The sequence below is a fragment of the Cyprinodon tularosa genome, unplaced genomic scaffold (assembly GCF_016077235.1).
Source record: "Cyprinodon tularosa strain WSP-4 unplaced genomic scaffold, ASM1607723v1 ctg512, whole genome shotgun sequence".
NCBI lineage: Eukaryota > Metazoa > Chordata > Actinopteri > Cyprinodontiformes > Cyprinodontidae > Cyprinodon > Cyprinodon tularosa.
Genome location: NW_024039244.1, coordinates 264,083 through 367,973, shown reverse-complemented (window position 1 = coordinate 367,973; position 103,891 = coordinate 264,083). Strand labels below are relative to the sequence as shown.

The 103,891-nt window shown below is 37.3% G+C and overlaps 6 protein-coding genes across 8 annotated transcripts; 2 read left to right on the top strand and 4 right to left on the bottom strand.

The window, feature by feature from the left end:
- Positions 1 to 7,215: 7,215 nt before the first annotated feature.
- mmp19 (matrix metallopeptidase 19) lies at positions 7,216 to 12,976 on the top strand. Its single transcript, XM_038303520.1, has 9 exons — positions 7,216 to 7,475; positions 7,577 to 7,662; positions 7,808 to 7,938; positions 9,610 to 9,822; positions 9,915 to 10,160; positions 10,778 to 10,903; positions 11,071 to 11,235; positions 11,339 to 11,466; positions 12,330 to 12,976. Exons 1-9 carry the CDS (start codon positions 7,383 to 7,385, stop codon positions 12,555 to 12,557), a joined length of 1,416 nt encoding a protein of 471 aa, XP_038159448.1. The 5' UTR covers positions 7,216 to 7,382; the 3' UTR covers positions 12,558 to 12,976.
- A 268-nt stretch (positions 12,977 to 13,244) lies between these two features.
- LOC119795490 (transmembrane protein 198-like) lies at positions 13,245 to 29,046 on the bottom strand. Of its 2 annotated transcripts, none has more exons than XM_038303521.1 (5): positions 28,635 to 29,046; positions 18,259 to 18,507; positions 17,580 to 18,155; positions 14,895 to 15,043; positions 13,245 to 14,724 (listed from the first exon to the last, which is right to left on the bottom strand). In XM_038303521.1, the coding sequence occupies exons 2-5, from the start codon at positions 18,410 to 18,412 to the stop codon at positions 14,575 to 14,577; spliced, it is 1,029 nt and encodes a 342-aa protein (XP_038159449.1). In that variant the 5' UTR covers positions 18,413 to 18,507; positions 28,635 to 29,046; the 3' UTR covers positions 13,245 to 14,574. The 2 variants fall into 2 exon arrangements, with proteins under 2 accessions (XP_038159449.1, XP_038159450.1); XM_038303522.1 differs by having other exon boundaries at positions 14,966 to 15,043; positions 28,635 to 29,045.
- An 11,156-nt stretch (positions 29,047 to 40,202) lies between these two features.
- On the bottom strand, positions 40,203 to 58,161 carry timeless (timeless circadian clock). Of its 2 annotated transcripts, XM_038303537.1 has the most exons (28): positions 58,011 to 58,161; positions 56,888 to 57,039; positions 56,610 to 56,763; positions 56,353 to 56,467; positions 56,171 to 56,233; positions 55,416 to 55,517; positions 55,175 to 55,330; positions 54,957 to 55,090; positions 52,884 to 52,971; positions 52,309 to 52,485; positions 50,513 to 50,730; positions 50,313 to 50,416; positions 49,468 to 49,637; positions 48,432 to 48,557; positions 47,586 to 47,737; positions 47,322 to 47,419; positions 47,115 to 47,235; positions 46,168 to 46,369; positions 45,529 to 45,668; positions 45,323 to 45,402; positions 45,115 to 45,238; positions 44,930 to 45,012; positions 44,656 to 44,813; positions 43,610 to 43,823; positions 43,415 to 43,483; positions 43,181 to 43,299; positions 41,411 to 41,657; positions 40,208 to 40,599 (listed from the first exon to the last, which is right to left on the bottom strand). In XM_038303537.1, exons 2-28 carry the CDS (start codon positions 56,967 to 56,969, stop codon positions 40,544 to 40,546), a joined length of 3,552 nt encoding a protein of 1,183 aa, XP_038159465.1. In that variant the 5' UTR covers positions 56,970 to 57,039; positions 58,011 to 58,161; the 3' UTR covers positions 40,208 to 40,543. The 2 variants fall into 2 exon arrangements, with proteins under 2 accessions (XP_038159466.1, XP_038159465.1); XM_038303538.1 differs by lacking the exon at positions 58,011 to 58,161 and having other exon boundaries at positions 40,203 to 40,599; positions 56,888 to 56,978.
- A 1,555-nt stretch (positions 58,162 to 59,716) lies between these two features.
- Positions 59,717 to 68,004, bottom strand: prph (peripherin). The gene is made up of 9 exons (XM_038303529.1): positions 67,364 to 68,004; positions 65,702 to 65,762; positions 63,960 to 64,055; positions 62,472 to 62,636; positions 62,268 to 62,393; positions 61,958 to 62,178; positions 61,808 to 61,860; positions 60,509 to 60,582; positions 59,717 to 60,432 (listed from the first exon to the last, which is right to left on the bottom strand). The coding sequence occupies exons 1-9, from the start codon at positions 67,987 to 67,989 to the stop codon at positions 60,370 to 60,372; spliced, it is 1,485 nt and encodes a 494-aa protein (XP_038159457.1). The 5' UTR covers positions 67,990 to 68,004; the 3' UTR covers positions 59,717 to 60,369.
- A 12,038-nt stretch (positions 68,005 to 80,042) lies between these two features.
- On the top strand, positions 80,043 to 81,174 carry LOC119795499 (lymphocyte antigen 6G-like). The gene is made up of 3 exons (XM_038303536.1): positions 80,043 to 80,191; positions 80,473 to 80,580; positions 80,728 to 81,174. Exons 1-3 carry the CDS (start codon positions 80,146 to 80,148, stop codon positions 80,880 to 80,882), a joined length of 309 nt encoding a protein of 102 aa, XP_038159464.1. The 5' UTR covers positions 80,043 to 80,145; the 3' UTR covers positions 80,883 to 81,174.
- Positions 81,175 to 84,921: 3,747 nt separating this feature from the next.
- On the bottom strand, positions 84,922 to 95,522 carry pmela (premelanosome protein a). Its single transcript, XM_038303530.1, has 12 exons — positions 95,364 to 95,522; positions 94,525 to 94,620; positions 94,281 to 94,427; positions 94,006 to 94,140; positions 91,461 to 91,622; positions 91,074 to 91,358; positions 90,317 to 90,985; positions 90,042 to 90,206; positions 89,832 to 89,934; positions 88,650 to 88,855; positions 88,477 to 88,567; positions 84,922 to 85,431 (listed from the first exon to the last, which is right to left on the bottom strand). The coding sequence occupies exons 1-12, from the start codon at positions 95,413 to 95,415 to the stop codon at positions 85,287 to 85,289; spliced, it is 2,256 nt and encodes a 751-aa protein (XP_038159458.1). The 5' UTR covers positions 95,416 to 95,522; the 3' UTR covers positions 84,922 to 85,286.
- Between the last annotated feature and the right edge of the window lie 8,369 nt (positions 95,523 to 103,891).

Genomic DNA, 103,891 nt, shown 5'->3' with positions numbered 1-103,891 from the left:
GACAACAAATGAAAATCTCAAATTCATCATATCAGAAAATTAGAATATTACTGAAGACCAATAAAAACAAAGGATTTATAGAAATGTTGGCCAACTGAAAAGTATGAACATGAAAAGTATGAGCATGTACAGCACTCAGTATTTAGTTGGGCCTCCTTTGGCCTGTATTACTGCAGCAATGCGGCGTGGCATGGAGTCGATCAGTCTGTGGCACTGCTCAGGTGTTATGATAGCCCAGGTTGCTCTAATAGTGGCTTTTAGCTCTTCTGAATTGTTGGGTCTGGTGTATTGCATCTTCTTCTTCACAATACCCCATAGATTTTCTATGGGGTTAAGGTCAGGAGAGTTTGCTGGCCAATTAAGAACAGGGATACCATGGTCCTTCAACCAGGTACTGGTAGCTTTGGCACTGTGTGCAGGTGCCAAGTCCTGTTGGAAAATGAAATCTGCATCTCCAAAAAGTTAGTCAGCTGCAGGAAGCATGAAGTGCTCTAAAACTTCCTGGTATGTGGCTGCGTTGACCCTGGACCTCAGAAAACACAATGGACCAACACCAGCAGATGACATGGCACCCCAAACCATCACTGACTGTGGAAACTTTACACTGGACTTCAAGCAACGTGGATGAAGTGCCTCTCTTCTTTTCCTCCAGACTCTGGGACCTTGATTTCCAAAGGAAATGCAAAATTTACTTTCATCAGAGAACATGACTTTGGACCACTCACCAGCAGTCCAGTCCTGTTTCTCTTTAGACGCTTCTGACGCTGTCTGTGGTTCAAGAGTGGCTTGACACAAGGAATGCGACAGCAGAAACCCATGTCTTTCATACGTCTGTGTGTGGTGGTTCTTGAAGCACTCACTCCAGCTGCAGTCCACTATTTGTGAATCTCCCCCACATTTTTGAAGGGGTTTTGTTTCACAATCCTCTCCAGGGTGTGGTTATCTCTCTTGCTTGTACACTTTTTTCGACCACATCTTTTCCTTCCCTTCGCCTCTATATTAATGTGCTTGGACACTGAGCTCTGTGAACAGCCAGCCTCTTTAGCGATGACCTTTTGTGTCTTGCCCTCCTTGTGCAAGGTGTCGATGGTCGTCTTTTGGACAACTGTCAAGTCAGCAGTCTTCCCCATGATTGTGTAGCCCCGCGGTTCTCAAAGTGTGTGGCGCGACCCACTGGTGGGGAATTGAGACGTGACAGGTGGGGCGCGCCAAGTTCCGGTGTGTGTGTGTGTGTGTGACTATAAATGTAGAACGTGTGAGAGCAAACTGTCCTTATAGCTGTATGTTGCCGCTTTTTAGACCAATCAAACCCACAAAGTAATCCTTACTAGCCTACATACAGTCTAATTAAAAGAACATTAGATATGAGAAAAATTTCACCTGGAACTGAAGTGCCAAAATAATGATTGACGTGACGTCGGCATATTATTTGTAACGGAATAACATTTCGCGCCCCAGTGTTGCCAACTTTGTCGCTATATTTCAGACCCCTCCAGCGACTCTTTTTCAAAAAAGCGACTAGCGACAAATCTAGCGACTTTTGGAGACTCTTACGTGAAAGCACGTATCGTTCCTTTTCTTGTCCTCCAGCGGCAGGTGCTGCCGTGGGGCGCCTTCTCCCTCCCAACCCCGTTCTCCCCCGCTATCGCAGGAGTCCCTCTCAGCGCTGCAGTCAGACACACCACAGCGTCCAGACTGCAAATAAAGCGCACATGCGCCGGGATTGACGGCGCAGGTTGATCATAATTAACTGAATTTGAAATATTTTATCTTAAATAAATAGGACCAGTTTATTGAAATGACGTCTGACTCCACCCTGAGGCTCAGGTTTAATGCTCAGACTCATAGTGAATTCTGGTTAGGAGTGGAGAGGGAGTATCCACTCATCGGGCAGAGAGCTGTGTGCATTCTTCTTCCCTTTGCCACATCATGTCTCTGTGAGATGGGCTTTTCAACTGTTGCTTCACTGAAAACAAAATACAGATCTCAGCTGAACATTGAGCATGACTTGAGAGTGGCAGTATCAAGCCTGCAACCCCGTTTTGAGAAACTGTGCAATGCAAAACAGGCTCATTGCAGCCACTAATGCAGGGATAAATAGACCTGTCTTGCCAGATGGATTTCACTTCTTTTCTTTTATTAACAGATTGCAGAGTGGAACTTTAATTTTTTCTATCTTTGAGCTTGATACAAATTTTGACACAGCTGCATTTTTATTTTCTTTATTTTTGAGCTTGCTGGCTTTTGATGTAGATAGTTTGTATTTAGATACTACTTGTTCAATAAAATTGGAACATTTTAAGATTGTTGCATATTTCATTACCATTGTGTTGGGGCGATGGGGACAGGTGGGGCTTGAAAATTCCCCCTTGTCCAAAGTGGGGAATGACAGAAAAAGTTTGAGAACCACTGGTGTAGCCTATAGAACTAGACTGAAAGACCATTTAAAGGCTTTTGCAGGTGGTTTGAGTTAATTAGCTGATTAGAGTGTGGTACCAGGGGCCATCAATTTTGAACCTTTTCACAATATTCTAATTTTCTGATATGGTGAATTTGAGATTTTCATTTGTTGTCATTTGTAATCATCAAAATTAAACAAAATAAACATCTGAAATATATGAGTTTGTATGTAATGTATGAATATAATATACAAGTTTCACTTTTTAAATGGAATTACTGAAATCAATCTACTTTTTCATGATATTCTAATTTTATGACCAGCACCTGTAGAAGGGATCTTATCCCTGTTCATTGTAGAAGTTTGAATAGTCTAAGTGCATTAAAACTCACTTCAATAGCCCCAAATGTCCACATGATTTTAATATATCTCTAGTTTAACAAAACCAAGGATTAAAATAGTCAAAAAAAGAATATTATACAGTAATTTTAATCAATAATAAAATTTGTATCAATAAACAAACTTACTGTTTAGACATAAAATACATAAGCTGGTTTGTGTTAGCAGTTAGGATGCTTGCTAATTTCTTTCTTTATCACAAATGAGGCTGTTGTTTTGGGTTTAGACTCTTATGTTTTTAAATGTAAACAAAACAAAAATTGCAATCTAAATAAGTCCCTTTTTCTTGAAATAAGTTCATTTTTGTCTTTAATTTAGCATGTGACACTGCCAATTGAACAGGACAATTTACACTTAATATAAGAAAAAACAATTGCATTATCTTTATGAAAGTGCAAATTATCTAATTATCTTATTTTAACAGAAAAAAAATACTCATTCCATAGACAAATTATCTTATTCAACTACTCAAATTAAGGGTACGTAATTTAAGACATTTTTACTTAATTCTAGGTCATTTATGCAGTGTACCTAATGGGCATTTGATCAAATGTAGCTACAACATTTTTCTGTGCATTATTTTACACTTTTTTTAAAGAACTTTTAATTCCAGTTAGTGAGATTATCTGATTTTCTGATGACTTCCTGTTATTTAGAAAAATAACCTGAAATTTGATACTTGCTGGTAAAGCAGATGAGTGCAAAAAAGATGAGCAGGAAGCTGGTGTCACAATGACAAACAGGAAACATACAGGTGCTGGTCATAAAATTAGAATATCATGAAAAAGTAGATTGATTTCAGTAATTCCATTTAAAAAGTGAAACTTGTATATTATATTCATACATTACATACAAACTCATATATTTCAGATGTTTATTTTGTTTAATTTTGATGATTACAAATGACAACAAATGAAAATCTCAAATTCATCATATCAGAAAATTAGAATATTGTGAAAAGGTTCAAAATTGATGGCCCCTGGTGCCACACTCTAATCAGCTAATTAACTCAAACCACCTGCAAAAGCCTTTAAATGGTCTTTCAGGATAGTTCTATAGGCTACACAATCATGGGGAAGACTGCTGACTTGACAGTTGTCCAAAAGACGACCATCGACACCTTGCACAAGGAGGGCAAGACACAAAAGGTCATCGCTAAAGAGGCTGGCTGTTCACAGAGCTCAGTGTCCAAGCACATTAATAGAGAGGCGAAGGGAAGCAAAAGATGTGGTCGAAAAAAGTGTACAAGCAAGAGAGATAACCGCACCCTGGAGAGGATTGTGAAACAAAACCCATTCAAAAATGTGGGGGAGATTCACAAAGAGTGGACTGCAGCTGGAGTGAGTGCTTCAAGAACCACCACACACAGACGTATGAAAGACATGGGTTTCTGCTGTCGCATTCCTTGTGTCAAGCCACTCTTGAACCACAGACAGCGTCAGAAGCGTCTTGCCTGGGCTAAAGAGAAACAGGACTGGACTGCTGGTGAGTGGTCCAAAGTCATGTTCTCTGATGAAAGTAAATTTTGCATTTCCTTTGGAAATCAAGGTCCCAGAGTCTGGAGGAAAAGAAGAGAGGCACTTCATCCACGTTGCTTGAAGTCCAGTGTAAAGTTTCCACAGTCAGTGATGGTTTGGGGTGCCATGTCATCTGCTGGTGTTGGTCCATTGTGTTTTCTGAGGTCCAGGGTCAACGCAGCCACATACCAGGAAGTTTTAGAGCACTTCATGCTTCCTGCAGCTGACCAACTTTTTGGAGATGCAGATTTCATTTTCCAACAGGACTTGGCACCTACACACAGTGCCAAAGCTACCAGTACCTGGTTGAAGGACCATGGTATCCCTGTTCTTAATTGGCCAGCAAACTCTCCTGACCTTAACCCCATAGAAAATCTATGGGGTATTGTGAAGAAGAAGATGCAATACACCAGACCCAACAATTCAGAAGAGCTAAAAGCCACTATTAGAGCAACCTGGGCTATCATAACACCTGAGCAGTGCCACAGACTGATCGACTCCATGCCACGCCGCATTGCTGCAGTAATACAGGCCAAAGGAGGCCCAACTAAATACTGAGTGCTGTACATGCTCATACTTTTCATGTTCATACTTTTCAGTTGGCCAACATTTCTATAAATCCTTTGTTTTTATTGGTCTTCAGTAATATTCTAATTTTCTGATATGATGAATTTGAGATTTTCATTTGTTGTCATTTGTAATCATCAAAATTAAACAAAATAAACATCTGAAATATATGAGTTTGTATGTAATGTATGAATATAATATACAAGTTTCACTTTTTAAATGGAATTACTGAAATCAATCTACTTTTTCATGATATTCTAATTTTATGACCAGCACCTGTAAAGCTGACTGTTCTCCAAGTCAGACAAATGGTTTATTACTGTGGTCAGGACAAAGCTGGAAATGGTTTTTCAGGGAGTTTCAATTTTATTCGCTAATTTAGAAGGATTGCAAAAGAGTTGAAGATTATATTCATCTTCATAACTTCAAACAATTCATTTGTATACATCTCTTTTTGATCTTGTCCCCATCTCATGGTTTTCTGCGTGTAGTTGCTATTCTTAAAATGACTAAATATTGTTTTCTGCTTTCTATTGCCTTAAAAAGGCCATGTTCTGTCTGCCTGGTGAATGTCTGTCTCTCCTGAAATGTTCTTTCCTTTTTTTTGTTTCCTGCAGCCATTGAAACAAATAGCTGAACTGTTGCCTTATGCCTTCCTTATTTGATGTCACTGGATACATGCGCATCAAGCCTTTTTTTGCAGGGAAGGTTTTTAAATTGATTAAATAGTAATTTAAACATAAATAGCCAAACAACCTTAAGGATCATAGCACGTTCTATCTAAAGTGAAATTAATTGATTTCACTTAAAAGCTATATATATAGGTAATTTCAAGAAGAGACGTCATGATCGTTAATTTACACAGATGCTCTGCATCCAATCTGTCTTAGCAAAACCCTGGAAAGCATGAAATAATTGTAAGAAAATGATTTTTTATAACTAGCATTCTCATTAAACATTTTCTCAAATAAAAAAAACAATACATTTTAAATAAGGAAAATTATATGTTATTTGTCTCATTTATTATACATAAGGCATTTCCATGCAGTTTTCTGTTCACTACTTGTCTGATTGTAAGGTAGGTATGAGGTCATTCTTCAACAAAAATATTACAATGATGATATGACAGGTCTCTGAAACTCATGTATCAAATATGATACACTGGATGTTAAAAGGTCGAGCTGTTTTGCAAGTGATGGACAAAAATGTCATCAGAAACATACCGAAAATATTGCTATGATTTAAACAAATGTTTGTTTTTATTAGTACAGAGGGAATTTCTAACAGATATTTTTTTTCATATGTTGACAAACATGATTTCAACTTTATAATAATGAGCTGTTTTGTGTTGGCCTATTTTTTTTAAATAAACATAATTTTGTGGTAATAACTGAGACTGTAAGTTTTTTCCCAAAATTCTGCTGTTTTAGGGTTTACCAAAAGTTTGAATTAGATTTTCCTCTGCACTAACTGCAGACATATATAATGTAAAGATTTTGTTGTTTTCATGACCTCGGATCCTCTTTTGTCCAGAATCCATTATTGCGAAACTTAACTATTACATGGGAAAAGTCTTTTCCATTCTGTGTGGTGGCAAATTCACGTTAAGTGCAGTATCTCCACCTTAAAGTGAGAAATTTTGGATCTTAAATGCAAGAAGTTTGCATTAAAGAAAATGTTAAACACTACTGTAATTATATTTCTAATGAAATGAATGTTCAAGCCCTTTTAGTAACATAAAAAATGCAATAAGGTATGAAGAGGGAGGAAATTTAATATAGTTCATGAAAAACATTTTTGGTAAAAAGCCAAGGAATCCTAGTACATCATGTAGCATTTACCAGCTGCACTGTAAAGTGTAGATTGAGACAACAATGCCAAATACTTTTATTTCAAAGTATGTCTTTGCACACTTTGCAATAAGTGCTTTAGAGTAGAAAGGCTTTATAAAAGAAGGAACTTTATTACTGCTTCCTTGTCAACAGGAGAAATAACAGCAACGTTTTGACCCTAAACATTTGTTGGAACAGGAATGTACAGATAGAAGGTTTTTCCTACCCTGTGATTTAGATCATTATCATCATTATCCAGAGATACACAGGCTGCCAGGACAACGGGAAATAAACAAAGTACCTGTGATCCTGATGATTACTTTCCTTTTATATTTACCTCATATTTCAGAAATAGCTTCTCTCACTTCTCCAAGGTTAAACTGGGCTTTACTAAAGCTGCTAACCTATGAGTGGACTCTAAACTTTTGGGTTAAAAGCTCCAGATCCTCCCCAAACAGCTGTACAGTTTCACTGCACATCTGGTGGCTGAGGTCAGCTGGCTGCTCGTTGTAATTCTCATTCTTCTGAGGTGGATCATCAGAGCCGCGGGGCTGACTCATGCCCGACTGAGTTAAAACTGCTGGAGCATCCAGGAACACAAAGAGTCTGCTGTTAGACTCTGAACACTTCGCACACTGTAAAATACCAGCTGTGGATGAAAAGTGGACAATGGGGCTCTCAGGGCTTCTGTTGCTGCTGGTGCTCAGCCTCAGAGCTGCAGTATGTGCCCCGGTGGAATGGACAGAGTTAAATGAAGCCAAGGTAGGATTTTTTTATTAGATCTTTTACCTTTAAAAAAAATTAAATTAAGAAATCACTGCAGGTATATCAATATATATTTTTACTTTTACATGCAAATACAGACGTATTTAAAGAAGTATGGCTATTTAAATGATCCAGCTGATCCACAGGACCTTTCCTACCTAGAGGAGGTCATTGAAGCACTGAGGTAACATTAATGTTGGATTTTCCTAAGAAAATTGGACAGATGTTTAACAGACAGTAGTTGTTATAATCAAACCATGCTCAAGGGAAAGAAGTTTTTTTTTTTTTTTATCAGTTTTCAGATGTATAATTATCTTAAATCTGGTCAGAGTCTTCCAGAGGGTGAATGATCTCCCTCCCACTGGAAAGTTAGATGAAGCCACCCTGGGTGTGATGAGACAGCCCCGCTGCGGCCTGGAGGATCCATTTAATAAGAAATTCTTCAAGTATAAAGTTATGGGTGAGTCAGAACATTTACAAAATATTGTTTTAGTTTAGTCTGAAAACTTCTGAATGTTTTTTTCTTAATTTCCATTCAACCAGCCATCTATGTGAGAGGTTGATGTTTAAGGACATCGTTAAGCTGTAAAAAGTGTTCAATCTTTTTCACATTTTGTCAAGTTTCAGCTTCAAGCTTTAGAGTATTTTACTAAGGTTTCATTTTTTTTATCTAACCTTTATTTAGACAGAAATATCCCATTGAGACTACTAATCTTAACAGCTCAGTACATTACAGACAATTGTACAACAATTTCAGTAAAAACATTTCATTTCCAAACCTTTGAGCAAAACTTTAAACTGGCCTATTGAAACCAGTTCCTTAAATTTCCAGTCTTTTTGTAAATCGTTCCATGTTGTTGAGGCAGAACACCAAAATGCCACCATACCAGCATTACAGCGGACGTTTGGTACAAACAGTAGCGGTGATTCTTGTAAAGAATATATCTTTCTGCCGCTTTTGGCTCAATATATTCCCACAGATATGAGGAGAATACTTGTATAAATGAACACATACCAATGAGAAAGTCAGTGCTGGCCAGTCCACATGTTTGTAAAGTGGTGTGTGCGAGGCTTACAGTTTGTGATAAACTTCAGTGTGGCATGATAAACAGAGTCCAGTAGTTTCATTTCTTGAGTCGGGGCATTCATATAAATGAGGTCACCATAATTCAGAATGTTGCAGCAACAAGATTCTCTTTTGCATTGATGGAAAAACAGCCCAATTTTGAAGTAAAAGCTTTTCAGTTTTTCCATCCTTTCTAAACAAACGTTCAATATGTCCTTTAAAAATATGATTGTCGTCAATTAAAATCCCTAGATGCTTAAAATATTGCATATTGCAATATTAAAAATTTTGACTTCTGCCCCTTGAAGTGATGATTGGTGGAATTATCTCTAGATTACTCTTTGTTTGTGAGAAGAAAGAGCAATCTGCATGATAAACGAAAGCAAAGTAATCCATAGCGGACACATGGTTATAGTGAAAGTGAAAAGTGTGCTTTTTATTTCGTCCTCTTTAATGAAGAGACTTATGGTAACTCTGGGGGAGCTGTAGAGATGCACAGTATACAAGCTGCAAACAAACAATTAGTTAAAGAGGTGTGCTGGTTGGATGAGACAAAGGTTGCACTTTTTAGGCTGAATCCACAATAAACGAATGGCAAGATCATGCTATGGAGATGCATTTCTTGAGCAGAGACAGTGAAGCAGAACTCTGGTGAAAACCTGTCAGTGGCATTTCCCTTGTGAACGGGCTATAGCTTCACAATCCAGCAGGGAATAAAGATAAACCTACAGTAAGAGCAACAGTAGAAAGGTTTTCAAAGCATATTAAACAGCATCTTGGTCCAGTCAACATCCAGATCATTCAGTCTGAGGTAAGACCTAAAAACAGATACTGTCCATCGACTCAGACTGAGCTGGAGCTATTTTAAAATGGAAACAAAATGTTTAGATGTGCAAAGCTGGTTTTAAAACACATATCTTATAGACAGGTAATAATACTTTTGAAAGCCCCTCTGGAAAGATTAGAAAGATTACTTCAAGTTTTGATGCCATCTCTTCATTGATGCTTTAAATAGATCTAGAATGGTGGCTTACAGTAAAAAGAAAAAACTTCTATTCATCTCAGGTCGCTGGAGGAAAAAGACTCTCACCTACCGGATCTACAATTACACACCTGACATGTTGAAGTCGGAGGTCAAAGCAGCGATCCGTTCTGCCTTTAAGTACTGGAGTGATGTGGCAGACCTGACATTCCGAGAGGTTGACTACAGCAGAGCCGACATAAGGATCTCGTTTCATAAGAAAGACAGCTTTTGCTCTGTCCCATTTGATGGCCGGGGTTTGTTCCCTTTCTAAATCCATTCAGTGTTTTCCATACAAATCACTAAACTAGATAGTGTAATCCATACTGCGTCTGTATACTCCCTGCAGGTCACGTACTTGCTCACGCAGAGTCACCAGAATCTGGTATTGTCCATTTCGACGAGGATGAATTCTGGACAGAGGGATCATATTATGGCACTAATCTGCGTATTGTAGCAGCCCATGAAATAGGACATGCTCTTGGTCTGGGTCATTCCCAGTTCAGGAGTGCCCTGATGGCACCAGTTTACACTGGTTACCGTGTCAACTTCAGGCTACATTCAGATGATGTCAAAGGCATTCAGGCACTATACGGTAAGTGTAGTGAGAAGGAAACAGGTTTGGTTCTTGATAATCGTTACAGTTTTGACAACTTATCTTAAACTTAATATTACAAAAGCTGTACCCTTTATATCATTTTCCAACAGAATAGTTCTAAACAAGTCAATAACATATTTACCAATTACAACTACAGAACTGATTTACAGTTCATTAAATTGTCAGAGTACAATTCTTGCTATATATTAGATACTTTGGATTTGTATCCCGGACTAGCCCCCAACTTCCCGACTTACCTAAGGTAGAGATGGTTCATAACAGAAACCGTTTCAAAGAACTCTTGTTACAAAGGGACCAATGTTTGCCTTGAATTCCATTGAACATATCATTTCAAATCTATATTTTGCTTTTTCTTAGTTCATCTTTTTTTTATTAAATTAATTTCATATATCAGCCACATATTAAAGTAAAAAATTAGGGAAAGTCACATTTTAGTACAGCCTTTTTTATTTGGACTAGAAAAGCAACATATATAGAGCATGCATCTGTCTATCTTAGTAACAAGCATGCATCTGTTTATTATGGGTGAGAGATATTAGAAAAGGAAAAATATTAATGATTCTTCTAACTTTAGATTTCAATTTTCTCTCCAGGCAAGCCTGTCAGCACCACAACAGCCATAACGTCCTCTCTGGACAGCTTGTTTCCCACTGAAAGCAGCTCTGGACCTGCAATAATTCCAGATCCTTGCACTGCGGACTTGGATGCCATCATGTTAGGTAATTCCACTTATTCATTGACATAAGATAAAAACACTAACATATATTTAATTCTGATAAAACATCTTGAAGTAAACACCATTATAACTAATCATGACAGAGCAAAGCTGACCATAAAATTTATTATCTACAAAAAACTTAAATGGCATCAAAATCTCTTTGTTTAGGTCCTTGGGACAAAACATTTGCCTTTAGTGGGGATTATGTGTGGACTATCTCTGATATGGGCCACAACACTCCGATAAAGATCAGCAGACTATGGAGGGAACTCCCTGGAAACTTGAACGCAGCTGTCCACTCGCAAAGAACAAACAAGACATACTTTTTTAAAGGTACAACCATTTTTGATATATAACACAGAGCTTCTGCAGGATTCCTTCTGCTCTACAGCTGCTGCTTCTAAACATTAAACGTCTGGAATCTTTCTGGTCACAGGTAGTAAAGTATGGAGGTACACAAGGTTCATGCTTGACTACGGCTACCCCAAACAGGTCACACGGATCCCTTCTAACATTGACGCAGCCTTATACCTCCAGATTAACAAGAAGCTCGTGTTCATAAAGGTAAAAAAAAGACACCAAGAAAACAAACGCATGTCAATAAAGCATTGTCATCAAACAAATTATTAAATGAAGCTGTTTGTATGAAAATCATATACCGGTAAGTCAGAGTTTGTTGGTAAGTGTTCTTTGATTTTTTTTTTTGGGGGGGGGGGGTAATTATTCCTCACAGTTATTTCAAATTCAAAATAATGTTTTTTTAATTGTACAAAATCAACTATTTATTTCTCAAAATACAGGCTGTCTGAGATACATGCCTATATATTAACAATATATGCACGCAAGGCTTAGTCAGCACTCCTTTAGGTGCCCCAAAGCTCACCTTACTCCAGGCCAAACACTGTATCTGGTTCAGCAGCAGCTTAACACCAGGAAGGGACAGTTTTAGCCTATATCCTGGCATATTCTGGATTTGACAGGATATAGGATCTTCAAGCATCTTGCTTTAACTCATTGTACTCTATATAAGCTACTGGAACCAGAACTTCCCTGAAGGAGTAATCCGAAGGGATAAACAAAGTTGAGTCTAAGTCAGTGCATGCTGGGTCTCAAAGCACTGACTCAAGTCAGAGGTCCACATCTTGTGAAACACCCACAAACTTTTGGATGGGCTTTGCATACTGTCCTAACAAGGCTAGAGATTCACGGATCCACATTTTCCACTTCTGATCTGATTCCAACACTCTAATCAATTCAAACCACTGAAGAAATGTTCTAATTTTAAGACAATCAAAATCTCATAATTTATTAGCTGTGAGCCATTATCATCAAACAATAAACTATTCCTATTCCTCAATGCATCTGCAATCAGCTTTCACAATCACATTTATTTTATGCCTTTAATCCTTCGCCTTTTTTCTATGCAGGGATCAGAGCACTGGCAGTTCGATGAGTTGAAATACAGTTCAACTTTCTACCCTAAACCCCTAAGCATGCTCATCAGCGGGGCGCCCTCCTCTCCTGATGCCGCCTTCACCTGGACCAACGGCAAGATCTTCTTCTTCAAGGGAGACGAGTACTGGAGAGTGAACAAGCTGCTGAAAGTAGACAGAGGATATCCGCTGAGCAAGAAGGAGAGATGGATGAGATGTTAGGGACTAACCACCAGGAGGCAGCAGGGGCCGAAGGAAGGGATTCTGGCTCCTATCAGAGGGCATTGAAATAAACCTCAGTATTAGAATTAAATTGTAAATTTGAGATAAAAAATGAACGAACTTGTTTAATTTCACTGGATTTTATTACCTTTCAGCTCCTTTAGGTTTCTCTTTGTAAAGCTGAGTCTCTGCTGGCCGATGAATTGTGTAAACTTCAGTATAATTTTGGAGAGAAATCAAGGCCATCTGTTTTTCTTTTCACATATGTGTTGAATTATATGTTGCAACACTTTAAGTAAGATGTAATGTACTAGCAGGAGTGTAAACTTTCTGTTTACTCTTTCTTGCATGTTGTAAATGTCCATAAATAGCAAAAATGTAAGATTTTGTAAAATAAAGACATTGTCTTGTGAACAATACAAACTGTTTTCGGTTCTGTCAGCAGAAGCTGCTTCATAGTAAAAAAAAAATCAAGACAACCAGTGATGAAAGAACGCTCTGTCCTGCATTGTGCTGGCTACAAAAAAACAGAAGAAAAAATTTGGAGGCACCATGGTAACTCCAACCAATAGCAGGGTAGGAAATCCTTCCCATGACCTCTTTATTGCTGATGAAAAACCCAGGACGTAATGCAGCTCGAGTTGCTAAGAGCCGGAGGAGACAAACAGAGCCGCATGTCTGAGACAATGAGGAGTAAAAACTGTTTTTATTAAAATCTGTGAAAACTCTATTAACAGGTATTTACACATTCTAGCAACAAGAGTGCCGTTTTTTTAAAACTGCATCAATAAATGAAAAATAAACAGACATGAAAAAAACTAAAAAACAAAATGACATGCTGGGCTTTGTCTTTTTTTTTAAAAACACTGATAGAAGGCCATCACATAAATTATGTTTAACAAAACATCAGGATAAGTTCTTCAGACCAGTTTTATGGTGTAAAAATCCAAATGTGCTGCAGCAGGTCTTTAAAGGTCCAACGAAAAACTGTCAAGAAAATCTTTCTGGTACTGCTCCACATTTTCAGTTGCCAAGAATTCACATCATATCTTGCTTTCATCCACGATCCGTATAAAAACAGATGAACCAATCCATTGACAAGAGATCAGAAATCAGCTTATTTTCCCTCTCTAATCTCCAATCAGCAGATTAAATTACAGACAAGATTTTTTTTCACTCAGATTTATCACATGCATTAAAACTAAGAACCCTGACCCTTTCCAGCTTCGTGGAAACAAGATGTTTATGCAGCGATTTAATGCAGATGATCACGCTAATACATTTTTAGCACTGAATTAGTGAAGCTCCAGTCAACTGCCTGTATTTCTATTATTTCCCTTAATCAGCTCTAATCTGTGATCCACAGGACGGATACTGTGCTGCAGAGGTGAGATGTAGAAATAAGGATATTCTGGTATCTTCTTCATTTTCCATTTAATTCAAAACTAGAACCCCTGTTAGGGAACCTGCAGCACAGTTTCATTTTCCTTTATAGATAAAACTCACCCCAATCGAACCTCAAAGTGATAATGACGGGAAAAAAGCCTGATTGCATTTCTACAAAATAAAAAGAAACACAAAATCCTACTTGTTTCTTCATCAACTAGAATGTAAGGCACGTAATACTAAGCTCTTCACGGTAATGACTAACTTCAGAAGAACAGGAACTAAATGCAGACACATTTGTTTCTGAGGCTTCCTGCTTTACATTAAATACACAAAAATAGAAATGAAAAACTTTTTTTCTGTTAGTGTCTGCTTTCTATTGCAGCTCTGACAAACACACAGTGGTGATAGTGGTTTTAAGAACATCAAATCAGAGTTTGATGCTTGTTCAAGCAATCAGTGGCATTTTCTTTTAAGACATACACACACACATACATCCTCACTACCGGATCTACTTCACAGCTATGAAACTCTAGGTTGACACGTTCTGCTCTACGTTAACCAAGGGAAACTTCCTGCTAATGATACCTTCCCTCGGGAAGCAGGAAGTCCTGCCTCGTCTCTGACTCGCTCAGACCCTGACGACCGGAGTTGTGGCTGTGAGGGGAACCATGGAGCCGGTCTCGCAGTCCATGTCGATCATGGTCTGGTTTGTGGTGCCAAGGCTGCTAAGGGAAGTACCTGTTCCCATCTGCCGGTCCCGCAGACTTTGTAGGTAGCTCTGAACAGAGAATAGACACAAAAATAGTTGAGTTATGTAAAAATAAGTGGTTACCAGGTAGAAAACATTTCCCTCGCATGAAGACTTCTTTTCAGAATCGCAAACTGAACCAATGAGGATTTTTTTTTTTTTAAGTCACTACAGCACACGCCTTGTTGGGAGACACTGACCGGTGCCAGTAGATCCCCAGCGTAACGTTTCACTGGGGTGGGTTTACGACGGTATGTGCCTTCCTGCCCACCTGCCTGCTGTCGCTTCTTGGCGTCCTTCTCTCGAATCCGCATCAGCTGCACCCGCTTCTGTCTCCGGCTGATGACAACTGCAAGAGCAATTTGAAACCAGCCTTTAGAAACCACTCATGTTTGCTAAACACCAACATGACAATTATACAGATACTTTCAGTTTGAGCTCAACAAAACACAAGTAAACTTTTGCTTTATAATTTCCTTGTTATTTTTGCTTTGGGGTGATTTATGTTAATTCCTTTGATCACTTGAGGGTTTCTTCATTTTGAACGGCTTTAAGTCATATGATCTTATCCTCCACACTAAAGATCATTTATCCTGTAATGGAAAAAAACAGTTTCACGTTCTTGGGTATTAAATGGGCTTTACCCTCAGGCTCTCTAGTACAAAGTTTCTCTTATTTCCACTGGAGCCCTTGTGAGCTTAGCCAAAAAGTATTCTGTCTCCATTAAGATATTTCCAATTAAGGTTAAGCTACAAGTTAATGGTTATTGATATAAATTCAATTCAAGCATAGCCACAGTCTGATTTACATTGCTTAACCCCAGAGGGCTTTAAGGACAATTTCTGCCTGAAATTACATATCTGATTAAATCAAATGTCCAAAGTTATATGGTGGAAATGTCAAACAATATATGTATTTCTATGATCCAAAGTCATAAATAAATAATATTTTTTTTAAATAGAACCACTATTTAAAGTGTCATGATTTCTGATTGATCAAAGCAGTATCAAAGCAATAAACTACAATTTTCAAATCTGACCTTTTTTTTTTTTTAAACAAACAGTAAAACACAATGAAACCCCATTTGAAACTCTGAAGGAAGCCCCAAAATGTATAGAACCACACCTTGACAATGACAGCAGCAAATCTGGAGTGGATCGGCTCAAGCATATTTGTTCACAGGGGTTTTAGTGGACAGTGAGTCAGGCAGACCTTTCATTTTGGCACAGATCTGCCAAAAGTGTCCAAAACGTTCTAAAAAGATTTTTTACTAAAAAAAAAAAAAGGAATCTGGTATAATAAAAGTGCTGATTTCCATTGTAGAGCTACATCTGCACATAAAAAAGTGTTTTTTCATAAGATTCCACTGTTTTAAAATTCACCTTTATAAACAGCATATCAATAAACTGAATAGAAAATTAGATGTATTCTATATTTTTTCAGATTACAAGATACTTAAGTCCAACTGTACAACAAAAATAGCCAGAAAAAAGTATATAATGTTCTGCTGTAACAGTAAAGTGTATAATGTGAAAGTTTTACAAAGTTGACTTAATGACAAAAGGACTAGAAATAAACTAATAAAGGTTTTTTAAGGCCATTGCCAATTATTTTGAAATCAGTCTAACCCATCCCCTATGTGTGCTAGGATGATTCTTGGTGCCAATGTTGCATTTTCTTGATAAAAATGACACCATTATAACAAATGTCACACAGGTCTGAATTTAAAATAAAAAAAAAATATTCACAAATCAAACAAAAAATGTTAAAAAGCAATACAGAGTTATCTAATGACAATGCAACATGTGGACCAAAACACAAAACTGCACTCCTCTACTCGTTATCGTATTTAAAAAATGTTCTTTTTTTACTTTTCTCATCTAAACCGGCGTTGGGCTGGATGTTGGTATCCACAACATTTATCTTGAATCTAACGCTTCAATTGTTTGCTAAGTCAGACCCATTTAACATGGTCGCGCCGGATGTCACGTCCCGAACAGCACGGGAACTTCTGACCCCAGGTAAATGAAGGAAAATAGGCTGCAGGCTTATTGAGCCATTGGTGCTGAACTCCTGAGGTGTAAGTCTGTTCATCAAATTATGTTTTAATCATTAAGGGTCAGATAAAAAGACATTAAAGATGTTTTCCAGTAAAAACTTACGTAATGTCTCTTTAACAATGGATAGTGAATGTATGAAACGGCAATGCTTTTTATGTGATCTTAAGGCTGCTAAATATATCTGTGAACAAATGCTGTTATTGGCCGATAACGGTACTAGAAAAAAAACACTAATAGCGGTCAAAAATATTGGTCGGCCGATGTATCAGTCTATCTCGCTGAAAGACCACGCAGGAAAAAGCCTGAATTTAAACTATAACTGTAACCCTATATTAACCTTTAGGTCAGCCGTAACAACACTCTTGCTTGGTTAGGACATGAAAGGCTACATCCTTTCCTTTGCCAATATCCCACAGAATACCATGTGGCTCTGGATCTGAGTTCAGTACGATTATCATTTCAAATGAAATATATTTTCTATCAATATTGATACGGTGTCTATTGTGATATATGTTGATATTGATTTATTTCTCTGCCCTAATTTGAGTCCAAATTCGACATAAACAGCTCCAGGTTGGTAATAAGTCAACCATGAGTAGCACCACACTGCATACAGGGGTATCACAACAAAACCCTGAGATGTGAGCACTTTACTAGTTGGCGATTACCTTATTTTCACTTAAATCAGTTATAAAGAAAAGCTTTGAGCGATCTATAAATTAATTACATTTTTTTTTTTGTTAATAGAAGTGGAACCTTTAGAAATAAAACTATGTGACAAGGATCCATGTGATGTTATATAAGATTACTGTGTTTTATCCTTACCCTCTGTGTGTGAAAAGCTGTCGTCTGTCAGTTTCCACTGGATCAGTACTCCTATGATGCTGAGAGCAGGCCAGATGCCCAGGATGACCCAGCTGTACCAGCAGAGGGCTGGCCCTGGTATGAGGCGTAAGCAGTCATAGACGTGATTAGCTAGAACCAGCATCTCCACAAAGTAATCAGCACACATGGTCATGATAGCAGCGCCAAACACAGCCGTGGACAGTATTGTGAAGATCTTCTGCCACTGCAGGGTCAGGACGGCAAACACCATGCCTGTCCCTAGGAGGGCGCCCAGAGGCACCCACACCGTGTTAAGAGTGTAGAACTGGTGAGCGACCAGCAGGCCAGCAAGAGCCAGCAGGAGTCCTAACAGCAGGCCCGTCATGAAGAGGCCGACGCTTCGCACCAGCATGGTGACCAGGCCGCACAGGAGGCCGATGCCCAGGCCGATGCCTGCGCTAGCCTCCACGCTCAGCTGGGTGTCCAGGATGTGCTCCTTGTGGCACAGCAGGAAGATGATAACCGAGCCAAACATGAGACCAGACAGGAACATGACAGCTTTGAAACAGCGGTAACCTGAAGAAGGACGCACACACAAAAAAGACAAGGAGGGAGCTTGAATGAGCAGAGCAGCTAAAGCTAATGCATAGATAGAACTACATAGAGTCTGACTTCTCACCAAAGAAACAGTAGATGATACCAAAAAGGCAGCACATCGAGCAGATGACTGTAGGGATTATATCATACTGTCTCTCGATTTCCAAACTACAGATGTCGACATTGGCTACGCCTGCCCCCCCGCCTCCAGGACTCATTGTGGTGGGATCACTCATTTCGGTTGAACGTTGGAGGCCTCGAGGCCAGCTGAAGTTCAAGAGGAGGCTAAAATTCAGCTGTTATCTCAAGTCCATCTGTGCTGGATCTGCAACTGTAAAAGAAGAGAAAGATGTCAGTGAAAAACCTAAAGCTAGGCTAATACTCGGGTTGCGCTGCTTTAAAGTCAACCTAAAGAATATTTCCAAGCAGTACATCTTCCAGAACACCCCCAATAGAAAAAACTAGTGTTGCACTGATACCAATATCAGTATCAGCCAGGGCCCCGATCCAGCACTAAAATGGTGGTATCGGTATCGGCAAGTTCTGACAAACAGGGAACCGATACCATTTTGGGAGCCAAAAGTGTATTCAACTATTGTCACCCATTTTAGCTAGGCAATAAAAAGTTCTACTGGATTCACTTTGTATTAGTCTTTTTCCTGCAACACAAAGGTAGGCAGCAGCTTGACAAAGCCATGATGGCAATTATTTTACATCCAAGTAGTATGCAGTTCTTCATATATACACACACACACACACACACACATCAACTTCAAACAGATGGTATCGGCCAATACTGCACAGCCAGGTATTGGGTATCGGGGCCAAAAAAATGGCACCAGCACAACACTACAAAAAAAACAAACAAAAAATACTGAGCATGATTCTGCCACTGCTGTGTTTCCCTTTTGAAATGGTGTGTCCAAGGTGAGGTACAGCACTTTGCTTATAATCCCGAAAGTGAAATTTGAGAGCGAAACCACATTGGAAGAAATGTTGGATGACTGTTTATTTAGAGCTTCCTGAAATGTTCATATTATTATTATTTTTTTTTTTACAACTCCTCCTTGCTTTAAACATCTGTAGACCATCTCCTCTCTCCAATCTACTGCTGCTCTGTCTATCAGAGCCGTCACAGATAAAGCAAAGGTGCTATTAACAATTATTTGAAAAACTCAGCGGATAAGCTAAGTCAGGTCTGTGATTGTTTTTTTGTTGTTAATGTTAATGACATACTACATTTTCAATCTTGAATTACAAAAACAACTCCTATTTTAAAAACAATTCATACTATTAACTTACTCTAACTGTTACATTTTCCCAAAACTTCGCCCTTTTTCGTTATGATTTCTGCTTCAGAGGCCATCCACCCTCTATTTGTCTTGGAAAATTATATGACATTTAAGCCGTCAGGCCTACAGGGATCCATGGCTGGAGGCATATGGGTGGACTGCTCCTCATCTCCGAGGCTGCTGGCAGGCTGGCTGTATGAGCTCACCGCAGCTGGGATCAGATTACAACTTATTCCCGTTGTCCGCCTCAGACAAACACTCAGGAACAGTCACTTTTGTCTTTTGGGCGTAATAACATCCAGCTTCAGTCGTATTTGTCCTTTATAACACTGGTTTATTCTTACTTCAAACCTTTTCCAACATAAACATGATTTTATTTTTTTTTGCAGAAAGAGGCCACAATTGCTTTTGACATGTTTAGAGACACCAGCCCATGTAATTTGCGTGTCCTGCCCAGGAATGACTTTACTAGGAAAAAATGAGAACAGTGGAAAGTTCTCTTCTCCTTCTCAGTCACACTCTACCTACTCTCTCCAGCCTTTATCTGTTATTGCAATTCAGCTTTGAAGGCAAAAAGGGAACTAATTACATGCATTTACAAAAAAAAACTGGAAGGAAACACTTATAGACGCATAATTAACCATTTAAAATGTATTGTGCAAGTGTCATAATAAACAAAATCATTTTACTATTGAGGAAATGCAAAGAGAAAAACAAAAAAACGGTTAGGACTTTTAAATCAAGATTAGAGGATTTGTGATGGTTGGAGTCGAACACATTTCAGGAAATTCAAAAGAAACTTTCAATTTCTAACAGATGTGATAAGTGACTGTTCATGTGGGAGCAAAGGGCTCTGCAACCCTGAATCTCTAGAGATAAAAAAATCTCTAGAGATAAGAAAAAGAAAGAAAAAAAGAAAAAAGAAAGCTGATATCAAACTTTTAATCTTCATGAAAAGAAACATGTTTTCTGAAAGTTCAAAATTAGAAATGAATTATGTAAAACCAAAATGTGACTGAAATGAATTGAGAAAAGATTGACTAAGGTAAAATAAATTCTATCCGTAACATAGTTTTTCTTTTCCTTTTTTTTTTTTTTTTTTACCTTTTCACCCAGCTGGATTTGATCCAGTCCTATATGACACCTGATATGAAAAACATGACTGATGGGGAAAAAAAAGAGCTAACCTTTCTGTTAAGGTGACTTTTCTCATCTCAGATTTGTTTATCAAGCACAACTAAAGTTACACAGCATACAAAATAATTACATCTTAGGAGTTAAGTGTCTTCCCAATGGAGGGGATTTTCTTGACATTTATTATTAAATAAATAACATTTATTTCACTCAATCTGTTTTATTCATTGAATCATATTATAAACTGTAATTATCAGTGGTATTTATAAACATTTCTATGTTAGCTAGAATGTACAATTTCAAAGGAACTTGATCTAGTTTCTATTAAAAGCATAGATCTGATCACTAGTTTATTTTCCATTTGCTGATAATCAGCAGCTTACTGAATCTGTATAGTAGGCATCTATATTGAAGCAATCAACGCGGGTCATAGCAGTTGTCCTTGCTGCTCCCAGGCATCTTTATGTGGTCTCCTTTTTTGTCTGCATAGTTTCCTCTGAGTGCCACTAGAGGTCACAGCATGGGCCTCAGAGTCTTTGTTTTCCTCCATAATGGCTCTATTCTCCTCCAGCAGCATTGACTTCCAAGCCCGCCTCGACATAAGACACCACTGTGATTAAGAGAGGTAACCTGAGACAGAGACATGGGAGAGTATAACTTCCCACAGCTAATGCTGACTAAAACACTACTTTTAATGTGAAGCCAACTGTCAAATGCGCTAATAGACATTTTAAAGCTTTAGTGTGGGGTAAAATTGAGGTTGGAGCTGCTCGGACACTTCCTGAGTCAGGATTCCAACTTTAGGCTTCCTGTGGGTCATATCTGACTTTAAAAGTGACCACTGAGTACAAAGATAAAGCTCGGCCCAGTCTCTATGCAGCCAGGAGGGTGGATAAGGCCTTACAGAGACAAAGGTCATGTAATCTTATGCTATTTAATGATTTGGGAAGCATAAAAACAAATTAAGCCCTACAGTTTATAGAGATGTAATCTATGGTAGACTCCAAGGTGCTTTACATTACCTTCACCCACATACTCACAAGCTGATGGTGGTGAGCTACTTTGAAGACACAGCTGACCTGGGGCTCACTGAAAGAAACAAGGAGCCACTGGGTCTTCTGACCACCATTAGTAGGAAATGCAGGTGAAGTGTCTTACCCGAGGATATGGTGGCTGGCACATAAGGAGCTTGGGTTCAAACGGGTTGCAAGATGAACTCCTACATCCATATATCACATATGCTGTTGCACGATTTTTAGTTTGAGTTTGATTTATGAGAATTTCCAGTGAAACAAACCGGTTCCACTTCTTTCCTCTGCTAGAGCACCAACCCGGTTATGTTTTAGTACCACTTAAGCTTCAAGCTTCAAACCTCTCTGCTAGCTGAGCTCAAAACATACAAATTAATCTTTAACATAATAACAATCACATTATCTTCCTCTCAAAGACAAAATAAAGTTTATGAACTAAATGTGTTTAAACAGTCTCCATGTACTGGAAAGAGCATGACTAAACGGGCTGGAAAAGAAGTTTTCAGCTTTGTCAATATGGTTAAATTTCAGAACAGGCTTCAGAATCGGCTCCAGGTTTTTTTCTCACCAGCAGGAAACTTAAAGTGACAGAAAGCTTCGGAGCATTTTGCCTCAGAAATAATTAGTACGTGGTAGAAATGTTTTAACGTGCAGTATAAGTTTAACTGCAATCAGAAATAAACAAGGGAAAGTCTTATCCTGCTGTTCTAGGTCTTTAAACAAAAATCTACCTCATGCATAAATAAAACACTGAATATCAGGTTCAGGTAACTGCACTTCATATCTTAAAATGGATCATAAACAATATAATCTTATAAGGAGAAATGAAAAGCAGAATGCTCATTCTCATGTTATTTGACTTGTTTGTGAACTCAGGTGTTGTAAGTAAGTACAAACTATTTATGAATAAATAACTGGAGCTGCTTAACATCATGGAGGTGCTGATCTGAGCAGGTTAGAGTCCTCAGCTGCTGGGGAGAGTGCAAAGCTGGTTTTAAGTTCCCCACATAGTTAGTTTGGGAGTATTTAATCAGGGGGTGGTCTCATGTGGTCACAGCCGGCGATTCTGCAAGTGATCCACTCACATGACAGCCAAGACCAGCTGAGGAGCCGGAGAACCTGCTGGGTTATGGCTTTGCTGTCTCACAAGCTTGCTTTAAAGATCCACCCAGGGGCTAACACATGCGGCTGTAAATCAGTCCACCTTAAAAGCAGAACAGCAACCAACCCATTAGGAGTGAATAACAGTAATGCATTAGGCATTAGCATCTTCATCACAGCCTATCATCACAATAGCGTCTGCAAAACCTCTAAACCATTTTGAGCGAGACATCAAATACAGAGTTTCCTGTCGCTCCATGGCAGGAAGCACAGGACCAAATGAGGAAGTGGAACATCATGCTTCAGCAGGAACACAGTCCTGTGTTTGTAACAAGGAGGGCAGAAAATCCATCAAAGAGTTTCACTACCAAAGCTGGGCAGTAAAATTCCCAAAGGAGACACATCAACAGGTGACTGAGAATTAAAACCATATCTGAACCTAGCTATTAAAATGAACTATTTGATCTGAGACCTAAGATCAACAGCATAGGGGAAAAAACAAGCAGCCCACCTATAAAAATAAGCCTTTAATCTGTTTTCCCAGCTGATCTGGAAAACTATTGTTTCCCAGCTTTCAAATGTTTATGGCTTCGACTGAAACTTTGCACACATCACTGACTGTAACTTTTGCCTGCATCAACAGACTGAAAAAAACGCCTTTAAAGTTTGTTTACACTGAAAACTCCAACCTAGAGGTGTGACTAATAATTACTGTCAAATAATTAACTTAAACCAATTAGGCCCTGCTTTCTAACCCCATTCTCAGGTCCATTTATCGGCTAACTCACATTTGCTTATCGTCTGTCACACTTCCTAGCTGCTGAAACCTAAACACACACCTAAAAATAAATAAGACACTGAGGGAATGCTTGCAAGATCCGAGCATGTGTTTACTTTTAAAGCTCTTGAATTAAATATACTAAAACTGCTACTAATAAGCCGATCCCTGGAAATGTTTACAAAACAAACCTGAAGCCCAAGAAAATGGTTCAGATCCGTTAAACTCCAGCTCTACGGACTATTTACTCTTCTCCGCTATAGCTAAAGATTTAAACAAGATCTGTGGTAAGCTTTAGATACTGTAGTTCCATTAGTTTATTTCAGATTGTTTTTTAGGAAATCCTTGGTGTTTTAAAAACACTGTGCCGTGGAGAAGAAAAAAATTATAATTTGAGTGTGTACAGCAAATTTGATCCATTTTTAACAACCAATCAAGATGGATTAGCATTTTTGACAACCTATGAAGCCTGAATATTAATTATTTATATTTTCCTTTTGTAGGAAATTTCTGATTATCTGGTCTATCTAGGAGTCTAACCAAGTAAGTCTTAATATGTGTGGTGCACAAGATGGAAATACTGAGATTAACAAAAAATAAAAAAAATGTCAACATCTTTTAGAATGGTAGGTAGGTTTTAAAATCAGATGGTAGGTAGAGGGTGTGTGCATAGCTACAATAGTCTGCTTTGGTTATGTGATTGCAAAAAAAACAAAAAAAAAACATAAGAAGGTGAAGAGAGGTTCTTGTTTGGTTTCATCATCCTTCATGTATTGTTGGCTGATGGAAAACGGTCATCAGAGCCATAATCAGTTAGCCTGATAAACCAGACTAAATGTGAGATTAAATGTGTAATTTAGTCTGGCCCCAATGAATGAGACATCGGAAGATTGTTGATGAGAACAACCTGTTGTCTCTCAAACCGCTGTCTGTGCCTATTGGCCAACGCTCTGACCAATGAGCGCAACTGACTTTGACGTAGTGAGCTCGACAGAAAGTTTGTGGAGGGAGTGTAAACATACAGCCCGGCGATGGCGAATACGTCCTTCTTAAAAATCAATTAGCGTAGAGCCTCTTGCTGCTCACGTTTCAACGAAAACCTCAAGTCTAATCCTTCCAAAACTGATTCCAAAGCTGAGCCAAAAATCGCCATCAGAGTCAGCGGTCCTTCACACACGACTATGCCAAGAGAGGGCCGCTGCAGATGGGCTGCGGATAGCCCTGGCTGCCGTTAGCCTTGGAGGTCGGCTGGTTGCCGCGGTCCTCTCAGCTTCGGAAATTGTTTTTTTAATCACGTATTAAATCGGTGAATGGACCATATAGTGACTTTTATTGAACAACAGCAACAGAAAAGAGAAGTTTTAACTTTCAATGGAGCACTCCATTGAAAGCTGCTGCTGCCGCAGTGCATGCTACTGTTTAATAGTTGTTGCCATCTTCCTTGTTGTGCTTTCTCCAGCGTCGCGCAGCTTTGTCGTCACGTCCTCAAAACCCTGCCCGCTTTGCATCTAGATATACAAAATACATCTCTGCATTGTGATTGGCCCGCCAGTTCTAGGGCCTGGGGCATTGATCATTGATTTGGCCGCTGGTGGGTGGGGCTAGTTTATTAAGCTAATAATCAGTAGTAGGAAAACCAAACTGCAGAATACATTCTGATTAACCTTTCCTTCTCCTCATTGTTAGGAAGCGTAACGGAATCACTGATAGTGAAACAAGAGTGGAAAAACTTGGGCTTCACAGGGCTTCTATTAGATCAGCAGGGGGGGGGGGTGAGCAGGTCCAGGATGACAGACTCTGCTGTTGCTTGATGCATGTTTATGTGCCATATACTGCACATGCTCATTAACACAATGATTTCCATCTCCAGACTGAGCTGCTTCGAGTCAGAGCTGTAATTCAAAAGCTATGGGTGGGGTGCACAGTGTGTGGGGTAAGGAGGGGCCGTCCCATAACGCTCTATTAAGGTCTGCGGTGAAGAGGAGGCTTCAGCAGGCCATGTCCATATGTTGCTGAGAGTCTGACAGCGGGGATCTGAATATGATTATAGGAGCTGTTGGAGGACAAACCTGAAATATAACCACTGATTATTCAGAAATGCCCCAGGGAGAAACACTAGAATATACATCATCCGCTGACGTAAGAGAGACTTTATTATGCAGTTACTTATAAAAACTTTGATTTAACTCATTATGCAATGCTTCAAACAAGCCACGGCTTGTGTTGTCTATTAAGTGGAAACTATAACGTTTTTTAATTTACTTCCTCTTATCTAACTTTATGGATCTTCTGGTATCAAGTTTAAAGTGGAAAACTATTAGTTCCCTTCATAACTTTCTTATGATTATAGATCATTTCAGTGAGACACAGCTGGCTGCAAGAGAGTGACTCCCCTTCAATCTCTGGGAAGAAAACAGTGGTGTGAACGCCACTTCTTTTAATAACACTCCAATAAAACTGCATTATCAAGCAACAGGCAGCATATATGTTAAGTAGGTGACTACAAGTCAGGGTGTGGCTTTCTGAAAGCTACAGGGGCCATAAGTTGATATTGTAAATGTTTCACAAAGGAGGTTAAAAAAAATCATGGTATGTATGTTATCAAGAATGTCTGTATGATATTCTCACAGGATTATAGTGATTAAAAAGATATAAGTTGAATTCTTGTGGAATTTCACAAACACAAGAATCCATCTTCAATCCAGCTAAAAACGTTCAACACTAATCCAAAACATGTCGGCCAATCACGTCGCTCCATATCATGGTTTAGGGTGGGACCAATAGATGTGATAAAAGCAAGAGCTGCCACAAGCCAAACTAAAATAACATGGCAGTGCAGGGAGGGTGCACACCTAGCTGCTGTTATCACATCTGGTTTTAAAGAATTCATGATTTCATTGTTGGAAAGCAGGAGAGTAAGAGCTTGAGTTGTTGTGGTTTTTCTCATGGAATCTGCTGCTATTTCATTTTTTAAGGTGATTGGTTAAAACCAAAACTTTGGTAGGTGGAAAGTAGGCATGCTTCGCCTAATCAGTTCTGCTTAACTTCCCTCCTTTTGTTGGACAGCTTCAATGGGATCAGTCCCAGATTATTAATCTGTAGAAATTAACCCCAATGCTGCACATTATCAATCGAGCTTGCCAGGTTATGTGCTGATTTTTGTTTTCCCAGTGGTGCGACGTCAGAGGAGAGTAATTCTGCCGTAACTTTCAACCTATTCAAAACAACCAGCAAATCCTACTTGTTTTTAACTCCTAAGTAGAACCAGCGCCACACGGGTGGTGTCATTTCTCTGAGCCAAGATCCAATTTATAGAAAAATTCAACACAGCATTGTAATGTATTAATTCGGCATAACAAACCAGGACTATATCCCATGTATTCCTGTGAAACCTAGATATGAATGCCTGGTTCAGTCCTTAACCATACAGCTTTACTCTAGTAGAGATGATGAGGATGCTCCTGTAGCTTCTAAGATAAATACTACATGTATATATTTTTATCACATATAGAAAGTGAATTCAGTGCAAGAAAATAAACGAGCCATCTTTTAGCCGGCAGTGTTTGCAGCATTAGGTCTAGATAGTTCCCTAATTAGTCATTTTGATTTTGAAACGGTTGACTCAGGCACGTTCTCTGGCATCTAGTTTAAAAGCTTCTAGTTGAAGCTTACTTTGCACACCCACAGAACTAAACATCAGAGGTCTCAAAAGTATCAATGTTTTTTAGTCAAGTAGAAATAGAAATTCTACCGTTTAAAAAAACTTTTCTAAATGTTAAGAGTATCAACGTCTACAAGAGATACTTAAGGAGGACAGATAAGGACAGATGCTTTAACCCCTCTGCACTATCAAAGGAACATTTTTCTACAATTCTGGATAATAACTTCTTTATACTTAAGTTTCTGAGTTTTATAACTAATTTCAACTGTCAAATTTAACTTTGCATCATTGAAAAACGATTGATTTTGGTATGTGGGGAACAACATGTTTGTGCAGTAGAGCCCAACCACAAAGAAATTCCTTGTTTGGATTAAACAAATTGATGGTTTTGATTTCTTTTTTATACCAAAAATGAGCTTAAATTAAAACTAACGAGTCTGTTTTCAAAATATAAGGGGTAGAAAGAAGAGATAATTGCAAAACAAAAATGTAAGGAGTAGAAGTAAAAAGCTGTCTAAAGAATAATTACTCCAGTAAATATAGATATGCCAAAATGTCTACTTAAGGTAACAAAGTGTTTGTACTTTGTAACTTGACACCTCTGCTAAACATGGAAAAGCAGCATTTTGTTCCTATGCTCCACTTATCTGGAACAAACTCCCAGAAGACTAAAAGTGCTGAAACCCTGAGTTCTTCTGAGTCAAAGTTAAAACGCTTTTTTTTTTCTTTTTAGAACTGTCTTTGGCTGTTGAAGTTAAACTGTTAAATTAGGTGTCATTAGTTGAAGCGTTTGATATTTTGCTTTACTATTTGCTTTTACAATGCTCTCATCTTTACTGGCTTTTATTCTGCTTCTATGTTCCTTCTATCTTATTCTTTAATTCATGTAAGGCATCCTTGTACTGAATTGTCCTAAATAAATAAACTTTTATATCACAGTAAGGTCTTAAAAAAACTTTTCTAAATTTAAGATTACTAAAAACACGCCTTTAAACATTTATAGAAAAACTATCACAATACTGCTCCAGCTTTGGGATAACCATCTGGTTCAGTACATGGCATTTTCAGCCAGCTTAGAAGCAGTGTGCAGCAACATGTTGGGGAGGGGACCATACTGAGGCTCAATTCAAAGAAACTTATAGTTATTTATGTCTTCTCCTCAGTTTGGATTCTCCCAAATAGAGCATTTCTAGCCAGAACTAATTAAGACGCATTTCTGTGGGACTGTGGAATGAACGCCTGCTTTAGCATGAATGCCGCCTTTATTGGTGTCTTTGTCCCTAAAAGAGAAGAAGTGGAATAACGCAGCAGAAAGACAAGCGGTCAGGCTGCTTGTTCTCAGCTGTAAAGTTTATTCACCGAGCAGCTAAAAAAACTCATCCATGTTGATCCAAAGCTGCTGTTCGAGGCGTGAAGTTATCCAAACACAATCTAAAGATTTAAAGAAGGGGAAATACTTACCGACTCTCCTGCTTATTCTCCTGCTGGAACTTCTTGACAGTCGAATCTGCGAGGCAGAAATAAACTGAAAAAAGCCCACCTTTTCAAACACACAAGGAGAACCGGTTTCCCCTCTTGTTCAAACTAACAGGCTTCCTCTAACGCTAGTGACATCGTGGTATTCCTCTCCCTGCTCTATGCAAATCTGCTTTTCCTCCTTTTTTTTCTTCCTTTCCTCTCTGCAGACGGCAGATGTGAGGAAGACCGGCGCTACTTTCAGCTCATAAATGGTCAACGATCCGCATGAGACCCCCACATACCCCCAAACCTGGCTCTCAAATAAAAAAAAAAACAAAATATATTCAACAAGCTTCGTTTCTCCTCCCTTTTTTCTGAAATAAACAGCACAACAAAAGAGAGTAAAGTTTCCCCCTCCTACTCAGGGTGACCCCTCCCCTTCCTATCGGGCCGTTGGACCGTCAGAGGCGGGGGGCTGCTGGGGGGCTGCTAATTACCCTCCAGGTGCTAGCAGCCCTAACAAGCTGTTAAACTGGGCTTTCACCTCTTGTTCTATGTGAAGAGAACAATAGTGAACCGACATGGTTATCAGATGCTAATTTGATTTAAACTGTTGATTTTTTTTATTCAATTGTCTCTGTAGATAACACCAAGCTAAGCTAACAAGGGACGCCTTCAGCACCAATTTGATTTATTACTATTCAACTCAGTTAATGTCTGCTTTATAACTTTATTTTCTTTACATTCCTGCATCTTACATCTAGTATTACACAGATAACAGGATATGAATATATAAAACCATAAAATATAACTCAATTATTGTACATTTCACACTGTTGTCAGGTACAGGTTCATTTGGGTAGGTTTGTTTTCAAACAGAATTATAGATTGGGAAAGTAGTTTATTTAAGTATACTAAAAGTGCACTAATTTCATACTTAAAATCAGGCAGTGCACTTAAGAGTTTACTTATTCTAAACTATATTTCATACACTTAACAATAGTATAGTCAAGTGTACTTGACTATACTATTGTTTACTTTATTGTTTACTAAAGTATACTTTAAGTGTACTTTAGTAAACTTAAAAATGTCCCAATTTAGTTCGAAGAAGTATTACTTTAGTAATACTTCAAGTACACTAAAGATACATTGTTCGGTATACTTTCTAAACTTATACTTAAGCATAAGTTATAAGTATTCTTAATAAAATTTACTTCAGCTTTTTGCTAAGGGAACAACTTAAATGTTTTTTTAACGGGTTGTTTTTTGGGGCAGTATTTTAAGAGGATCCTTCATAAGGGTTTTCTGCTGCTACTTTCGTTTAAATTTGTTTAAATGTGCCTCTTAACTACACAGTACACTTTTATTTACAAGGCCCTTTTTGGATTACTGATTTGTACCTAATTACACAGAAAAGCATGGCTTCTTCTGCCCTGAGATCCAACGATCAGCTGCTGCTCACTGTTCGTTTTGCCCGCACAGAACTAGGGAAGAAATCCTTTAGCTACGCAGCTCCTTGTGCATGGAATTTCTTTACAAAGAAACTGGAAGTTGACTGAGTTTTTATCTTTAAATGCTTTTAAGTTGAAAGTGAAAGAAGTTGAAGCAGCCTGAATGTTTTTTAGTTTTGTTTTTTGTTATGTACCTGTCAATTAATTTTATGTATCTCTGTTTTTCATGTAACTTTGCTGCCTCTTGGCCAGGACTCCCTTGAAAAAGAGGTTTTTAATCTCAATGTTGTTTTTCCCCCCCCTGGTTAAATAAAGGTTAAATAAAAAATAAAATACTATATATGAAACTCTTGACTCTTTTGTCTGTGTTCTCATTCTGTTTTTCTTCTTATTCTAAGCAAAATTTGCTTCTCCAATGTTACCTCATGGTTTAAGATGGGTTTACATTATTAGATGCTCCATAAGCCAAATTACGGCACTTTACAAATTACTCTAAAGGTTTGATGTGAAGCTTTTTAAAGTGACTCAGTTAATATCCGCTTTATAACATTCATTCTTTTTTACATTCCTGCATCTTACATCTAATATAACACAGGTAACAGGATATGAATATATAAAACCATGAAATATAACTCAATTATTGCACATTTCCCACTGTTGTCAGGTACAGGTTCATTTGGCTTGGGTCTTTTAACACAGAATTATAGACTGGAGAATAACAACTTAATGTTGTTTTAATGGGTTGTTGTTTGGGGCAGTATTATAAGAAAATCCATCACATGGAGTTTCTGCTGTTACTTTCAGTGTTTAAATATGCCTCTTAACTACTATGTATAAAACTCTTGACTGTTTTGTCTGTGTTCTCATTTTGTTTTTCTTCTTATTCTAATCAAAATTTGCTTTTCTAATGTTACCTCATGGTCCAAGATGGGTTCACATTATTATATGCTCCATAAACAAATTACAGCACTTCAAAAATTACTCTAAAGGTTTGATGTGAAGGTTTTTAAAGTGGCCGTGTTATGTACCATGTTTTATTCTTTTGCACCACGCTCTTTGTTTCTTTGCACCATGAAACCAAACCCAGGTTTCTGATGACTCTTTACCCATGCTATTGCATCAGAACCACAGATTTCACTGGATCTTATTTGAGTTTTGTGAGACAGAATAACAGAAAGTAATGCATGATTTTAATAGTGGAGGGAAAATGTTGGTAAACAAAAACCTGAATGTGTCTAGCATCAGCTATCTATCCTCTTCTGTTAATCTGGGATTGAGTTGCTGGGTTAACTGATCCTTGAAATCCCAGGTATCTCCCCCCAGCAGTCTGCTCATTCTTATTGTCTATGCAGGAATTTCTGGGGTTACTTTACAGTAGGACATTGTATAAAGGAAGCTTGCCTATCATTTAAAATCCCCCAACCCCAGTCAATCTCTTCTTGAGCTGCATTTAGCTGTAATTACAGCCACAAACCTCTGAGGCCGGTCTCCACCAGTTTCCATGAGAAATTCACATTTATGTCATTTTGGCCCCACATATACTGTAAGTCAAGGATCCTGATCATTTCAATGACAGTTATTCTCCAACTTTGGGAACCTGTGCCCTAGTTGGTTGATTATGAATCTTGCAATGGATTTCTTTTAAACTAAAACCATCTTTTTCATTTTTTTTATTTAAGGTGACATTTGTGGAATTAATCACTTGTAGCTTTTCTGTGACAGATTATCCCACCTGAGGTATGCATGTTTGCAACTCTACCAAAGGTACCATGGGCCTCTTGATTTCTCCTTAAATTGATGCTTTCTGCTCCTGTCCTGTCAGCATATGCTGACTGCCAAGTATTGGAAAATTTGCATCTGAGCCTTTATCTTTCCTTTTTTATTTGATGGAATGCAAGACATCCCAAGTTCCAAAAGCTAATTTCAGGGAGATGCTTATTATACCCCCCCAAAACACACACACACCCTGGGGAAAACAGACCCGCACGGTGCTCTATACATACACACTTAAAGCCAGCAACTTTTCCACAACTGTTTATTAACTAACAGTAATTCTATAAACACAAAACAGAACAGTATTGGTCTTTTATTTTTAATACTTTCAATCTTGTAGCCTTGAACATTGGTTGTGCTTTCTGTTTTTCATGGGACTTCCGCATACAGTGCACCTCGCCACGGTGTCATCATTCCTCACCATGGCCGGTTCTAGACAGTGGCCAGCGGGGGCCTGTGCCCCTTTAGATCATGTCCTGACCCCTGTTATGGCCCCTGTACTGAAGACATAATACTTAAAAGAAATTCTAATGATGATGTGCTGGAACAGGCATGGTTACTGATAGGTCATTTGGATCTATTTAATTCTTTTTCTTTACAAATTCTGTTTTACTAATTATTCAAAAACAATAAGGCGATAGCTTCAGTGGTGTTGAGGTGGGATTCCAGTTTTCATCTGCTAAATGTTTTTTTTTTCACAACAAATAGAAAAAAAATTCTCTAATTTTTACAGATTAATTTAACAGTTTTTCTTGAGTTCTAATCAAAATTTTATTGAAAATGGTAGTTTTAACTTAAATTAAGTCAAAAATATTTAAAATTCCTAAATTATAAATGTATATTGGCCTCATAAGAAATAGAATTTTTATAGAACCTAAATGAAAAGAAGTTTCACTTCATGCAGCTCTCTTAATATATTTGAATCTCTTGCCCTGTTTTTTTAATTTCATGCTCTTCTGTGCCCCCACGAAACCACGCTGGCCCCCTGCTGGCCCCCTCGTACATTTGGTCTAGATCCGCTACTGTTCCTCACCTTCACCAGATGTGGATATACTTTAGTATATTCTGAAGTAAAATTAGTGTGATATTTTCATTTTTTACTTGAGGATTCAACCTCTGCCGTTTCACAGGATGCATAGCTTTGAGTGGTAACTAGGTGAGAGTAACACGAATATGGCAAGTCGTATTTACATAAATTCAGTTTCGTTGTACCATCCATAATTACGTTCCAGATATCTTAAAATATATTTTGACTAGACAAAACCACATTTTGACTATCCGGAATGGTAATTTAAGATATCTGTATTTAAATTCTGATTAGCAAGAATAATAATTCGAGATATCTTAAATTACATTTAGACTAGTCAAATATCCTTTCAAGATATCTCAAATTACGACACCGGATTCGTCATTTAAAGCGTTACACATCGGTAATTTATATGTAGGGGCGTTGAAAATAACAGTAAAAAGAGCTGATTTAACTTTTCCTCCTGTGAATCAAACTGACAGTAAGGAATTTTTTTCAGCCATTAAAAAGATCATGACACATTTTGACTAGTCAGAATGTCAATTTAAGATATCTTTATTGTAAATGCTGAATAATTCAAGATATCTTTAATTAATTTAGAGATATCTTAAAAGGAATTTCATATAGTCGAAATTACAATTCAAGATATCTTTAAATTTGTTTTGCCTAGTCATTATTTGCTTTTAAGATATCTATAATTTAGTTTTCACTAGTCAAAACTGCATATATCCAATCCTAAAATACATTTAAGATATCATGAATTATGGTGGCATTTGCCCTGCACATGTTTCACAAGCAACCTGAATACATTTACATTACAGAAAAAAAAAAAAAACTCAGGTACATACCTTTGTTAATAACGACTAAACAAAAGTGGAAACCAATCAAACAGAATACTCCTTTTGTATGAGTGATGCTAATGTGTGACTGAAACATCTACAAACCTGATTTGTGTGATAAAGCCCCAGGCTGACTCTGACTATATGACTATTGATCATGCTGCTAAAAATACTTAAATATGTTTAGAGCTTCTCCATCTGGATTTATGAAATGGCATAATCTGAAAATGAAGACTAAAAAATGTTTTAAACACAATTAGGGTAATCAGGGAGTTATCTGTGTCCATGAAGCTAATGTGTTTATTTAATAAACTACCTATGCGATCCCCTGACTCAATTTGCATCTGAGCTAACATTAATTTAATCAGTTGGGTGGCAGAATGTTGAATTACACCAAAATAAGAGTTTACTACTTCAAAGGGAAAGTTCAAATATACAAAAACTCTTATTAGGATTTAAACACCCATAATTGGGTATGTGTCCAAATTTGCAGGAACTGTTTTATTCTTTATATTCTTTTTAATTTTTTTAAGTTAATTGAGATATGTTTACATATTCAACATAAATAAGCAAACCAGAATCAGAGAATTTTGGAGCACATCCATGTGTTGTTGTTTTTTTTCTTCTCCTTTTTCATAAAGGCCCCATTCATTTAAAGTATTTCAGTCAGTCCCACTAAGCTCTGTGTTAAGATAATAATCCTGGTTTTGGAATTTAGTTCAATGTTTTTTCTTTTTTTAATTAAAAAGTGGACTTCGAGTAGTAGTAGAGGACAAAAAAGCTGCATGGAGGACTCCACAGATTGTGCCAGTAGATTCAGGAATGAATTGCAGCTGTCAGGACCGGCTGCAGAAGCACTTTTCCTTAACAGTGTCTGCCACACTCACAGCATGTGGTTGGGTACACAAACAACCATATAAAAGTGCCCAATGAATAAAACATAACAGTAGCGCCTCTTAGTCAAGCATATGCACATTATTAAAATCTAACAATCTGATCCTTTAAATGTTAAATATGTGGAAAAAATAACATTATTACACAATGATTCCTGTGAAATAATGAAGGAAGGAAGATATAATTATGTCTTCCTTCTTTAATGCTGTTATAGTTGTGAACACCAAATGAATCGGTTAGAAGGGAGCTTTATAAGCTGTTCAGACTATAAAGAACAATTAGGATTTGAGGAGAATGTGTTTGTGTTTTAATAGTTTACAAAGCATATAAAGCTTAGTTAATCACTAGTCCATTGACTTGTGTTTTGTACCATGTTTTTTTCTTTGCACCATGAAACCAAACCCAGGTTTCCAATGATTCTTACCCCCCCCCCCCCCCCCCCCCCCATTCTTTTGCATCAAAACCACAGATTTTCTGGATCATATTTGAGTGTAGCGACACAGAATAACAGAAACTAATGCATGGTTTTAATAGAGGAGGGAAAATGTTGGGAAATAAAAAATCTGAATGTGTCTAGCATCAGCTATCCATCCTCTTCTGTTAATCTGGGATTGAGTTGCTGGGTTAACTGATCCACGAAATCCCAGGTATCTTTTTGCAGCAGTCATTTAGAGGGTACAGTGCAGATGCCTTGATACTCACTGGCTTTATTAGTTAAAAAAAAAGGACAGTTTTAAAACACTTTAATAATAATAATTGACCGTTATTGACCTCACATTGCAGAAATTCACTCTCTGCATTTAACCCGTCCCCTTGGGTAGCAGAGGGCTGCAATTGTGCTGCGGCCGGGGAGCAGAGTGGGGTTAAGGGTCTTGCTCTGGGACCGACTGTTGGGAATGAGCCAGGTACTCGCAACCTTCTCAGAGCACAAGCACACTGTTTTAACCACTAGGCCAACATTCCTCATTTAATTTTCTAAAAAAACTTAACTTTTCTAATCCCTCATATTAAATTATCTGTAATCATTAAAAGCCAAAGTATAATTCAGCATTAGAGTGCTCTAGCCTTTAGTAATCTGAGCGTTTTACAGCATGAGCATGAGCATTTTAGGTGTGTTGCAATGTGAAACACTCACCCAGTCCAAGAGCATAATGCTACATAGTCATTTCCTTATGAAGGAAACTGATTATTCAGAGATAATTTTCCACTTGTCACACTTCCCTGACATGCAACCCTTTGGCAGCCTTCTTCATTTAACCTCTGTTTGGGCTTGAAGAAACCTGAATGCTTCCAGGGAAATCTAAGCAACTTTTAGTGTGCCCAAATATGAAATTATAAACGAGTCAATGAGTCAGCGCAATTGAGTGGTTTTCCTTAGATAGAAAACTTTGAACCAATCTGACTGTATGATCTGGTTAAATTGTCTGTAAAGTACCTTGAGATGACGTGTGGTATGAATTGGCTCTACATAAATAAACTGACTTGAATTGAATTAAATTCAGGCCATTCATCATTTATAAAGCTGAATTTTCATTTTACATTTTATTATGTTTAAACAGTTGTTTTCTAAATAAGCATCTTACAAGTTTGGCATGAATGTTTTCCTCCAGTTTAACCCTTAAATACAGCACTACCGCTTAACTTTGGAACTCACCTAAGAAATAGAGGCCAACTGTGCAGAGATGGCAAAAGTACTCACTTTAGTACTTGAGTAAAAGTACAGATACTTGTGTTAAAAAATACTCTGGTAAAAGTGGAAGTACTGATTAAACTTCTTTACTCAAGTAAAAGTAACAAAGTACAGGCTTGTAAATTTACTTAAAGTATAAAAGTAAAAGTAGAAACCACTTTTTTCATGCCGTTGCCTACATTTTAAATGGATGTCTGCCAATAGGACTAGATCTCCATTGTGTTCATTTTCAATCATCTCGTCGTCCATACTACTATGCTAACGCCACCGGCACCAAGCTGCAATGATTTGCCGCGAATGAATACCGCCGAATCTGTCGATTCATCTTGTAGTGGTGCGTCAAATACAACGTAGATTCCCATCCAATTAGATTGAATTTGGTATTGATGACGTGAAAAATAATAACAGTAACTCCACTGAAATGATTCAAAACTAAAGTAACGAAACAATTTTTTAAAATGTAAGGAGTAGAAAGTACAGATATTTGTGTAAAAATGTAAGGAGTAGAAGTAAAAAGTCGCCATAAAAATAAGTAGTAAAGTAAAAATATCAGAAAAATCTACTTGAGTACAGTAACGAAGTATTTGTACTTCGTTACTTCCCATCTCTGCAACTGTGTATAATTACATCTCAGAATGAATCCCGATGTTCTTTAAATTAAAATATAAAGGAACAAACCAACAGAATCTTTTACAGTGAAGGGTCGACCCAGAAAACAGCTGCATGAAGATGCTTTGTTCAGACAAAAGCAACATTTTTCTGAGCATAACAAAAGCCATGTCTGATAGAGAAGCATCACCTGCTTTGTGAGATATGGCGGTGGCAGCATCATGTGTTTTCCTCTTGCAGTAAAAGGGTGGTTCTAGATAGGGGCCAACAGGGGCCAGAGCTCCTGTTATATTGGCCCCTGTTCTAAAACACACACTTTAAAAATTTAGATATGTCAAAGGTTTTTTTTTGCTTTTGTGAAATGGAATAAGATAATTTTAATTTAAAATGAAAAAACAACAGAATTAAGGTATTTCAAGTGCATAATATCCAATTAATATTTTAAAGGGAATTTAATTCCATTGGTAAATTGTCTTAACTGCTCAAACGAAGGGAAATACACCTATTTAAAAACATTTTAACATATTCTTAATTTTTTTAGTCCAATACTAAATCAATTTCTAATCAAACAATCAATCTTTATTGTCAACTACAATTTAGATTTCAATCGAGATTTCAGTTTCAGTTCAAACCGTTCATCACATACATTGGGGTGGGGGGGCAGAGAGGGGGAACGGATTTACTGAGCCATGCACTGCCTTTGGCGCGTTCTTATGGCTTCCCAGGTCCCAGGCGGTTACCTATAGTTCTGCCTTTTATCTCTGTGGAAAGATAGGAGCCACATTGGGGAAGAGGGTGGGGTGCACATTTTACACATTACCCTTCATTCAGTTTGAGATATCAAAAAATGGTGGGATGTGCTGACAGGATAGGCCATAACTGATTCCTTCCGTGGACCAATATATTAATAGTTTGACTTTTCAATTTACTATATTAATTATTTAGAAATGAGAGTCAGCTTTAAGCTTCAGCTGTACTAAGGGGATTACAGTTCTGTCAGATCAGAAGTCTGCAACCTTGGCTTGGTGGCTCACTAGAACAGACACTGGAAAGGGGGATGTGATCAGATTGAGATGATACATGGAAATAAAAAACCAAAAAAAAAAAAGATATGAGGCTACAAAACACTTGAACCTGGAATAGAGGTCCATCTTCTCGCAGGGCGACCCCATATATACAAAAAGAGCTACTATAGAATTGTTAAAATCAGAGTAGACCCAGTCAAAATCCAGACCTATATCCAAATGAAATTCTGTTCCAGGCTCTCCATCCAATCTTAGTGAGCTCAAGTTCATTTGCAAATAGAAAAACACCCCAAACCCATGACTGGGTATAAAAGAATAGACTCTAGGAAGTTAATCCCAAATGTAAACTGAGAATATCTTATTTTTCTATATCCTCAGATTCCAACAAAGTATACTAACAATTATAAGTTGCAACGTAACAAATTATTAAAAAATTCTGGAACATGTACTTCTGGCAATGGACCGTACAGAATAATCTCTCTCTCTTGAGAATGTTAGTAGGTATCTAAATTAAACAGTGATTTTAACTAAAATCTGTTAACTTAAACCAAAGATAAAAGTGCTGTTCCATGTTTTTGAGTCTATTCACCTAAAGCTTCACATGACTATTGCTAGTCCTCACATGTGGACAATTCAGTTTGCAGCCTTCTTATTCACAGAGAGCTATCGTGCTGCATATTCAGCTTATCGAATAGGCTTTTAGCATAAACTATGAACGCTTCAAAGGGAAAAAAAAAGCGATATACCATCGATTGAGTAGATTTATGATCTGGATCCATTAATTAGCTCTTTTAATGACAGCATTTGCCAGGCCTCCTTTGAATCTGAGTTGGAGGCAGAGCAGATGCTTTGACAGGAAGCTACTAATGCAGTCCAGATGTTAGGACAACACAACGCCTCCAACACATGAACACTATAAGCAGTGACTCCAGACATGTGATAAAAGCTGAAAAAACAAGACAATTAGTCAAGAGATTTTAAAAAAGTCACTCTAAAGTTAGTTTGCTCTTTTCCATAAACCAATCAAGAGAAGCTATCTTTTATTTTCATTCAGTATAGTGAGGGTATACTCAAATCTGCCCCCCAGTGTTGCAATTGTATACTGCACAATATCGGGCATTTTTATTTTTGATAAGTTGTTTTATTTAACAGTTCAAGTCTGATACATAAAAATATACATGAGAACAAACATTTCTACCTGTGAAAAAGCTTACAGAGAAGTATATTCTTTACAACCATGCAGAGAAAGCTTAACTCTACAAAATCACAAAACATGAAAATAGGAAACTAAAAAGCTAAACAGAGAAGATGGTCTAGTGATTTATATATATGTATTTTTACATTATAAACAAGTTGTTTGTTATTCGAATAATCTGGTATGCTTTCAGGACCTTCAGAGGACTGAATCCCCTTTTAAGTAACTCAAGGGACCCCCATGTTTGTAGTCCATTAAAGCTTTTTACTAATCTTCATCTTCATCATCAATTAGGACCATTTTCCTCCTCCGCTTCAGGGGAGCAGAGAAATCCTCCCCGTCGGAATCTGCATCCTTAATGGTGTCGACATCCATGGCAGTGCTTGAATCGTTCTCTGTTGAAATGAGGTCAAAGTTACTCAAATATGGTCGCTTTGACAAATCAAAACGATAATGAGGAATTTATTAATTGTTCTGACTGTGGGACTAAAAACAGCTTAGATAGCAGATTACACAAAACTTTCCAAATGCCTCGACAAACTTGAATTGATTCACAGAATATTTTCGATAATAACGCGTTTCTGTGGAATATAAGTCTACTTAAACTTCTGCAGCTCACATCAAATCACAGAACCACAGGTCTGATCAACACAGCTGATATTCCACTTCACTCTGAAATCTCTGAAATGATCCACGATCAGGTCTTTTTTCACACAGCATTTGTTAACATTCTTAACATGAGCATACCTTTCTCATCATCATCATCCTCATCATCCAACACCCTGGGTCTGCTTCTTTTAGTTGACATCTTCTCCTGGGACCTGTTGGATCAGAACAAATGTGTGAAAAATAAAGAACTTTTAATCACAGCTTTATTTCTACTTATTGAGGCCCCTGTCACACCTTGCCGATTTAGCCAGGGTATGCCACACATCACAGAATCTCCTAAAACGCTGGCATACATTGAACTTTCTATGTATTTTTTCAATTTTGGGAGTATATATAGAGTATTCATAACGGGTCAAGAACTTATGTCCAACGACAGCCTGATTTATGCATATCGCACGGCAGTTAATGCTCATGAAATGATGCACAAGCGTCATTTCTTGAGCATTACGAAGCATCAGTTCAATCTGCGAGGCGCCCAGAGGCACCCCGTCTGCACAAAAAGATGTCTTTGATTGCAGTATAAACCTAGCTGCTGTTAACGTGTGTCAACGATCAGATAACTTACCTGCAACTTATGCCCCACATATGACATACCGACATACTCGCCATATGTTGACGATTACCAGCGCTCTTCAGTGTGCTCATAAACCTACCCTTAACTTATCCAATGTATGCAAGCATTTTTGCCAAAATTTTTTTTGTATGTCAGGCTTGAAAAATACCCAACAGGGCATGGTAACCTACCTCTCCGTTAGACTGTTTGGGTCACCACCAGGAGTTACATCTAACAGTGGATCTAAAACACAAAACGAAGACAAATCAACATCATAAAAAAAAAAAAAATTCGATTCATCTACGATGTAAAAGGTTTAAATAAAAGCTTATTTTATTTTAACATTTTTTTAAGGCAAATGACAACACAATTATATTAACATCAGTCTAAAAAAAAAAAAAAAAAAAAACTGTGGCAACAAACCCACTATAAATGTATTACCGCCAGCTAAAGGGCGTCTTACTCTAGTTAATTGTAATGTGAAAAAATTATGTTTTATTAAAATGATTACATTTAAAATTCAATTAATTGCACGGCTCTAATAACAATCAGACAAAATTAGAGCAAAATTTGCACAAGTCTTAATTTAAACAATAGCCAAAGAAAAATGGAGGGAGGCAATAAGGCACTGATCTGACAGCATGGCTATGGAATGCACCAATTAATCATTGAACTGCATGTATCCATGGATACTGCTACAGAAGGAGAAAAAAATCATCCACACAGAATAATCCGGCCCATGTATTTATTGCTCTACCTTTAGTTGGTATATGAAACAAGGATAGGAAGGCCCTGCTTCTTCTGGTGATTAAAAAAATAAGAATTCGTCTTATTTCTATAATAAATAACTTCAAAGAGATGCTTTCACTTCAGAGACAATTAGGGGAGGCTGGGTATCAGCAGCTCTTTTGTAGATCTATTAAAGGTTATTAATTAGTGTCAGTGTTTCTAAGGATCTTATATTTACCATGGTTTAATCTCCAACCTCTCCAGGTTGCGTTATGATGTTTAACTTTTTGTTTTCAAAGTCATGAAGCTCTGTTTCCATCCCTACCTGTATCCACTGCAGTGTGGCTCTTCCTATTGCGTGCCAGCAGCAGAGCTCTCAGAGCCTGAGCTCTCTGTTCACTGGAGACCCCTTCGTCGTCCTCCTCTTCCTGCTCCTGGGGATCTCCTGCTGAATCTCTGGGCTCTTGTTGCTCCGTAGGGTTTTCAGGTTCATCATTTCCAGGAGTTAATGCTGCAGCTGCACCGTGAAGCTGAGCTGGACTCATGTTTTCTGGGATTCTCCAGAAAGTTTCCTGATTACAAGCAAATTTAAAATAAAGAAAAAAAACAAACAAACATGTATACAATTATTATTTTATCTAATAATTGAACACAATGTTTAAAAATATCTCTTTTTAATTGATGTGAATATTGAATAAAATTATGTTCATAAAATGAATACCTTATTTTACAATCACTTCAAAATATACACAATTTAACTATGTAATAGTATTTATCAGGGTATTTTAAACAAACAAAACATATAAAGACAGAATAAACTAATACAATTATTAAAATACTACATAGATAATTTATTTAGTGATTGCAATATAGAATTTATTCTCATTTATCAAAAAAAGTGAAATAAAGTAACTCTCCATCTTCTTGGATAAAAGGCGAATAAATCATTACAACTTTACTTTATGGCAGAGTAAATTTACTGCTTTAATATAAAGATCAATATAAATGGAATAATAACGTTTTTTTCAATCATTTTAGAAAAACAATCATCTCCTTTACTGGCAAAAGCAGCTACTTTCTAACTAGGGCTGGGCGATAATTCAATAACGATATATATCGATCGATAGACGTGTGGCGCAATAGAAAAAAAGAGTGTTGATAAAAGTTCGATAAAGAAACGCAGTTTTCCTTCCTTCTCATTGTAGCCTATCATGTAGGTTTATGCTAGTCACTACTTCTTCCTAACCAATCGCAATCGCGGACCCAGGCATGCCGTCACAAAGCGCCGCCCTCTCAAACCACAACACAGAGCACATGAAGATGTCGCAGCAAGGAGAGTCGGAGGAAATTGTTCCAAAGAAGGGTTTTTGTAGTTCGCCAGTTTGGCAGTATTTTGGTTATGGCCAGTCGGACCAAAAACAAACCACAGTCATCTGTAAAATGTGTAGGGAACCAGTGAAAACCAAGTCTGATAACACAACCAACTTTTTTTTTTTTTTTCATCATCTCAGCCGCTCACACCCGCAGGAGTACGAGCTGTGTAGGCTCCGGCGCGGCTCTCCTCCGAGGAATCTTCGGCAATTTCGGGAAAATATATATATATATATATATATATTTTCAGTTCTGGGCAGTTTCCCACGTAGTTCTAACAATTGAGAGAAAAATGCTGAGGGGCCAAAGTAATAACTCAGGTTAAAGCAGGAAACTAAGCTGAACCAGGTTCAGCTTAGAAGAATGGGGGCGGCGGGGGTCACTTTTCTGGTGACTTTAGTTTATTCTTTGTCAGTATTTAATAACATAACTCAGGTCTCTTAAGTAATTTTTCTTTAAAACAATTCTGTTATGGTTAAAAAAGTTGGTTAAATAAAGATTTAATTGGAAGTCTGTGTTTGTGTTCTTTATTAAAATTAAATCATTTAGCAATATTATAAAAAGTCCAGGCAGAGCTGCACATAAAATATGGTTTCAAATCTTTTCAATAATTATCGATATCGATCAATATGCATTTTTTTTTTAAATCGATAAGCTTTTTTTCTATATCGCCCAGCCCTATTTCTAACACAATATTATTGTTTATATAGAAACAGAGACATACTTGTTCATTTTCAGGTGGTCTGATTCCCAGTTTGCGCAGCAGCTTCTGGAAGTTCCTGTTCTCCATCGCGTCTTCATTCTCCTCAGAAAACGGGGCGAGTGGGACAGGCTGGGACACCTCTGGAAGGATGAGGAAAATACTCTCAGATGCGTTCATTGAATTACGTTTTTATTGGTTTTTAAATAATTCAATTATTATTGAGAACAATCCCCCAGAATAAGCAGTCAGACTTACTGTCTTCATCCCGGTCATTTGCTGTTTTGGTTAAAGAGTTCTGCAGCCACAACAACGGCCCAGACAAACCTAATATCAGAAAAAACAAACAATTAAAGTTAAACATGATAGGTAACAAACTTAAAAAGAAAATAACATTTCATTGATCTACTTTCTATCATTAACATATTGGTTTTCTCTGGGCTTTAACCTTACCTTCCTGTTGCAGAGCTCTGACCATGGTGCTGATGTCTGCTCTGAGCTCTGTGGTCAGGTTAAAGTTTTGAATTCTTTTCTTAACAGGTTTTGGCATTTCTCTCTCATTTACATCTTCCTCACTATCCTCAGACTCATCGTCCTCTTCATCATCTCGATCCAGAGGATCATCTGGAAAGTCTTGTGTTAGTTCAGCCAAGAACTCTTCCTCAGTCTGTTAGAAAAAACACACATTATCATACTTAGAGGTTACATAAATGGGAACGTCTTGCATTTTGTCATCATGTTTTTTTATTTCTTTTTTATCTCCAAAAGTAGGGAGCAGAGAATGTTATTCCACATACTACAGCAAATTTTGTTCCAAAAGGGCAAAAATCCCTGAATAAGACCTGTAAGGCAGAGAGGCTAGAAGGAGGTCATGACAGTTTACCTGGAGTTCACTGAATGGCACCTAAAGGACTCCTGAACAACCAGACTAAACCTATTTGGTCCAATACTGAACTATTTGGCATGGATGCAGAGCATCATGTTCAGTGGAAACCAGGTATCACTCACCATGACTAATACTATTAACACAATAAAGCATTTGTGCTATACACTTTTTTTAAGCAGCAGGAACCTTTAACAAAAAAAAACAAAAAAATCAGCAAATTCAATAATCAGGTAAACATAAACAGCAACATACAGAAAGACCCTGGATGAAAACCTGCTTCAGTTCTCAACTCAGGTTCATCCCTCAGCAGGACATCAACCCCCAGTGTGACATCTAAGATATTAAAGCCAGATCATCTCTGGACTGATCAGAAAACAGCTGTGGATTAGGGCTGAGTGATAAGGCCCAGGGTATTTTGTGGTACTATTGTGGTCATTAAAGAGTCTCTCAACACTAGCTGTGACTGCATGCCACAACAATCATTGCCCCACAATAATCACAAACACTGATCTTGAAAAAATTTAACAATTTATAAAAAGGTGAATTCTCAGGCTGTTAAAATGATATGCTTGTTTCTGGCCGGATAATTCTTCTGTTGCATAATGAAACTTACCATGACCTTTCCGGAGCTCTTTCGTTGGCCGCCGCCGCGGCTTCTTTTCTTGTACAGTTCGCGCCTCTCAGACACCAAGCCCATACTCAGCAGCTTGTCCACAACGCGTGCTCGGGACCGCTTCGCTGTGAGCTTCTTCATGATGTTACCCAGCACATCTGTGTCAATAAAAGCCTCTTTAAAAGCAGAATCTCTGACAGGAGCTGCTACTGAAAGCGAAGGAAGTGTTTGATCAAATTATTTAGGCGATGAGGAAGAAAAAGGTTCCAAATACCATCAGAATCTTTGTACTCCTCAAAGAGCATCTCCAGCTCTAGCTCCTGCTCCTGAGTCCATAAAACGATCTGAGTACCCTTCCTTAGAACCAAACAATGGAAAGAAGCCTTTAGAATTTTTTTTTTATATATATATTTACACGTTATGCTTGTAATTTTTGAAGACACCAAGCAAATAGCATACTTGGGTTTTTTCAGTTCTTTAGCGTTGTCCACGAGTCCCATATGCACCAGCTGAGTCACGACCTGCCGGCGGGTGCGGCTGCTGTTGCTTAGTGACTGAATGATGGTCTCCACTATGTCTGGTTCTACACACAGAAATACCACAGAGCGGTCAGAGTTCTGATTGGTCTAAATACTTGTAGGAAACGACAGACGTGTAGAAAGTAAACCTTCAGAGTCCATGTGCTTCATGTAGAGACTTCGCAGCTCCTCTTCCTCTTCTTCAGTCCATGATGGCTTCTTTCCCTCTCTGAATATATTTAATTACAGTCACATATGTCACTTTAGATTAGAGATCTATCTTTGCTGCTTTCCTTTGTTACCTGCATCAGTTATAGCAAAAAGGTGCAAAAGGCAAAATAATCACAGCACAAACCCATCTTTGGTGTAGCCTTCAGTCATCTCGCGAACAGCTCCCACGTTTTTCCAGAAGAGCAGTTCAACGTATGCTTTGTTGTTCTGAGCTGCCACTGCAAAGAAGCGGTACAGCACGTACTTGGCAAAGGTGACTAGTTCCTGAGAAGGGAAGGACAACAACACTGAGCAACTGCATGCGATCCAGTTGGATTCACATCCAGGAATTCTAGATACTGTTTCAAGACTGTTATGTCTAGAGTTCTCAGACCTTCATGGCAGTTTTATGGAGAAATAAAGAAGTTTTATTATATGGAACCTGGGTGGATGGATGGAAAAAAGAAACAAGGAGAGAAAGGAAAGGAGAAAATGAAAAGAAACAAAGGAGTGAAGACAGATAAGTAAAGGAAGGAAGAACACAAAAATGGAAGGAAGGGCAAAATAAAGGAAACATCCAGAGAACAGGAAGGAAGGAAGGAAGGAAGGAAGGAAGGAAGGAAGGAAGGAAGGAAGGAAGGAAGGAAGGAAGGAAGGAAGGAAGGAAGGAAGGAAGGAAGGAAGGAAGGAAGGAAGGAAGGAAGGAAGGAAGGAAGGAAGGAAGGAAGGAAGGAAGGAAGGAAGGGGACAGGAAATGGTCTTCCTGTTTTATCGCTGATCCCACCTTGTAAGCAGCTGCAGCGGGATCACTGAGGATTTTGTTGAAAAGGTGGAAGACTGACAGCTGGAAAAGCAGAGCATCCATCTTGAGGTCGACAGCCAGGCGGTGCAGCATCCGAGCTATGCAGTGGTTTGTGTGCGGCGTGTTTTTGGAGTATGTTTTCAAAAGGAGAAGATACGGACGCACAATGCTGGGGTTGGCAAACCTGTAACAGCCAACAGAAAAGGAAAGCCAGACATGATCACTGCAGCCAGAATACCTGCTGACTTTGATTCAAATTATAATGTTGGATCTTTTTGTACCAAAATCTATTAATCCTTTTTTTTCTCCTTCAAGCTTTATGAAAAAAAAATAACATGCATACATTTTAAAAACAAGCTTTTTCTTTAAATCAACACCTCAAGGAGCGAACTTTATTTTATGGCAACAAAATTCAGGCAGTAAAAAAAAAATCCTGTTTCAGAACAAATAATGAAAATGCATCAAACTAAATCCTTACATCTAGTGGCATCAAACAGGTTATTCTGTTTATAAAATACAAGAAGACAAATGAAAAAAAGGCCATAACATGAAGTCACAAGGAGTGGTGGAAAACCAAGGGGTGCATTGTTGGAAAAAAAAACAGATTTCCCTAAATTATTTTTTTTTGCCCCAGCTTTTATTGTCAGTCCATTGTCACAAGTACAAAGCAACGAAATTAACTCTGCATTTAACGCATTCCCTTGGGAATGCAGTGGGCAGCCATAGTGCAGCACCTGGGGAGCGGTGTAAGTTAAGTACACATTCTCTTTAAAGGGAGAAGAAACGGAGGACGAACACTTAGATTTAGTTTCTTTAGCTGTTGTCTAAAGGCACCATGGCAGTGTGGAAAAAGCATTATCAGGAGAAACGCACACAGTCCGCTCAAGAAGTCAGGGGGGCTTAAAAAGGAGAAAAGAACATTTTCTCACCTTTTAATAAAGTCTAGAAAGTTGAACTCTTTCTCAGAAAGCTGGACAGATTCAACCTCCTCCTCTTCTACCTCTGCTCCCTCATCATAATCATCCTCAGCCACAGTCTCAACAGATGGCCCTAATTTGAAACAAAAAAGAAGACAAATTGTGAAGTTAAAGTAAAGCTGTGAAATAAGGCGTTAAAAGATACTTTGAAAAGCTTACTCGGCAGGTTGGCGTGGAAGATCTGCTTGAGAAGCTCCAGCTCTTCTTCAGGTTCTACATCAGAGGAACCAAACACATCTCCATCGGGCCATACCTCCCTGAACGGGACAGAAAATACCTACAATTACATAACCGAATGTAATCCAAAACTTTAAATAATGTTTGACGTTATATCATTGAAAAATTAGAAAAAAAAGGAAGTTTCTACTTCAAGTAATAAACTGGATCAGTTTATTTCAACAAAGGAGACCATGTTGTCCTGACCTTGCAGCCCGCAGCAATGCCAGCGCTTCAGGTCCCAATCGAGCCAGCAGAGCGTCCTGCACTCGGATCATGGCCTCGGTTCGCTGTTCCTCCAGAGGCGTTTCTGATGCGGCGTCAAAGGGCACGATGCTTTCAGTCAATGATGCTGAAAGCTGCAAACAGGACATAGGATTAGAAGAAGAAGGCCTTGTCTATAGAAAGACTGAAACCCACTGTGGATCCAGACATTTGAATTGAGAAAGCTTCCTGGAGAGGCAGCAAAACGTCTTCAAATCTTGGAAACCAAGTCCAGTGGATTGTTTTTTAAACTTTTACGGAAATCCTATGTGTGTGCATGTGTAATATTCTTAATATCTGAATACAGTATTATTGCTCCATTAACACTAATTTTGTTGCAGTGGATTTGTATAATAAGTGGTATTACATGATTTATAGACTTCAAACTGACAATGCAACTTTATATGGTAAATGGCATTTACTTATATAGCGCCTTTTTTCAAGTCAGGAGACTTGACCAAAGCGCTTTACACTACATTCATTCACCCATTCACACAAACAATCACACACTGATGCCAATTTTTGACCATAAATCACGGTAATCTTAAGATGCTTTGAAACAGCAAGTGTGTGTCAAAGTGATAAATTTATCGTTATTTTAAAATATTTAAGTATTTATAATACTTAAAATCAGAACATCAAATTTGTTTGATGCTGTACTGTTTAATCAGTCGGTCTAACTAGGGAGTACCAATATGGGAGCTGGGACTTCACAGCACCCTGTACTACCAATGGCCCATAATCAATCCTGCCCAACTGTGCCCCCTGGAGGCCAGTTCTGACACCAACCTGAAACCCAGTTGCCCCGAGCTCTTCCTCAACAGTCTTCCAGGTTTCCTCCAGCACCTCTGGATTCGATTCTTGAATCGAGTTCTTCTTTTTACCTCTGGACTTCTTCCGCCTCACTCTTTTCTTCTGAAGACATAAATAGGAAAACATCAATACCTTAAAGATGCTCTACAGCAGGCATGCCCAAAGTGGGTCCTCGAGGGTCGCCGTCCTGCAGGTTTTAGAGGTTTCTCTGCTTTAGCACAGCTGATTCTGATGATTGCAGTTGAGCAAAAGCCTGTTAATCAGCTATCAATGTAAATCAGCTGTGCTGAAGCAGGGAAACCTCTAAAACCTGCAGGACAGCGGCCCCAGAGGACCGACTTTGGGCATGCCTGCTCTACAGGGTGAGGCCGAGGCTACTTTCCTAACCCCATTTACAGTACCCTTTTTAAACCTTGCCGAGATCGGCCTGAGCACAGTAACCGAGATAACTGTTGAGTGTAAATGACACGCAAAACTGAACCAGACCGTGCCAGACACAACTCAACCGCGCTAACATGGTACTAGTTTATCAGTAGGGCTCGGCGCGGTTCAGTTCAGGCTCGGTTCTCACATAATAAAGAGCCCATTAGCAGATCGCATAATCTCCTAATTACAGTCAGCTTCCAGCAGTTGGCCGTAATGTACATCAGTAAGCTGTCACAAAAGGGCCACAAAAAAGAGAAGAACTGTAAACAACATTCCACATCTTCTAAACACTACATTTTTAAAAATAGCTTCAAAAGAGCTTGGTGCGACCTGGAGTGACTCAGAGACTGAGGCTGTTATTGCAATTTGGGGAAAGGACGCTATGCAGGTGATGTTGGACAGAACAGTTTTCCTACTAGAGAGCAGTAGTACCATAGATCGTCACTAGGAGGCGAGGAACCATGCTAGCGTGATGTGTAAACTGTCGTAAGGTTAACTGATCGAACTCGGCATGGATCGGTTTTCAGAGGGTAGTGTAAACGGGGCTGTTAAAAACCCAGTGCGGATACCCACCAGTAAAACTCACCTGTACGATTAAGTTTTTCCGACCTTTGCAGAAGCGCTCTAGCATGCGTAAGAAGAGATGTGTCGACTCCACCAGGTCTTTCAGGTAGGACTGAGGCTGCTTGGTTTCGTCGTATTTTCTCAGCAGGGTCAGGAAAATCTCCCTGTACTCCATCAGGTAGAAGATGTTACCTTTATGATGATGGAAACAGATGAAAGTTCAGACACCAGAAACAAACACATTGTCTGGGAATTTTGCTAGCACTAAAAGTGTTTATCCTTTTCTGAGCTTTTAACCACTTTCAAAATTCTATTGCAAATTCTCCTGCTACTGTTTCAAGTCTAAATGCAGCAAAGGTGTCCAACACATCTCACTAATGCTGGTAAATGCAGATTTCACACAAACCACCAAAAGGCCTTTACTGCCATCTAATGGTCAAAGTTAACCGCAATTATATCCAATTTTACTATATTCCATAATAAGTACAGAACTTCATATATATACCGGTATATATATCTCATAACTTATAAAATGGTTAATATTCACTTTATTAATAATTTTTTCCAACAGCAACGACATTAGTTTTTTTATTTACAATAAATACATTTAGGTAGAGAGGCTGAACTTTTAAATTAGTAAACAAGTACTTTTCTTCTCAGTAAACTATTTTGATGTTTTCTTTTCTCATTTTTCATATAAATATTTAGCCTTATTCAATAACTGTTTTATGCTTATTTATGCCAAGTTGGTTGATCTATCTCTAATTTTTGTAAAGCACTAAGTTTAAATGATCTACAGTATCCAATTAGATCCATCTGTTGTGATTTGAAATGTGTGCTTTTTAAGCCAAATGAGTGGCATCTTACTTTTGATGACATTGGAGCTCTGACGGATGCTTTCATCAGGTGAGCGGTCCATCTCGTTCACAGTTAACAGCAATTCCTGATAAGCCTTTAGAGCTAAATGCATCCTAAAGATGAACATAAAAAAGAAGAACCGATGAGAAAAAAAAAAGCTAATCATAAATCATGTTTGTCTTCTTTTAACTCCCTTCAAATGGCTTTACCTGCGGGACCAGGATGTGGCCTCTTTGCGGTCAGTCAGCAACATCTCATAGTAATTGGTAACGTTTCGTTCGATGAAGTGAAACGTTCGGATAGACATGGTCTCTGAGACCAGGTCAGCACGGAAACCGTTGCCCCGGTTGAAGGCCATGAAGAAGCTGAGCGCCCAGAGGTAATAGGTCTCATCGTGTTGTTGGGTCTGCTCCCGGATTAGACCTTCCTGCAGAGGTCATCAGATGTACAGTAGAGCGAATGTCACACATCAGTAAAAATTCAGGAAATAAGGACTATTAATGTTTCAATTTGTAATTTAATAGCAACAAAATAAACCAGTTCAAACATTCGAAACCTTGAGCTAAGCAGAGATTGTTAACATTAAGTCAAACACTCCGCTGTATGATCGGCTTCCCATTATTTAGACTTAGCGTTAGACATTTATTGTCATTTTGTAAACAAAACAAAATTTCGTTTTGTACCTTTCACATTTCCATTTGGTAAAGAGCAGCAGTTATCAAATGTAAACAGTGTGGGAGAAAAAAACATGGTGATATGGAAGTTCAGAGCATTAAATATATATGGTGCAATTATTTAAAAGGTTTGTATTTTCAGATTATTTTTACAGTTGGTTTTACTCATATTGTAATGTAAAAAAAACAACTGCAACCTGAAATGTATGAATCAATTAAACCAATTTACTAATGCTTTTACGGTGTAAAACACAAACACCATAAAAAAAAGAAAGAAAGAGACTGCAAGTAAATGAATGAGAGAAAAGAAAAATAACTCTGACTTTTTCCTAAAAAGGTCAGAGAATGAAATTGTCATGTTCTATGTCAATCTTATCAACTTTACCATCATCTGTGGACATAAATAACCAAAACGCTGCATGTTGTTATAGCAGCGGATGTAATAGTAAAATGTTTTAGTGGAGGTAAACTTCTAAGCAAACTAGAGGGTTGGATCAATAGTTTAAGGGAGTAGTTCATGTATTTCATCCTAAAAGAAAAAAAGAGTTTCAAGAAATACAGGGTTGTGCATGTGCATTTTTTATTTTTTTTAAAGTGGAGAGGGGGGGTGTTTTAAAGCATTTCCAAAAATCCTCCACTATACCTTTAAGCAAGAAATAAATGATTTAAAACATTTTAATTTTCTAGCTCTTGAACCTGATGAGACAATTTAAATCTAGACTTTTTATACTCAAAGCCAACATTTTCTACTGAAGTTTTAGCTGGAAGTTTTCTTTTTTTTGACAAACCTGGTTAACCTGAACTTTTCCATGAAATGGTTGGTAGTGAACAATGTAACAACAATGTTTGTAGTTTAATGTCCTAAACATTAAGAGAAACTCGGAGCTCTGTAGGAGACATGTTCTTATCAACCTGGACAAATTAGGAGTCTTAAAATAAAAAAAACAACAAATTTTTTACTCCAGACTTTTTCTACATTTTAGATTAGATATTTAATGGGATTGTCACATGAACAATAGAATTAAAAGTGACTTTATTAAGTGTTTAAAAAAACAAAAGAACTTTACAAAACTATATCAGCAAAAAATACTTTACACACAACATAAGAAAAAAAAAGCAAGTAACATAAAAAAAAAAAAAAAATCATACACACATCCCTTCACGTTGATTCCCTTTCTATTATTAATATGTCCTAGGACAATACTTGATTTAAATTGCAAACTACCTTCTGCTTAATTTGGATAATTAACAGGATATTCATACAGCGGTGGTCCTCAGTCTATCTGCATGTTACTATAAAAGGGTCCAATTAAAAGTGTCCCCCCACTGACCTTAACGAGGTACATCAGTCGGTTGTAGCAGTTCTCCAGGAAGTCAACGCAGAACTCTCGCAGGAACAGCCGAACATTTAAGGCCGAGCGTCGTTTCTCCTTACAGTCCTGGGCCTGACGGTTCCTCTTAGGAACACGTCTCACTGCTTTTCCCAGATCATGGGTGTAATTCTTAAACTGCAGAATAATTAAATTTAATTCAGTTTATTTATATAGCGCCAATTCACAACACATGTCATCTCAAGGCACTTTACAATTCAACCAGATAATACAGTCAGATTGATTTAAAGTTTTCTATCTAAGGAAAACCAGTTGATTGCATCAAGCAATTGACTCGAAGGCAATCCCTCACACCAAAAATGTATATAGTGACAGTGGAGAGGAAAAACTCCCTTTAAGAAACCTTCATTAGAACCAGGCTCAGTGTGAGCGGCTAACTGCTGAGGCCGACTGGGGTTCAAGGAGACAGAAGCAGACAGAAATAAAGCATTCATACAGAATAAAGATGAACAGGTCAGGACAGCTGCTGGATTTCCGTTTTTAGAAGAGGGGAGAAAGTAATGTGGACGACTCACGTTGTTAAGGGTTCTGTGATAGATCACATCCTTCTCACCGATCGCTTTCAGGCCTTGAACCACAAAAGATCCCCCAAAGCGAGAGTGTCTGAAAGAAACAGCAACACAAAACTCACAACTTGTGGAAAATATATTGTACTTAAAGGTATAGCGGAGGATGTTCTTTTACCAAGTGGATCATCTAAATAAGTGCTCCTCCTAACTGTCAAGAATGATGATAAGAAGTAGTATATTAAGAAGTCCAGAGAGAATATGTCTGACATAGGGGAAAAATTGCAACTCTTCCAAAAGAAGAGTTTTTTTTTGTTTTGTTTTTTCAAGAGGAGAGAGTGGGTCTTTTAAAAAATTTGTGAAAATCCACCTTCAACCTTTAGAGCTCCCCAAAGTGTTAAAAGAGGAGAAAGCTTTAAAAACACTAGAGCAAAGCTTTTAAACTCTTCATTCTACTTTCAATAAATAGATCTAGACGCCTTGATCTCTTTCAGAGTCCGATGAAAACAGAAGTAAACATAAGAAAATCCACATTTTTCACATTAAGGGCATTCCCACCCAGGAGATCATCTTTAAGATCCAATAGCATATAAGAGATAAAAACAGCTTTGAATGTTTCATTTTTTGGAGTTCATTCAATGATGCCAACATATCATTTCCCTCACCTTAGCCATTTCTAACAGTTTTCTCCTCTACATGAGAAGAGGAACCAATGGGTGAAGTTTAAACACAGATATTTTTAATAGAGGCGTTATCTTATGATTAAAAAATATGAAAGTTAATCGTCATAAAAATATTGTTTTATCAAATCTTAATCGTCTCACTAGAGAGCAGGACATTAGATTAGGAACATTAATATCAACAACTTTATCTCGACTAAATATTTTGCTGTTGTTCCGCAGCTTTGCCAAAAACTTCCCGATGGTTTAAAAATGAATAAAAGAAGATTTGATGATACTTTTTTAATGTTTACATGCAGCAAGTAAAATATTCTGTTATATGACTTTTAACGCTAAAGTCAGAGGAGAATCATTTCTAAAAGCATGAGGATAAACCAAGGAGTTTACTGCATGTGTATCTCAATGAATTAAAATTATTTTATTAGATAGCTAAAAAAACAAAATCATATTAGATTAAGTGAGCATTATGCAATGGAAGGTCATTTTTATTGTTAATAATTATGGCTTAGAGCAAATTAAGTTGTGATTTAATTGAAGATTTTATGTAAATATTAATTAAGATGTTTAGTAGTGGAGTTGCTTAGGGGGTGCATATTATGTGCATTACTTTGTCTATATTCGGCCAATGTAAAGAAAAACTGTTTTGTAATTGAGGCGCTTCTATTAAATAAGAAATGGGATTAAAATCACACATAAATAAGTTTCTTATTGCAGTAACTCATCAAATATCCGAGCTAACATCCTACTACCACTTCCTGGTGTCCTCTTGGGTCTTTGCTAAAGTCTGGTTGTTGATCATGTGACTTCTGTGATGAATGATAGAGTGTTTCCATTGGAGTTTTGCTAAATAAACCATCAATATGGCCGAAATAACAACTTTATCTAAGCACAAAAAAACGTTTTCATATAAAAACATGTGTTTTCTAACATTGCTTTGTGTCCAAGCAGATTTATTTTCATAATTAGAATGTGTGCAATTAGATGGCGAACAGAAGGGCAGCTATTGGTAGTCAGTTTACTACTAATCTTTACACCTCCAGGTTTCTTTTGTGTCTGATCTTATTCTGACTATAAAACAGAAACATTGATTATTGCAAACTGTTCTATTTCTGTCATTAAAAGTCATGTAATTAAAATTGGTGAGGTGGAAGTTTTTAATCCGCTTTAAAATGAAGGGATTACAAGATTATCCCCTTTAGGCATCAAAGCATTTTTACAATTATGTGATGTTTTCATCGCACTAAGAACAAACAGTTTGATTAATCCTGTACAGGCTCAGAAAAAGGTAAGAATTTTCAGTTTTCACTGGATTTAAAGAAGACTTAAAAAAAAAAAAGAAAAGGCAGCTCCCTTCTAGCTCCTCAGACTTTAAATACAGATCAGATCATCTGCTTCTGTTTACCTCATTCCTCTCTGTAACGTGCGAGAGCGTTTCTCTGCATGTTCCCTCTGCCTCAGCGCCTCCAGCTCCTGGGAGTCCCTCTGTTTCTCTTCGGCCGAGCGAGCGTGGCCGGCACTCACCAACGTTTCAGGTGTCTGCAGAATCGAAAATCAGATCACATTTAGCAGAGATCACAGGATGATCTATGAATGTGTGGCAAAGCGCGTTCATCCTCTAACCTGGTCTCTGAACATGAGGGAAATGATTTCCAACACGTGCATACTCCACTGCTGCTCGCTCTGAGCAGACGCCAGAAACTTGACCAGGTCATCAAACCCGCTCATGTGAATGGCCCACAGCACCCTATCGTGTATGCTGGCATCATCATCCACCTTCTGTTACCAGAGAGAGGACCCCGGCTTACAAGGGAAAGCTCAGATAGAAGGGAAAACGATCCTTTACTTGGCGTAAAAGTCAAACCTTCTCTTCACAGGGATCTGCAGGTACATGAAGCACGTTTCTGACCAGCAGTAAAATCCTCTCGATCAGCAGGTTATCCTCTTCCTGTCTCTGCTCCCAGTCCTGAAGGAAGGAAGCCACAGCAGGAAGAGAAGGGAAGTAGGTCATAAAATGAGCAGGTTCTAAAATTTAGTACTTGCTAGTTTTTATGTTCCTTAAACTTAAGAGTTTTGTCAGAGTTAGTGTATTCTATTGTGAAAGACACAGCTGTGCACAACTGTAAAATGAAGAACATGTAATACATGATTTCCTTTGCTGATAAAAGTCTTATTTATTATTTTCCCAGCTACCTCTAACAGACTGAACTTCCATTGGGGCCGCCATATCTCAGTAGCATTAAGGTGCGCTGCTCTTTATACTGGAGAGATCTCTAGAGATGTTTGAAGCTAAGGATGCTGCTTAGAACCTGCCTGCTGTGTTCCTTGGTCTTTAATGCGCTTCAATTAACTTCTGATGCCTTCAGAGAACAGCTGGATTCATAGCAAAGTTTCTATTTTATTCATTTATATTTAGCCTTTCATTCTAAATGGTTTTTGGAAAGATTTTTATTCAAAAAACAAATATATATATTTTTTTGGTTTTCCTTCGATTGCTTGGCTAAGAAACACTTTAGTGGTTTTTCATATAAAAACCCCTTAAAAAAATATTTCCGATGTAATTTTACAAAAATTAAATGGTTCATTTTGTATGAATACTTATGCAAAAGTGTTACTTACAAGTTGAAGAAGGTTGTACAAAGTCTCACTTAAAATCCCAAATACCCTCTCACTGGCAAAAGCCTGAAAAAAAACAAAAAAGAAAAGAAGATAAGCCTGAAATCTAAGTATTACAATTATTGAGGTTTTAGAATAGTATGCTTAAAGGGTTAAAACCGCAAATCTGCAATAAAATACGGTACCTCTTTATAAGCCTGTAAATAGGATGTCACTTGCATGAAGTGATGCCTAAACACCGGGTCATCTGGAACTTTACCAAAACACAGCATGGCAGGCTGGGTGAGGTTAACCATGAGCCTAAAAGCAGAAAAAAACACAAAAAAACACAAAAAAAAAAAATGAAAAAAAAGCATGGACATCCTTTTTACTACCCCATTTTAAGAGAAATAAGTAGATTGTAAACACGAGAAGCACAATGTCATATTGCGGAGGGTCGTACCTGATGCAGGCATCAAACAAGGCTTTTTCTTGTCTGTATTGAACAATAATTGGCAGGAGGTCATTTTGAACGATCTGGCTTTCGCCAAGCTGTTGTCGAACATCACGGGTGTCATCTTCATGACGTAAATACCGGATCAGGTCTTTAACGCCCTCTGGGCCACAGGGAGAAAAAAAGAAAGTTTAGGGAAACCGATATAAGTCATTAAATAAGCACTTTATGAAAATACCTAAATCTTAATACAGTAGCTTAAAAAAAAAAAAAAAAAAAAAGCTCACCCAAACAGTCCGGCTCCTTGTGATAACTGTCTCCCTCTAGAAAACCCAGAGCACTGCATGTTGCCAAAAGCTCACAGTTCATTCTGAGTGCATTCAGTCACTATCCACCAGCGTCCAGGATCAGGGCCTCAACTTTGATTATTTTTAGATACCTATTGAAAAATGGGGGCATTAGGTAGTTTGTTTTATTAAAAGGAATCAGGTCAGCACATTAGGTAACCTGCAATTGGGACTAGGGCTGGAACAATTAATCATAAAAAAAAAGGAATTTCATCTATCAATATAATCCATCCAGAACTCAATTGGGAAAGTTTTAGTTTCACCTGGTTTAATTTTGTAAAAACTCTTCTTTTAGAAGCCTTTTACTATCTGATTATTGATTGGCTAGTAGAAAAAATAATCAACAGATTAATCGCTTTGCAAAATAGTTGTTAGTTGCAGCCCTAATTGGGACTAATCGCCTACTTTTTCCTCAACTGGTTATGACAATTGGTTTCTGATCTACAAATGCATCAGTCATCAACATGCAATCGGATTCCAGAGTTTAAGTGAAATCAAATATGGGACACAAATGTGTTTTCTTTTTTGTTCATTTTCTGATGGACTAATAAATTCTACCTTCTCAAAGCTGTTCTTCTTTAAGTCCTTAGAAAAGACAGGTACCTAACAGGTTATATATGAAAAAAAAAACATTGGTGTCAGCCAATAACAGCCTGATAGGTGGATCCTTATTTAACTACACAATGGGAATCCTCAATGGCAACTAGTGAACCAGATTTTTGTTGTTAATCAAATGGTAAAAACAAGCAAAGAAACAAAAACATAATACCTTCAAAAATGTCAATCTAAAATCAATCTTAAATAGGGATGTTATATCAGGGTTTGGGTCTTTAGTGTCGTTATAAATGTGCTAGGAAAACAAATCTTCAACCTAATTATAAAACACTAACCTAATAAAATAAAAACAACAATCGAGACAAAAACTCAACACAAATAAGGCTGCTGGTTGGGGATAATAAAAACAATATTTGAGCGACATTTAGCCAGTGTGATGTAAAGTTGGAGCAGTTAGCCTACGGCAAAACAAATTAGTTTATGAAACATAACTGTGAGAATAACTTACCAGTTCTCTGGTTTGGTTGTTACTGAGCTCCGGTTCTTGGATTTGATCCCATCCAGAAACTGAAGCCAAAAATCTCACCTGTAAAGTTATTTTCTACCCGCCACCGCACAGCCCGAACACAAGTTACGCGCCAAGAGCGGAAAACCCGGAAGCGGAAGTGGAATGTCATCATTTCCGGTGATTTCCTGTGGCCTTAATTTCAGGCAGTGCGAAAATGCGCGATTACTTAGATAATGTTACAACTGTTACGACTCTATTTAAAGCTATTTGTTTATATAGAAAATTTGGTAAACTATATTTTATGTCTGGCAACCTTATATTTTTTTCTCATAATCTAGCCACATCGAACCTTTGCCATAGACTGTGTCCTAACAGGTTTGTTTATTATTAAATTAAAAAAAGGTTGCTTCAATCAAAAAATATATTTCCAATTAAAAACAACTTACCTTCAATGAAAAATAAAAATACACTTTTCAATCAAAGAAAAAAGTATCTGATTGCCAAAATATAGCTGAGACAAAAAAATATATATATACATATTAACATTGCTTTTTTTTTAATTGAAAATGTTTTCTTTAACAGAAGTCAAGTTTTTCTTGTTAAAGGCTTTTTTTTTTTTTTATTAAAGTAACATTGTTTTTTTCATTTCATATAATGGGTAAGACAAGAACAACATAACTTGAAAGGCATCTGGAGTCAGTGTCATTTTTACTGATTGAACATAAAAAAACCCCAGCATTAAACCATAAAAAAAAAAAAAAAAAAAAAAACTTTTTTTAATACCAAAAACACCTTGCGACTTTTATTGAAAGCTAGATTTGGGAGTTCCTGTTTAGGCTATTAAACTAGGCTATTACTGGACAACACACCCATAAAAATCTAGACTCAGAAAACATGAAAACCTTGTATGCTTCATCTGTTCTTTGTTCTTTTTTTAACCAGACAAATCTGTGGGATGGTTTTATGTTATGTTAATGTCTTTGGTGACTTACAGATCACTTTTACACTTTGAAAATTTGACTAGAGTAATTTAATTGTTACATGAAACTATTGTCGGTTTGTTATTAAGCAAGAAAAAAAAATCAACAATTAACTAGTTATTTTTTGAGCCCCCAAAGTACTTTAATTTAGATTTTTGGTTGCCATGGCACAAATTTGGATACCCAAATTATTACACCATAATGCAATAGTGTTAGACAAAAATATGTTAATTGTATGGCACTTTATATGTGTTTCAACATAGTAAGGCTGTAATTTATGCCATAAAAAATTGTTTAAGTAAAATTTAGTTTTGACACATTTGTAGTTATTCTGTATGATTATTACGTTGAGTTGATGTTGATAATCTGTTATCCATTAATGTCATTCATCCACACCTTTCCTTTTAAGGGTTTGTTTGCTTAAAAAAAATGTTATGTATGGAGTCTTTGTCTTATTTCCTTAAAAACAGGCATTTTTGTCAAGGATGTATAAAAATTTGTTTTCTACAAAGGTTGGGCTGATTCTCAATTTCATTTATGTTTTTGATGTATTTTAAAAAATCTTTATACAGTTATTTGAAAAACACTTGTTTTGATTGAAAAAAAATCCAGTGGGTTTTCTAAAGCTGTAGATAAATGCACCAGATGCAGATTAAGGATGCCCCGCTTAAATACAGCAAAAGTCAAGAAAAACACAATGATATTAATGGAAACAAACAACAAAAATTTGTTTTAATCAAGTTTATTTGCACATCCATATTCTTTCATTAATCATGCCAGATTCTCACATCATTAAATAGCACATTCTGCAGCAGTCTAGTTGGACAACATGTTCAATATCAGCGTTTTATTTCGTTCTTGTAACTTATTGAACTAATCACATTACTGAACAACAAGAGGCTAGCAAAGCTTCTAAAATAAAAGCCAACAATTTTAAATAACCTAGGTCTAGGATTTAGGGTGTGTTGGCTGAAGGGCAGTGTCAGCAGGTTTATTTTATTAAGACATACATATTTTGTAATTCCAGCTATTAAAGTCTCCTATCTATGCCACCTGTTTCAATTTGTATTTTCAACTTACTGCTGGAAATGCACCGTTGTTCACTTTCCACAGGATTGCACTGTAGATCAAGGCCTCGAGTGGTACAGTAGTAAAGTGGATTTTGAACAACTCAACCATCGCTTCCATAGCACCAAAGAGACTCAACCCAAAGGTATTCATCCAATGCTGAACCTATGCTGGGAAATACATTGCTAGACAATGACACACATTCTTACTAATGTAAATGATAACTAAATTTGCCAGAGGTTTTATTTTTCTAGTTTTTCTCATTTATTGTTCTGCTATGATGGCACAGTATCTATCATCACAGTTTCAATTTACTCGTCCTTGTCAGTTTTACCCGAGTCACTCTCCTTCTCCCTCCTGGATTCCTTCACCACCTGATGATGAAAGCACACACTTAAAAAGCTTCAATTCCAGAATTTGATTTCCAGATTATGTGATAAATCCTTTTACCTCCCCATCTCTAGTCTCCACAGTCTTTATCACCACAGTCTTTTTGCCTTGAGTGTCTGGAGTCCTTTCATAGTCTGTGAAGATATGAAAAATAAAGCTTCTATTATAATAGTTCAATTACGGTACAATATTTGTTTATTCCAAAGGTCACTTTGTAGGTCTTAACATCAACAACCAAGGCACACTTCGTACACCACCGAAATCTGGGATAAAATTATATGTTCTTGCTTCATAAAAACTAAAATGTTCAATGCTGGATGATTGCCTTGTCATCTTAAACTTTTAGTGTTTCACTAAAGTAAATCAGTGACTCAAATATGACTAAAGATGTAAATAATAAAGATGTCAGCTTCTTGAAGAAGTCGTCATGCTGTGGTTAGTGTATCTTCATTAGTGCAGACAGAATGTCTGCATAGCACAGCATGAGACATGTTGTTGTTAGACGTATCAGCAACATTTGTGTAGGGATTTTGGAAAGTTTTGTCCCTACATTTAATTTCTTGCCCTGTAAGATTCTTTAAAATGGCAAAATATTTAAAGAGGCTAGTATGAAAATAAGCCAATCTGATAGGAAAAAGAAAAAAATCTTAGCAATTTTTGTGAAATTAATGCATGAGTACGCATCAAAATCAGTGTTGCTGCCAATACTTAAATAATAAAATAAAATGCTTAGAGTTTTCCATAAGTCTAGAACAGCACTACATAAATGTAGTCCCTCTATATTTACATTTGTTTTCAAGAGAGAGGTTTTTCTGCTTATTTATTTGGCAAATTGAAAAACAAAAAAATTAACTATACGTCACATCCATCCGTTCAAATACTGACAAGGTGTTTAAAGTTACAGACTAGTGTTTAACTAAGTGGGTCATCAAGCTTTACCATGTGTAGTTTGTTTTTCTGATGCTATCCTTAATGTGCTGGGGCTTGGAGTTCAATTTACAGGAAATTTTCTTTCCAGATGAGCATGTCGGAGATGAAAAGCTGCTTTTCGAACAATAGAACTAAATCTGCCTGAGATTCATTTCCTAATGTTAGAGGACTAAGAACGTTACATTCGATCTGTGATCCCAGCTTCAGAAAAGGAAAATGATATTTTTCTGCATTTCCTGTTCTATAAATCAATCTAAACAAGCATCTAAACAAGAGATTGGTTCAAACAAAATCCAAAACAACTGCTAAATTAGAACAGCTGCTTCCAATTTAAACAGATGGATGCTCAACAAACAGTTTTCTTTGAAGGTGCAAATTCAAATCAAACTAATAATGTTAGCTGATTTATAGAATAAAAGTGCATCTTACCTCGATCGATAAAGTGGTTGCTCATGCCAATGTTGAGGATTGGAACAGAGATCCTGTAAAAATATTTAATCACTTAGTTTTCATCACAGATAACTACCATTATGCCCATATAGCAAGCAGCTGTGATATAAATGCCGTGTCCTTATTCACCTGCTCTCCTCTCCCTCCAGGAGTTTGCGGTAAGTGGCAATTTCAATGTCAAGTGCCATTTTGACATTAAGGAGATCCTGGTACTCTCGAAGATGGCGGGCCATCTCCTCCTTCAGGTGGCGGATCTCATCCTCCAGTCTGCCAACATTATCCTGGTAGTTGCCAATCTCCACGCCAAACTGGTCCTCCATTTCCCGCATCTGCCTCAGCAGAGCTTCATTCTTTAAACAAAGTAGAACAGCAATTAATGCACTGTTTATTATTAATAATGCATTTTTGTAAATAAACCACAACTGGCGTTTGCTCTTACTGTGTTCTTTAAGGCATCAATTTCACAGTTTAGAGACTGAATCTGCCTCCTGGACTCACTAGCCTCCTGCTTGGCCTGCCGCAGAGCATCAGTGTTGCGCTTTGCAGACTCAGTCAAGTCTGCAAACTGCCAGAAGAAAGAAGTTAGGCTCACAAACTTAAACAAATGAGTTTTCTGTGTGTATATGTGCCCTCTCTAACCCACCTTGGACTTATACCATTCCTCAGATTCTTGCATGTTCTTCATAGCAATGGTTTCATACTGCGCCCTGATGTCTCTCAGAGCACCGGTAAGGTCGGGCCTGGAGGTGCTGTCCACCTCCATTTTCAGCTGCTGGGTTTGAACACTTACTTGCACATCTTGGATCTCCTGCAAGCAAAGCAATTAAAGCTATAAGATAAATACAATTCAGCTGTGATGCTTTTATTAACTGCCCCCACTGCTAGATCCTCCTTCTGCAGCTGCACAGAAGCCAGTGAAAAAACCCTTTATTCAGTAACCTATCCAAAATATAAACAATTAGAGATATTGATCTTATAATGTTTCAGTAAACGGATGAGTAGATCTATGTTTGATGAGTCCAAAAGGTAAAGCAAATGTGTACACGACTACACCACATGGGGGCGACTGATGCCATTGACTGCAGATGAAAGTTAATGTCAAATTTGTCACTCCGGGATCTGATCTTCTCACCATAAGCTATTATTGAAAGACATAGAATAATGTCTCATTTAATGGGTTTATAAGAATCAAATAAATGCTCTTTTCTATAAGAGAACAAAACAACAGATATGTGGAAATTTTAATTTTGTTTCAATTCCTATGACCCAAAATGGCCGACATACTTTTGGATTTAGGGTATACTACCAAAAGACCTTTTCTGCAGAGCCATGCCCATTTTTTAAATTCTATTAAAATATGGGGGAACTGTTTTCTGTAAAGTTTGGTGAGGTTTTGATTATGTTAAGGACTCAAAAAGCCACCTTATTTTTCAGGGGATTAATACTAAGAAGAAACACCACAGATAAGGAAGGCCTTCATAGAAACCTTTGCTGCTTGGGCCTAATAATAATAATAATAATAATAAAAATAAACATACAGTTTTATTTAAAGAGAAAATTTATGTATGGAATTTGCATCTTATATTTTCACATTTTTATGCTGTGGCTGTAGAAAGCACTGTTTCTAATATACATATAAAATACTTCCCCTGTACTTTAGCCAATACAAATAAAAAACACAAAAATGAATCGATGTCTAAAAGTCTGATATTAATGGACAAGGTTATAAAGTTTTTTTTTTTTACTATTTTAGTCCGAGATCCTCATGCAGACCATATCTGTGACATTGTGTCACAGGTTGTTGAGGTGAGGGGAGATATGGATATAAATAAAAAAAAACATGTTCTTAATTTCTGAAAAAAAAAAAAAAAAATACCACCTGCATTTTGGTTTCTAAAAGGAATAATCTACAAAGAAATGCACACAACTGGTCAAATGACTATTTGCATCAAGAAAATTCCCCTCCAAGTACAGACTAATATCATTTATTAAAACTTGGATGATTACAGCTCTGACAGATACCTTGAAAAAGTTAAATAGTGTAAGTTTTATTCCCTTGAACTTTAAGATTAAATTATAAATATGTAGATATGTTTATACAATGGTAGTGTGGTGAAATAGAAGAACTTACTTCATCATGGAGCTTCTTCAGGAATTCAATCTCATCCATAAGAGATTCAATCTTTCTCTCCAGGTCCAGACGAGACAACGTAGCATCATCCACATCCTAGTTATTCCAGAGGACAAAACATAAACACATACAGGCACTCTTATGTTTGCATGTTAATCCATGCAGGCATCATGGGAATAAATAATTTTTATCATGTAAGCTATGATTTATACTAAATGATTTTCTCAAACTACAGCAGTCCATCATGGTATCCTATAAGACATTTTTAATCCTCTGGACTTGATATGTGTGTTTCAGAGTGCCTACTGTTTGTTTGAAGAATGAACATATTAATTCAAATAAACTAGGAAGTATTTTCATATTTAGATCCTCTGAGTCTTATTTTATCATTTGGTTCAAACATGAACCCGGTAACAAAAACTCAAATTAAATACTTTCTGTATATAAAAAAATAAAGCCTGTGGTATTTTATACAATTATGGCTCACAATTTTTTTAAATAGTAAATAACCTCAGGGGGATTTTTGGCTAAGATTGATTTTCTTCCATTCTGTGTTAAGGAGCTGGCATGACTGTATTTAGAGGATACAGAAGAAAATATTTCATCTCATAGCTGCGATCAGCCATCTTCATGTCAATATATCATCAGTTTATTTATTCAGCATATCCTCCCTGCATTTGTTTTTTTTTCAACATTTCTTGCTCTTACTTTTATCTGAGTATTAGCTTACCCCTTTATTATAAATTAACACGTGTTATATCACAATAAATATTCAAAGAATGAAAACAAATTAGACAGTGTTTAAAAACAGATGTTTCTACATCCCTTTTGTAAACTTCTTAAAGTAAGAATTGCAGATGAACTGACCAGAGTTTCAGCCGGTGCCTTTAAAAAAAAAAATCTATTTATCCTGCTAATTTAATTTTAGACCAGATTTAAGTTGTAATATCTTGAGGATTGAATTTAAAAAAGGAAAAAATCTGTTTCAGGTTTCTTTGTAGAGCCAAGAGTTTTGAGTTTGTATGTCTGTCTGTCTGTCTGTCTGTCTGTCTATTTACATAACTATCTATATTATTATATATATATCAATTATTATATCTATTAATGACTATTCTTTTTAAGTTATATTAGTTACTTAAGTTATATAAGTTACTTAAGGGCAATTTTCACCCAATCTATCCTTCTCTAGTCATATAAGTAGTAAATGTCATTTCATACCATTCAACAGCTTCTAAAATGCCTGATTTTTGGGAGTAATTAAGCAAAAAATAAATGTTTTTTTTTTTTAAATTACTGTCATCTTTTTCAAGTTTCCAAGACGGGATTGAAATTCTTTTTTTTTTTTTAGCCAATTCGCAGAATTTACTCAGTATGGTTAATTTATCTTTATTGTATTTTTACAAAGTAGTTTTAGCATTTATAAAAATATTTCAATCACACAAGCATATTTGTAAAAAAAAAAAGGCAGCACTAAAATGTGAAGGCAATATTTCTTTACATCATGATCGTCAGCTCTTAATTTCAGTAAGGTGATTTATACATATTCAGTATGTGACTGTCTATGTCACTGTGTATCAATTCTATGAATCTATGTTAGATTTCTATACTGTCATACGATGGAGACAGTAATATGAAAGTTGGAGATAGAAATTGCTTCAGCGCCTAAATGTTCAGCCCGTTATATGCGACTGTGATCAGGCAGAAGGATATGATGATCATCATCCAGGAACAATGGTGTTTACCTTACGGAAGGCAGCCAGATTATGTTCAGCTTCCGCTCTCTTTTGGGCTTCTTCATCCAACCTGAGAGCAAAAGAAAATCATTCAAATATTATGCAGGTTTATTCAGCCTGATTTTTTTTTTTGAATCACATTTTCTTTTTCAATAAGGGAGATAAATGGTGCTTTCTGGTTATGTAAGCCTCCCCTGTTAAAGGTTGTGCCAGGGCATCAGATGGTGAAAAGCTTCCTGGATCAATCTGGTAATTCCCTGCCCTGTTAAAAGCATTTTGGAAGGAAGCCCACTGGGACCACCAGGTGCTTTGTTGAACTAATGCGGTTTCTACGCAGGTCACCAAGGTCATGTCTACGACCGAAATTAGGTTGCAGACGCACACTTCCTGTTTTCTAAAATCCAAAAAGATCATCCTAATGCAAAATTTTCATAGTGATGCAAAGATGCATCATAATGGACTGTCTGCTGATGTGACATTTAGCAGCTTTTTAGCTAACTATCATGCAATTACAGTAATGGCTATTATGGTGCACAGTCTATGATAAATTAATTTCTAAAACAAGGAAAATTTCCCATAATGGAGATGAAGATTAAATGAAAGAGGAACAGTTTAATTCAATTTCAGCCCCAACCAATTATAGTAATGTTCCTGTAGAGTCAGGTACACTTCAGCCTGGCTATAAATCTAAAGAGGTTTGTTTCAATTTCTGACTTGAGAGCTGTGCTTGAGTAGACATGCAGAGGTGGAGACAAAGTATCATCCGGCCCCCTGCTCTCATCTTTAATTCATGCTGTGTTACACAGGGCTGTTTTGGTTCTAATGGGCTATCTGGCACCATCCCAACAGACGTACGCTGGAACACACCTAATGGAGTTATTGAGTCACATTGATTTTTCCTGTCGCGATTCTTACTGAGCCCCATTTTTTTTTTCTCCTCATCCCATCTCCTCTCCCTATTTCTTCTTCCCATTTCCTGCCTCCTAGCCAGCCCCACCCTGTAACCAATCTGCACCAAGTTTTGTCTTTAAAAATTTTTAGCTGCACAATACATCGACATGCAAACCCTTATTTCTAAAAGGGTGCACGGATGTGAAATTTGTTAGATTCCTATTTCATCTGTAATGCATCCACATTCTGCAGGGTTTTAACACATTAGGCTTTTTGGATGGTCTTTGACTTCGAATTCACATCTTAAATACATTTCACTGATATGATAAGGTGACCTTCGTCCTGATAATAGAAAAGAACACTAAGATTGAGGAAAAACAGGGTAATTTGTCAGTGACTATATTATTGCAATTGGATATTTTACTAAAAATGTACACCTACGCACAGCATATCATGTCACAATGTTGTTCTTATTGTGAAGTAAAACATATCTGATTATAAAACCTTCACTAAAAATGTTTTTAATTGTGCATGGCAGCAGCCTGCACCCTTCAAGCAAAGCAACATTCTTTATTAGGTTTATGCCAGTGTGCCACGCCCTGAACTACCCTGAGCTAAGTAGAAGATGGCTTAGCTCTCTTGCTGTTTAGGACCTCTAAGACATTTTATCATCAGCCTATTATCTTCAGACCCTTCAAACAAGCAGAAGTATTGTGGCAGAGGCAGCATCATACTGTGGGGATACTTTCTTCTCGGTCTTCCTGCTACAGTCATACAGACCTCTGCTTCAGAAGTCCCAGGTCTTCGGCCAGGTTGTCCCTCTCCAGCTGGTACTGGTCCCTTTCCTTGCCAACAGCATCCAGCTGCCGCCTCAGCTCCTTCAGCTCCTCCTGGAAGAGCTCAGAGGCCCGGTTGGGCTGGCCCTGTTGGTACTGACCCTTGAAGTGGTTGAGCTCCTGCATCAGAGCCCCGTTCTGCTGCTCCAGGTAGCGCACCTTCTCGATGAAGCTGGCAAAGCGGTCATTGAGCTCCTGCAGCTCAGCCTTCTCATTGCTGCGTGTGGCCAGGAACTCCTGGTTTATGGCCTCGGCTAAGGTGAAGTCCACCTTGTCGTAGGAGAGGCGAGGGGGCTGGGGGGTGGGACGGGAGCGCTGTTGGTGGTAGGTGGTGGAGCGAGAAGACACCGCAGGAGAAGCTGAGCGGACATAGCGACCTCCAGACATGGGAAGGCGAGAGGAAACAGGGGAGTAGGAAGACAAAGAGATGGGGTGAGGGCTTCCAAAAGTGCGCCTGTAGGAGGTGGAGGTTATTGAAGAGTGGCTCATTGTGGATCTGGTGATGTTCTCTGCCGCGATGAAAGGATGGAAGAGTGGAGGCTCTGAAACGCTCCTGAAGCAACAGGACATCACACTGAAGGGTGCTGAGGGTTTTTATGCTCTCAGCCACCCCTCCCTTAGCTGTCCTCCCCTCACCCATATCCAGCCTTTCTCTCTCCATCCCTCATCACCATGGATGCTGTGGCCACTCCCTGCTCCTCAGAGACGGGCCCTGTCTTGCTTCCTTTCACAGACTCCCATCTCCATTGCACTTCTCCATCTTTTGGATCAGATCATTTTCTTCTAAGCCAGATTTAGCTTTTGTTACAGATCTGAATGTCTCCGCTTCACATCACATTTATAAGTATTAATTGTCACTTTTCCAGCAGAGGAACCGGGTGATTTTATTGTGTTTTATAAGTTAGCAGAAGTTAGTCCTTCTTTTATGGCTATCAAGGATTTCATCTCCAAAAGGGGATTTGAAACTCTAACCTAAACTGATTCTCCTGGATGCATTGATTTGATTTCTTTTTACCCCCACCCTGTCCATTTGTCTCCCTGCCTCTCGCCTCTGTGTCGGACTCTCCTTTTACAGTAATGGGATACTTTATTGATATTCCGGCCGTCTGGGTTAGAATCATGACTCTGCAGTTAAGTTACGCCTTCGGAAAAAGCCCCATGTCCAGTAATACCAGTCAGGATTGGTGTGTTTCAAACCATTAAGGCCATTTGTGCGTGGGGTCGGCTGCAGGTTTTTAGTCCACTGAGTTCATGTTGGGGCATAAAACAAGGATGGCACAGAGAATAATTACAGATCTTTATAAATTCACACCCTCAGTGACTTTAGAAAAAAAACAATTTCTAGTTATATGTGGGGCCTTTCCGAAGGATTTGAACCTCTGGAACTTTCGCAAATTTGGTCACATTACAATCACATCCAATATGTGTTTTATTGGGATTTTTTATAATTTATTTTCTTTTTCTATGTACATGCTTCTTGCTACTGACACATGCTGAATAAATAAAGTTGCCTAACCTTGTTAAAGTGAACTGAAGTAAAAAGGAGTCTTTTTCAGAACATAAAGTCAGTCTGTGTTTTTTTTTCTTCTCTGTGGTATGTTAGTATGAACCTTGGGCCAGTTCTAATATTAGGTAATAATTAATAAGAGATTGTATTGCTGCCGTAATGAACAATAAGCAATATCTAACTGAGCTACACCTACAGTAGATCATCACAAATGTCCCCCTTCTGCACCTTAAGAGGAAAATAAGATTTGTTGTATTATTATATTTTTTTTGCAACTAGTGGCATATGACTCTGCAGACAGTCCTGTACATCAGTCCTGCATAAAGTTGATGTCATACAGAGCATGCTCTGTGTTGACTGGGCGTGGCAATTTCCTTTCTTTGTGTCACAACTGATGCTGGGACTTTACACATCTATCCTCTCTCCTAATTCTACATCTATCTATCTATCTATCTATCTATCTATCTATCTATCTATCTATCTATCTATCTATCTATCTATCTATCTATCTATCTATCTATCTATCTATCTATCTATCTATCTATCTATCTATCTATCTATCTATCTATCTATCTATCTATCTATCTATCTATCTATCTATCTATCTATCTATCTATCTATCTATCTATCTATCTATCTATCTATCTATCTATCTATCTATCTATCTATCTATCTATCTATCTATCTATCTATCTATCTATCTATCTATCTATCTATCTATCTATCTATCTATCTATCTATCTATCTATCTATCTATCTATCTATCTATCTATCTATCTATCTATCTATCTATCTATCTATCTATCTATCTATCTATCTATCTATCTATCTATCTATCTATCTATCTATCTATCTATCTATCTATCTATCTATCTATCTATCTATCTATCTATCTATCTATCTATCTATCTATCTATCTATCTATCTATCTATCTATCTATCTATCTATCTATCTATCTATCTATCTATCTATGTTTGTCCGTCTGTCTGTCCAGTGTTAGAGACATAGTTGTTTTGTTCTGTCTCTCTGTCCAGCACAGACACATTCTCTCCCATAGCATGGGTCTGTTTCTCTATCTAACAAAGGGTCTGTTGGACATAGCTCTGTAATCTAATCAACCTGCTTTATAGCTAGGACCCCCCCCCCCCCCCCCAACCAACACCACCACACACACACACAGAGCAGAACCTTTCTTTCTTCATCCTGTCTCTTTAGCAGGGACAATACAGTTATCAGCTTTTTTAAGACCATCCGCATTTCCATGGACATAAACTTACAAGCAAAGAAAAAAAAGCTGCTCTTCTCAGTAACATTAACTCCCATCCAGATCTCATCTTTGGTAAATGATCCCTCTGCTTCTCTGAGAAATCCCACAAGAGTCCAAAATCCAGTACGAGTAATGTGATGCCACCTGCCGACCTATCTGTTACCATTTGGAGACACTGGACAGTGTGTGGGTTAGGTTTCATAAACTAATATTGATACACAGTACATCCGTCACAAGTGATATAGAAGTACGCTTCTATTGTGGGGTGTTGGTCATACTTAATATTCCTCTACAGCAATGGGTTAGGAGTCATCACTGAATGAAACTCTGATCTAATTTAAACATCAGTGCTGCTTCTAACAAAAACCCATTTCTTTCAAATTACTGGCTCGTCTATCATTCTTCACATCTAAAAACTGCTTAAAAAATCAGATCAGAGGTCTTTGCTGATTTTGGTACATCTTTGGCCAGACTGTGTTTAATCGTATATCGTTTTTGTTCTTTTATAAGCCTGCAGGACATTTGAACACTGCTCTCACTTGGATTTGCTCGTCTCTGGGAAAGGACGTGACTTTCCAGTATTTCATACATTTTTAATTTGGCCAAGATTAGGACCATAGCAGAACCCTTATTTTAGCCTGCCTAAGTAATAAATAGCAGAAACTGTCATGCATTAAAGTTTTAATCAATTAACATAAGTCGTCATTCTAAATAAAGGATAACAGGTAAAGATGTTTAGGAAAAGGCTGCTGAAACACGCTTGCAACCCTCTTTAGTTCAGCCAGTTTAACATCATAACGTCTTGCAAAGGTTAGGCAATTGTCTTGAACAAAAAGGTTTAAGGGACTGATGAGTTGGATATTAAGGTTTCTGAAGAACAACAGATGAAGGAATCATTTGAGGGGTAAGGGTATCAAGGCTAAAAAGAGCTAGCCAGTTGACAAGCATGGTGGTGGGAGAGTCATGCCGATGTTAGAGCGGGTGGAATAATAGAGAGAGATTACTAAATTTGAATTCTTCACCTCAACTCAAGAGCCAAATGGTTGAAACTGGGTTACAGAAGGGATCCTCCAACATGAACATTGCCCCAATACCCAAATTTACAGGTTTTGAAATTAAGAAAGCAAATTAAAGAATGATTCTCACCACTTGTGTCCAACTCTGGAAGATCCAATGCCATTTTTTCCCTGTCACACTGGCTGCAGTATGTATAAAGAAGCTTCTACCATACATAGAGTAAGAATACGTTCTGATCTGTATGGGCTGTCAATCAAAATACAAAGGAGTGCCCCACTTCATGACCGCCCTGCGCACAATCCTTTTAAAATACAACAGGGAAATGATTTTGATATAGACAAAATATAAGCGAAGCTATTTTTAAGAAAAAGGGAGGACAGCCTCAACACAGGCTGTGAAATGGTTAAGAACTGGGTGAGGCCGGGGAAGGATGATCATCACAGAGCTTTCCATGACGTTTGCTGAAGTTTTTTTTTTATAGAGAGGGGAGTGCAATTAGCTATGCATATTCATTGTCTCATATTTAGTCTAAGCATCCTTGTTGTTCCACATTTGTCTTTTTTAAGCTCTAAGAGTATTGCTGTTTTAGTGTATCTGTTTTCTGAGATTCTTAGCTCCTCATATGAGAAAAGTACAATGTTTATTGAACACTGCAGCAGCAATATACTCTGAAACATACTCACAGCAACTTAATGTAATTTTACATCTGTGATTTACGATACAATGTTGTAAAAACTAGGGGTTTCCAGAAGCAACTTTTTCATTTCTGATATGATATCGATGTTGCAGCTTTGAGAATTGGCCGATACCTTGATCCGATGCAATATTAGCACGAATCATACTTTTATTACTTATTTTATCCTGTAGAATGTTAGAAAAGGCTTCATTAAGTGATATCAATAAAAAGTCATCAACAAAAGGTGTGTAAACAACTGACCAATGTAAAATTAACCACTTTACATGCCGGTAAACTCAGATAATAGTTTTTTTTGTCTAATATTGGAACGATATCCAATATTGATATACGATTGGGACATCCCAAGTAAAAATACAACTATGTATTGTAACGGTCGAGCTTCAAGGACAAAGCATTTAAGTTGGCATATCAATAAATTACTCAAAAACATGACTGTTAAGTTAATTGGCTTCTCTAAATTCTCCCTAGGTGTGCATTAATGGTTGTTTGTCTCTGTATTGCCTTAAAATCTAGAGTAAAATGCTGTTTGTGCCTATACAAAACAAGTACATTTTACTTAATTTGTTTAACTAAATCTAACTTACAACTTGGATGTAATTAAGGAAATGTTACTTAATATATTTACAACTGTTATGTCTTATGGAAAGTGAGATTCAGTTGATACTTGCAAGTGAGCGTTGTTTGCCATTTGCGTAGAAATACTTACAATATTTGAGTTTTTTTCTTCAGTGTGGTGCCTATGTCCAGCAGTCTATGGGTGAAGTCAGGCTACACCCTGGACAGGTTACCAGTCCATCACAGGGCAACACAGAGACATGCAACCATTCACACACACCTAAAGAGGATTCAAATATGCTAATTAACCTAACAGTCATGTTTTATCACCGTGGGAGGAAGCCAGAGTACCTGAAGAAAACCCACACATGCACAGGGAGAACAAGCCAACTTCATCAGACAAGAGTAAAGGTAGAGATGTGATAATGGCTGAGTGTTTGGCCATTTCCTCCAAGCTGTACCAGCAGCAGGAGGTAAAACAGAAAAGTTACAGCACCATAACACTGACAGGTGGACTCACATTACTTATTTAATACCTCTAAAGGCAGCTGAATGTGCTGGATTCCATTTAAGGGGTATCAGATTAAAGAAAGTGATGACCATGTATCCTCGTCCTCAAATATGCACTGCTCTCTGTTGCTGAAGCGCTTAATATTTCAACAGCATTATTCTTGTCAGGGCAATGTGTCAAAATGGACAAAAGTTCAAGAAGTTTAAATACTGTTGCAAGGCCATGTATGCTGGTAGCGGATGTTGTTCACTGCTCCATTGTTGAAAAGGTTTCTGCAGGGCTGAGGACAGATGAAGGTAATTACATCCCTTTCAGATCTGTTGCTAGGGAGTGGCGAGCAGCAAAAGTCGTTCAAATTAATCAAAGCTTCCTGGCTTCCGGGGAGATGTCCTCTATCTGACTCATCTCAAATTAGGCCACTCTTAATAGTCCAACTGTAAAAATAACAAAAATAATATAATTACTATAATATAATACTATAAGTCTTTCTTGTCATGCATGAGAAAGCCCTTAATAATAATGGTGGCTACTTTGTTTGACAGTGACATATTAAAGCTGCACGGCTTCGTCAGCAGAGACAGAGATCATCTACTATCTGTAAAAGTGAAATGATGGCCTCCCAGAAGGGCTGTTGGGTTGTAGAGTCAGAGGTGAACAGAGACCGCTAAAAAGCATTTGCTACTTGCATGGCCAAGAGACATGTTAAGAGCTAAGTGTGATAAATGGCCTTGTTAGGCAATTACTCTAATGGAGTACTGCAGGTTTACGCTAGTATGTTACTGGGAGATTCATTGGTACACTGTAAGTAAAAGGAACAGTGCAAAAGTGAACACTTTAAGATATGCTCATAATGCGTCCACTAAAAAAAATGAATGCAACCGTTTTTTGCATTTACTTAATCATATTTAGTTACTTTAACACAATTGTTTCATATTAGCAGGGTAGGACATAAAACAATTGTGTTAAAGTAACTAAACATGATTAAGCAAATGCACGACAGGTGTAAATTAGCAACTATGCTATAATCTGGCTCATTTACAATCTGTACAGAAGTATAAGATTGTTCATTAATGTGCTCTGTCCTGATTAAATAAATAAATAAAAACAGTTGCATTCTTTTTTTCATTGTAGAAGGGCTTAAGACTGAGTTTTTCTCATATCTCATTAGTAAAAAAAAAACTCCTTTCAAGAATTAGGCAGAAGTACCTTTATGATAGAAAATAAGAAAAAATTAACATCCAAATAAAGGCTTATCGTGGATTTTCTTTTTAAATTGAAATAAAGTGATTGCTTCTTTTTTGGTTTTAGTTCCACATGGCTCTCCTTCTTTGTTTCCATCTCTGTGATGAGCCACAGCTGCTTCCATTAAATATTTTACTGCAGTGACGTCAGTTTTTATTCCTGCACTGCAGTGTGTCATTGAACATTGTGCCTTGGTGGTCTATAAGTTAAGTGGTCTGTGTAACATAATTGTATATCCATTATTCAAGCCAAAAACCCTCTACGAAACATGTTTTCATACATTTAGCAATAACAACCTTTTAAGTGCATTGATTTTACATTAATCTTTCCAGGATTAATATGTTACCGTTTATTGTGTCTTTAATTCTATTTGATATTGTTACAAATAGAGCACAATATTTTCGCTTATGTACAAAAATCCTTTTGAAATTCTCTGTTAATGTAATTATAAAGAAAATGAAAAATAATCTATCAAATTAATATGTTAATGCCTTAAAATGATGCAAAGAGGGGAATGTATTTATCATTCCATGGGGATAAATATATACTTAGTTTAAGGAATAAATGCAGTTTCAACATTGTCCAAATAGTTTAAATAAATACAAAAATATATTTTTCAATATAATGATACATTTATAAATGGAATGTATCTCTATTTAACGTGTGGAAATGAAGACACTTCTCCCTCTAGTGGTATCTGATAGAAAATACTGTAAATCAAAGTGTTTTCACTTTGCAAAAAGAACATAATCTTGGCTCTTCAGAATTAAAATGAAGTGGACTAAAGCCAAATATTTACTGGTAATGTTGAAACTGAAGCATTGCTGTCTCTTTACAGGAAGTTAGATGTTGTGCAGCCTAACGCTCCAACAGAGTATTTTCTATGTTTATTATTTATGATAAGATGTCACATCAGCTCAATAGTCAAAGAAAAGGTGCCAAAAGGAGAAAAGTGTGCATAGGCTATATATATATATTCACTATATGGCAACCATTACTCAGATTTTGTCTTATAAGGTGGTTAATTTGCTGTCACTGAATATTTTGGGTACATGATGGACATTATTAGCTGCCTTAGCAGTTGAGGTTTAGACAATTCCAGTTTTGAGGGCCGGAATCCAACTTTTAGTTTAATCCTTGGTCCTTCACACCTGACTTAAATGGCTGCATTACCTCCTCTACTGTATCTGATTCAGGTGTGCTGGACCAAGGACACGGCTAAAAGATGCAGGATACCAGCTCTTAGGGACTGGAATGGTTTGCCCCTGGGCAGCTAGTATGTAATGTACCAAATTCTGTGAGCTTGTCCACGTCATGCCCTCTGTGGACAACTTTTGGATTGGAAGATTGGCTATCACTGCGTGGTATAAGTGGGATGTTTGCAAATATCATGTATCTTATAAAATCTTCAATATCTACAATGGGAAACAGTTTACAGATCCTTGCTTAGGCCAGAATCACTATTAATTCAAATTCAAACACATGTTATCTATGCATTTTACAGAGACAATTCGATCAGATCATACAGCTAGATTGGTAAAGTTTTCTATTCAATGAAAACCAGCTGATTACAGAGACTCACTGAATTGCAGGGCATGCTCCTGAATGAAAATGAGGATAAGTGTTTGTTTTTCACAACTTTATTTGAATTTTCTATTTCAAAAACAACTATCACATTCAGCTTTATAATAATATATTTCATTATGCTTCAAACACAGACTTCAATTGTACATTATTGGTCATTTAGATACTACCGTACACCCACCAATTAACCCTTTGGACCCCGAGCCTCATTACTATCTCAGATTTTTTTTTTTCTGTTTTGTTTGTGTATACCTCAAAACTATGACTTAACACAGTGGTTCCCAAAGATTTTCTTCTGGGCCCCCCTTTGGATTACAAAAAAATTTCCACGCCCCCCCCCCCAAAAAAAATAAAATAAAAAATCAACTGGGCACACGTTCAACCAGATATAATAAACCTATACACATATTTTGTTTTCAAACTCCACTGAAGTTTATTTCACACTTCAGGTTGCAACAAAACAAACTACACCATCTTTACAGTGGAACACTTTTGTGTAACTGTATTTTTTTCATAGTTCTATACTGTAGATTAGAAGAGGATTCTTTGTTGTCTGTGTTATTTTAAACATATTTCTTTTTTTTATTTGTAACAATATTTAACTTTGCTATCATCAATACATTAAAAAAGCCTCTGTGCAAAATTGAGTGAAAACATTGAACAGCTCCCTGAGAGTTTTTTCTTTGTACTTTAATCCTCCCATCTTTTCAGTGGCTATAGTGAGCCTGTTGGTGGGCCTGGTCTTTGGAGATGTAGGAGTAAACAGAGAAGGGGCCTGAATGATTCACTCTGCTAAGACAGAGGGCTGTGTAAGAGTTCTGGTTCTGTTATGTTTTTCTTTTGGATGTTCAGTTTTGCTTTGCTCCTTGTTTTCTAGTTTTTTATGGTTTATTTCTTAGTTTATTGTGTTCTTTGTTTTTTTTTTCTCAGTTATTGTCTTAGTCTTGGTTCTGTTATGTTTTCTTTTGAGTGTTCAATTTTGCTTTACTCCTTTTTTCTAGTTTTGGTGGTTTTATTTTTATTTTGCTGTGTTATCTGGTTAATTCTTAGTTACTGTTTCAGTCTTGGCTCTGTTATGTTTCCTTTTTTTTCAGTTTTACTTTTGCTCCATGTTTTATTTTGTTGTGTTTTCTAGTTATTTTCAGTTTTCTAGGTTTTTATTTATTGCCCTCTGCTGCCCTTTTGTTTTCTCCTTTTTCCCTATAGCTCATTTTTTGTTCTGCTCTGTGCACACCTGTTCCCAATCTGCTCGTTAGTCTTCTCTTTGTCTCAGTCTCCCTCAAATACTGTCGCTGTTTTGTTCTTCTTTGCCGGGTCCTCATCAAAGCTCCTCCAACTCCGTCTCTCTGAGCCTTCCTCCTTGTGATTTTGATCCCCCTGATGTCTCTTTGTTTTCCGGTACATTTTGACTAGTTTTCATGTTTTGATTTTTTGATTTTTGGACTCCTGGTTTCATGTTAGTTTGGACTCTGTTTTCGTTTTTGGATTACCTGCCTCTGTTTTTGGTATTCTCGTTATTAAATCCTCAAGAAATTCACCTCTGCCTCCCTGCCTCTGTTTTTGGGTAAACAAACCATAACCAAATCGTGACAGGCTGGAGCTTATCTACAGGCTGCTAGGGCTCAACAGATGGGCCCTAGGCTCTCTATGGGAGTAGTCCTGTTAAAATCTGAGCCAAACTCTGCACTTTTGTTGATAAACCTGCAACCTGCACTTCAAGACAGTCCTCTTACTAAGGCCAGCATAAGTGACTATGTCATTTAATTAGCTGTGTCGAAGCTTATCAAAAGTGTCTGTATTCATATAAAATGGAAGAAATCCTTGGAGAGCATTTTGTATTCAGACTTTTAAGCAAAAAAAAAAAAATCCCTGCAATCCTAAGTGCATTTAAATTTACATGAAGGTGCAGCCAGGTTTGCATGGTTTGGAATAATTTGTCAGACAAATAGGTTAATTTGTTTGTTACAAAAATTCAGCAATGGAAAGAGCTCTTTTTGTTTACATCATTATCACCACCCAAGGATATCTGAAGCAGTCTCTTTTGAGGAAGCCCTCATCTGTAGTAGTTAAGGCTTTGGGAAGATTTATCTTATACAGCTCTTTCAATTTCTAACACCTTAACGTTCTTAAATAATCGTAGTATAGTATGGATGTTTTTTATTCAAGCCTTCAGTCCAATATATGCCTGATTAAGACAGCAAAAGGCCCCTGGATGATTTTGCATTTTTAGGGATGGCAACTGCCACACGTACAGACTGTAGACTCCCAAAGTTTAGTACTGCCACAAACAGAGACATACCTTAACTGTTACAAAGAATATCTATGTTGGATTCCGATTTTCAGCTAAATATGTTTCTGTATACAGTGGGAGCTTTGTAAATCTTAGCAAAGCATCTGTTTGCTGCACTATCAGAAGTTTATTTTATCAGAAGTGTCTTTAAAAGGATAATGTGTGGATCTTCATAACCCTCTTGACCACAGAAGAATGAACTACATAAGGAGGAATAATACAACATGGCAGGTAACACAAATTGGGCTCCATAGCACAAAACAAACTTTAGAAAAGGTGGAATATATATATATAAATTTTTTTTTTTTTTAACAGGATTCCCTCATATTATTGAATGTAACACCCCACTGGAGAACATGAGGACACTTCGTTAACAGAAAATTACCTGTGATTCTGAATGTGATACTCAATGTGATTCCAGAACGGGGTTCTCCCTGGATCCCTTTGTGGTGGGCCACACTTTGTGCAAGACAGTGAGGCTTTTTATAATAATTAAAAAATAAGTAAGAGGATCAAATATGTGTACAGGTACCATCTAAGTTAATAGTAAAAGTTATTTATGCAATATAGTCAACATTTTATCCAGCTATTACCAGTCTGCAACATGTTGATATTGAATCCTAACCTGCTGCCAGCTCCTCTTTTCTGTTTGGATGTAGAAATGATAATAAAACAAGAAAAAAGTGACAAATTATAGCTGCTGCTTGACTTTTTTTTATACCAGATGTGATTCATGGTGTATCTGGGAATTGATCCCATCGCTCACATCTAAGACTTAAACCACTAGACCACAGGGGGACTAAATTTTAAGGTAAATGAGGTATATACATGTATCACTATTAAAATGCACACATCTTAAAATCTTAGCTTCCAATGTGAATTTTTGAGTTGATAGTTGTTAATTTGAGAAAAATGTTTCAACCATGACATTTTCAGTTAGGAGAAGTAATCAGGAAATGTAAATTTTATGCTATTTAGGTGTTAAGTCAAGAAGTCAAGAAGAAATATTCTGATATTTTGTATATATGATTTATATATTTCATTATTGTGTAGGAATACCTACTAATATATATTATCTTAAGTGAAAGGAAATAATTGTATACAAAATGTTATTTTGTGAAATTAATTTCATCACATGCAGCTCATAGCTTGTTGTCATTTTTGATGGCACCATGAATTTTGGCAAAATTGTGGCCATATTACCCGTTCTCTGCATGATCTTAGCACTGATGACTGGATTATTGGTTTAGTTAATTTACCCGCCTAGCTTCGCCCAGTTTTCATTTTCACTCATCACTTCTGTTACAGTTCCTATTTAAACTGCTTGGTCCCAGCCATCAGTGCCAGATTATTTGAGTCATGGATGAGAGTTCTCTAGCATATCCATTGTGTTATCCTGATTGCCTGATCCTGTTGAGTTTTTGCTCCTGGACTTCTGAGATTGCCTGCCCCTGTTCTGATCTGTTTGCCTGACCTGTCTTCGGACTTCTTTTGGATTCTGCCTGATAGCGACCTTGTATCTGTCTCCTGAGCCCAGCTTGGATATTCCCTTTGGTACCTCTTTGGATCTCTGATCTTCTGGCCTTCTTCCTCCTCGACACCAGCTTTGGATTACATACTTACTTCTGCTCAGGTTTGTTTTGGAATTGAAAGTTTAATAATCTTCAGTTCATGGTTTTTTTCCCGCTTTGGACCTTGGACTTTGTCTTTGTAACATTCGTTTAACTTTTTTTTTTTTTTTTTAATGTTATCTGTTTTGTAGTATGAGACCAGCATCCTTGTCTTTAAATCAAACAGTGTACAGTTTAATTTAAAGCTCGCTGGTTTAATCACCACTGCTAAATGTTCTTTGACCCTATGTAGAGCCGGTGGAAGTTGCCGGTGTCAGTTACTGTTGGCTCCACCTCTGCCTCACATTTACTCAGTTTTTTTTTTTTTTTTCTTCTGACAAGGAGGGGCTTTCGACAGAGCTGAAAATGAAAGCAGATAAGATTCACGAATAAAAGTCTGAGGAAAGAAAATCTGATTCATTGGGTTAAGCAGATCAAGTCCAAGATGCAGCTTTATGGAACTCTGGTCCTATTTCTGACCTTCTCTGTTGGTAAGATTAAAGTTTACTTCTTAGCAGCTTCTAATCTCATGATGAATGTAACTCAAGTAAAGATAATGTGGATTTTTGCAGATTTCCTTTTTCCCTGAAAAAAACTCTAGCATTATTCTTGGTTAACAGCAAAGGTTAAATGTTTTGCTTTAAACCTTACATTCAAAATATTTCTTCTAGAATTTGAGGAAAAGATATATTGTTTTTAATAAATCACTTTATTGCGAACATTGCACACATAGAGCACATGTTAAATTGTTGTTTCTTGTGCTTTTACTTAGCATGTGGATTGAGATGCTACTCATGTACAGCAACTGAGCCTGAATCCTGCACAGACACCAAAGCCTGTACTGTGATTTTTAACCGATGTTATTCTTTCAAGGTAGAAGATGAGCTGCTAAATATCAGCGGTACTCTGCTGCTAAAATATTAACAACAACAAAAATATATATATATATTTTTTTTTTTTATGAGCACCATTATGTTCATTGTGCAATATATCTAAAATAATGAGTTTTCCTCTTTTGCCTTTTAAGGAGTGAATATGGTTACCAAAGGCTGCATGGCCAGCGCAACATGCACTGATCCTATGAAGTGCTGTGAAGGGGACCTGTGCAATGGTGCCATACCTACTGGGCCCGGTCTCATCCTGCTGCTTCTGTCTTCAGCCCTGATGATGCTTTTTGTTTAACTATGCCTGTTTTCGAGAAATATGCTTTAAAATAACATACCCAAAAGGATTTGAATATATCTCAAGAACTACAGAGTTTATTTTACATTTTTTGGTATCAAAATAAAGGCAAGACCCCAGAGAATATGTTACAGGTCTAAAAACCATCTTGGGGCGAGTGCTGAGGACACAAATTTGGGTCCTCATGTTATGAAAAGGTTAAGGCTTTAAAATGTTTGGGTTTTTTCTGCATTGGTCTAGTGTTTGATCTCTCAGCAGCTATGCTGAAATGACAATAAACAAGAAGCCAGGACAGACATGAAGCATTTTTATTCATCATGTTATACTAATCAATATGATTAATGTCTATAAAGACATCTATGTCTTTTGATGTTATAAATGAGCAAGTTCTATTTTGAATATTTGAGTTTTAATATATGAAGTATATTAGACAGTTTCACTGGTTAAATTTTACATGAGGAACAGGAAGAACTTGTGCAGTTTATGCAGAAAATACAAGTTAGTCCACAAATTAAGCTATGTGTAATAAAGAGGGGTTTCATGTGGAACCAGTTTAAGATATGGGTGGTCTTCTAAGGACAGATCAATAATTTCATACATGCTAAACTGTTGATGAATAGATATTAATATCTGAATCAACTAAGCAAAATATTAATAAATAAATCATCATAAGGTTATCCATAAAGAATTAACTTAATTTGGCAAAAAGCTGACAAAAGAGAATAAAACCCTTTAACAAAACTGGATGCAAAACTGATTTAGTTAATTGTGTCATTTTACAATTTTATGCTAAATTTAAGGTTCAGTGGTAAAAAAAACGAACAAAAAAAGATATTTTGTTTTGCTTTTATTTTGTATCTTTAGCCCTTAGGTTTTTTATTAATTTGCAAGCAAGATGAAATGTCGAGCGATTTGTGTGAATTCAATAACTCCCAAAAATACATCTCACCAGAGGCCAGCAGATGCATTAGCCTTAAACAGAATGTTTCAGACCAATGAAGTGCAGTACGTATCTGACATTGACGCCTCAACTACATATGGAAGGCTGAAGCAAAACAAAGATGGCTGGCCTGGTTATAGAACAGAATAGAATTGAAAATCCCTTTATTGTCCCACAATGGTAAATTGTGGTTTTTACAGCAGCAAAAGATTATAGCACATTAGTGGTCACACTAATGTGGACCTTAAAAAGTTTATCAAAATAACAGAATAAGTGACAGAGTTAAAAAAAAAGAAGAAAAAAATATTATTATTTTATTTTTTTTTTAGAAACAAGCAGAAGGAAGAGATTTTTGCCTTTTCTGGAACGTGTTTGTGCTTTCCCTCTGCCCAGATTTGGTTGTGAAACAAATCAAGAATTTATTACGTCACACCTGCCACTGCTGCTGTGCTAAAAGCTCAACCAGTATGGCAGGCTGTTTTAACATAAAATCTGCTTCTTCTGACTATGCATAATTACTACTAAGACATCAAATAAAATGTTTTTGAGTGGGAAAAACAAAATTTTAATTATCCTGAATTATAATTTAAGACACCGGTATCTGAAATTATAGTATGACCTTCAATCACATTTTGGAGAGTCAAAATTTCTTTTGATATACCTTAAATGACATCACTTGGAGGTTGGAAAGTTCAACAGACTTTAAAGTCAGAATATGGTTCTACAGAATTTTGGCCTCACTGACAATTTTAAAGTTTTGTCATTAAAAGTGAGGCATCTTTTGGGAATTTGAGATGACTTCATTCCATCATATCAACAGTAATTTGCGTTGGTTACTTTCTCAATAGCAGAATGTTTTGACATGTTTCACTGATAAAGCTTCTGAAAAACTACATCCAATTTTTTTTTACCCCCGTTCTTAATTGAGCAGCTTTCCAACTGTGAATTGAACTTACTCGAAAAGGATAAGAGGATAGAGAACGGAAGCAAGTTTGACTATGTCAGGGGTCGACAACCAAAACTGCTGAAAGAGCAATATTGGACCCAATAAATAAAAGAACTCACCATGCGCCGTTTCATTGCGTGCTGCTTCACCGTGCGGTTTAAGTTTTGTTACATTGATGAAATTATAGAAACACGATAAATGAATCTTTCTATGGTGGACGTGTTTATGTTGGGAGGAGTTGATTGAGTCATGAGGAACCAAGCAGGAACTGACATCCATCAGGGCAGTGCTCTCTAACCCTGACATCCCACACTCTCTGTCCCAGTGTTCCTTGGTGTTTTTTTTTTGAGGATTTGAGGAAACAATTGAAGAAATTTTACATACCTGCATCAGAGCACTACCTGTTCGATCTGTGGAAGGTTTTCCATCCTTGCAACAAAGATAACAGCAGGAGTGGGGTTTGGAAATGCAATCCACTTCTTATATCTATCTTAGCGCTCCTCTACTTTATCCAGATGTTCTGCAATCGCACTTTTTCTCTCACTCCAAACTTGGCGGTCGGCTGAATATTTATCATGCCTACCCTTGAAATGCCTTTCCAAATGACTTTTTTTTTTTTTTTTTTGACAACCTCTCATTACAAAGCAAAAATGCAGGCAATCCTTCTGCAAATGATTCGGTCGATTTTTCTTTTAATTCTCTGTTCCCATCAGCTATCTATCTTTTTTTCCTTTTGGGATCCATGGCCTGAGAAATACCTGCCGCTTTGTCTGCTTGGCACCGTGCCGCACTTAAACGTGAGTTGCAGGCTATATACTTCAAACCGGGAGAACGAAGTGTTCTCCCAGAAAGGGAAGCTTAGTGCCTTAACCAGCTATGCGGTTTCAGGTGACTGATCACCACCCGCAATAAAACTGCCCCCTCCCTCTTTGTATGTGTCCGATAATAAAGGCAGAAGACAGAGATGAACTGGCAGATTTCAACAAAGACATTCAGGGAGTGTCATTCTCCTACTGGTTCCACTGTCCCCTTCTGCAGAAAAGTTACCTGTGTTGGTTAACCATAACCATAATGTCTTATGGACTTACACCAGCCTATCTTTCAGTCTGACTTTATTTGTACTCTCCTTCATGGACCTGCTCATGAGCATCTAAAAATCAGCCCAAAAAGGTGATTTTTGGTTGTTGTTGTGGTTCTGTCCCTTAAGTTAAGGAATGGGCTGCCAGCCTCTATATCATGTTAGTCAAGCTCATTCACTTTTGTCTTTCAAATCTTTTTGAATAGTTCCCTTTCTATATATATATTTTTTTACTTTACTATTTCACTTATTTGATTCACAATGTGTATCATTTAGTCAACCACTTGTTATTTTCTTATGCGATTTATATTACAAGCAGTTGGATTTGATTTTAATATTAGATGAAAGACCAACATACTGGACACAATGATCATAAATAAGAGGCCAATGTTTTGTTTTTATTGTATTTAGCTTCAGTTTTCAAGTTTGACCAGTTTTCCTTCCATGTTCAAGAAAGGCATTCCCAGATCATGAAGCTGTAATTTTTCACCTCAGTAATGTTGTCCAGTCTTATTGGGTATGATTTCCTTTTTCTCCACCGATGACTTTCTGCATTTTGGTCATTAAGTTTTTATTTTGGTTCTCGGATCATATGGATTAAATTCCTCACCAGAATATTCTATGTGAAAATATATTTCTATCAGTTGTAATAATTGTCCCTTTCGGGGTTCCTTACTTTTACCAGGCTTGAGATCAATTTCTAAAGTTAGCTGAATCTGTTTTTAGTGATTTTTTTTTCCTGCTCCTCATTAACTGTTGTAAAAATTAACCCAGAGTTGTCTGATGCTAAGGGAAATCTATTCATCAATTTACAAATTAAACTAGTTCTTTACATATAGCATACGACTCTTCTTACTTATGAAGAAATCCAAGAATGAGAAAACTCTTAGTATTACATTTTAATATAATACTTTTTAAATGTCAAGTACAAATTTATACCAGCTTTAAAACTCAGAATATTAATTAGATACCTATTCTTAAAGGCTTTTTATTTTCAGATTACAGCTTTGATTGGTGATTTGTTTAAGACGTAATTTTACACAGGAAATGAATTAAAACATAAGAAAAACAATAATTGTGAGAAAGGGGAATTTTTATTAGTTTTAGAGCTTTACAGAAAATTGTTTCTGTAATAAATCTTGTGTTTTATTTACACTCAAATGAGGTAAAATGCATAAGAATTAATTAGTTAGCAGGTTGAAAAAAGAAGGTCACAGATTACACCGCTATTAACTACAAGTGCCTTTAATAAAGATGTTCCAGAACAAAATAAATAACTTTCCATATTAAAGAAAAGACCCTTCGTTTTTATTCATGAGGATGTTTCCCTATAATTGTTTATGTTATTTCAAAGATGAAGATCATCTGACTGGTGTTACGTCATTTAAGGCGTTCATGTCAGAATAGGTACATGCTGGGTACATAAACTGCTGCTCATTTTTAGACGATCCTTCCCTGAAGCAATGGACGGCTCTCTCCCGGTGACTGTCGACTCAACAGGTTCCACAGCAGCAGTGGGACAGATGTCACAAAGCTGCCTCCATTACCATTATCCTCCCTCAGAGGCTGGTACTGCTTGAACCGTCTGTTTAGAAACATAAGAAGACATGCACAGTGAGTTTATAAGTAAAAGAAAATAGATAAAAAAAAAAAAACAGGCATCATAAATCATAAGGTAAAGAGTCTCTCATGAGTGAATAGGATCAGCTTAAAGTGAGAGAAGGTTTCGTTGTTAAATAATTTTATCAGTAAGATATAGTTTTTACAACTGTTGAACTAGTGTTTAAATTCCACTCTTATTATGTCTAAACAAGTACATTCTGCTATCATTTAAGAAGTAGGATGGCAGTATAGATATCTGCGAATAAGAACTCCTTTATGTGAGCAGAGAGCAGCAATCGGAAAAGATCCAGGGACCTTTTAGGACACTCCTTATCTAAAGAATATTGCTCTCTATCCAGCTGCTTCCTCTACTCTGCTATAAATGTAAAAGATGGTACCGTTATTTTTTTCATATTTTCCGTGCCTTTAAATTGCAATAGCTTTATTTTCTATTTAGTGGATTTTAAAGAACAGTTTCTTTTGTTCTAAAATGTTTTGGAATTTGATATAATCTAATTGGACAACATGCTGTCCCTCTGATGTCACATGCTGATAAGACTGTTTTTGAATTCAACCCCTGTCGTGAAAGAAGAGATCCCAACCTCCAAAAGTGTGGAAACTTCAGAGCTGCAGTTTGAGCCTTGAAGCCTTGAGCTAAAAGTCAGCTTCACCTGTTGCAGGTACTGCCTTTTGATTTTAACAGATGGGGAGACTGTAATCATTGACTGAAATAGCAGCCAGGTTTGTCCTGCCAAGACCTTTTTCACAGAGGTAATGCTCAGCCCCACTCTGCTGAGCCAAAACCTGACGGTGCCTTACAAGCTCAACGTGACTGAGTTATAAAAGCCTAGATTTTACAAAGTCCCTTTGTTGGACTGAATCAGGGTTCTTACGAGTGGCCATAATGGACTGAGGGGAAGATCAAATGACGGACTGAGATACCTGATTCACTGATACCCGAAGTGCAGGTTCTTCCCACAACCATGGCAACGAAACAGCAAAGAATCCCTCCAATATACTCTTTAACTTTTTATTTTATTTTATTTTTCCCTGGGTAAGGAGAATTTGTACTAAAATGCTAGGCAGTTTTATTCAAAAAGAGCTAATTGAAAACATTGTCACTGTTGGCTTCGTTATGTGATTGAGAGATCAGATACTTTTTCCTGTGCATTACTTAAACCATACTAATTGACGGAATATTATCAAAGACTCTAACCTGAGCGAATCATAAATTTCTTCCCCTATGTACTGGTTATTTAATACACCGTGTTAAGGTTAGTAGTTTAAAGTGCTCACATAATTGATACTGAATAATACTGTGGTACACCCTAGATTAACTGTAGTCATCTGTGATTATCTAATAACAGTGACTGATTGTCTCTAAGAGCCAAATCAGCTTCGTTTTAGCAGCTTTGATAGACAGAGACAATCTTTGCCTTGTGGTCAATGATTACTAATTGCTTGAAATTATAATCCAGGTTTTTGGCATTAGAAGACAAACTGGGTTTTCCAGCCGTACAGGTAAGCAAGTTAATGAAACCTTGCAATTGAGCAAATTGTCAGTCATAATCATTTGACCAAGGTTCACATACTGGAATAATAAATTGATTAACCTGTAGTTATAGTTATTCATGATCACGGTGAAATTGCGTAACAAAAACATCTACAAGAATAAAAAAATCAATGATTTTCAATCAGGTGAAAAGGATAACCTAAAAGTGGCTTAATTGAACCAACTCTCTCTCAGGTGAGGCATACATTTTTTTAAGTGGCTCTACCAGTCATTCAATTAGCTGCTTGTCTCCTACAAGATACAAAGCTCCATCCAAACATTTCTGGTAGGATAAACTGATAATACACTACCATGACTTTGTGAGGTAAAATTTTACCCTGAGGATATGTTCTTAACTCTAGTATAGAGAAGAAACACAGTGGGGTAATATTGCCTCAAAAAAAACTCCCTGAAGATACAGTTTACAGTGGTGTTCAGAGTTAAGGGCTCATTATATTCCCTGCAGCAGTGTGTGGCAGTGATCTTGTTGCAGATATGTTTGATTTATGCCCAATATTGAAGCGTGGTCTGCGCTATGTTATTCCACGCCACAACGCCACAGGGATAATCATGAACTAGCTGTGGGTCTAGATATGGTGAGGAAGTTGGGGCAAGTTTGTCCAACAACGGAGGGACATGAGGGCAAAAAAGAGCAGGGATCCTGGTGGAAAAAGGGTCCCAGCGTTCTCGCGTACCTTGCTCTTTTGGCTGGTCCAACTCTACTAGTCATTTTCTGCAATGGATGTCATACAAACAACACAAGCCGGTAAGTACCAAACAGGAAATACACATAGAGGAGAACGGATGTTGATTTGACCAATCAGAGGCCAACTGTCTTCTCTGTCTGTGGTCACCTACAGCTTTGGAAAGGTGCAACAGAGTGTCTGCTGCAGGGGTGGTGGCACATTTGCATTCACTGCGACACACATGCAGATGGCCTGGTTTTTGAGTGTAAATCAGCACTTAGAGAGAGGGACTGTGTTGGCTGCTGGAGCTTGTCTGTCCTGTTAATATTCCTGTACATGTTTGAAGCAGAAAAAGCACTATTCGAGGTAACTGAGCCAATTTCACTTGAACAGGACTGAAATTTCTAACAGGACAAATTATCAAAGAGTCATAAACCTGCTAGCATCATTTTAGTACTTTAATTAACTGACCTGACATGAATTTAAAGAAGTAAAGCACTGTCTAAAATAAGCACAATAATGGCTGCTATCAAAAAAATTGCTGCACCATGTGAAGATCTGTTGGTTTGAATTAAATGGACATAATTAAAAAAAACTAATGAATAAAATGTTATCCAATTGATAATCTGTTTTTACTGCATTTTAATGCTTAGCCAATCACGCCTTAAATAAATTTGAATTATATCAGGAACAAAGAAAATATGATGATTAGGACATCCCATAAAATAAGCCAAAGCACTATGAGATAGAAATATTAACCTCAACTAAAGATTTGATCTTAGGCACTCACCTGTACATTAAACCAATGCAACAGACAACACAGGCCAGCAACATTCCTCCCAGCACCGTGGCAGCAGTTCCAGCAGGGGAACCACCAGACGCTGAAACAAATTGAACATCATTTTACAAATGAAGTAACAGAACTAACTTTTAATAGCTGCTGATTATTTTCCCTTCACTCACCTACTGCTACATTGATCCTAGCACTGGCCATAGCCAGGCTGACATTATTAGTGAGGGAAACATTGAGGCAGAACACGCCCGTGTCATTGAAGAACTGGCGAAGGATCATCTGACAGTCTGGAGAGGGCATGGCTGAACTGCACACGGTCTGAACCGGTGTTATACAGTCACCATCAGAGATAATTGTGCACACTTCACTTGGGAGGCTGCAAAAACAGAGTGGGAGGAAGAAGATGTTGGTACATGATGGAAAAACTGTAACTTGAAATCAATATTGTTGTTAAGGACTTATTTTTTCCAGTAGTATTGCCAGCTATTTAACTCTGTCTAGCTTTACATTTACTCTGACCAGCCTTTTCCACATCATAATGCTGCTGCCACCAGGTTTGACTGTGGCAATGGGTGTGTTAAGGTAAGGTTAAGGCTCACTTCCCCAAAGGCTACTGCATTTATTCACTTTGACCAGATCACTTTGATTTGCCGTCCCTATCACGGCTTATAGATCCAATTTCAATGAATTTCAATGACTTTTCAATGAGTTTTCCCTGAGACCTTCACATAGCTGGGATTGGATTACAGATTATTGAGGGGAAGTATACCAAAGTTTGCTATATGGATATGTTCAGCACTTTAGACTTTTAGTTTTAGCATGTATAATTATACAATTGCTTTACAATATGCATCTTCATGCTGTTTTGGGGGAGTGGCGGCCTAGTGGTTAGGACATAGGGCTTGAAATCCTGAGGTTCTGAGTTTGAGCCCCACTCCCACAGACTGCCACTTTGGGTCTATGAGCAAGACCCCTTACCCCACACCACTCCCCAGGTGCCGCACAATGGCAGCCCACTGCTCACCAACATGATGGGTTAAATTCACTGGTTCTCTCATTCACTCATTTCTCCAATGTGAGATCAATAAAATAATTTTTTTATTATTATGTTTTATCAAATGGAAATATCACATTTATGAATGTAAAATAACAAAATGTGGAAAAATTAAATAACTATGAATACTTTAGTAAAGGATGGCCATCATTTTTAAAGTCATGTTTCATGTCCCTTGATAAAGATAATTACATAATGTTTTATAATCATAAATGTGCCTTTTTTTAAGAAAACCTGTGCATGATTAACTGCTCCTTTGATTAAATGTTTTAAGTCACTTAAAGACTGTTGCACCAACCTTCCCTGACAGGAAATGGTGACATCCACTGCATTCTGATCCAATTGAGTCGCCATTGACACAACATTGGACATCTGAACAATCTCTACACTCTCAATTCCCTCTGCCAGGTCAAAAGAGGAAAGGAAATATTGATATTAATTATCAATAGCACAGTGGTGTCATGTAAAATGCGTTATTTACTGTATGAAATGGCTCAATAACACTTACGAACGACATTTACTGTTGTAGAGAGGGAACCAAAGCGGTCGATTGTGCAATCAGCTGTCATTTCCGGGGCTTGTCTCTTGACCACCACAAGTGAAACCTGGGCTGGATCTGCATCTACTTCAGCCAGAACTTCAGCCTCATCTGGAACAGCTTCTGCTTCATTTGCTTGAACCCCCCCAAAAAGTAATCGGAATTAGTATTGCACTGCTATACAGGATCAGAAGTCTGCTTTGTAATTACTGTGGTGGTTATATATATTTATAAGAAATCCTCACCTGCAGCAGCTGCAGTTGCTGCAACTGCGTTTTCAGTATCTAGCACCTCGGCTTCAGGGTCAGCAGCAGTTTCTTCTGCTGCTGTGACCTCAGTGGCAGGTGCAGCAGCAACATTCTCTACAGCAGCAGGGGCTTCAGTTATGTCTTGAGCAACAATAGTTACTACAGAGGCCTCGTTGGCCTCCGCCTGTACAGATGTATCCACCACAGGTGTAACCGTGGAGGCAACAACAACCTCATCTGCAGGTTCTTCCTCCGCTGCGACAGGGGCTGCTGAAGCAGCAGCGTCAATCACTGGGATAGTCTCCACATCTGCCTCAGTGCCGTCCTCTGCAACTGTTTCCACTTCTACCGGCTCCTCAGCTGCAGGGAGAGCAGTGGCTGCCTCTCCTGCTGCAGCCTCTGTATCCACTGCAGCCACATCTTCTTCTGCAGCTGTGTCTGCAGGATCTTGCTCTGCTGGAGCAACAGCCGCATCCACTGCTGCTGGAGCCACCGAGGCGGTCTCCACAGTTTCGGTATCAGCGGCTGGTTCTACATTTTCAGAGGCATCGGTAGGGGAGGCGTTTGAGGCAAGAACATCCAGGGCTGCAGCATCTTGTCCTTCAGCTGGGGTCAGGGTGGAAGGAACAACTACAGCTGGAGCAACAGAGGATTCGGATGGAGCAACTGGGAGGAAAAGGAAAAAACTGCTTATCTTAAATCATACAGGGGTGTCCTCCAGTTATAACAACAGAATAATAGTTTAAGGCCTTACCAGCAGTGGGGTTTCCACATGAGCTGGGAATGTGCGCCATCAGTATCACCTGAGGTTTGAAGTCTCCTGCTGAGAGGTATGTGTGTGTTACGGTGCGCTCTCTGGAGATAAGCGTTCCGCTTTTGTCCCCAAAGTCCCAGCTGAAGCTGATGTCAGCACTGTTCAGGTACTGGCTGGGATCGTGGAGTGCAACTGAGAAGGCGATGGGTTGGTTCTGGATGAAGTTCTGGTCATTTTGATTGACATCATTGACTTGAGAAAGGGATAGGCTGAATGGAACCTGGTCTGATGAAGAGGTAAAGCAAATAGAGATGTTTTTGTAATACTGTTGCTCTACTGTTGTAATTCATCCACACTTTGGACCTTATAAATGGTTCTGATGGTCACCTGTGATGGTGAAGCCAGAAGATGCGTAGCCGAGGGGGATGAACTTGTCTCTTCCACGGCAGTGATAGATGACCAGCTCCATTTTGTAAGAACCCAGCTGAACGTTGTCCGTGTCAATGGTGAGGGAGGAGGATGGTCCATCTGCCACCTGCCAGTAACGCCCTAGAGTACAAAAAATAAAATGAGAACTACTGTTTAGGAAAATTGGAAAAGATAACAAGTTTGCCTCTTTAGAAGTAAAACATAAAGAAATTAGATTTGATTAAAACGTTTAACTGTGCTCTATTTGCATGTATCTAATTTTTCTGTAAATGCTATCAACAAAAGTTCTTTAAACCAAAAAAATAAAGTAAGATATATATTTTTACACTATTAAATGTAGCTCTGAGACCAAGACTTAAAAAGAAAGAAAGGCTTCTCCTGTTCCAGAGGCTTTTAAGGCTTTCCTTTAAGCCTTTTGAAGGAGTGCCATCAGGGAAAACTCCACTCCATTCATCCCTGTTTCCACCAGACTCTTCAATGCGACACTGCAAGGGCAATAACTTATGCTATGTATAATCTGCAATTACTATTCAATACCCTATGCATTAACCTGTTTCTTTATATTTGACACCCAATGCAAAAGCTGTATATATATAAACATCCATCCATATAAATACCCATGTAAATACCCCGTGCAATAACCCTGTTTAATCCAGCTATAAAAAGAATATACTGTCATGTGTGGAGGCACTGTATATACTGTAGATATCCCATATACCTTTTTCTTACTTTGGCACCTTCTTCTTTTCTTTTTTTTTACTATTTAAACAGATCTAAGGAGTACATTTCTCCACTGTGAGATCAATAAAGTCAAACAGTCAATCAATTAAAGTAAAGTCTGCCACTGATGTAGCACTAAAGACTGGTCTTGCACTAAAATCTAACACTATTTCGAGAACAGTTATTCGGTAAAGGAAAAAAAAACACTGTGTAGTGGATGATTGTGAACAACTCTTTGATGAGTTCACCTTTTGTTTTAAATCTTCAAGTCTATCATATTTTTGCTTTAAAAATAGTGTTCATGACACATTTGTCAGAGTTCATGACAACATATAACCTAATAATGTGAAATGAAGCCTCTGAAAGTGAAATGGGCATACAACATAAAGAACATCACTCAAAAAATATTTCAGCCCAAGATTTAAGATTTGATCAGATAACAAATTCCCATTCACTTTTCTTTAGATATTTTGAACAGAAATCTCTTAAATAAACCTTACATGATGCATATACATTAATTTAATATAACTTTAAATAAATAACTGTCAGGTTTAGGTATTGAGAATTAATAAAATATCCTTAATCAAAATAATACTAACAAGTATGTACTTCAAATATATGAAGTTTATTTGTTTGATTTGCATGATAATCAGGTTACCTTTAATTTAAATCCTATTTATGAATCCATTATTAAATACTACAGTTTAAAAATGTATTTTCAACTCTTATTTCTTAATAGATATATGAAAATAACAATCCATAAGATCAGAAACACCTTTCCTAATCACAAATTTTAAAAGGTAATTCTTTCATCCATTTCCATTTTCTTTTTCACCTTCATTTTCAAATCCTTTTATTCATGATCTTTTTTACTTTACCTTCTCCATTCACCTTCTGTATGACCCCTCTGGTGCCTGAGCACGCTGAAAACCAGTTCAACCAATCACAGTAGCTCCTCAGATGTAATCTGCTCTACCATTGGTTAGACTGTTACATTTAGTTCACAAAATGAGGAAAGGTACAACCAGATTTACGGATTGCAGTTTTAAAATATTCATTTAAAAATAGGACCTGAAATTAAATTTTCAAGTTGCAGTATTTAATAATCACTAATGTAATTTACAATTCCTCTTCAATAATTCAGTTTAAAATGTGTAATTAGAAAACGCCTTTTTAATTTGGATTTTTTATTTCATGATTTTAATGTTTTTTTCTATTTTTATTGATCCCCTGGTCTTCAATAATTCTTATCCCTCAATGTGATAGTGAGTTAAAAATGGTTTGTTAGATTTGTGATCGAGACTATGGCTAAACGGAATTGAAGTTTATATATTAAATCTTTATATTTAAGAAATGGAAAAGTCATTGATTATTTATTGCAACTGATTAAAACGAGGAAAGTATACATATTCTGAATAAATAGATATTTAAATTAAAGTTGTAACTTACAAGCTTTACAGTGTAAGAGTATAATAATACAGAAATATATCAATTAATTTAAAGTATTTTTATACATCACCATATAAGAATTAAATATTAATCTATCAACAGTTTGTAAAGGCGGCTGATAACTAAATAATGCAGTAAATATCTTCCTATTGTCTTAGTGGAGATGAACGATTTTTAAAGTTAGACGAATAAGGAAGACGATTTAAGTTTTAAAGAAGGAAATGTAGAACATTTATAATGATGCAAAGATTGGAATAGAAAAGCATTAAATATCACTCCCATCATATAACACACACAAAAAAAAACAGTTTCTAGCCCAATCATGGTAACTTACCCCATGTCTTCCACACAAACACATAGCGGGGTTTCCTGTTCTGACTCCTGTTGAAAGGCGTGCCGTCAGGGAAAACTCCGCTCCATACGTTATCTCTCTCTGGATACACAGCCTGACCCTCCAGGTACTCACGCCCTGAATACCAACATCCATCATATTTATCTCAATTATCACAATTACAAATATATTAAACCCTACATATTTAAGAGAGAAGAAGGAGACAGGGTTTTTATCCCTTCAGTATTTCAGCAGCTTTCATACAGATCACTTCATACCGTTGACGGTGCAGTTGCGTGCCCACACCACCTGCCCATCAGGCAGCACCGTCTGGTTTACTGGGAAATTAAGGTTGATGGTGAAAGTTGCCTTTGCTCCTATGAGGGTGGGCGCATCATTCTGAAGGTCAAAGGTCACTTCACCACCTGAAAAACACACATAAACATATATACTAAATAGCAATGGATGGATGGATGGATGGATGGATGGGTGAAGTGTTAAAGAGAACCAGCTGGGTCTCACCAGACCAACAGTTCCTGAACCTTGGGTCTCCATCTTGCCAGACCGGATACAACCGAGAATTCCATGATCTGTAACGTGTGAAATGGCTCCTTTGTCCTGTAAAAACACCACAAAATCATTTTAAAAAGGTAAGTAAAGATAATCTGCTGAAAGCCAGATCTTCAAGATGAGAAAAAAAGATTTATTCAGTTTGAGTTTTTTATCTGATTTCTTTCTGTCATAGTTAAAACAAAAAGTTATGTGGAATAGAAACAAAATGAATAAGATGTGAAGGTGCTGGTAGAGATGCAGGGTATAAAGGTTCTTGAGGGAGTGAGTCACACGACCCACAATCCCCCTCAATCCCTTTCATGTGACTTTCAGCTGAGCAGGACTGGCATCAGTAATCCCGGTGTGAGGTATGAGGGCTACCTTTTATATAGTCTATTACAGCAATCTCTAACTTTGTCTCTCATCAATGTAAAGCCCTTCAGATCTCCATCACATTTTCCAACACAGTTTCAATTAGTTTAGAAAGTATTTATAAATCTAGGTAGAAACAATTTCAAGTTCTTAATTAGCAAAAAATTGGAATGTAAATGTTTATATATCTTCCCTCTCATAAACAAAGAGCAAGTTGTTTCAGCATGAAACAAGTGTGAAATAAGAGGTCAGTTTATTTGCTGCTCAATTAGTGGTCTAAACCATAAAAAATTAGGGGAATAAACAAAGGAATGTGTTGATAAACCCTTCAGCAAATCCTACCTCAAACAAAACCCCAATAAAGATTCTTATACTAAAACATTTGCGTATGATTTGTTATATGTAATTTAAGACTGACACAGCAAATAGATACTTACTATCTGCCGTGGCTGATGTAAAAGCCAAAAGAAGAAGCGTCAGAATCCACATCTTTGCTTTGGTCGTTTTTGGTCTTCCTTCTGAATCCAGAATCTCACCCCTTGGTCCAGAATCCAAACAGGCTCCAAGAACTCCTCCCTCACTCTTTTTAAGATGGACCCCAGACCTGAATTACCATAAAATCTGTTCTCGCCTCTGACGTCACGGAGAGTCAGTGTTCAGGGTCCAACCCCTTTGAGTGAGATTTTATTTAACTTTTGAATTGTATCTTTTCAGAGCTGAGTTGGTATCATTCTTATTTAAATCATTACATGTTTTCATTTAATTAGATCTGTATATTTCTTTAACTGAAACTTTTATCGTCATTACTTCTGAGGCAAAATCTGTGTCAAATTTTGCATATCTTAAAACAATAACTCAGAGTATCTAACATGAATTAATGCATTCCAGTAATAAAAAAAAAAAAAAACTAGAATGTCTTGAAGGCATTAGTGGAAAAGCAGTCTGTGCTTTCTGCTGCTGTCATAAAATAAATTTGTGGATGTGCAAAGCCTAAGTCATTCCTGACTTAAGATACAACCTGACTAGCATGTGTGCATGGAAATCACAAGATCAGTGTGTGGATGCGCATTCAATAGTATCCTTTTATTTCCTTAGCCTCTCTACGCATTCTGCTGTTGACCTCCGGCTGCTGCAGCTCAGGAAATATTCACTTGATGAAAAAAAAGTACATTTTGTATAATCAGATCCTTCATCAGGATCCCAACTTTTAATAATAAAAGATGGCTTAATTTCAAATAATAAAAAAGTGCAGCTTTTCTATTTAGTCAAAACGGTGTATGAAATAACAGAATAACTACCTTTCTTTGTTGATGCGATTTTCTTTTTAAATAATGTTCAGTTTTTTTATGTTTATATTAAGGCTACTAAAAGCAGTGACTAACCCTGATTATCTCTTCATCATGTCACCAGTGTGTCTGTAATTCTTAATGGTAAGAAAACGGACAGATTGTGACGGCTGTACCAAGGGAACCACATCAGTAAACCAGTGACACAGTGGCCAAGGCTCACTGATATGTATTAGGAGCGAAGGTAAGACTACGTACTGCAAAACCTTAACGTAACTAGATATAATGAAGAAGATGCCGAGCCTTGTCAGGGTGGCATCTTTTTATCAGGATAATCCAGAAGGAGCAAATTAAAATCAAAGTTAATAAATGTTTAAGTTGAATCAGATCCTTTTTTGTTTTCTCTTTGAAGTTTATGCAAAATGGATGGATGAAATGTTTTGTTAACATATCTAATGTTACTTTGACTGTAAGAGATTGGAAAAAAGAAAATAAACCAACTTAGAACATCAGGGGAACATAAAGGCTATTAGTCTTCCTGCTCTGTGGTTTAATCATCTCGACCCTCTCTGGGTAGATCAGCTCTTTGGCTTATCTGTCTGACCGGATAGAGGTCACCCCTTAAAACTTCAGCCGTGCTGGCTGTAAAGATGTCACAAGGCTGCTCACATTAGATCCAACATGGGGGTTACTGGACACACTCAAAATGTTGAGAAAATACCAAATAAGGGAACAACATGCAAAAAACAGGGAAGAAAATACAAAATAACATTTACAGAAATCAAAGCTCAAACATGCACCATTTCCATGTAAATTTTGTTACTTGTCCGAATAATTTTTGTATGCTCTATAAATGTTAGAATGTTCTTTGAAGAGATAAGGGAGTTTTTTCTCCTGTGGGTGTTTTATATTTTTAAGGGGGTTCTCTCAGGGTTTTTCTATTGTGGGCGGGTTGATTTTTTTTTCACATAATGCACATAGTTCTTCAAATGTTATTAGAATATCAAAATAACAAATTAGTTATCTGTTAAGATTCTATTTCATCCAGGTGATGGTCAAGCTTGAAAAGTTCAGTTTAGGCAACTGGATGGGACGTTTTCTAGAAGACATGTGGAGTGTTGGCCTAGTGGTTTGAGAAGCGCACTTGTGCCCTGAGAAGGTTGCAAGTACACAGTACTTAGGGGGTGGTGATGGTCGTTAGGGGGTTCTGATGGCTCATTAACTCCCTCGTCAGAGTGGCTTTGGTCACATACACTGAAAAAAATAATGCAACCGTTTTTGGCATTTACTTAATCATATTTACTTAGACACAATTATTCTTATTCTTCAGTGTACCTCAGTGAAGTGTGAGTCAGGTGAGGGAGGGTGAGAAGTGAATCTTCTGGGTATCGTTCCTAAAAGTGCTTGGTAAGTAGATGAAAGGTTACGTGTAAGACCACCTCCTTTGAGAAGAGATTTTTTTTCCAGGTTAACAAAGATGGCTTCATTATCCCCTCTTTTTAACCATTTGTCTTCCTTGGCCAGAATATGGGCATTTATCTCAAACGAGTGTCCTTTAGCCTTCCGGTGTAGGCAAACAGCTGAGTCCTGTCCTGAGGAGTTGGCCCTCCTGTGTTGAGCCATGTGTCTGTGTAGTGGTTGCTCGGTCTCTCCAATGTAAAGATCTGTGTACTTGTTTCTGGGTGCCTTGTCTTTGGGGGGAGCCAGTTTGTTTCTCAGGGTGTTGCTGGGTTTGAAGTGCACAGGGATCCGGTGCTGGTTGGAGTTTTTCTGAGTTTTTCTCTGTGCTCCCCACCATCAGTAAACTGAGGAACCCTCTTGGATGAGAGGCCAAATGTCTTCTAGAAAACTTTGCTTCAAGTTGCCTGAACTGACCTTTTCAAGCTTGACAATAAAGATGATTTTACATTGAATCAAGATAATTTGTCAAGGTTTATTTATTTATTCATTTTTATCCCAGCTAGTGCTGTGACATTCTGGACTTACAGTAGAAGCACAATGATCAGAGGACAACTTAATGAAATATGGGAATAATTTAAGCTAGGTAAATGATAATTCTATTGCATTTCTCAGTGTTTCAGAAAGAATAAGAATCCTTATTGAGGTTCAACTTAGCATGTTAGTCAATATCAATGATAGAGCAGCATTCACACCTACAAAAAAACCTGTAGAGCAATTTAATACAACCATCATCTAACAAACTAGAAGCTTGCTGCTAAATAAAACAATAAACAAATCATAAATGATCACATGACATTTGATCTTTGGATGATGAGAGTGTTTAAAACTACTTTTCTGTGTTTTTTTTAAACTTTGTCCTCAAATTCTATTCAGAATCTGACCTTATGATAACAAATAATTATTAATAATCATAAAATACTTTGACTACTACAACTGATTTCCCATTTATTTTAAACATAACTTTCTTAATTTCAACACAAAAAAAATAAATGCAAATACAGGTTTATTGGTTCAAGCTCTAAGTTCAGAGAACAGAGTGGGTAAAGCTCTTTTTTTTCCTCTGTAACTGGTGGTTTTCCCAGTGGTATTGTCTCATGCCTCCGAGACTATGCAGACTGCACTGCATGTGACCCCTCATGTGCTCACAACTGAGTTTTGGAGGAAATAAATCCCCCTCAAAGAGCACCTGACTTAACATACCACAGATATTCAACCTTTAGCTTCTTTTTCATTAGTCTCCTAGCCGTATGTTGCATAATTAATTTTAAGTTTGGAGGGGAAAACACTCAAATCAGAACTCTCCCACACTAGATAAGGAAATTCATTTCACTATATTAACAAGCTAACAGTTTTTTTTTAGCGTGCTAATATTTCTGGTCTTGATGGAACAAAACCTGGAGTTCAGATCAGTCTTTCCACTCCCTGAACCGACTGTGAAAATAAAAGTCAATTTAGGACTGCTGTCTAAAACCAGATCGATAAGGCTGTCTGGACGGAGCCATTAAGGCACATCAGTTCACAACCTCTGCAGAATTCATTCAGCATGTTCTCTGCTTTGTACTAACCAAGTTGGATGCAAGTTTTTTAATCAGCTGTAGATTTATTTATTTTTTTTCCAGCAGCATGAGATTTTCCTTAAAAAAGAGACTGTAATCTCAATTGGTGAAATCCTTTTTTCACAAACATACAGAAATAAATAGAAGAGAAATTCAAACCTTTGTTAGTGCAGAAATTTGTTCCTATGGACTCTACAAAACAGGGTCTCCATTAAAGCTGCCATAAAGACGACGACACACAGAAAGGGCCTCATAACATATGATGAAAAGAGTAAAGAAAAACCTTATTTCTCAGGTTTGATATACAGGATCACTATATATAATGCAGTAATACTTTATAGGTGCTTCCCACTGACTCCTGGTCAAATTTAGTAGTAGATCCCCTAATAAAACAGTTCTTTTCAGCCATGTATGCAAAAGGAAGTCTTCATTGTTTATCTGCCTTTCTCCTGAAGACCTTTGAAGCAGAACTCTAGTGTGTTGCCCTTTCGGATGTCTGCTGATTCCCATCTGGTTCCTGCCCTCTGGAAAAATATCCACCATTATTCCAATTCTAAATAAATCCTGTCCTAAAGAAAAAAATTATGATAGACCCAAGGCTTAGGGATTGTCATGCACTGAAAAATATTTAATATTAGCTTTTAAATCTAATCTGTTAATCTGTTAATTTCACCCCTTGGAAGTGTCCAATAATTTGGTGTTATGCTTTAATAGTCCTTTTTTGGGGGGTTGTCTCATGAGTGTGCATATGGCCTAGTTGTATGATCATTTAAATCTGTCATCAAAACTAATCTTTTACACTTGCTTTCAACCTATCATGGGAGAGCTTGTTTTTATCTATCTATCTATCTATCTATCTATCTATCTATCTATCTATCTATCTATCTATCTATCTATCTATCTATCTATCTATCTATCTATCTATCTATCTATCTATCTATCTATCTATCTATCTATCTATCTATCTATCTATCTATCTATCTATCTATCTATCTATCTATCTATCTATCTATCTATCTATCTATCTATCTATCTATCTATCTATCTATCTATCTATCTATCTATCTATCTATCTATCTATCTATCTATCTATCTATCTATCTATCTATCTATCTATCTATCTATCTATCTATCTATCTATCTATCTATCTATCTATCTATCTATCTATTTTTTAACTCTTCACTATTCTGTTATTTCGATGCACTCTTCTAAGGTCCACATATGTGTGACCATTTTTTTCTATAATCTTTTTGCTGCTGTAAACACCAGAATTTCTCCATTGTGGACAATAAAGGGATTTTCTATTCTATCTTAAAATGCCCTCTATTATATTAATTTTGCAGATTCCTGGTGTTTTTTAAGCATATTTTTGCAGTAAATTAAAATATAACTGAAATGGTCATAATTGGATTTCACATAAGCACACAATATTTTTACCTGCATGTTTAAAATAATCAGCTTGAACATTGTCCAAGTTCAGTTTGCATCAGTTAGAACAGTGGTTCCCAAAGTGTGGGGCGCGCCCCCTAGGGGGGGCGCAATGCCATTGCAGGGGGGGCGCGGGAAGCGGTATGGATGAATGAAGAAAAAAAAAAAAAAAAAAAAACAGCGCTTGCTTGACTGAGCATAATGGACAGTTGTGACACTGCAACCCAGATTTGAGAAGATCTACAGCAAAAAGCAGGCTCACTACAGCCACTGAAAAGATGGAGGATTAAAGTACAAAGAAAAAACTCTCAGGGAGCTGTTCAATGTTTTCACTCCATTTTGCACAGAGGTTTTTTAATGTATAGATTATAGCAAAGTTAAATATTGTTACAAATAAAAAAAAAGAAATATGTTTAAAATAACACAGACAACAAAGAATCCTCTTCTAATCTACAGTATAGAACTATGAAAAAAATACAGTTACACAAAAGTGTTCCACTGTAAAGATGGTGTAGTTTGTTTTGTTGCAACCTGAAGTGTGAAATAAACTTCAGTGGAGTTAGAAAACAAAATATGTGTATAGGTTTATTATATCTGGTTGAACGATGTGTGTGCCCAGTTTATTCTTTTTTTTATTTTTATTTTTTTTTTAAGTGGGGGGGGGGGGGGGGGGGGGGGGGGGGGCGATGGGGGGGCGTGGAAATTTTATTGTAATCCAAAGGGGGGCCCAGAAGAAAATCTTTGGGAACCACTGAGTTAGAATATTCATCTTCCAAGGATTAAGTGTATCCTTATAAAGGAAAGAAACAAAGCATCATTCTTACTGTTTTCTACCGTAAATTTGCGCAATGTGACTAAGTTTTAGGTTAACACTGTTCATTCATCTAAAAGTCGTTCACACAGTCACTGCCGAGCACTTACGACTTTGCAGTACTGATTTTGTTAAACTTGTGATAAACTTCTTTCTCAGAAACATGGGGAAAAGTAGAATGTTGAATATTTTTTGGCCTCTGAAACTGAATAGCTGCTGTGTGATATATCCTGCTAAGACATATAACCAAAGTAAGAATCCTCCCTACTTTGATGTCGAAGTCTCAAGAACAGATTCTTGCTCAAATGTTTTATAAGTAAAATTAATATATCTTCAAGCAAGGTCCATAATTATGTGACCATTTTCTCTATAATCTTTTTGCCGCTGTAAACACCAGAATTTATCCATTGTGGGACAATAAGGGGATTTTCTATTCTATTCTATTCTATTCTATTCTATTCTATTCTATTCTATTCTATTCTATTCTATTCTATTCTATTCCAACTGTAGCTCTGTTTAACTGTGCCAAGCATGTTTCCCTACAGTAAAGATAACTCCCCATCTTCAAGTCTTTGGTGCCTCTAACAGGTTTGTTTCCTGGATTTCCCTATATCTAGTTCCATACATCTGCACATACATCTTGAGCAGCTTTCTTGTTCCTACTGGATGTTCTATAATGAACCCCTAAGAGCTTCACAAAAGACCTGGACTTATACTTACATTAATTTTATGCTCTATTTACTATTACAGGGCTTCAAAAGACAAATGGGTGCCCTTCATTTTACTTTGGGGTATAAGAAGGAAGTGGAATGAATACAAACTAATTATAATACATCTAAAACATTTGACTACAATGCATTACACCATGTTGGTCTCTCAATAAAATGCATTGAAGTGTGTAGTTGTAACACTAAATGGGGAAAAAGGTCAAGGGTGTGAACACTTTTTCCAAAGCATTCCAAGTATTTTTGAAGGACTTGAAAAATCAACAATTAGTCTATTGAGCTCTGTAAAATCAAAAGGAAAACATGGGACTAAATTGAAATGTAAGTTATGGAAAGTGCTCTAAAACAGCAGCTTTTAAGGTTGCTTGTGTTAAGCAGGGTTACGCCTCTGGGCTTTGATCATATGCAGCATGAATACTTTCTATGTGCTAAGAGAAAAAGCTAATTCTTTGTCTACCAAAGTATTTGATTTCATTGGTTACATCAACACATTTCAGAGAAGACAGAGGATGTTGTAAAAAAAAAAAACACACGAAGAATAACCTTTTTTGTATGAAACATATGATTGTATTGAGTCTCAGTCTTCTGGGCTGATTCATCTCTGTGCCTTTTTTACTTTAAATATAGTTGTTAAAGCTATAGCTACGCTTCATGCTAGAATCAAAGCTGTTTCTGTCTTAAGAGTGGTGGCCTAGTGGTTAGGGCATAGAGCCTGGATTCCTGAGGCTGTGAGTTTGAATCCCAATCCCACACACTGCCACCCTGAGCAATAACCCTTGTAGCCACACTGCTCCCCCTAGGGGATTAAATGCAGAGATTCAATTTTGTTGCTGTACTTGTGACAGTGAGGCAAAAAAATTGGGTGATGAGCTAAAAAGGAATAAGAAAGGCCACAACAAGTATTGTTTGTTGATTATGTTAGGTTGCTCTGTATCATCGTTAATTTGTAAACCTGTACATCCCGTCTTAAATCCTGAAATGGTTCTGCTACAGGATGAAACTTTTTGTGTAGAAACTTTTTCTTCCTTTTTTTTTGTAACCAAGTCTCTATAAAGGCTTAATCCAGCGACGTGCTGCCTGGCTGAACACAGAGAGCTCATATGATCACAAGAATCTATTTGCAACTTTAGTGGTTCACGGGTATTTTTAAAAATATTTTATTCATCAAACACAGGCAACCAGATAATTATGTTACTTAGTAGACTGTTCCAATAGCTATTATAATTTTGGGATGATAATTGTTATTTACACGGCTTTTTTTTCTCTATGTGTATCTGAGTTTTCATTATAGAGTCTCTGTTTGCTTTATAACACAAAAAATAAGGAATTTAAGCAAAAAAATAAGAGCTAAAATAATAATAAGCTGATGATGATGTATAGGATATTAAACATAACCGTCCATAAAAAAGTCTGTAATGTTATCCATCAATTCACTAAATAGAACAGTTGGTATTTTGTCTCAATAAACATTTATTCATGAATACTGTGGGAACAAAGTAGACTAATCTCTAAAAAGACATGAGATCCAACAAGATAAATGCCACCAGGGGGCGTTACTTTCTATTGTAGGAGCCAATGTCACAGCATCACTAAGAGTTAATTGTACTAACCTGTAATGACATATAACTGCTAACAAACAATAAAGGAAAACTTTAATTAACCAGATATTAAGAAGCCAAGTTCAGGGAAAAAAGAAA

Coding starts and splice junctions, on each gene's coding strand:
- mmp19 (XM_038303520.1), top strand. CDS start 7,383: ATGGGGCTCTCAGGGCTTCTGTTGCTGCTGGTGCTCAGCCTCAGAGCT. Junction 7,939..9,609: donor CTTCAAGTATAAAGTTATGG/GTGAGTCAGAAC, acceptor TATTCATCTCAG/GTCGCTGGAGGAAAAAGACT. Junction 11,467..12,329: donor AGAAGCTCGTGTTCATAAAG/GTAAAAAAAAGA, acceptor TTTTCTATGCAG/GGATCAGAGCACTGGCAGTT.
- LOC119795490 (XM_038303521.1), bottom strand. CDS start 18,412: ATGAGTGATCCCACCACAATGAGTCCTGGAGGCGGGGGGGCAGGCGTA. Junction 15,044..17,579: donor CAGCTTTTCACACACAGAGG/GTAAGGATAAAA, acceptor TTGCTCTTGCAG/TTGTCATCAGCCGGAGACAG. Junction 14,725..14,894: donor CTGGGGATCTACTGGCACCG/GTCAGTGTCTCC, acceptor TTCTCTGTTCAG/AGCTACCTACAAAGTCTGCG.
- timeless (XM_038303537.1), bottom strand. CDS start 56,969: ATGAACTGTGAGCTTTTGGCAACATGCAGTGCTCTGGGTTTTCTAGAG. Junction 50,731..52,308: donor GACTGATGTACCTCGTTAAG/GTCAGTGGGGGG, acceptor TGACCTCTGCAG/GAAGGTCTAATCCGGGAGCA. Junction 47,420..47,585: donor GCATTGCTGCGGGCTGCAAG/GTCAGGACAACA, acceptor TGTCCCGTTCAG/GGAGGTATGGCCCGATGGAG.
- prph (XM_038303529.1), bottom strand. CDS start 67,989: ATGTCCTGTTGCTTCAGGAGCGTTTCAGAGCCTCCACTCTTCCATCCT. Junction 62,637..63,959: donor TGAAGAAGCTCCATGATGAA/GTAAGTTCTTCT, acceptor CTTTGCTTGCAG/GAGATCCAAGATGTGCAAGT. Junction 60,433..60,508: donor TGGAGACTAGAGATGGGGAG/GTAAAAGGATTT, acceptor TTTCATCATCAG/GTGGTGAAGGAATCCAGGAG.
- LOC119795499 (XM_038303536.1), top strand. CDS start 80,146: ATGCAGCTTTATGGAACTCTGGTCCTATTTCTGACCTTCTCTGTTG. Junction 80,192..80,472: donor ATTTCTGACCTTCTCTGTTG/GTAAGATTAAAG, acceptor GCTTTTACTTAG/CATGTGGATTGAGATGCTAC. Junction 80,581..80,727: donor TTATTCTTTCAAGGTAGAAG/ATGAGCTGCTAA, acceptor TTGCCTTTTAAG/GAGTGAATATGGTTACCAAA.
- pmela (XM_038303530.1), bottom strand. CDS start 95,415: ATGTGGATTCTGACGCTTCTTCTTTTGGCTTTTACATCAGCCACGGCA. Junction 91,623..94,005: donor GTTTGTGTGGAAGACATGGG/GTAAGTTACCAT, acceptor TTTGTACTCTAG/GGCGTTACTGGCAGGTGGCA. Junction 85,432..88,476: donor TGCATTGGTTTAATGTACAG/GTGAGTGCCTAA, acceptor GTTTCTAAACAG/ACGGTTCAAGCAGTACCAGC.